At 44.2% G+C, this 144,179-nt stretch overlaps 4 protein-coding genes across 9 annotated transcripts; 1 reads left to right on the top strand and 3 right to left on the bottom strand.

The window, feature by feature from the left end:
* Positions 1-24,364: 24,364 nt before the first annotated feature.
* Positions 24,365-80,090, top strand: LOC115199824 (vacuolar protein sorting-associated protein 13A). Of its 6 annotated transcripts, none has more exons than XM_029762304.1 (70): positions 24,365-24,671; positions 27,426-27,469; positions 27,582-27,624; positions 27,936-28,031; positions 28,111-28,212; positions 28,382-28,491; positions 28,591-28,650; positions 28,850-28,909; positions 29,025-29,105; positions 29,224-29,278; positions 29,508-29,635; positions 30,016-30,122; positions 30,361-30,532; positions 31,383-31,445; positions 31,712-31,847; positions 33,704-33,798; positions 33,928-34,070; positions 34,450-34,651; positions 34,813-34,927; positions 35,219-35,355; positions 35,995-36,127; positions 36,326-36,443; positions 36,551-36,695; positions 36,992-37,076; positions 37,203-37,381; positions 37,527-37,683; positions 38,332-38,411; positions 38,558-38,617; positions 38,763-38,958; positions 39,310-39,426; positions 39,745-39,848; positions 39,995-40,162; positions 40,362-40,669; positions 40,921-41,068; positions 41,184-41,340; positions 41,472-41,596; positions 41,712-41,881; positions 46,369-46,610; positions 46,737-47,056; positions 47,219-47,581; positions 47,833-47,934; positions 48,226-48,378; positions 50,091-50,352; positions 52,321-52,481; positions 52,760-52,863; positions 52,968-53,262; positions 53,400-53,834; positions 54,003-54,107; positions 54,278-54,424; positions 54,664-54,795; positions 54,955-55,088; positions 55,649-55,726; positions 56,753-56,879; positions 57,514-57,743; positions 57,977-58,130; positions 58,301-58,447; positions 58,644-58,725; positions 59,487-59,556; positions 59,641-59,755; positions 66,479-66,592; positions 67,072-67,217; positions 71,538-71,619; positions 71,835-71,948; positions 72,108-72,183; positions 72,369-72,532; positions 72,765-73,049; positions 75,907-75,992; positions 76,123-76,246; positions 77,769-77,843; positions 78,028-80,090. In XM_029762304.1, exons 1-70 carry the CDS (start codon positions 24,572-24,574, stop codon positions 78,076-78,078), a joined length of 9,774 nt encoding a protein of 3,257 aa, XP_029618164.1. In that variant the 5' UTR covers positions 24,365-24,571; the 3' UTR covers positions 78,079-80,090. The 6 variants fall into 6 exon arrangements, with proteins under 6 accessions (XP_029618164.1, XP_029618163.1, XP_029618162.1 ...); XM_029762303.1 differs by having other exon boundaries at positions 41,184-41,364; positions 41,718-41,881; XM_029762302.1 differs by having other exon boundaries at positions 41,184-41,364.
* Positions 80,091-80,208: 118 nt separating this feature from the next.
* Positions 80,209-98,671, bottom strand: LOC115199826 (guanine nucleotide-binding protein subunit alpha-14). The gene is made up of 7 exons (XM_029762309.1): positions 98,191-98,671; positions 86,104-86,288; positions 85,790-85,944; positions 82,735-82,863; positions 82,285-82,414; positions 81,916-82,069; positions 80,209-81,437 (listed from the first exon to the last, which is right to left on the bottom strand). The coding sequence occupies exons 1-7, from the start codon at positions 98,312-98,314 to the stop codon at positions 81,247-81,249; spliced, it is 1,068 nt and encodes a 355-aa protein (XP_029618169.1). The 5' UTR covers positions 98,315-98,671; the 3' UTR covers positions 80,209-81,246.
* A 2,706-nt stretch (positions 98,672-101,377) lies between these two features.
* Positions 101,378-135,984, bottom strand: LOC115199825 (guanine nucleotide-binding protein G(q) subunit alpha). The gene is made up of 7 exons (XM_029762308.1): positions 134,934-135,984; positions 119,130-119,314; positions 116,548-116,702; positions 116,314-116,442; positions 113,859-113,988; positions 104,880-105,033; positions 101,378-104,694 (listed from the first exon to the last, which is right to left on the bottom strand). Exons 1-7 carry the CDS (start codon positions 135,067-135,069, stop codon positions 104,504-104,506), a joined length of 1,080 nt encoding a protein of 359 aa, XP_029618168.1. The 5' UTR covers positions 135,070-135,984; the 3' UTR covers positions 101,378-104,503.
* A 2,224-nt stretch (positions 135,985-138,208) lies between these two features.
* LOC115199823 (ladderlectin) lies at positions 138,209-140,208 on the bottom strand. The gene has a single exon (XM_029762298.1). The coding sequence runs from the start codon at positions 139,707-139,709 to the stop codon at positions 139,065-139,067; it is 645 nt and encodes a 214-aa protein (XP_029618158.1). The 5' UTR covers positions 139,710-140,208; the 3' UTR covers positions 138,209-139,064.
* Positions 140,209-144,179: the final 3,971 nt, after the last annotated feature.

The raw sequence follows: 144,179 nt of genomic DNA, 5'->3' as shown, positions 1-144,179 counted from the left end.
CAAGTCCCACTATCTTGCACTTATTATACACGATATTTCAGGTGTCAATTTATGTGGTCGAATTCAAGATTAGAGAATCATTCACGCACTCGAACATGTTGTAATATAAATATGGTCTCATTGCCTAATGTAGGCCAATGTTTGCTTTAAGGGGTATCACGATATTCACAGAGCTCGTCACCAAGATAAAGAGTAGATGAGTTTATGCCTTTATGATTATTATGATTGTTATTATGTTGGAATCATATGAACATAATCACGCGCATAAACGAGCGCAGTAAAGCGCCGAACTCTGGGAGAAAAACGGCCCGACGCGCGGGGCACCTGTTGCACGTTCTCCAATTGAGACAGTTTATTAACCAGGGATTTCACCGTTTTTGTATACAATCAAGGAGAAAACAAGCGTCCCACACATTGAACTATATTGAGATATCTGGTATTAAACTGCTAGGCTATGTTAACATCAAATATACTTTTTTCCAATATTGTTGTAAGATGTAGCTTAAAGGTCATTAAATATGTCAATTAACTTCCGTTTTTGCAAGGACTCCAGATGTAGCACTGAACCTTAGATTACTGTGATTGTGTGTGTGTGTGTGTGTGTGTGTGTGTGTAGAAGACCTGGCTGCCGTATTATCTATCTCCATAACTTCATAAGTGGGCATTAGATGAAGTTTTCTTTTGTTTCTCTCTTTCCAACATAATCCCACCTTTGAAGTCCAGGGAGCAGGTCCCCTCCAGGGAGCAGGTCCCCTCCAGGGAGCAGGTCCCCTCCAGGGAGCAGGTCCCCTCCAGAACACAAAGGGCTTGGTACTGCCCACTGACAGAGACTTACTTTCAGGCTTCCAGTTTAGCATTCCAACGGCAACCATAACCCATTCCATTGTCACACCGGCCTCTGAACAAATAATTGAGACGCACAAGTGGAGGAAAGACGTGGGAGTTAGGATTAAAATGGGTCTGTGTCATTATTAATGAGGTATCTGTCACATACGCATGTGCGTACACAAACACACGCACTGTCTCTCAAATCCTTCTCTTTTTGTATAATTCCCCATGACTTTCTCTAAATAACAGCCCAGTGGTGAACTGAAAAAGCATCTGGAGGCCATTCTCTCTCTCTCTCTCTCTCTCTCTCTCTAGGTTGACCTACAGTATATTAGTTAAACCGAGTGATATTGTTACGAGGAGGTAATATCCTAATCTGTGTTGTCTCTCTAATGATTCTCCCAGTGTTACTGTATAATTAAACACCTCTTAATTACCAGCTAATAAGAGGCGTAATAATGTCTCAATTATCCTCGCTGATCCTCTGGCTTCAGAATATCACATGACCATCTGACATGTGTATGTTCGCACATTCAGTTTTCCGGGCTATTCTAAGTGGGTCCCTGTGTGTGTGTGTGTGTCCCATGATACAGCTACTCGGTACAATAGCACAGTAATAAACCTATCATATCAAGTTGTACCTAATCAAGAGACCACAGACAACGAGATAAAATGAATATGAATGGGGCTGAAAGTGAGATGACAATATTTCGTTTGCGCAAGGCAAATACGTCCTTATAGCTTAGAAAAACGGATTAACTAAACTGTATGACATGAATCTGATTTTGTTCTGTGAAAATCTGCTAATCACGAATAATATGACTGTTAAGATGAATAAAATATGAGGTCAGGGGGTCGTTGCTGCACGACCCTCCTAAGCATAACGCTCCAGCCTTGAATAGGAGATGAGACATTAACCATAATTACCCAGACTCCATCGGGGCCAGGGTGACAAATTCTACATGAGTTTTTTTAATGACCAACAAGAGCAGACCATTATAATGAGCAGCTTAATTCATTAATGCTCTCATTCATCCACACACACACACACACACACACACACACACACACACACACACACACACACACACACACACACACACACACACACACACACACACACACACACACACACACACACACACACACACACACACATATTAAGCAGAGCAGAGATGTAACATTCTCTGAAACGGATAGTACATTTTATTATGTTGATACCATTGTATGAGAGATATTGTGGTAATAGATAAAAACATAGAATTGCATTGATAGATTCATCGTTTAATCCAGCAGCATTTAGGGTGAGCAATTACAATTACATCGCTGCAGTTATCTATACTCGAGTTAAACCATCAGTGTGTACGTAAACTAAGGTCTATCCATCAGGAAAAGGTGTGTGTTTGGGATCGACGGCAGTTGGCGTCTGCAGACTAGCTGATCTACAAATAATAACGCGCTGTCATTTAGGATGTGATGTGATTTGTACACTACTGGTCAAAAGTTTTAGAACACCAACTCATTCAAGGGTTTTTCTTTATTTGTACTATTTTCTACATTGTAGAATAATAGTGAAGACATCAAAACTATGAAATAACACATATGGAATCATGCAGTAACCAAAAGAGTGTTAAACAAATCAAAATATATTTTATATTTGAGATTCTTCAAATAGCCATCCTTTGCCTTGGTGACAGCTTTGCACACTAAAGGACACCAATAATAAGCAGAGACTTGCTTTGGCCAAGAAATACGAGCAATGGACATCAGACCGTTGGAAATTTGTTCTTTGGTCTGGAGTCCAAATTTTTGGTTCCAACCGCCGTGTCTTTGTGAGTCGCGGTGTGGGTGAACGGATGATCTCCGCATGTGTATTTCCCACCGTAAAACATGGAGGAGGAGGTGTGATGGTGTGGGGGTCCTTTGCTGGGGACACTGTCTGTGATGTATTTAGAATTCAAGGCACACTTAACCAGCATGCTACTGCAGCATTCTGCAGTGATACGCCATCCCATCTGGTTTGGGCTTAGTGGGACTATCATTTGTTTTCAACAGGACAATGACCCAACATACCTCCAGGCTGTGTAAGGGCTATTTTACCAAGAAGGAGAGTGATGGAGTGCTGCATCAGATGACCTGGCCTCCACAATCCTCTGTCCTCAACCTAATTGAGATGGTTTGGGATGTGTCGGACCACAGAGTGAAGGAAAATGCAGCCAACAAGTGCTCAGCATATGTGGGAATTCCTTCAAGACTGTTGGAAAAACATTCCAGGTGAAGCTGGTTGAGAGAATGCCAATAGTGTGCAAAGCTGTCATCAAGGAAAAGGATGGCTATTTGAAGAATCTCAAATATAAAATATATTTTGATTTGTTTAACACTCTTTTGGTTACTGCATGATTCCATATGTATTATTTCATAGTTTTCATGTCTTCACTATTATTCTACAATGTAGAAAATAGTACAAATAAAGAAAAACCCTTGAATGAGTAGGTGTTCTAAAAAAAATTGACCGGTAGTCTAGATCATCAGTCAGTCTGCAGTTGTCAACTGCAATGTAGTCGATCTCAAGCATGCATTCTTCTCCGTCTCTGCACAATCTCGTGGCTTTACAAGACAGCAGACAGTGGAGAACAAGACCCCCACAAGGGCACGAGGGCTTCACCATATAGCAGCACTAATGAAATTATAATATTCTTAAGAGGTTTCTTTATCAACTTGAATTTCCAGTGCCAGGGAAAGTGTGACCTCAGAGGATACGTATCTCAGGACCTTGAGAGAGTAACTCCACTGTGCAACTGAGAAACTTTATACGCTCGATCTGCAACACTAGAATAAATTAAAATCGTTTTTCTTCAAACCGTTGTAGTTATAGTGTATGTCACCTGCTGACATAGTTACTGTGTGTCACCTATGCTGACGTTTTACTTATATGTCACCCCTGACAAACTTCTGCAAGCCTTCGATTAGAGGCCTAGCACTCTACCTCATGTGCCATAAAGGTCCACACATCTCTTGGCAGAGGCCATTAAAGTACACCCACACACAAGGAGACTACTATTTTGTTGATGAGGTAGTATTGCACTCCAATAGCCTACATCTGTACACAGCTGCCTTCAAAGCCAGCCTCGCAGATTGCCTGGATGAGTTACCCTCGTCATGCTAACATGCTAACGTATATGATTCACTGCCAGCGGGCGCTGGGAGTACGGACCACAGCTGCTGCCACTCGGTAATAGCGGCCTCACCGTCTGTACCACGCCAGCCCATCGATGGTGGGGATAGTTGGCACATGACGTGTCTGCTGCCTGTCGAGACAGTAAAGCCCGGCTAATGAAAAACTCACCTAGCATTAACCATCGGCCCCAGCAACAGAGAGAAGCTGTCAGCGACGGCACTCTAAACGGCAGGTCACCCAGAGAGGACCGCAGATTACAATAACTCTCTCTTTTCATTGTCGTTCACTTTTTGCACGGCCTTTTATCTTGCTTTCTCTTTCTCCGACCCTTTCTTCCTCTCTCTCCCTTACACCCCCCCTTTTCTTCTCTCGATCCCTCTCTCTCATATTCTCTCTCTCTCTCTCTCTCTCTCTCTCTCTCTCTCTCTCTCTCTCTGTGATTCAGGGTGATTCAGTGCTCAGAGGTGAGGGTCTAGATGCCCTCTGGTTGTCCTTTGAACAAGGTCCTCTGACGCAACTCATCCAATCTCCATTCTGCTGTCGGCGTTAATGGTTCACATTATTCTACCTGATTAGAGATTATTACACTTCATTATGGATTACAAAAAGGGGTCAGGGGGCATTCTTGTTGGCCTCCGTCCCATGCTTTCTCCTTTTTCAATCCTTTCTCCTCTTTCATCTCTCACTTTCTCACATGGGGACACAGTCTACTTGGAGAAGAGGTCCATTTTAACCTCCCAAAAACATTCCAACCTTTTGAGGAGGGTAAGGGTAAGTGTTCATATTTTTTTTTCATGGCCTCAACAATAGAAATGGAGGGTAAAGTACTCAAAAAGTGCTGAAAAGAGAAAGGCAAACGCTTGGCTTTTCTCAGAAACCCGAAGTAGGAACAATTTCAGTTTTGAACAGTTAGAAACAAATCTACTGCAGCCTACTAGACTTTCACACACGGGTCGTATACATTAGACAAAAACGGGAAAAAAACGACTCAAACCGGGAAGGATAACCTGAACTTATCCAACCAATTTCCATTGCAAAACGTTTTGCTATGGTGTGTCCTAATGAATAGGCTCTACTCTCAGACCCATTCCAGCCATTTCCCTTCCCATCCCTGTCAGGGGCTCCGAGTGGTGCAGCGGTCTAAGGCACTGCATCTCAGTGCTAGAGGCGTTACTACAGACCCTGGTTTGATTCCAGGCTGTATCACAACCGGTCGTGATTGGGAGTCCCATAGGGTGGCGCACAATGGGCCCGGCGTTGTCCGGGTTAGGGTTTGACCGGGGTAGGACGTCATTGTAAATAAGAAATTGTTCTTAACTGACTTGCCTAGTTAAATATACAAATTTATCCACCTCAGGGGACGTTAAGGATCTATAGGTGGATGTCAGACCATCCGACTGCACCGCAGCCTCTTTGTCCAGTAAGAGAGTACAGACAACAGGACACTCCCTGCCCAAGGCCACAGATATGGAGTTACCGGACCTGCAGGGAAGGAGGAAACAGAGAAACAGAGAGATGGACCAGTATGTGTATTTCCATGATGTCGTGTCTGTGCGATATGAATGCGTGAGGATGTGCATGTCTGGGTAGTTATGGGTTTAGGAGAGAAACACACAAAGGGAAAGAGAGAGGAGAATATGAGTGTGTTTGTATTGTATGGCAGTAGAGGGCCATTAGACCTGGGCATGTACTCTTAGATAAAGCACACATACAAAGGAATGGATAATTATGGCAAAGCTTGAGCAGGTTTAATTCCGAAGCTCGCATCAATCACATGAGCCCTGAGGGTGTGTGTGTTTGTGTGTGCTCGTATGTAATCTATGAGTGAACATGTCTAAGAGCAGAGACGGAGAAAGAGTGAGGGGAGGATGTAGGTACTCAAGAGCGATAGGATCTCATATTACAGGTAGGTGTAGGTTTCTTCATCATGAGTGACAATCTGTCTTCTGCGGTTTGACGTTGACGTAAACATTAGGGTGCTTGCTTTCACAATATACTGTAGGCACGCTTCCTATGCCACAGGGCCCGTAATCATAAAGTTTCTCAGAGTAGAAGTGCTGCTGATTTAGGATACGTTTTTTCTTTTAGACTATAATCATCGACAGGGGGGACCTGGTCCTAGATCAGCCCTCCTACTCTGAGATGGTTTATGAATACTGACCCAGACCTTGCAGCAGAGGCTACCGGTACGGTAGCTACGCAGGAACGGCGGGGTCTAGCTACGACCCACTGTTCTAGTCTCTCGTTAGTGTTAATTGCGGCTGTGGCAGCGGTTAAAGGAAAGGTCCTCCACTGACTCCCGGATCATTTATCTCTCCATTAGAGGAAGCACTTGGGTTTTTATTGGTGCAATAAAGTCTATCTTAACTCACCTGACCCCTGAGCGCGGTGGGGCCCCCGACTCCCTCTGCATATTCATCATCTCACTCGGAGCGTGAGGGAACACGGGCATGTTGTTCCTCCCAATCACTTAATTACTGTTATCTTTAATTAGGCAAACAAGGGGAACTGGATTAATCGCACAGACAAAGACCCCGGCGCGTAGTGTGTGTGTGTGTGTTTGTGTGTGTGTGTGTTTGTGTGTGTGTGTGTGTTTGAGCATGCGTGTGTGTCAAGGCATGTTCTCTCTCTGTAACTGCACACAAGTTTGTGTCACTTTGTTATTCATTGTCTGACTTTTAATTTTACACAATGTTTCATTTTTTATAATAAACAAATTGTTGCTGTGCTTAGCTGGACCCATGGAAATAATCAAAAACCATCCATTGAAAGACACTTGAGATTCTGTGAATTTCGACTTTGATATCTATCCATTGAAAAAAAGAAAAGCTTCTAGCAAAATGTTCAAAACCCCAAAGATCTGCCCTATACGAATAAATCAAGATTTTTGTCCATGAAAACATCAATAGCAAAATCACCCAGGTTAAATTCAGTCTGAAAGGTTACATTCAGTCTGCTTGCACCCTCTAGTGGCCATTAGGGTTCATGTTTTCATGGACAAAACCTCAAATGAAACATTGGTCCGATCCCAAATCAACTTCTAAACCCTACCTACACCCTACACACTTGAAGAGACCTAAAGGGATTGTGTGGCGGTGGGACGTCTGCCACACCATCCGTCCCCACTTCCACACTGCGCCAAACACAAATAGAATTCTGACAGTCTGGAACTTTGTAGGGCTTGCTTTTGAGTGCGCACAGTTTGTGCTACAAGTTACATCGCAACGTTTAATTTACAACCAGTGTCTGGGGCCTTCCATCTCCAGTTGTGCCGGACTGTATAAAGGGGGCATGCGCACAACAGTTCGGTCTCGTTCCCCTGCTCGGAAGGGATTTCCACATAACACGATCATTTGGATAGCCACTCTAGCTTCGCCCTCAGGTCAGTCCTAGCAAGCTAGCAAGTAGGCTAGGTAGTGCTAGGTATCAACAGCCAATCCAGTACGGGCTGGAAACTATAGTGAGCTTCGATTGGTCAATAGCGTTTGCATAAAGTTCAGCTTTACCAAACTTTGGTCCCTCTCTGTTCGTGCTCCCTCCGTTGAAAATGAATTGGGCTCCGATATTACATCACACCCATCGTGTTTTGTGGAAATGCAACGTCACAGAGCGTTCACGCTACAAAAGCGGCAGTCGCCTAGCCATGCTAGTCTCGCCCTCATGTGGGTGTTAACAAGCTAGCAAGCAAGCCAGGTAGTTCAACATATCAACCATAGCGAATGAAAAAGGCCTCTAGTGGTCAAAAGACCATTTAAGCATGATCAGCGCCAATGAGGGCTTCCACCGTGCTTCTGCCATTTTAAGTAGTTGAAGGAAAACGGAAACCGCACACTGCTCTTGATAGTATCACTGATATTTAATAAGCTTACGTATCGTCAGAGCTCTGACGAAAGCCGTGAGGCCGATACGTAAGCTTATTAAATATCAGTGATACTATCAAGAGCAGTGTGCGGTTTCCTTTTTCCTTCATCTTGTTCAACTGTTGCCATGCACCTGCAACAAGATTGCTCAGATGTGCGAGTGCCTTTTGAATTTTGCCATTTTAAGTAGTCAAAATAGTTAACTGGGTGGGGATTCCTATGGGTTTTAGCCTCAATGGAGCTGCCCATGATGTCACAGACGCTGTAATGGCAGAGATATAAAGATGAGTCCTCTATCTATTTCTATGATATTAACAGCCATTGTCAGCCAGTCCAGTAAGGGTTGGAAGCTATGGTGAGCTTTGATTGGTCACTCTCCTGTCCCGTTCAGCTCCCTTGCCCATGCTCGAATCGCTAAATGGTCCCCCCCCCCCGCCCACTCTGCTTCTCTCACTTTCCTTCCATTGAAAGTGAATGGGTGTGATCGAGCTGGAAGCCTAACAAAGCTGACCGTAGACAAAGTCAGCGAGTAAAGTCTGGGGAGGTGCATCTGCCACAGCTGAAAGTCATACACGGAATTGGTTTTCCAACAGCAAGGCTCAGGTCAACATGGCAGTGTCAACATAGCTGCTATTGTTTAGAAAAGTTTGTCTGTATAAATGTTGAAATAAACGATTCTACACCCCCATATCACACACTCACCAACTGGAAACATAACATGTGTACAACTCATTGGTTAGAGCAGGGGTGTCAAATTCATTCCACAGAGGGCGGAGTTTCTGCAGGGTTTCATTTTTTCTTTTCAATTAAGACCTAGACAACCAGGTGAGGGGAGTTCCTTACTAATCAATCAAGTACAAGGGTGGACCGAAAACCCGCAGACACTCGGCCCTCCGTGGAATGAGTTTGACACGGGGGTTAGAAAGAGGTTTCAAATATCACTTTTAAATTGTATCCCCTGTAGTTTTAGAATCGGGCAAAGTTGGTTCCCTGTTTCAGTCACTTATTTTGCCATGTTTGTATGGGTCAAACAAAAAATTATTGGTTGACAAATAGTGCTTCTCACAATGCAGGTGGTGCAGTTCATGAGAAGCAACTGCAGCGACTAGAAGGTGACTTCATCAAAAACTGCAGGACCTTTGAGCACATAATTTTTGTAAAGTTCATGCAGTCGGCAAGTCAGACTATTTTTTTAACCATAATGCAACAGACTTGGAAAGGCAGTGACCAACGATGGTCAACAACTTGATAAAAGTGATCCGCTCGAAGGCGCCCAATGACTTCCTATGTTTCACTGCGTGATGCGGATGTATAGTGTGAATGCATGCATCAACCAATGGTAACGTGCCTAGACAGCGACTGTGCCGTCAGGCACCAGATTGCTATTTTTATTTTATTTATTTGTATTTAACCTTTATTTAACTAGGCAAGTCAGTTAAGAACAAATTCTTATTCACAAAGGTAAAAGGCCTCCTGGGGGAACGGGGGATGGGATTTAAAAAATTACAAAATAGAATAGAAATATAAGACAAAACACACATCACGACAAGAAAGACAACACAACACTACATAAAGAGAGACCTAAGACAACAACATAGCAAGGCAGCAACACAACATGACAACACAGCATGGTAGCAACACAACATTGTAAAAGCATGGTACAAACATTATTGGGCCCAGACAACAACACAAAGGGCAAGAAGGTAGAGACAACAATACATCATGCAAAGCAGCCACAACTGTCAGTAAGAGTGTCCATGATTGAGTCTTTGAATGAAGAGATTGAGATAAAACTATCCAGTTTGAGTGTATGTTACAGCTCGTTCCAGTCGCTAGCTGCAGCAAACTGAAAGAAGAGTGACCCAGGGATGTGTGTGCTTTCGGGACCTTTAACATAATGTGGCTGGCAGAATGGGTGTTGTATGTGGAGGATGAGGGCTGCAGCATATATCTCAGATAGGGGGGAGTGAGGCCTAAGAGGGTTTTATAAATAAGCATCAACCAGTGAGTCTTGCGACGGATATACAGAGATGACCAGTTTACAGAGTATAGAGTGCAGTGATGTGTCCTATAAGGAGCATTGGTGGAAAATCTGATGGCCAAATGGTAAAGAACATCTAGCCGCTCGAGAGCACCATTACCTGCTGATCTATACATGATGTCTCCATAATCTATCATGGGTAGGATGGTCATCTGAATCAGGGTTAGTTTGGCAGCTGGGGTGAATGAGGAGCGATTACGATAGAGGAAACCAAGTCTAGATTTAACTTTAGCCTGCAGCTTTGATATGTGCTGAGAGAAGGACAGTGTACCATCTAGTCATACTCTCAAGTACTTGTATGAGGTGACTACCTCAATCTCTAAACTCTCAGAGGTTTGTAATCGCACCTGTGGGGAGAGGGGCATTCTTCTTACCAACCACATGACCTTGGTTTTGGAGGTGTTCAGAACAAGGTTAAGGGTAGAGAAGGCTTGTTGGACACTAAGAAAGCTTTGTTGTAGAGCATTTAACACAAAATCCGGGGAGGGGCCAGCTGATTATAAGACTGTATCATCTGCATATAAATGGATGAGAGAGCTTCCTACTGCCTGAGCTATGTTGTTGATGTAAATTGAGAAGAGCGTGGGGCCTAGGATTGAGCCTTGGGGTACTCCCTTGGTGACAGGCAGTGGCTGAGACAGCAGATTTTCTGACTTTATACACTGCACTCTTTGAGAGAGGTAGTTAGCAAACCAGGCCAAAGACCCCTCAGAGACACCAATACTCCTTAGCCTGCCCACAAGAATGGAATGGTCTACCGTATCAAAAGCTTTGGCCAAGTCAATAAAAATAGCAGCACAACATTGCTTAGAATCAGGGGCAACGGTGACATCATTGAGGAACTTTAAGGTTGCAGTGACACATCCATAACCTGAGCGGAAACCAGATTGCATACCAAAGAGAATACTATAGATATCAAGAAAGCCAGTCAGTTGATTATTGACAAGTTTTTCCAACACTTTTGATAAACAGGACAAAGTAGAAATAGACCTATAACAGTTAGGATCAGCTTGATCTCCCCTTTAAATAAAGGACAAACTGTGGCTGCCTTCCAAGCAATGGGAACCTCCCTAGAAAGGAGAGACAGGTTAAAAAGGTCAGAGATAGGCTTGGCGATGATAGGGGCAGCAACCTCAAAGAAGAAAGGGCCTAAACCATCTGACCCAGATGTTTTTTTGGGGTCAAGTTTCAGGAGCTCCTTTAGCACCTCAGACTCAGTGACTGCCTGCAGGGAGAAACTTTGTTGCGGGGCAGGGGAAAAAGAGGGAGAAGCATCGGGGATAGTCGCATTAGAAGGGGTGGGAGATGAGGAAATGTTGGACGGGCAAGGAGGCATGGCTGAGTCAAATAGGAATCCTGACTTAATGAAGTGGTCATTAAAGAGCTCAGCCATGTGCTTCTTGTCAGTAACAACCACATCATCAACTTCAAGGGACATGGGCAGCTGTGAGGAGGAGGGTTTATTCTCCAGGTCTTCAACCGTTTTCCAGAACTTCTTGGGGTTAGACCCACAGAGAGAGAACTGCTCCTTAAAGCTTTAACATGCTGATACTTAAAATACCTATACAGATCTGGCATTTTTCACCGACGCCTGGGCAGAGGAATGAACCCTTCCTCATTATGTTGCGTTGGTGACGCCGGTAATAGAGCCCCACAGTGGAGGTGTCGTAATACCCATAAAATCTAGCGGTCAAACAGGGAAATGGTTCCAATTGTTTTTCCACCATTCATTTTTTCCCATAGGGGATTTTAGAAACACTTAAAATAATGGCTGTGTTTCATGTAGGCTTACCCTTTAGTGACGTTTTGATAACCATGTAAATCTCTCTCGGACAAGTTGGCTTTTATCAATATATTCGGCTCTATTTACTCTCAGATTCAAAAATGCTAATTATCACCAAAGTAGGCACAATGCAAGACGACAAATCCCTGCAAGCTCCATCTCTAGCTGGCACCATTGTTAACAGGTAAATGTAAAGAAATGTTGCCAATTTATTCATTACTACATTTAACTACTTACTACATTTAACTAACATTAGATCATCCATAGATTCTTACCTTTGCCTCAATTCGGCAGTCTCATCCAGATCATCATGGCATTTTAAGTTCTTTATGATTGCCAAGTTAGCAGCTAGTTTTATATAAAAAACTATTAAGGACAAATATTAAAAAAAATTTACAGCTTTTTTGCAACATATACATACAGATTTTACATATACATTTTACCTACATTGTACTTTTATATAAAGCACTCACATAACAAAAATACATTACCAAACATAAACTCTTTAATCCCAACCCTCAGCCCATCCCACCTATCACCATAGACCTCCCTCGTTTTGTTTCCATGTGCCATATATAATTGTGCTGTGATGTTTTACAAAATTTTGGAACCTTTCTAATCGTATATTACCCACAGATTGTGAGCTAAAGATGAAAACCTTTCCTACGAGTATTATTATATTATTTATTGACTCACTATGGCTTTCCAAATCGCCCAACACTGCTATTTGTAAGTGTCACGACTTCCGGCGAAGTCGGTTCCTCTCCTTGTTCGGGCGGTGTTCGGCGGTCCACGTCACCGGTCTTCTAGCCATCGCCGATCCACCTTTCATTTTCCATTTGTTTTGTCTTGTTTTCCTGCACACCTGATTTAAATCTCCTCATAATTACTATGTGTATTTATCCCTCTGTTCCTGCCATGTCAGTGTGGGGTTTTGTTTTACACCTGTGTTTTGTGGCAGCCGGTACTTTGTACTTGGTTATTGTACTATGTGCTGCCTCACTTGTTCTTTGGGCATTTGTTTTTGTGACGCGGTTGCATTCTGTTCATATAAATGCCTCAGTAAAGTGCTTTGTCCACTCATCTCTGCTCTCTGGCGCCTGACTTCCATGCACCAGCTACACCCACCATTTGACAGAATACCCCACCGTTCTTGATGGAGTCAGTAGGAGCAGGTGCCCCTGTTGTCAGGGTAGAGGAGTGCATCCAGGAACACGCAGCGATGCTCCATCATCTCGGCACCGCCATGGACCGCGTCGTCCAAACAATGGACCGCTGGGAGAGACAGGGAGTCACTCCAGCACCTCCACCAGCACAACAGGGGCCTCCACTACTCGCTCCCCCCGCACCCGGTTCCAGTGGGATTCGCCTCACCCTCCCCGGGGAGTACGATGGGACGGCTGCCCGCTGCCAGGGTTTCCTGCTGCAGTTGGAGTTATACCTGGCGACCGTCCACCCGGCTCCTTCGGGCCGTGAGAGGGTGTCCGCCCTCGTCTCATGCCTCTCGGGGAAAGCCCTGGAGTGGGCCAACGCTGTGTGGGTGGAACGAGATGTGGTGCTGGACCACTTCGAGGAGTTCACCCGTTGTTTCCAGGCAGTCTTCAACCACCCGCCCGAGGGTAGAGTGGCGGGTGAACGTCTCTTCCACCTGCGGCAGGGGACAAGGAGCGCCCAGAAGTTCGCTCTGGACTTTCGGACCCTGGCCGCTGGAGCGGGATGGAACGACAGGGCCCTGATCAACCACTATCGCTGCAGCTTGCGCGAGGATGTCCGTCAGGAGTAGGCCTGCAGGGACACCACCCTCACATTTGACCACCCTCACCTGTCCATCCGGATGGATAACCTGCTGGCCACCCGCGGACGTCCAGATTGGGCTCTGTTGGTTCCAGCCCCCAGCACCACCGCTCCGATACCTATGGAGCTGGGAGGTGCTGCGCTTAGGGAGGCCGGAGGAGGGGCCTTCGCGTGCACCATCTGTGGCCGCAGAGGTCACACTGCTGGTCGGGGTCGAGTTGGTTCCTCTGGGGGTCGAGGCAGCAGGCGGGGCACTCTAGAGTCACCCCAGGTGAGTCGGCACCATTCTCACCTAGAGCCCTCGGATGCACACCTGTTTTTGCATGTCATGTTTCCTGAGTTTTCCCCGCATTCCCAGCATAAGGCGCTCGTTGCTTCAGGCGAGGCTGGGAATTTTATAGACAGAGCATTTGCACATAGTTTAGGGATCCCCATTGTTCCAGTGGCTGTGCCCTTCCCAGTTCACGCCTTAGACAGTCGACCATTGGGGTCAGGGTTGATTAGGGAGGCCACCGCTCCCCTGGGCATGGTGATGCAGGGGGGTCACAAGTAGAGAATCAGTCTCTTTCTCATTGACTCTCCTGCGTTTCCCGTGGTGCTGGGCCTACCCTGGTTAGTCTGTCATGACCCCACTGTTTCATGGCAACGAAGGGCTCTCACGGGGTAGTCGCGAGAGTGCTCGAGAAGGTGTTTAGGGGTTTCCGTTGGTGCTACTACGGTGGAAAGTCCAGACCAGGTCTCCACCGTGCGCATTCCCCCGAATTTGCAGATTTGGCTCTCGCCTTCTCCAAAAGGAAGGCGACTCAATTACCACCCCATCGACGGGGGGATTGTGCGATAAATCTCCTGGTAGATGCCGCACTTCCCAGGAGTCACGTGTATCCCCTGTCACAGGCGGAGACGGCGGCTATGGAAACATATGTTACCGAATCCCTGCGTCAGGGGTACATTCGGTCCTCCACTTCACTCACCTCCTCAAGTTTCTTTTTTGTGAAGAAGAAGGAGGGAGGTCTGCGCTCATGTATTGACTATCGAGGCCCAAACCAGATCACTGTGAGGTACAGTTACCCGCTACCTCTCATAGCCACAGCGATTGAGTCAATGCACGGGGCGCGCTTCTTCATCAAACTAGATCTCAGGAGCGCTTACAAACCTGGTGCATATCCGGGGGGAGACGAGTGGAAGACGGTGTTCAGTACTACCTCACGGCATTATGAGTACCTCGTCATGCCGTATGGGTTGATGAATGCTCCATCAGTCTTCCAAGCCTTTGTAGACGACATTTTCAGGGACCTGCACGGGCAGGGTGTAGTGGTATATATTGATGACATTCTGATATACTCCACTGCACGCGCCAAGCATGTGTCCCTGGTGCGCAGGGTGCTTGGTTGACTGTTGGAGCATGACCTGCACGTCAAGGCTGAGAAATGCCTGTTCTTCCAGCAGTCCGTCTCCTTCCTAGGGTACCGCATTTCCTCAGGGGTGGAGATGGAGAGTGACTGCATTGCAGCCGTGCGTAATTGGCCGACTCCCACCACGGTAAAGGAGGTGCAGTGGTTTCTAGGGTTTGCCAATTACTACCGGAGGTTTATCCGGGGTTTTGGTCAGGTAGCAGCTCCCATTACCTCACTGCCGAAGGGGGATTTTTGGTCACCTGAGGGCTCTGTTTACCTCGGATCCCGTCCTAGCCCATCCGGATCCCTCTTTCGCGTTCATAGTGGAGGTGGACTCGTCCGAGGTTGGGATAGGAGCCGTGCTCTCTCAGCGCTCGGGTACGCCACCGAAGCTCCGCCCCTGTGCCTTCTTCTCGAGGAAGCTCAGTCTGGCGGAGCAAAACTCTGACGTGGGGGACCGGGAGCTGTTGACTGTCGTCAAGGCTTTGAAGGCGTGGAGATATTGGCTTGAGGGGGCTAAACACCCTTTTCTCATTTGGACTGATCACCGCAATCTGGAGTACATCCGGCGGCGAGGAGACTGAACCTTCGCCAGGCAAGGTGGGCCATGTTTTTCCCCCGTTTTGTTTTCACCCTTTCTTACAGACCAGGTTCCCAGAACGTATGACACAGAGGAGCGGCCCATGGATCCCACCCCCATACTCCCTGGTGGCGCCAGTAGTGTGGGAGCTGGACGCGGACATTGAGCAGGCGTTACGTGCAGAGCCCGCTCACCTCCAGTGTCCCGCTGGGCATATGTACGTTCCGTCTGCTGTCAGTGACTGGCTGATCTATTTGGCCCACACGTCACCCTCCTCTGGTCATCCAGGCATCGGTCGGACGGTGCGCTGTCTGAGTGGGAAGTACTGGTGGCCCACTTTTGCTGAGGACGTGAGGGTTTATGTTTCCTCCTGCTCGTTGTGCGCTCAGTGTAAGGCTCCTAGGCACCTGCCCAGAGGTAAGCTACACCCCTTACCCGTTCCACAACGGCCTTGGTCGCACCTGTCGGTCGATTTCCTTACCGATCTTCCTCCCTCACAGGGTAACACCACGATCCTGGTCGTTGTGGATCATTTTTCCAAGTCCTGCCGTCTCCTCCCTCTGCCCGGTCTCCCTACGGCCATACAGACTGCGGAGGCCTTGTTTACACACGTCTTCCGGCACTATGGGGTACCTGAGGACATACTGTCTGATCGGGGTCCCCAGTTCACTTCGAGGGTCTGGAGGGCGTTCATGGAACGTCTGGGGTTCTCGATCTGCCTTACCTCGGGTTTTCACCCCGAGAATAACGGGCAGGTGGAGAGAGTTAACCAGGATATGGGTAGGTTTCTAAGGTCTTATTGCCAGGACCGGCCAGGGGGAGTGGGCGGCGTTCGTGTCCTGGGCAGAGATGGCCCAGAACTCGCTCCGCCACTCCTCCACTAACCTCTCCCCCTTCCAGTGCGTACTGGGGTATCAGCCGGTTCTGGCTCCTTGGCATCAGAGTCAGACCGAGGCTCCTGTGGTGGACGACTGGTTCCGGCGTGTGGAGGAGACATGGGACGCCGCCCGGTGTGCGCCGGGTTTTGTTTTACACCCGTGCTTTGTGGCAGCCGGTACTTTGTACTTGGTTATTGTACTATGTGCTGCCTCACTTGTTCTTTGGGCATTTGTTTTTGTGACGCGGTTGCGTTCTGTTCATATAAATGCCTCAGTAAAGTGCTTTGTCCACTCATCTCTGCTTTCCTGCACCTGACTTCCATGCACCAGCTACACCCACCGTTTGACAGTAAGGTTAATTTTAAGTGTATGTTGTGATTTTTTTAACCATTACTGAACCTGTGACCAGAAACAAGCTACATGGGGTAATACCAGAATAAATTCTCTTCCAGCAAAATCTACAGAGCTGAGATTTTTGTATGTCCCATATATATAGCATTCTGTTGGTGGCAATAATTATTATATAATAATTTAAATTGAAAAACTCTAAGTGTTGAATCAAGTGTAGTTTTTTGTACCAGTTCATAAATCATATGCCAAGGAATTGTTACATCGAAAATCTCCCATTTATTTTCCAACCTGTATGGTGCAGCTGTCAACATTTTTGTCCTTAGATGAAACTGGTATATTTTTCCAGTTCCTTTCAGCCAATTTTTATCTTTAATATATGGCAGGCAAACAAGTTCCCCTACCTTCTCCCTTTTCAACTTGCCTCCTCCATTTTTGTGGTAGTGCTGCAATCAGTTGGTTTTAAATTTGGATTGAGCAGATATTCCCATATATTTTCTATAACTGCATATGTGACAACTCTTCTGTTTCTATTCATAATAACATTAATAAATATAGTACAATTTAAAAAAAAAAAAATCCATAAAGAATGTTTTTTTTATTAATCAGTATATTTGAGTTTAACCATAACATTTGTTGTAATATTTGTTCTATCTTTTCTGGAGGATAAAACTGAAATTGTAACCAGCTTTCTATGGCTTATTTAAGAAAGGGCGATACTTGAAACAAAATTTCATTTTCAATTAGTCGGAAATGAGAAGTTGTAATCTGTATGAAGGCAAAAAGACTATTTTTGAACAAAGGATGAGCCTTTCTTAATAATCTACTGGAGAAACATTTTGGGTATAAGTATAACTTATGTATGAGTGAAGCTTTAAGTGAGGCCAGGGGGCAGGATCTTATCCCGGTATTGGGATTCATTGTCAGCTCCATATATCCACTAGTTATAATGTATCCATGATCTTTGTGGTCTCATTAATTAGACAGATCTGTTTTTGGTCCAATAGCATATTTAAAATAATTCATCTTCCTTAGCAGCTAGTTAGCATCTCATTTGTTGGGGGTAAATACAGGTGAATGTATTGATAAGTAATTTGTCCTTATTTTAAATTTTATTTCTTGCCCTTATTTTAAGTGCTCTAAAATCCACTATGGAAAAAATGAATAGTGGAAAAACTATTGGAACCATTTCCCTTTACGGGCATTATGACTCATTCTCTGGTACTCTCTTGCATTGGTTTATTTCATTTTGGGTATATTTATGTCTGATACAGTCAGTGACTGCAGTTATCATTAATGATGTCTATAGTGTTTTGTGTCTATATGTTTTTGATATGCACATTTTGACCGGCCATGTAAAAACCTATCTGTTTGATTAATCGTGAATGCTTTAGCCCATTTTGGGAGTGTCAAGTTCAGGTAGCCTTTATGGCTTCCTCAATTGTTGCGGATAACTGGTTGTGAAACAACGTGTGTTGTCTCTCTTGTATGTTTTAGGCTATCTAGGTATGTTGCCCTGTGTCCATCATTTACATTTACATTTAAGTCATTTAGCAGACGCTCTTATCCAGAGCGACTTACAAATTGATGCATTCACCTTAAGATATCCAGTGGAAAAACCACTTTACAATAGTGCATCTAAATCTTTGGGGGGGGGGGGGGGTAGAAGGATTACTTTATCCTATCCCAGGTATTCCTTAAAGAGGTGGGGTTTCAGGTGTCTCCGGAAGGTGGTGATTGACTCCGCTGTCCTGGCGTCGTGAGGGAGCTTGTTCCACCATTGGGGTGCCAGAGCAGTGAACAGTTTTGACTGGGCTGAGCGGGAGCAGTGCTTCCTCAGAGGTAGGGAGGCGAGCAGGCCAGAGGTGGATGAACGCAGTGCCCTTGTTTGGGTGTAGGGCCTGATCAGAGCCTGAAGGTACGGAGGTGCCGTTCCCCTCACAGCTCCGTAGGCAAGCACCATGGACTTGTAGCGGATGCGAGCTTCAACTGGAAGCCAGTGGAGAGAGCGGAGGAGCGGGGTGACGTGAGAGAACTTGGGAAGGTTGAACACCAGACGGGCTGCGGCGTTCTGGATGAGTTGTAGGGGTTTAATGGCACAGGCAGGGAGCCCAGCCAACAGCGAGTTGCAGTAATCCAGACGGGAGATGACAAGTGCCTGGACTAGGACCTGCGCCGCTTCCTGTGTGAGGCAGGGTCGTACTCTGCGAATGTTGTAGAGCATGAACCTACAGGATCGGGTCACCGCCTTGATGTTAGTGGAGAACGACAGGGTGTTGTCCAGGGTCACGCCAAGGTTCTTAGCACTCTGGGAGGAGGACACAAGGGAGTTGTCAACCGTGATGGCGAGATCATGGAACGGGCAGTCCTTCCCTGGGAGGAGGAGCAGCTCCGTCTTGCCGAGGTTCAGCTTGAGGTGGTGAGCCGTCATCCACACTGATATGTCTGCCAGACATGCAGAGATGCGATTCGCCACCTGGTTATCAGAAGGGGGAAAGGAGAAGATTAATTGTGTGTCGTCTGCGTAGCAATGATAGGAGAGACCATGTGAGGATATGACCGAGCCAAGGGGGAAAGGAGAAGATTAATTGTGTGTCGTCTGCGTAGCAGGCCCTCTCCTATAGTGAGAATAGGAGAGGGCCTAGAACAGAGCCCTGGGGGACACCAGTGGTGAGAGCACGTGGTGCGGAGACAGATTCTCGCCACGCCACCTGGTAGGAGCGACCTGTCAGGTAGGACGCAATCCAAGCGTGGGCCGCGCCGGAGATGCCCAGCTCGGAGAGGGTGGAGAGGAGGATCTGATGGTTCAGTTAGCTTTAGCAGTGCCGAGAGCCTCCGTGACACAGAGAAGAGCAGTCTCAGTTGAATGCCCAGTCTTGAAACCTGACTGATTAGGATCAAGAAGGTCATTCTGAGAGAGATAGCAGGAGAGCTGGCCAAGGACGGCACGTTCAAGAGTTTTGGAGAGAGTCCATGTTGGACTATCACTTTTGAACTGTTATCATTGGGCTGCACTGTAAATAAAATGTATATTTTCTCCATATTTTTATACTGAGGTTTACTCTGTGTGTTCAAACCCTCCTAATTAGACTGTTGGCTCCCACTATATTTTAACATACTGGAAAGGTATAAGCAACATGCTACTTGATTCACCTTTGGATTCTGACACATGTAGGCTATATTGCTTAATGCTTATACCTAGGGCTGTGGAGGTCATGAAATTTTGTCATCAGGTGATTGTCATGAAAATAACTGCCGGTATTACGCTAATTGACCGTCAATTAACATGAACATGTTTAGCATCTCCAGCTTCCACTGCATAGCGTACAAGCCACTGATGCAGACTTTTGGAACTTCTACATTTTAAAAGGTCAAATAAATCCATTTAATACATCTTACACCATCACAATAAATCCATTATTTAGGTCTAAAGGAACATTATGAATAATAAATAAAATGTAGCCTATTTCTGAAGAACAGAATAGCATATTCTGAGTTGTCTTTATTTAGGCCCTGATCTGGCTATGCCATATGGCTGTGGGCTACATTACTTCACGTAGCAGGCAATATTTTATATTATTTTATAGTAAGAACAAATTGATGATAAAATGATTGTGCGGGCTGTCTTGTTAGACTTCAGTGCAGCTTTTGACATTATTGATCATAGTCTACCGCTGGAAAAACGTATGTGTTATAGCTTTACACCCTCTGCTATAATGTGGATAAAAAAATACTTGTCTAACAGAACACAGTTCTTTAATGGAAGCCTATCCAATATAATCCAGTTAGAATCAGGAATTCCCCAGGGTAGCTGTTTAGGCCCCTTGCTTGTTTAAATTTTTACTAACGACATGCCACTGACTTTGAGTAAAGCCAGAGTTTCTATATATGCGGATGTCTCAACACTATACACGCCAGCTAATACAGCAACTGAAATGAATGCAACACTCAACAAAGAGCTGGAGTTAGTTTCAGAGTGGGTGGCAAGGAATAAATTAGCCCTAAATATTTCTAAAACTAAAAGCATTGGATTTGGAACAAAACACTCACTAAACCCTAAACCTCAACTAAATCTTGTAATAAATAATGTGGAAATTGAGCAAGTTGAGATGACTAAACTGCTTGGAGTAACACTGGATTGTAAACTGTCATGGTCAAAACATAGATGCACAATTAGCTAAGATGGGGAGAAGTCTGTCTATAATAAAGCGATGCAGTGCCTTCTTAACAACACTATCAACAAGGCAGGTCATACAGGCCCTAGTTTTGTCGCACCTTGACTACTGTTCAGTCGTGTGGTCAGGTGCCACAAAAAAGGACTTAGGAAAATTGCAATTGGCTCACGGCTGGCCCTTGGACGCACACAGAGAGCTAATATTAATAATATGCATGTCAACCTCTCCTGGTTGAAAGTGGAGGAGAGTCTGACTTCATCCCTACTTTTATTTATGAGAGGTATTGACATGTTGAATGCACCGAGCTGTCTGTCTAAAGTACTGGCACACAGCTCGGACCCCAATGCATACCGCACAAGACATACCACAAGAGGTCTCTTCACAGTCCCCAAGTCCAGAACAGACTATGGGAGGCACACAGCACTACATAGAGCCATGCCTACATGGAACTCTATTCCACATCAAGTAACTGACGCAAGCAGTAAAATTAGATTTATGGAACAGCGGGGACTGTGATGCAACACAAACATTGGCACAGACACACACACACACACACACACACACACACACACACACACACACACACACACACACACACATACACACACACACTTTAGCAGCAGCTAATGGGGATCCATAATAAATACAAATAGAAAGTATATTTTCCACAAATGATTTCCGCAGGAGTGTTCACATGCGGCTATATGTGTTGAGCAGTTAAAAATCCTTAAGAGTATATTGACGCACCCATGCGTGAATCTAAGTAACATAATAAGAAAATCCCAATCAAAATCCGTCACTTTGAGCCCACATTAATTCTCTTAACCTGCCACGTTAATTCTCCTAACCTGCCACGTTAATTCTCCTAACCTGCTATGTTAGTTATCCTAACATGCCACGTTAATTCTCCTAACCTGCTAAATGAGTTATCCTAACCTATCATGTTAATTATACTAACCTGCTACGTTTATTCTCCTAACCTGCCATGTTAATTATCTTAACCTGCCTAACCGGTTCAGCTAAAATGCTACAAGGATGCAGGAAGTAGCCACGCAAAACAGTCTTGAGTGGCAACAGATCTCCCCAATTGGCTGTTAGGTTTCGACTTTCGACACACCCACTGGTGTTGATCCTCCCACTTGTTTCGCAACGCCCACTTTCAGACACTCCACATATACAGTTACCCCATAGTAGAGAATGATGGAGGCCTCTAGTGGCCACCATGTTTCCACCATTTTAAAGTGGTCAAGGTATTCAACTGGGTCGGGATTCCTGTGGGTTGTAGCCACTGAGGTATAATAAGATCTGGAGACTGCATCCAAGATGTCCAACCGTTGTTTTCAAGCTTATCTACTCACGTTTGCATATGCCGATTCGTGGACCGTCTATGTCTGAGTTGCATCTGATTTATATGAACCAACATGCGCACTAGCACTCAGTGTGCACCGGGAGCAGCAGCGACATCATCAGGTCATCCAAAAACATGGTAGACATTGGATGAATATTAACATTTTATATCTTCGTTGTGAGTGATGAAAAACAAAATTGGCCTCAGTGACAATTATTTTAGTAATTCAATGGATGTTTTGTGCACAATGATGATGACTAAAAAGTCTTAGAGGAATTTTCTAGTCTGATTTCTCTATGTGGCCGTCTACGGAAATTGTCTTTCTGGGCCGGGCATCAGTTAAACTGCAGTACCGAAGCAAACCTGTAGAAGTCGAAACCATGCTTCTGGGCCGGAACACTGGGCCCTTGGTTGTAGCCTCATGCCTCAATCACACCGACAGTGTTTTTGCATTTTGGTTCACCAGAAGTACATTCATTTCCAATGGAACGCTGCGTTTGCCTTGCAGCATTGAGTTGCAGAGGCAGTTGCAGTGCGTTCTGTGTGGTGCATATGTAACAGTTGTTAAAATACTTTGTGAATTTCAACAGGTTCATATATTAATATAGCATGGTGATTTGTTATAATGCATGCCTGCATCCTGGGAAATAAGGGAGCGCATACTTACCTTTTGCCCTGCGTGCCGTGCTCAAATCATTTTAATGCACTAGGAGAGTTAGGCACACTTTTTCTGTCATGTTCAGGAAAGTTAGATTCCTTTAAGTACAGAGTCATGAATAATGTTGTATATTTCGAGTTTACTCATAAGTAGATGGTATTGTAAAGATGCTATTGTAATTGTACTTGTTAGGATGATATTAACATTATGAATTCAACATGTGGTTACTAGCTAGCTAAGGTACTGTATGTGTTATTGTAGCTATTGTGTATTGTGCGTCTATGTTGTAGAGAGAAGCGAAGATTGGCAGAACATATTTGTTCTCTATGTAACAGTGTAGGTTCCGTACATCTCTTCGCCCCAACCCGGGCTCAAACCAGGGACCCTTGCACACATCAACAACTGACACCCACGAAGCATCGTTACCCATCGCGCCACAAAAGCCGCGGCCCTTGCAACGCAAGGGGAAACCCTACTCAGAGCGAGTGGGTGTCTCAAGTCTCAGAGCGAGTGACGTCACCGATTGAAACGCTATTAGCGCGCACCACCGCTAACTAACTAGCCATTTCACATCGGTTACATCTACAAATGTTTTGCCTTTTCTTTTGGATGCAGGTATGAGGTTTTATCTATGTAAAATGAGCGTTGTGTTGATGCATTATAAGGAGAGGCTGTTCTCACTTTTGTATTCTAAAATAATTTTGCTGCACTTGGAGAGAGGCAAAGTTTGGCAGAACATATTTGTGCTCTACAAATGTTTTGTATTTTCTTTTGGATGCAGGAGAGTGAACTCTGATACATTAAAGCAACCTGATCTCCGAAGTCCACGGCTTTAGTCTTAATCAATCACACACAAGGCTGAGATGCAGCGGTGCAGTACTTTTGTTGCACATATATCCAGATGAGGCTGCATACCATTTTGCGCAAAAACACTGTAGATGTGATCGAGGTATCAATGGCGCTGCCCATGCTGTCACAGACCTTATAATGGCACAAACATAAAGACGGGTCCTCTATCTATCTATATAAGTTACCCATACTTGGGTCATGGCTAGAAGGTATCCAGATTTTGTCAAATTAAAGTCAAAAGTTGAAATGTTTTCCATTGTACCTAAACCTTTTCCTAATTGAATTATCTAACCTGATGTTAATTCTCATAAACTGCTATGAACCGACAACTCTGACTCATCGATCACACCTACAACACTCGCTAGGTATGCAGCATCGTCTGCATGTGTGCAACACAAGTTCAACGTTCACCTTCTGCTACAGCTTGACAGAAATGGAAGCAGAAGGTGTATGTTGAAATTTTGGTGCACACATGTCCAGATGATGCCACCTGAGAACCATTTTGCACAAAACACCGTAGGTGTGACCTAGGCGTGAAGTTAATTTTAAAGAAAGCTGCAACCTTTCTAGCCATGACCGCACATTTCTAACTGTTCACCACTAATTAGGGCCCCCTGTGAATCATGGACCATAATTATGGTTCCTATTCTGTCAGGGACTATCTTGCATTGGGATACTCCAAAGAGAATAATCTATTGACGCAACCACATGGCGTCAAGACCGTCCATGTGACCGAGCGTCGTTGGATATTTCAAGAAACAGGACCAAGCAGCTGTCATTATTAGCGACAGGCGAGCGAGTTAAGCGTTAAAAACTGAATGTAAACATGGTGACCGAGAGGTGAACGAAACAGCAACATGGTCTTCGAAAGCGTGGTGGTAGATGTCCTAAACAGGTTTTTAGGGGATTACGTTGTAAACCTTGACAGCTCACAACTCAAGCTCGGGATTTGGGGAGGTAACGATTATGTGTTACGGTTAGCGTCCTTGCTAGCCACCCTAGCTAGTTAGCTAAACGTCAGTTCATAAACCTGCAGCTGTCACTGTTATGATTGTCGTCTTAGATGTTAGCATTAGACAATGCTGCTGTGCTTGTTTGCTGGGGGCAGGTTTACTAGCTACTACAGTACTTGCTTATTTGTTAGCAAGGTTTTGTAGTCAACTGGCTAGCTACAGTATATTCGTTTTAGCTAGCTAAATTGGCTAACGTTAGCTTGAATCTGCCAGCTAACCTAGTTAGCTACACTGTATACACAAAAGTATGTGGACACCCCTTAAAATGAGTGGATTCGGTTATTTCAGCCACACCCTTTGCTGACAGGTGTATAAAATCGAGCACACAACTATGCAATGTACATAGACGTTGGCAGTAGAATGGTCTTACTGAAGAGCTCAGTGACTTTAAGCGTGGCACTGTCATAGGATGCTACCTTTCCAACGAGTCAGTTTGCCAAATTTCTGCCCTGCTAGAGCTGCCCCGGTCAACTGTAAATGCTTTTATTGTGAAGGGTAAATGTCTCGGAGCAACAATCACATTTTATTTGTCACATACACATGGTTAGCAGATGTTATTGCTAGTGTAGCGAAACGCTTGTGCTTCTAGTCCTGACCTCAGTAATATCTAACAAGTATTCTTAACAATTCCACAACACCTACCTAATACACACAAATCTAAAGGGATGGAATAAGAATATATGGATGAGCGATGACCGAGCAGCATAGGCAAGATAGTATAAAATACAGTATATACATATGAGATGAGTAATGCAAGATATGTTAACATTGTTAAAGTGGCAGTATTAAATCACGATGACCAGTTGGTGACCATTGGCCTAAACAGTATCTAGGCATATTTCATTTTAGAAAGATATGATACTTGGAGATCATTTATTGTAAGTCCAAGGCCTGACATCTTGCCAACAGACGAAGCAGAAAATTGTCTACTGAAATGCGGGCTCTGTGAAGACTATCTGGGCACATGATGACATACTGCGCCGCTTGCCAATATTTGCTTTGGATGGAAGATGTACAGTGGAAGTAGGCTGTTATTTGTCAGCTTAGGCTAGGACATATGTTTTCAACATCAGGTTACTATGCATTTTATTAGCGAAGTACGCTGAGTGTACAAAACATTAAACACCTTCCTAATATTGAGTTGCACCCCCTTCCCCCTTTTGTGTCAATTCGTCGGGGCATGGACTCTACAAGGTGTCGAAAGCGTTCCACAGGGATGCTGGCCCATGTTGCTTCCCACAGTTGTGTCAAGTTGGCAGGATGTCCATTGGGTAGTGGACCATTCTTGATACACACATGAAACTGTTCAGCGTTTAAAAAAAACTAACAGTGTTGCGCTTCTTGACACAAACCGTTGTGCTTGGCACCTACTACCATATCATGATCAGCGGCAATTACATATTTTCTTTCCCGTTCACCCTCTGAATGGCACACATGCACAATCCACGTCTCAATTGTCTAAAGGCTTAACAATCCTTATTTTAACCTGTCTCCTCCCCTTCATGTACACTGATTTGAAGTGGATGTAACAAGTGACATCAATAAGGGATCATAGCTTTTACCTATCATGGAAAGAGGTGTTCATAATGTTTTGTACACTCAGTGTATATTCATGTATCGGTGCTTATTGAATCATTTTAAAGGTCAACTGCCTCTTAGAACAAACTTATCTGGTTTTAAGCAGCCAATGTGGCACTGGTATAAGTCAAACATTAATTATAGTGTCAAAATTGACTACAAAGTGTTAATAGGATCAGTTTGGTCAGTCAGCCACTTCTAAAACTGAGTTACTGGAGGTTTGGGCATGGATTACGATGGTGCACACTAACAAAAGAGAGAGCGCAATCAGCACAAGCTGCTTATCAGCCGTGTGAGCTTTATCCAATCATAAGTCAGAACCTCCGGACAGTGAGACAGACCTAACCATTATGCAGCGCCTCAGACTTGTTTACATAAGACGAGTCGCCTATGTTAAAATAACCCATGGCCTTAGCCCTTTATTGAGTGGCTACTTACTCGTGTGTTTGATAGTGTCAATCACTTGAGTCTGCCACTTTTTGAATTGAGACGATCATTGACAAGTTGTCCCAACTGCAACTTTATTCATTTTCCAAAACACATTCGCGACCTGTTTTGTAACATGATTCCCTACGAAACACTGAGAGACAGATATGCATTCTGGTAATAGTGAGAAAGTTGTACAAAACAACACTGAAGTACAAACATAGCCAGTGACTTGATAAGCTGATTGTGGCCTGACTGCAAGCTACTACCTGGTAGCTTCATTGACAAACACAGAGTTGGAATTTACCTAGCTAGCAAGTGGTTTGGGGCACTGATAAACGTGTAGCTTGTGCTTTATTTACGATAATTGCGCGACTAAGACCTCCTCGGCAAAAACGTCAGTGAATTACATATTTCTTGATTTATCTTGACTATTTTAAGTAAGTTACTTTTTTTGAGGAAGTGGCTGTTGTTGCTACAGTGACTCAGGAGGGGCAAACAACAGTACCTGCCAGGGTACGATATGCAAACATAACACACCTACATCAAACCACACCCCCAAGAATAAGACAACTCTCGTTTGGCTTCAGTCATGGCCGCTAGCATTAGCGAGTAATCTTCAAAACGAGGCCAAATCAGGAAGTGCAGTCGCCCTTTAAACAAATGTTGTTGTTTTTTCTTCTTTTTTTCCTAGGTGATGCAGTGCTCAGAAATCTTGAAATAAAGGAAAATGCCTTGGTATGTTTGACATGAATGGCTAGGCCTACTACTACATGTATCAGTGGTTAAATGTTAATTATGTAGGTAGATTCACATTGTATTGTGCTGAATATTTTTGTTCTTGTTTCAGAGTCAACTTGACATTCCTTTTAAAGTAAGAGCAGGGCATATAGGTAAGATTTGTCCAGATGACTCTCAACCCAACACCTCATTTTTACATTTTTACATTTTAGTCATTTAGCAGACGCTCTTATCCAGAGCGACTTACAGTAGTGAATGCATACATTTCATACATGTTTTTCCCCGAACTGGTCCCCTGTGGGAGTCGAACCCACAACCCTGGCGTTGCAAACACCATGCTCTACCAACTGAGCCACACGGGACCACCTCCTACCATTACCATACATTAACTGTTATAGTTCCTCTCTATCTTTCTCACTTCAACCTTTTTCCTATTAACTGTGTGTGTGTGTGGTTCTGTCAGGACGCTTGGAGTTGAAGATTCCATGGAAGAATCTGTACACCCAGTCAGTGGAAGCCACACTGGATGGAGTCTACCTACTCATCGTGCCCACAGCCAGTAAGAAACCTAGCTGTAGTGTGTGTGTGTGTGTGTGTGTGTGTGTGTGTGTGTGTGTGTTAATGTTTGTGTGTTTCAGGTATAAAGTATGATGCAGAGAAGGAGGAGAAACAGCTCCAGGAGGCTCGCCAGAGGGAGCTACAGAGGATCGAAGAGACCAAACAGAAAGCAGCAGAACAAGGTCAGAGTTCATGTGTCTGTCTGTGAGTCATGCTTTCATTACATCTTCAAACCGCTCTTAAATAGATGTCATCATAATGTCATTGAGTTGCAGCGCTAGCATCGGGCTAAAACAGACTCAGGACTGTGACTTGAATGCATGTACTGGAATGTGTTATTTGGTTCCACAGATAACCCTGCGCTTGAGAAGCAGGACACCTTTGTGGAGAAACTTGTGACGCAGGTGATCAAGAACCTTCAAGTGAAGATCTCCAACATCCACGTCCGCTATGAGGATGATGTGTGTATTCTACCCAGTGTACTACAGTTGTATTACAACATTTTAAATGAGTATATTATTCCGGTATTTCATTACTGTACACTTCTCTCACTCTCTCAGGTCACAAACCCCAATTGCCCCTTTTCATTTGGAGTGTCACTGCAGAACCTCAGCCTTCAGGTAATGCGTGAGGCCCCGACCTCGTGAAATCGGTCCTTCATTGGAGATGATCTACAAGCTCAAATACAGTGGTTCAATTTAGTTAAGGTCTGGATGTGGGATATGAGATCTTTGTTGTGGTCAGGTTTATGATCTGTTTCTGGTCTGACCCTGAATGCATATCACTTAACGTCTCAACCCCATAACTGTGACCCCGCAGACAGCAGATGAGAATTGGATGCCTTGTCTCCTGGATGAGAAAGCCAAGCTGTTTTTCAAGGTAGTCAGTCCACAGCAATTGATATACTGTACATGCGTTTTACATCCATTATGACACTGTTCTACTGTCAACAGCATTCTAAGCTGTTTTCTGTTATGCTTTTTCCTCTCCTCAGCTTGTCCAGTTGGACAATCTCTTTGCTTACTGGAATGTGAACTCGATGCTGTACTCCAATCACATGCCAGATGAGGCCCTGGTGAGTCACAGTGCCATCATTCAGGGCTGTCGCGGAGCGGCGGGTCCCTTAAGTGAGTGATTATGTCTATCAATGACGTCTAACGAGGCATCTCTTCCTGTCTGTCGCATTTCCACAGCGATGCCTCCAGGACAGCATCCCGGGGGGTTCCACTCCCATGAACCACGATTTCAGTGAGTGTCACCCAGTCGATATAGGGGTGTGACATCATTCACGTCTGGATCAGAGTCTTGATAGTCATGTTGTCACCCACCTGATACAGGGATTCAAATCTCAGTCAGTGTAGTCATTGGAGTTTTTATTGTAATTGAAGATATCTTCTCATTACGAAGGCCCACGGTGGAATTGTTGTTTAATTCTGTATCATATTAATAACCTTATTTTCCTGTTCGTTGCTGGCAGTTTTTCGTCCGATAACGGCTGATGCGAAGCTGCGCATGAACCCCCGGTCAGATGTGGACTTCTCCTCTCCCAAGGTGGACCTGGTGGTCAACCTAAGAGAGGTGGCCGTGGAGCTCAACAGACCACAGGTGATGGAGGGAGATATGAGAGAGAGAGAGAAAGATGCAACATTTTCATCGTGCAAAAGAGCACAGGAAAGTACCGTAAAAATCATTTAAATCTGCAGCCTGATTTAATTTGGAAAATTTCTTCAACAATGTGCATAGTAAGGGGGATGACTATTTAACCACAGTGAAGTAAACTGATGCATGCCATTCACACAATCGGAACTCGCATTGGATTATATACCATCTCTTCTATTTGAAGTGTTGCAGTATTTATTTATTTTTTTGCACAGATCTGTGCTCTTTTGCATGATGAGCGTTGCCCAGAGTTAGAATTTCGACAAATTTTTTAAGTCACTGTCTTATTGTTTTCCCCTGAACTCTCACCCCTTCCTTCTCTCCAGTACATCAGCATTCTGGAGCTCCTGGGGTCAGTGGATATGATGTCACGCAACCTGCCCTACAGGAAATACCGGCCGCAAGTCCACGTGCACACCAACGCCTATCTATGGTCAGCTCTCACTTTTTCTTTTACTTACAATTCTTTCCTCTACTAAAAATTGTCACAATGACAAAAATGTTGGTTATTGTTGATGTTTAGATGGTGAATGCATTTGGTTGATCGTTGTTATGTTTTATGCGTCCAGTATAAGATTATTAGATACATTTCCTTCAATCGATTTGAGCTATCGTGATGTACACATGCTTGTTCCGTAGTGACTGTGTCACTGCTTGTGTATGTCATCCAGGTGGCAGTATGTGATCACAGGCATCATGGAGGTGGACGTGAAGCCGCGGCTGCACATGTGGTCATGGCAGCACATCCGCTGCCACCGGCAGACAGTCAAGCAGTACAGAGAGCTCTACAAGGCCAAGATCACCAGCAAGAAGCCCACTGAGAAGCAGCTCAGGGAATTGGAGGTGTGTAGAGATCAGGGTGATGTTCATTAGGCACCAAATGGAAGACAATGGACTGAAACAGGGAGGGACTACCTGGGCATTAAGAAACACTCATTAACATTTTCCGTTTTGAATAGTTTTCTGTTGCATTCCCTAATGAGTGCAACCCAGACCTGAGTTCAAATAGTATTTGTTTTTTTTTTCAAAACTTGAGCAGTGCTTGATTGAGCCTGCCTGTCTGTAATTGGACCTATGGCATAGTCCTCAAAGTGCAAATCTTGCCCATCTGGCACACCAGCTAGGCTCAATCAAGTGCTCAAACTATTTGAAAGAAAACAAAATGCTATTTGAACCCAGGTGTGGTGGAGATTGAGAAGGGCCTAGTCCTCATGCTCTGAGTTGCATCCCCAGTCTTTGTATCTACTCTGCTGCATTGATTTATGATGGACATTAAAGGTAGACTCAGCGACATGTCGTAGATGCAGAAAGTAAACCGCATAGTGGGTCAATTTCCGCAACAACTAAGAGCGTTGAAGCACGAAGCTCTACTTCTCCCCTGTTTGGTCCCCTAGCTACCAAGCTGTAACAGCGTGAAGCGAACCTGTGCACACAGATACTGTGAGAGCGAAGTCTTGCATCTCGCTCATCTCAGTATCTGCGGTGCTGCTCATTGGCAACGTCGTTTTACATTTTAGTCATTTAGCAGACGCTCTTATCCAGAGCGACTTACAGTAGTGAATTCATACATTTTATTATTTTTTTTCTCCGTATTTTGCTGAGTCTACCTTTTTAAGTAATTGATGGATTCCCATAACGGTCAGGGAACTGTTTTAATGGACTAGTCGATCCGTCTTTCTTGCCGTGTGCCCAGGAGCCTGAGCGGACTCTGGATATTTTTAACATCACTCTGGCCAGGCAGCAAGCTGAGATGGAGGTACGGAATGAGCAATTTGTTGAATTATCCCTGACGAACTATCCATCTTCTCTGTACGTACTGTATTCAGTTTTGTCTGTCTACTAACTAATTTGTTCAAAATGGCAGAAAAGACTGAAATGACCCTACTCAGTCACACTGCCGTAGCGTAACCACCAGTGCAACACCTGGTCAGTGGTCACAGTGGAACTAACAGTGGTTCTAGCTAGTGGTTGAGGCTGAAGTGTTATGTATAGACTGTGACTGGCGCTGGTCGGCTGTTCCAGGCAAGCAAAGCGGGTCTGCGTATCTTCCGTCCGGGGGTGAAGGTGGAGGAGGAGGAATCTCAGGGCTGGTTGGGCTGGATGTGGTCCGGCTGGTCAGGAGACGGTGGCGCCGAGGCCAAGGAGGTCAAGACCGGAGGTGAGATCGCCCGCGTAGCCAATCACCATGCTCCGTTTTGTACATACAGTGCCTTGAGGAAGTATTAACACCTCATGGCTTTTTCCACATTTTGTTACAGCCTGAGTTTAAAATTGATACATTTTATATTCATTTTTTTCCTACACACAATTCCACTCTGACATTATGAGGTATTATGTTTCAAAAAAAAATGTACAAAATGAAAAGCTGGAAGGTCTTGAGTCAGTAAGTATTCAACCCTGTTGTTATGTCAAGCCTATATAAGTTCAGGAGTAAAAATGTGCTTAACAAGTCACATAATAAGTTGCATGGACTCACTCTGTGTGCAATAATAGTGTTTAACATGATTTTTGAATGACTACCTCATCTCTGTACCCCACACATACAATTATCTGTAAGGTCCCTCAGTCGAGCAGTGAATTTCAAACACACATTCTACCATAAAGACCAGGGAGGTTTTCCAATACCTCACAAAGAAGGGCACCTATTGGTAGATTAAAAAAATTAAATTAAAGCAGACATTGAATATCCCTTTGAGCATGGTGAAGTTATTAATTACACTTTGAATGGTGTATCAATGCACCCAGTCACTACAAAGATACAGGCGTCCTTCCTAACTCAGTTGCCAGAGAGCAAGGAAACAGCTCAGGGATTTCATCATGAGGCCAATGGTAACTTTAAAACAATGACAGAGTTTTTAATGGATGTGATAGGAGAAAACTGAGGATGGATCAACAACATTGTTGTTACTTCTAATAGTAACCTAACTGACAGAGTGAAAAGAAGGAAGCCTGTACAGAATACAAATATTCTAAAGGTGTTTCTACAAAGTATTGACTCAGGGGTGTGAACACAGTACTATGTAAATTAGATATTTTTGTTTTTCATAAAATAAAAATATGTTTTCACTTTGTCATTATGGGGTACTGTGTGTAGATGAGTGAGGGGGAAAAAAACAAATCAATTGAATCCATTTTGAATTCAGGCTGTAACAAAACAAAATGTGGAATAAGTCTAGGGGTCGGAAATACTTTCCGAATCCCCCCCCCCTATGATAATGCAAAGACCACTGGGCCAATCATTCAGCTGGTCATCAGTGTGTCGTGAGTGTGCCAATGCGCTGCAGTTACTAGTTTTGATGAACAGTGTTCTTCAGTCCTGGTCCTGGGGAACCATGGGGTGTGTAACTAGGGCTGACACAATTACCGTGTAACCAGCCATTATCGATGAAGACGGTCATGACAATAAAATAACCTTTAAACGAAATCTAGTGGATTAGTTGAGTCAATGGTGTTGATGTTGGGCTGGAGGTAAAAAAAACCTGCGGACCCTGTGAGTCTCCAGAACCAGGAATAAAGAACACTGGAAAAAAATATTTCCAATTGTGCATTTTAACCTGTCCTGTCCCACCCTTTATGAAGTATTGAATCATGTTGATGACAAGGTTCTCGTGATGAGGGTTTTGGAAGATGTTCATGTATATCTGTAGCGTTTCCACCGCCATTTCTCGCGTCATTTATTTTACAGACACAAAAAGAGAGCACGAGCAAATGATCTGTCGTCATTTTATGAACTTCCTGTTTCTATCGCAGGTGTCGTGATCATTTTTTTTCTCTCCGTACGATTTGACTTTACTCGCATACAAAATGTGGATGAAGATGTTGTTGACTTTGATTTAACCGTGCACTTGGAACCGCATTTTGCATTTCGTATTACCTTGAAATAATCTTGATAATAACAGCATTAAATAACAGCATTAAATCCTGGTGTTTTAATGCTGTTATTGTAAATCACAAGACACATTTCCACATTGCATGGAGAATGACGTTTTTTTTTTGTCTTCTAATTCTCCTCAGCTTTTGACGAGCTTATGACTTCTGCTGAGAAGGCCAAACTCTACACCGCCATCGGCTACAGTGAGATAGCTGTCAATCATAACCTGCCAAAGAACGTGAGTTGCTACTGTATATTCCCCCACACTGTAGTGCAGTATCGCAATCCCTGGCGTCTTCCAAAAGAGAGAAAGATAATCCAGGACAATGTTCAGTCTCCCTTTTTCTCTCTGGTCTTGTTTGTGCAGTTTGAGGATATGAAGATTAATTTCCACATGGAGAGGATGTCTGTCTCGATGAAAGACAACAAGGACCAGAATGAAATCCTCAAACTCACAGTTGAAGATCTGAAATCCATGCTGACCCAGAGGCCCGGAGCACAAGCCATTAAGTAAGTACAGTATGCCCTCTGGGGTGTGTTCCCTAAGGTGAAACGTTCAGAACGTTGCAGATAGATATTAATAGAACTGACATGATGCCCAATTCTACTTGACATACCGGTAACGCGTTACGCTTCTGAACAAACCCTGTATTTAAATACTTTCCCCTTCCTTCCCTGCTCTGTTTTAGTGCTTTATCAATGGGATGCACTATAGTTGGCATTTCATTATTTTATTTTTTCTTGTGCCACCATTTTGCGATTCTCAGTTTGTCTGTATCTCTTTTTCTCTCTGCTTTTCCAACTTTCTTCCCCCCTCTCTCCCTTCCTCTGCCTCCACTCTCTCCCCACTTCTTTCTGCCCTTGGTTCTGATGCGGTTGTTCCTCTCAGGCTGTCGGCCCAGCTCAGTCTGTTTGAGGTGACAGGACTAGCCAATAACCGGCCGGCACCCACATTGCTGTCGTCAAGGAAGGCTGCCACGGTAACGGGGACCCCCTTGTTGGACATCCTGTTTGAGACCAACCCTCTGGACGAGAGCGCTGATCAGCGGCTCCGGGTCGAGTCCCAGCCTCTGGAGATCATATATGATGCTGTGAGTGTGTTTGTGCATTTCTGTGTGTGTGTGTCCTGTGTACATAATTGTATTCCAGTCGTTCCTCGGTTCAATCAGGCATGTTGTTAGAACGAAAGTCCGCACCACCTGTTTTTGTGTGTGTGTGTAACAACATGGATACCTGTCTCTCTCTCCGGCAGGTGACGGTGAACAGCATGTCTACGTTCTTCTCGCCGCCTGATGACCTCCAGCTGGACGATCTGACCAACGCCACTCTCATGAAGCTGGAGCAGTTCCGAGACCGCACCTCCACAGGTCAGAGCCCCGCCTCTAGCTCTGACTGACAGGCCACACTCGCGCTCCTGTCCTGTCACAAGAAACCACGGCACCGATAGATTTTTTTTGACGTGTGCCGCAGACCCAAACATAGAGATCTATTCTAATTGGACTTTCTATGGACATTTTACTCTGATTCATCAGACAGGATACAAGCCTTTGACGTCAATCTCCACTCCACACTTCCTACTGGCATGCCTCCCTCCCCTGTCGTATCCATATGTAAGAACATGTTGAAGTATGCCCTCTGTTCTATGTCGTTGTCTGCAGGACTGATGTACGTGATTGAGACCCAGAAGGTTCTGGATCTGAACGTCAACCTCATGGCCTCCTACGTGATCGTTCCCCAAACCGGTTTCTACGACTCCACCCAGAACCTCATGCTATTGGACCTGGGTCACTTCAAGGTAAGTCACTTCAACGTGCTCAGTGCGAGTGGTCGGTTCGGACTTGACTGATTGAGAGACGATGAAGTTGAGAATTATGATCGAGCACACTTGGCTTTGTCTTTTTTCTTCTTCTTCTTGTGGGTCACTAAATTCACCTGAAAAATGGGACAGTAGAGGTAACACATTAAAACAGTTGTCTTCAACACAATTTGACCACAGAGAAGGATCCACTTGCCTGACTGTTTTAATTGACTTGCCCCAGGCAACCGTTAATGGCAATCCCTGCCTAATGAGCAGGACCTCACCCAGGTGTTATGGCATTGTCTTGTGTTATCAGGACCTCACCCAGGTGTTATGGCATCGTCTTGTGTTATCAGGACCTCACCCAGGTGTTATGGCATTGTCTTGTGTTATCAGGACCTCACCCAGGTGTTATGGCATTGTCTTGTGTTATCAGGACCTCACCCAGGTGTTATGGCATCGTCTTGTGTTATCAGGACCTCACCCAGGTGTTATGGCATTGTCTTGTGTTATCAGGACCTCACCCAGGTGTTATGGCATTGTCTTGTGTTATCAGGACCTCACCCAGGTGTTATGGCATTGTCTTGTGTTATCAGGACCTCACCCAGGTGTTATGGCATCGTCTTGTGTTATCAGGTGTCTAGTCTGAGCAGAGAGGGGCTGCCGCAGCTCTCTGTAGGGAGAAGTACTATAGAGGACATTATGTCCCGGGCCTACGACAGCTTCGACGTCCAGCTCAGCAGCCTACAGTTCCTCTACAGCAAACCAGGTACGCACGCCGACGGACGAAGGCACACGCAAACTCGCGTATGGAGACACACACACAGTTATCGGGAAGTTTGCTGCCCACAAATGTCATGCGACGCAACTACGCAGGGAATACGTTTTGCGTAGCTTATTGTGTTCTTGCGTTGGGTAATTAGGTAGACTATAAATGAGGCTTAACGGCGCCAGTGGTTGTGTTTAGATGGAGACTGGAAGAAAGCCCGTAAGCTGAGGCAGTCGGCCCTCCACATCCTGGAGCCTGTCGACGTCAAGGTGGTGTTCAGCAGAGCCATGGTGGTCACAGACTCACGCATGCCCAAGTAAGAGGGAAAGGTTGGGGTGCTTGTTGGTGTGATGGACAGGCAGCCACTGTGTAGTGGTGTTTGTCAGATGAATGATATGAATAAAGTGTGTGTGTGTGTGTCAGGTTTAAAATCTCCGGGGAGCTGCCCCTCCTGTCTCTGAGGATCTCTGATGATAAGGTACGGGGCGTGCTGGAGCTGATCGACAGCATCCCGCTGCCAGAGAGCAAGCCGGCCCCGCGCAACACCAACGCTCACTCAACATCCAAGGTACAAATTTGTAAGTCGCTCTGGATAAGAGCGTCTGCTAAATGACTTAAATGTAAATGTATTAACTCTACTGGGCCTCTATCTCTGCCTGTAGGCTGACTCTGCCTGTAGGCTGACTCTGCCTGTAGGCTGACTCTGCCTGTAGGCTGACTCTACCTGTAGGCTGACTCTGCCTGTAGGCTGACTCTGCCTGTAGGCTGACTCTGCCTGTAGTGTCTGTTGGGTTTGTGTGTAGATAGACAAGCCAATAGAAATCTATGTGTGGCGTGTAATCTCTGCTTGTGTTTATGACGCAGGCTTTAAAGCAGTCGTACACCCCTCAGCTGACCCCCAGGAAACCAACCATGGCTGAACTGCGCAACTCCCTCATATGGGAATCAGGTGACACACACACACACACACACACACACACACACACAGCCCTGTGTACACATTACAAATGGATGTATGTACTTTAATACGCATACACACAGTGTGGCAATTACGTGTGTGTGTGTGTGCGCGCAGGCTCAGAGGAGGACCTGTTCTACGATGCTCCCAGCTCTCCTATAGGAGACCGTCCGTTCTTCCCCGACAACATGCCCAGCCCCCTGCAGCGCTCCGACTCGGTCAAGAGGAGAGGTCTGGTCAAGAAAGACCCCAAGAAGAACATGACCGAGTTCCTCATGACGTTTGAGATCAGCAAAGTATGGTTAACTCATCTACATCTGTGTGTGTGAGAGTACCTAAACACTTCATTTAGTTGCGTTCACTCTGTTAGTATAGGAGCGCGTGTGTGTGTGCGTGCATGAACTTGAACCTCCTCTCCCTTCTTCTTCTTCTGCTGTCTAGCTGTCCGTTCAGCTGTGTCGTCTGTCTGGAGGCGAGGAGGTCACAGTGTTGCACCTGGACATCGAGGGGCTGGGCACCGAGCTGAAGCTGCGTACCTTCGACATGACATCCTACACGTTCCTACGAGAGATCTGCCTGGAGTGCCCCGAGTACATGGGTCAGTGAGGGACTGGCTGGTAGAGCTGTCAACTGAGGCAGAAATTCACAATCGGGGAAAATATTTTTTGATCTAATTTTGGACAAATTGACGTAAATATGTAAATGTCGAAGTGAGCGATATGCACCTTTCGCTACAGCCTTAGATATCCACACCAGCTCTGACGTTAGGGGGGACGCCAGAAAGGTAGTTCAAACTTGAATGGGTCTGTTTTCTGGAGATGTTCTTTAAATGCCATGGAAACCAGCGTTTCTCTCCTGTTCTATTGGTTTTCAAATCAACTTTATTTCCTTGTCCACTGCGTTCAAAGGCGCTGTTCTAGTAATGTTTGTTCGCAAACCATTCTAGTTGCATCTTTAGATCACCCCTCTTTCTACGCTTTTTACATAGATTTTTATCTCTGTCACTTGGTGCTTTCAGAACTGTGTTTTTCCTGCGATTGCATTTTTTAAAACACTAGCAGGACCGCCTTGTGTACCTTGCTGTGCTAGGACTGTGAAGACATTTGTATCTATCTATCTATCTATCTATCTATCTATCTATCTATCTATCTATCTATCTATCTATCTATCTATCTCATAAGATTAAACGTTGTTGGTAGTTGTGTGTATGTGTGATATGCTTTTCTGGCTTTGTAAACGTGTCCAGATTCAGAGGAGAAGAAAGTGCACCTGATCACCACTCTAGACAACACAGAGGAGGACCTCCTCACATTGGAGTACACTAAGGTACACACACACACACACACACACACACACACACACACACACACACACAGTGAACACTTCCAACAGTCAACACTGTCGTCTTGCATTCTTCATTCAATATAGATTTAACAGTAGAGCAGGTCTAATAGCATCAGTGTCTCTTTCAGGCTGATAAGAATGGGCCAGAATTCAAGTCTGAGTACAAGAACACTGAACAATCAGTTAAGGTAATGTCTTGCAATACAGTACAGTACAACTGTGTTAACACGCAGTTGGAATTTCAACATGTTGTTGATTTGAGCTCACTTCTCTGCTCAGTTGTATAAGTGTGTGTTCATAGGGAAGGTGGTATGTTTGTGTGTGACGTCTCAGGTGAACTTCTCGTCTCTGGACATACACCTGCACACGGAGGCTCTGCTCAATGCCATGAACTTCCTGATCAGTCTCCTCCCCCCGACCAAGGAGGTGGTGCCCAGCCAGGAGGAGCTGCCCACCATCCCCGAGGAGGACGAGGGAGAGGGGGAGGAAGGCGAGAAGAAAGAGGAATCGGCCGTGGCAAAAAAAACTTGTAACTATCCGTTTCATGGAATCGATTCTGCTTACTGGAACTTAGACATCTCCGCGTTTTGATATTGATTTACAATTTCATGATTCAAGGTAGTTGAAAGTGGAAGAGACATCGGTTAGGTCATATACTTCCTATATGTTTGTTGCATGTGGAGATATTGAGTAGATGCGTATTCTAATGTGTAGATTAGCTAGCAAACCAAATGTACATTTCTATACCATTTGTATGGACCACTTGACATTAGATGTATTCTGATGCACCAACAAAGTCATTTTCACATCGAAGGTTCTTTTGAAGTTTTGACGACAGAACAGCTCTTTCATAAATGTCTCCCTGCCCCCTTCTCCTTAGCTTCTAAGAAGTCAAAGTTTGAGGATGTGGTGAATTTGCACATCAGAGCCGATCTCAACTGTCTGAAGGTTTTCATCCGAGGCCAGAGCCGCAGGATAGCAGAGATTCGCATCGAGGGTAAAGGCCGCCTCACACAAGACAAGTCCCCGCCCGCAACACGCGTCCACAACATAAAGTCAACAGCTACATGCGTGACTTATGATGTCCTCGGCATCAAATATCAAAATGATGTGTTGACAGGACGCGCGCGCACACACACACACACACACACACACAGATGATAATGATGCTAGTGCCACCTTGTGGTAGACATAAATAAACCACTGATGATCGTGTCTGACTGTCCCTGGTACTGAAACACCTGTCTATGCTCTAGAATTGTCCTACCCCTCCTTCTGTTCTACCTGTTCTCTCTACCTCTGTTCTATGTTCCAGGCCTGGTGTCGGAGGTGCTGATGAGGAAAAAGGCGGTAGAGGTTCTGGCCAACCTGAAGAACATAGTCATCCTGGACTGTGATAAGGAGGCTTTGTACAAGCAGGTAGCCTCGGATACAAGGCGCTTGTCAACATGTTATTTTCCCAGTCGAGGGGGAACGTTCCCGAGAAGTTGCGATTTGTTGTTCCTTTTTAGCTTTCTGCCGGTGTGCTTCTAATGAGTTATTTCTGTACGAATTCTGTGTCCTAGTGTGTGTCCATAGCCGATGAGGAGGTGTTTGCTTTCCGCATGGTGAACCACACGGAAGCCACTGAGGGTGATGCCTATCTAGACATGGGTAAAGTGGACACCAGCATCACCCTGACGGTGGGCTGCATCCAGGTCATCTTCCTCAACAAGTTTGTCTCCTCCATCCTGGTAAGAGACCCGCCGCCATCTTTCTTCATTCCAACTATCTATCTTTTAACCAATACTCTCCTGTTCTTTGAGAACCGGTGCTTTTACTAATAGCGGTGCAAAAATGCCCCAGAACCTATTGACCTGGATTGTACTAAGTGCTGTGACGATCCACGAGCACTTTGTAACATGACCTGACTTGTTTTCCTCCTCCCCCCAGGCCTTCATCAACAACTTCCAGGTGGCCAAGGAGGCCCTGGCTGAGGTGACTGTGCAGGCAGCGGAGAAGGCGGCCACCGGGGTGATGGAGCTGGCTGAGCGCAGCACCCGCATCTCCCTGGACGTGGACTTCAACGCTCCTGTCGTCTTCCTGCCGCAGTCGTCGTCCTCCGCTAACGTCATCGTGGCCGACCTCGGTATGGTCACGGTCAAGAACCGCTTCGCCATGGTCCCCTCCCAGATGCACGTCAAGATCCCTCCCGTCATGGACACCATGACCGTGGGCCTCAGCGACCTCAAGATGTACAGGTGAGAGACACACTGGTAGTCAGGCCATTCTGTAGATGTACAAGGATGGGAATTAAACGTCATAGATGCGTAGTTGTTTTACAATGAAAGGACTACTTAATTTTGGCACTGGGATGTGAAGTGTTGATGAACTATTGACACATCTTTGTGTTATTTCACTTACTTTTGCATATTTGGTCCGTCCCCGGATCTGCAGCAAATCAGAACCTGTAAAGCTGTGTGTGTGTTTGATTGATTGATTGATTGTCCAGAACCACCTTTGAAGAGGGGAGGTTTCAGGGGGAAATCCAGCTTCTGAAGCCGGTCAACCTGGACCTGTCCATCCAGAGGAACCTGTCAGCCTCCTGGTACCACAGCATCCCCGACATAGAGATCACTGCTCACCTCAAACCAATGAACGTGAGTGTGCGTGTGTCGGAGTGTATGTGTTAGTTAAAGCCAACTCTCAATGAACAAATGTTAGTGTGAAATGAAATGTTGATGCATCAGTGTTACGGTGTGTGTGTCTTACTAGCTGATCCTGGGTCAGGATGATATGACGGTGGTGTTGAGGACTCTGAGTGGGAACCTGTCAGAGACGTCAGACGCTGCTTCCCCCCCTCCTCCTCCTCCTCCGCGTACAGTGGACCGCTCCGACACGGCCTCTACCAAAGGCTCACAGGCATCAGGAGGTACTGGTACTAACCCCACCAGCGGTGAGGACAGCAGTGTGTCAATCTGGGTTGAATCTGGATGTGCGTTGTGGCCGCGTGTGTTGCTTGGATTGTGCTGTTATTATAATTGTGTTGAACCCTGTCTGTAGGCAACACGGTGGTAACAGCTGCAGTGGTGGAGACCCAGAAGAGCACCAAGCTGAAGAGCACACTCAAACTTGACTTCAAGTTTGACTCCATGACCCTGGTCCTGTACAGCCCCAATGGGACTGAGGTGACTACTGCACCACTACACGCCTTCACAAACACTGGCATTGACCATATAAAACTCCATCCACTTGGATATTCTTACGCCCACAGATAGAGACTTTTTGGTGTGTGTCTCCAAGGTGCAGGTGTTGGACTTGAGGGATGAGCAGCTGAAGCTGGCTGAGTTCACCCTGGGGACTATCTCTACATCTGTCCACATGTTCTCAGACGGATCTATGAAGGCCTCCGTCAAACTCACAGACTGCCTGCTAGACGACAAAAGATGCCGAGTCAAGAAGATCACTGCCAGGTAGAGGACACACCCACAGTTACCTTGGTTTCGCTACACCCGCAATAACATCTGCTAAACACGTATGTGACAAATAAGATTTGATTTGGTACTGAGCCTGCTTAAACATTCACAAAAACTGGGAGAGATGCCACAGAGTGATGTGTGTGTACTGTGAACATATGATCGTGTGACTCGGTGCTGGCGTTGATGTACGAGGCTCAGTGTGTGTTCTTCAGCGTGGGATCATGTTCATCACTGCTTCACCATCTGTCTACTCGCATAGGACTGTCACACAGCTAAGATGAATGGCTTTGGTTAGCAGCCCCATCATAGTCAAAGCAACTAAGTTAATCTCACTCCCAGTCCATCAAAACCCATGAGTAAGGATAAAGTATGCCAATTGTGTTGAGAGAATATATTCTACAGATAGAAAGATTACAAAGTTAGTCTCGCTCCTCAACGTAACATCATTTGACAAGCAGATTACAAGGTATTTAGTGCACTTAAGGTAGGGTTTGTTATGAGTGCTGTCGTGACGTGACTTTGATTTAATGTGATGTCAGTTAGTTGATAAGATAAATAACAATGTTTAATTGTTACTCTATTAAATTAGTCATGAAACAATTAACTCATTAGGAATTTGGGGCACCACGGGAGAATGTTTATAGTTACCATCTCCCGAATTAAACTCTAAAGAAATATGTTATATAGCGATAAGTCACTTATTAATCATTACCTCATATCAATCTCATTCTGAACATCAGACTTCTTCAATCCACAAGAACACCAGCCTTTTCTGATTATTCAGTTTTACACAAATTTGATTTAATTATTTATTTACAAACTAAATAATAACACAGAATACACATACACACTTACATGAGACAAAATCCCTAGTCGACTGACAAGATATGACGGCTTATTACACAAAGATGGGGGAGGGGAAAATGGAGGGAGAAGGGGCGAGGACATTTATCGTACATTTGGTAACTACGCTCACAGTAACCATATACCTTGCACACGAGCCACCGCTCGTTTTGGTAAGAAATGCAACGTATTTACGTGTAGATGTCTTTATCTGTCGGGGGAATGGCTCGATGGATGTAAGGCTCTGGTTGTCCACCAGAGGTCACACTGTCCTTCTGTTTTGGTCTTGTAGTGGAGTGTTCAAATAGAATGAAGTTTACGTGTATAACCACGGTTATGTGAGCTATATGGATCACTCCAATATATTGGTATCACTCTGCGGCGGAGGGATACATCAAATGTGTGGATTTACAGATTCACTCCCGTTCACGGCTGGGGCCGCCCCTATTCATAGACACCATGGCCGCGACACACGTTCTCTACATCATTTTTGAGGTGCCTCTAGCACCGTAGAGGATTGGAGTGATCCATATAGCTCACATAACCGTGGTTACATACATAACCTTTTATGTTTCACTGTATTGGATCACTCCAATATATTGGTATACCCGTACCAGATTTAGTCAGTGCTAGAGGGACCTGTCCAGCCAGCGGTGAAGTCCCAGCGCTGGACCGAGACTCAGGGGCTGTCAATGTGGAAGGGGAGGTGACGCCCAGGACTGCTGAACCAACCGCAGAGGGGTGTATCAAGTTACCCGATAGAACTTAGCAAAAGGTGCAAGAGAGAGCCTAGCTGGCCACAGCACAGATATCAGCGAGGGGCACTCCTCTCAGTAGAGCCCAGGACGCAGCCACACCTCGTGTTAAATGTGCCACCACAGATCGCAGCACGGGCCTGCCAGCCAGGCGGTATGCTGTCGTAATCGTGTCCACGATCTAGTGAGAGAGCCTCTGCTTGATAGCCCAGCACCCAGGACTCTTTCACCATAGCAGACAAAAAGCTGGTCTGTTCTCACTGACCGTGTCCGCTCCTCCCGGAGGGAGGCCCAGACTCCCCCGCTACTGCCGCGGGGTCGTAAGCAGACAGGATAAAAGGGATGTTCACATGCCTGTCTGATAGAGCCTTCGGGAGGAATGAAGGGTTGGGGCGGAGAGATATACTCCTACCACCGGGGTCCATCCGGTAGCACTCAGAACTTACCGAAAAAGCATGGAGCCCACCCACCCTCTTCATTGAAGTAATCGCTACCAAGAAAACCACCTTCATAGAGAGGTGTTTCGGGGAGGCAGACTCCAACGGTTCAAAAGGCGGTTTTGCCAAAGCTGCCAAGACCACAGCTCGCCATTGAGCGGGTCCTAGCTGGACGCAAGCGACAAACCCCCTTCATAAACCTGGAGACGCCCCACTGGCCTGTCCATCCACTCCACATGTCAGGCAGATATAGCAGCCAAATACCCTCAGTGTAGAGGCTGCCAAGCCCTCATCCATGCAAGACTGCAGGTATTGGAGGACATACTGCACCCTGCATGACTCGGGCACAACCTCAATACCAGTGCACCAAGAGCAGAACAACCGCCAGCGCAACTGGTATGCTGCGGTTGTAGCCGGTGCCCTTGCCCTCTGCATGGTGTTCCTTACGCCCTCCTGTAGTCCTAAAATTGACCATTGGTGCCTTCAGCGGCCAAGCCCACAGACTGAGGCGGTGCGGTCTCGGATGCCACAGTGTTCCCCCGGCCTGAAACAGTAGGTCGGGTCTCAGGGGCAGTTGCCAAGGTGTCCCAGACAACAGGGACAGGAGAAGGCTGAGCTAGGGTCGTCTGGGCCAGTATGAGGGGGAATGCGTAAGCTCCAGCCCTGACCAATCATGAGCCAGAGCATTCAAGCCCAGAGGCCCTGGTGGCTACGACATGGAGTACCACATGGGGCAGTGTGCTTTGTCCAGGGAGGCAAACAGGTCCATCTGCGCCCTCCCAAACTTGTCCCACAGGTGCTGCACCACCTGGGGATGTAGGCTCCAGTCCCAAGGTGGCGGGCCCTCCTTGGAGAGCATATCCGCTGCCACGTTCAAGATATCAAGGTACGTGCGCTGCGCGTAGACGCTAGATGTCCCTCAGCCCAGAGAAGGAGCTCCCGTGCTATAAGATTGAGGCGGTAGGACCTCAGTCCACCCTGATGGTTGATGTAAGCAACCACTGTGGTGTTGTCCGTTCTAGTGCAGTGGCTACCCAAGTGAGTAGGCTCCTCATAGCCTCTCGAGCCACTGGGGGCTTCTGATGGCCTGGTAGCCCCGTTCACGGTGGTGAACAGTGCCGGCATCGTCCCCCAGAAACAGCTTATCACTGGCCAGCAGGGAACAGCTGTCGTCGCCATCGACGCTATCAACCTCCTGATGCAGGGCATGCACCCTCCGTTCAAGGGGGTCCCAGCAGTCCGACTCATGCCCCAGTCCAGGACTGGCAGCAGATGGGCTCTGCCTGTGGTGGCTCCGGCCACGCTTCCTGGGAGGGGTACTGGGCCCAGTAGAGGGACTAACAGCTCGCTGCTGCACCACTCCTGAGGGAGGGAGCTCATCCCCAGCCTGAGCCCGGGCCTGGCCGACCCACTTGCGCATAGCCTCCAATCACGCCAGGTGCAGGCGTTCTGAGAACACCACACAAAACAGGCATCCATAGGCCATGGGGTCTATATATAGGGGCGGACCCCAGCCGTGACACAGGTGTACACGAGAGTGAATCTGTAAATCCTCACCTCGGATGTATTCCCTCCGCCGCGGAGTGATACTGATATTTTGGGTGATCCAATATAGTGAAACATAAGATACTCTGATTGTCTGAGATGGGATTTTCTTCCCTTTCATCTCGTGTCTTTAGTCAAAGTTCTAGATCCCTTTTACATGCACAGCTGCAGACTGTCAATGTTTTGGTCTAGTGAGTTTTTTTTCACCTTGTGTTGAGTTTGCAACCATTTCAACGTGTGGACCACGGTCTCACGTCTTTTGGTCTGCATTTTAATTCTTAGGGAGTCCTTTTAAGCACTCTGGTCGAAAAGGGCAGTTCCATCACACTGACACGCTCTTATGACCTCATTCGGGGCGTGGCTTAGTTAATGTGCAAAGGACATGAAAACTAAAATCTCCATTCATATCTTAACAAAAATAGTTTCATCATTCTTCATATTGTATGGAAACTTAACAGCCGAAGGGGGTTTCCTTCCTAAGTTACAGTATTTGGGTCATACAGTTTTTAATAACATCACAAAATGAAAAGCAATATGACATGATTATTATTTAGATCCCCAGTAACCATTCTTAACATTCCTATCTTAGAAATATTGTTCCATTATTTACTTTCTTGATCATTATAGTTTTGGCGGCAAAAGTTTCCTTCGAGGTCAAAGGCATTCCTTTGGTTGGCACTGAAGAGCAGGAGAGGGTTCTCTGCTTCATAATATTTACAATTTGTGTGAGGTGTCATAAAAACGGCACTTCCCCCGCTCTCCTTGTACCTTGGATTCCTGACCAGGACATGACAGTGCCCTGCTGTAGAGTTTGTTGTTAGTGCCCCTGCTATAGGGTTTGTTTGTGCCCTTGCTGTAAGGTTCATCATGTCCACCTGTCCCTCTGGCCTCTGTCTGTCAGGATGATGGCGATGCGTCCGGGCGCTGAGAGGAACGTGATGGTGGAGGTGAACTACAAGCAGGGCCGCGATGGCACCTCTTTGGACACGGTGGTGCAGGACGTGTACCTCTGTGCCAGCATGGAGTTCCTGCTCACTGTGGCCGACATCTTCCTCAAAGCCAGCCAGCAGGGCTTCTCCTCCGCCACCCCCAAGAACAGCAGTAGCACTAAACCCACTGCAGCCGCAGCCTCCAAGGAATCTGGTATGACACATTCAAATGTCACACTTCACAATATTCGCCACAAATGTCATGTTTGCACAATGTGAAGTTTTGGATTGGATGCCTAATGAACACGCCCCTGCTTTCCTCTCTGTTTCCGTAACACAGCTCCGGTGGTGGTGGCAAAGTCCGAGATTAATGTTCTGGTGAAGAACCCCGAGATCGTGTTTGTGGCCGACCTGACACGTGCCGACGCCCCGGCCCTGGTAATGACCACGGAGTGCGAGCTGGTGATGAAGAGTGACCCGGACGGTCAGCTGATGACGGCGGTGGTCAAGGACCTGAAGGTGGTGGCCTGCCCCTTCCTGAAGGAGAAGAGGAACAAAGAGACCACTGTGCTGCAGCCCTGCCAAGTGTTCTTCAAGAGCACACAGTCCTCCACCTCCCCGCAGGCCATGGAGGTCTGCATCAACGCACTCACACTCAAGGTAGGCCGCGGCCAAAAACAAAACCAGCGTCTTACTAATAAAATACCTGTTAGGAGCATATCATTTTGGTCATAGACCTTATTGTCACCTTTTTCCTGTGTTTTAGCCAAACCAGAGTGATGTGCCTCACGTTCCATTCTCCTCTGTGCCCCTCCCCCCCAGGTGTCGCCCATCATTATCAACACAGTGATTACCATTCAGTCGGTGCTGAGCCCGGCCGGTGCCGAGACACCCCAGTCTGAGCTGGAGAGCCCCGTGCCCCCAGACCTGTGGGAGCGCCGGTCCTGGCGGGACCTCAAGCTGTGGTTCCTGGAGGAGGAGGGTAAAGACGAGGATGCCCAGTCCCTGGTCCCGCTGATTCCCCAGGGTGAGTCCCTGCAGTTGGCCATCAACTCCATCTGCCTGACCCTGGAGGCAGGGGTGGGCCACCGCACCGTCCCCATGCTCCTAGCAAAGTCCTCCTTCCACGGTGACGTCAAGAACTGGAGCACCCTCATCAACCTGCACAGCCAGCTCAACCTGGAGGTCAGACACTGCACAGCTTTACACAACCCTTTACACAACATCTACATGACCTTTACACAACATTTACATGACCTTTACACAACCACTACACATCCCTTTACACAACATCTACATGACCTTTACACAACCACTACACATCCCTCTACACGACCCTTTACACAACATCTACATGACCTTTACACAACCTCCGTTCAACCAGAACATGGGTTTAGTCAGACTGCATTAAGTGTACAGTAACATGGTGTGTTTAGGTTCACTACTTCAACGAGGTGATGGGGGTGTGGGAGCCACTGCTGGAGCCCCTAGAAGACGAGACCCGAGACGGCTTCAGACCCTGGACCCTGGGATTAAAGGTGACCCTTGCATGCATCATGCATGCATACATACAGTGGGGGAAAAAGTATTTGATCCCCTGCTGATTTTGTACATTTGCCAACTGACAAAGAAAGGATCAGTCTATAATTTTAATGGTAGGTTTATTTGAATAGTGAGAGACAGAATAACAACACAAATATCCAGAAAAACACATGCCAGAAATGTTAGAAATTGATTTGCATTTTAATGACACATCCTTCATACAGATAGTGTAAATGCACTATCCACCACACACACACATAACAGCTATGCGTTCCCCTGAACTGTAGATGAAGAAGAAGCCAGTGAAGTACACAGGTATATCGGAAGAAGTGGACTACAGCATCCCTGACTACAAGACCGTGATCAGCATCAGCAGCAAGGATCAACTTAACATCACCCTCTCCAAGTGTGGACTGGGCATGCTCAGTAACCTGGGCACGGTAAGTCAATGACATCACACTCCAGCACTCTTGTACAGGGCATTTGGAAAGTATTCAGACCCTTTGACTTTTTCCACATTTTGTTACGTTACAGCCTTATTCTAAAATGGATTAAATAGTTTTTTCCCTCATCAATCTACACACAATGCCTCATAATAACAAAGCAAAAACAGGTTTTTATAAATTTTTGCAAATTTATATTAAAAAACTGAAATATTTCAGACCCTCTACTCAGTACTTTGTTGAAGCACCTTTGGCAGCAATTACAGCCTCGAGTGTTGGGTATGAATGGGAGTTTCTCCCATTCTTCTCTGCAGATCCTTTCAAGCTCTGTCAGGTTGGATGGGGATTGTCGCTGCACAGCAATTTACAGGTCTCCAGATATGTTCGATCAGGTTCAAGTCCGGGCTCTGGCTGGGCCACTCAAGGACTTTCAGAGACTTGTCCTGAAGCAACTACTGCGTTGTCTTGGCTGTGTGCTTACCAGATGGGATGGCGTATCGCTGCAGAATGCTGTGGGCTGGTTCAAGTTGTGCCTTGAATTCTAAATAAATCAGATTGTGTCACCAGCAAAGCACCGTCACACCACCTCCATGCTTCACGGTGGGAATCACACATGCAGAGATCATGCGTTCACCAACTCTGCGTCTCATAAAGACACGGCGGTTGAAACCAAAAATCGCAAATTTGGACTCATCAGACCAAAGGACAGATTTCCACCAGTCTGATTTCCATTGCTCGTGTTTCCTTTCCCAAGCAAGTCTCTTCTTATTGGTGTCCTTTAGAAGTGGGTTCTTTGCAGCAATTCAACCATGAAGACCTGATTTTTACGCAGCCTCCTCTGAACAGTTGATGTTGAGATGTGTCTGTTACTTGAACTCTTGAAACATGTCTTAAAGTAATGATCGACTGTCGTTACTCTTTGCTTATTTGAGCACTTCTTGCCATAATATGGACTTGGTCTTTTACCAAATTGGGATATCTTCTGTATTCACAACACAAGTGATTTGTTCAAACGCATTAAGAAATAAATTCCACAAATTAACTTTTAACAAGGCACACCTGTTAATTGAAATGCTTCCCAGGTGACTACCTCATGAAGCTGGTTGAGAGAATGCCATTTGTGCAAAGCTGTCATCAAGGCAAAGGGTGGCAACTTTGAAGAATCTCAAATATAAAATATATATTAATTTCTTTAACACTTTTTTTTGGTTACTACATGATTCCATATGTTATTTCATAGTTTTGATGTCTTCACTATTCTACAATGTAGAAAATAGTGAAAATAAAGAAAAACCCTTGAATGAGTAGGTGTGTATACTGTATGAGTATACTGTATGTAAATAAGCTATTTCTGTTTTTTACATTTGCAAACATTTCTAAAAACCTGTTATCGCTTTGTCATTATGGGGTATTGTGCGTAGATTGATGAGGAAAAAAAGTATTTCATCAATTTTAGAATGAAGCTGTAACGTAACAATATGTGGAGGAAATGAAGGGGTCTGAATACTTTCCCAATGCCCTGTATATGCTCTTCTATTGTCTAGCTGAAAAGATGGCTACTTTTTATATAAGTGGGTTGTTTTTGAATAATGTGATGGAATAGCTTGCCTTGTGTTGAATTGCGCTCTATAAAATGCCTTTTTTTGGGGGGGGGGGGGGGGCGTGTTTGCATGCGCATGCCTGGGTGTGTTTGTGTGTGTGTGTGACAGGCCTTTGCGGAGGCGGCCAAGCAGGCATCGGAGAGTTTCCAGAAGGACGAGGCTCCGTTCGTGGTGAAGAACCGTCTAGGTCTGACTGTGTCGGTGGTGCACAGTGAGCTGTTCAGCCCCCTGGGCCGTGAGGTCACCGCGCGCCGGGTAGAGCTGCAGAACGGAGAGAGCCTCAACATGGACTACCGTCGCACCACCACCCACTCAGACCAGTTCTCTGCCATGACTTCGTTGGTGGCCAAGGACTACTACATACAGCCCAGTAAGCAACACAGTTACAACCACTGCAGAAGTGCAGACCAGCGTCTGTATTCATTGTACTGCCGGTCTAGTTTTGCTTTTTATATCCTAATGGACAGGAGGAACATGATCCTCGATCAGCACTCCTCCTGCTCGGAGACGCTTCATACGACGTCAGATATCAAACCCTAGGTTCTAAACCGTGTTAAGGTTCTGACCTAATGCCCAGGCATTAGTTTGTGGGGGGTTAACCTAGGGATGCAAACTAGTCACCTTTCGGCAAAATTTGCCATTTTCAATACAAAATAGGTGACCTACGTGATTCGTGTAGATCCGATGACAAAAGTTTGGGGGGGGGGGGGGGGGGGTTTGGATGACTACTGGCTGTATGCGAACGAGTGATGCGCGTTTGGAGCAATACTGGCTCTATCCAAGGCTCAGCCAATCGTTCACTTAACAGAACGCAGCACGCGACTGAAGAGAGAAGTTACCGTATCATCACGCGCTCTGGAAAGACAGCTAGCCAGAGAAATGTTGAGCAACATTAGTCAACTTAACTGATCAAATAATTGAGTTCATGGTGTGAAAAGTCGCTGGATAATAAAGTCAGACCACATATCATCAGATGAGCTAACGTTAGTAACCTAACCAATTCACTATTGTATTAACTGGTAACGTTATACGACTCCTTGCCGTTCCTCAAGTTATAACGCGTTGGTTGCTTACTGGACCCTGGCAATCTGTGTGAAACGTTAACTAGCTAACAAACTAAGGCTTTCCCTCTACAGTATGTGGTTCATTTTCAGAATGAGAGAATTAGGTGGAAAATGAGGCGTTGCTTGTTAAACAAGTGGATTCAGGGATCAAGTGTAGCTGGAGCTGGGCCTGGTTTATGCTGGATGACAGTATGGTGAAAGGAACACCACACACTTAACCTTTTTCTCACCTTTTCAGTACAGTGGATAAAAAGGAGTATGCCAGGTGTACTCTGCCTGAAAGAGATCAATTATGCCAACAAACGGTATCATGCTCTGCTGGCACATTGTAGAACAGATGTCCACAGGCAGGAAGTGTACAATGTAATAATGTTCAGTGTAGCCCAAAGATAAGGCTTTCGTTGTGTTGAACTGGACTGTACCACTTTGTGAGTGAGGATTATTACATATTTTACTCAGTGAATGTTATTTTTGCACACATGCAGCCTTGTGCACTTGATCGATGTCTACTATAGTGGCCACTATAATAGAGCAAAAATAGAATACCTGTTTGTTTCATTGTATTTCTACTTAAAGATGTTTTTTTTCCTAAGTGCAATATTTAGATCTGTGTGTGTGTGTGTGTGTGTGGTCACAAGCGTTCTATTATAAAGGCTGTCATGGCTAACTGCAATATTAGTGTATTGTTTTTTTCTCAATGCTTGAGTGTCATTTGCAGTAAAGTCTAGGCAACAAATAGCATTAGATTGCTTTCTTTAGGGGTGGCAGGTAGCCTAGTGTTTAGAGCTTTGGGAAAGTAACCAAAATGTTGCTGGTTCGAATCCCAGAGCTGACAAGGTCAAAATCTGTCGTTCTGCCCCTGAGCAAGGCAGTTAACCCACTGTTCCCCGGGTGCCGAAGACGTGGATGTCGATTAAGGCAACCCCCCGCACCTCTCTGATTCAGATGGGTTGGGTCAAATGCGGAAGACAGATTTCATTTGAATGCGTTGTATGACAACTGACATTTTTTGTTTTAGCTGTGAGTTAGGTTCACATGAACCACTTTTTATTTTACACACAGAGACGGATCATGTAGATCATATTCTTTGTTGTTTAATTAGGTAAAAGCTGTATTTCCACCTAGCAGGGATTTTTTTGCATGTTTCAGTGCAGAAAAAAAAGTGTTACCTTTTTGGGCCCTCAGCAGTTTGTATCCCTGGTTAACAGAAGGCAGTACTCGTGGCTCGGGTCACTAGTCATTGATCGCGCTGTTTTTTATGTTCATGTCCTCAGCTCCGGTGGGCCACACTTCAACAGGCATGATTCCGTTGATCAAAGTGGGGCGTGGCATGTACAGTGTCATGCACAAAGACTCTGGGGTCACCCGTTTCCTGGTCTGTCAGATCTACTCTGTGGAGGGAAGCAAGTACATCAAGATCCGCTCTCCCTTCCAGGCAAGTTAGTCCCCCCTCCCCCCCGCACCTCTACTCCAACTCACACCAAAGAATGCTCACTGTTCTCAGACTGACCAATGTAGATTTCACCCAAATACTCATTTACTCCCACCATGCATCTCCATCAACCCTGCTTGCTTCCCTTGCCCTCTCTGCTCTCTCTCTCCCTTTACTTTCTCCAGTCTGTACTTCACTGGAGCCCAGAATGTGTTGAACTATCTGACCAGAGAGTGTATTTTCTATCTGAAGAATGTCTCTTTGTCATGTCTCCCCTACAGATCATAAACCACTTCTCCATCCCATTCAGAGTGATGGAGGGCTCCACCTGTCTTGGGATCTCACTGCCTACAGAGGAGTTCTGTGTGCCTCTGGACTCTTACAGGTGACACGCACGCACATACACACATACATACACACACACATACACACACACACACACACACACACACACACACACTGACTGTGCTGAACCCCCCCCCCCAATAGGTCAGAGCTAAGACTGCAGCCGGTAACCGAGGGAGACGATCAGTACGACTGCTCCGAGGGTTTCAGCTACGAGTTGGTGAGCCAGCAGCCCGGTGCACGTGTGCAGCAGACCTGTCATCGCCATGGCGACAGCGCTGGCGTCCTCATGGTCAACATCGTCCCTCTGAAAGACACGGTGACGTCACAACACACGGGAATGGCCGGGGAGCACTTTGACGAGCCCTACATCCTGCACCTGTGGCCCTCCGTCCTGCTCCGGAACCTTCTGCCTTACCCCATCACCTATCACCTACAGGTACACACACACATTACTCCATCCCTACGCACCAGCAGAGAAATTTACTTACAGCTCATCTATCATATTTCCTCAGAGCTTCCCCTTCACATGACATGCCTATAATTGATTGGTATTGTGTGTTGATTGGCTGACAGGACAGTGAAGAGCCCACCCCCATCACCCTGATGGACGGCCACTCGGCCCAGCTGCACACCGCCATCATGGACCAGTCCAGCCTGGAACTCCGCCTCCTCGACTACCTGGGGCAGGATTGGCAGGCCCACTACGGTCTCCGTGGCAACCTGGACGAGATCACCTTCATTGTGTTCAGCTCCCTGCGCGTTGAAGAGGAGGTGGTCAGGTTAGGAGAGGGGGGAGAAGGGAAGAGGGCAGAGCTGGATATTGCGGTGCATGTGAAGTACGACGCAGGCCAGACTGAGGTGGCCATCCATTCTCCCTACTGGATGGTGAACAAGACGGGCCGCCTGCTGCAATACAAGGCCGACGACATCCACCGCAAACACGCCATGGACTACGACATGCCTCTGCTCTTCTCCTTCAAGCCACACAACTTTCTGCAGAACAACAAGGTAGTGGGGTGGGGATCAGCTTTGGTCCAAGCTCTAGCCAAGTAGCTGGGCTGCTATTTTGTTTTGGGGGGGGGGGGGGTTTAAACAAGGAGTGGGCTTTTAAGTGATAACACATAACCCCGAATGTTTGTTTCCCTGACATCTGACCCTATTCTCTCTCCGGGTCAGGTGCGGCTGATGATCTCGGACAGTGACCTGTCGGATGATTTCTCCCTGGATACCGTGGGTAGTTATGGTGAAGTGAAGTGCAAAGGGAGGCTTAAAGATTACGTGGTGAGTGGGTGGTGGATCAAGCATACTAAGATTTTATTTGAAATGACACTCCAGCAGAAGAACAGTGTCAGTTGATGTTTGACCTTTCAGATTGGTCACTGAGTGTAATTTGCTGAACAGATGGGTGGATTGATTCATGTTGATTGTGGCTTTCTATGGTTTGATTGAAGATCGGAGTGAAGATCGACGCCAGCAGTTTCAGCCTGACCCGTATCGTAAGCTTTGTGCCGTATTACCTGTTAGTGAACAGGACCAAACATGTAATCTGGGTGGGAGAGGAGGGCCAGGACGACTGGACCGAGGCCAGACCACAACAGGTACCACAGTTAGAGATACTTACAAACACCAGTGCAATTCAGTCCATTCAGAAAGCGCTGATAGTAAAAATGTGTTAAAATGATGGATTGAATATCGGTTAATTTCCTGAATTTTGAAATGGGAATAATGGACCCCTACCCTGCATACAGTAGCACATCCATGTAGTGAAACGGATACCTCTTTGTCTCTCTCCCTCCCTCTCTCGCTTTTCTCTCACTTTCTTTTCTGTGCTTCTCAGGCAGCCATCCCGTTTTGGCCCGAGAGGGACTCCAAGAAGCTCAAAGTCAAAGTAGAAGGCAGTCGGTCAACTCCTCAAACCATGGACTTCACCAAACCGGAAAACTGCCTGCTGCTGCACCTGGACAACACTGTGAGTAGTTTACAGACACACACACACACACACACGTAAGTACTGGCGTGTTTGTAACTACTGTATAAGTTGATGCTTTGTGACAATTAAATCCACTTCTCACGTTGGGTTCAATAAAGTACTAATACTTCTGTTTTTAATTTGGCTTTAATACTCCAGCTGGGCGGGGTCATTGTTGATGTGAACCTATCAGACCACTCGATTATCATCCGTTTCTCTGACTACCACGACGGGGCCGCCCCCTTCCTCATCATCAACCACACCCAGGAGCAGACAGTGGAGTTCTACCAGAGGTAAAGGAGGGGGAGGATGGGGAGGGAGAACGGTAATGGGGCAATAAGCAGAAATGTGTTTCATTATATAGGTCACGTTTTACTGTTCTCAAAACAGGCGCAATGCCCTAAAAAAACAACTTTGTCGCATCTTAAATTTGGGATGTCTCAAATCTTTCCTTTTAGAAATGTCCATGAGATGGTGGCAATTATTTATGGGGATAGAAGTAAACAATACATAATTAGTGTTACATGCTGTACTATTCCAAATGTTGTTTCTGAATGAGACCTGCATGTTATATATATTTAGCAAACTTCCCAGGATGTTCTGCATGTATTTGTTTTGATACAAGGTATTTGTGTTCTTGGCTTTTGTGTTGATGTAGGTTTGTCTTTTTTCCCTGTTTGCATGGATCCATTTCCTTTGGTTTGTGACGGACACTTATTTTGTTCAATTTGTTTTTCAATCCACATTTTTTTGTAACTGACTTTTTTTTTGTCTGACAGTTTGTGTTGATGGATTTGTTTGGTTTTTGTTTAAGTCTGATTTTTCCTCCCCCCTACACCTCTTGGCCGGGCAGATTTCGGAGAGATTCATCAGAATGGGTGGCAGACGAGCTGCTCGGCCTCTCCTTCTCAGTAGAGGAGACCCAGCCCAGGTAGCAGGACCCGGCCCCACGAGGGTTCTTGCTCTCACCCACTCTGACCCTGACACAGAAAGGGTGGACATATTGGGGAACTTCAAATGCCTTCCCTAGCATACAATGACTAATGCAAAAAGGCATGGTCCGTAGATCTCTATTTGAACATGCACACATTCAGTGGGGTTTGTGGCCTCTGTGTTCCCGTTTCATAGTTGAGCTGTGGTCAGAGTGTGGACAGAGCTGGACCCCCAGGTAACCGAAGGTGTAGGGCAAGAGCTTTTCTTTCCCATTTTGGTGTTTGAGCCGGATCTACTCCTTACATGCCACTCCACAAGGAAATGGACAATGTGCGTTTTATTAAAGCTGAAAAATACTTCATTACATTAATACCACTGTATGGTTCAACAGACCAAGTCATCTGATTTGATAGTGACCAAACTACAGGAAGTGGAGTGATCAAGGAGGAGCTCCGGCTTCAGTGTCATGACCGTTTGCTCTTTGACCTCCCCCTTAATTCCAGGTCTTTGCTTTTATAGTGGGACTTAGTTTTGGCTGCTGCTGTTTGGATGGGACTCTGCCAATGGGATCTGACCTCTGCTTCCATACGTCTTCCATTTTCCCTCATGCCCCCATTTCCATCGCCCTCCCCCCCAACAGTCCTGCCAATCATTCTTCATCCTCCTCTTTCCCTGTGTCTTCTGCAATAATGATGATTTGAATCATTCTTTCTCTTTGATCGGAAGTGGGGGGGGGGGTTGTTTTCGTTTGTTGGAGGAAAAACGACAACATGATCAAATCGGGTAGTAGCCTCGACATCTCCATTAATGGGTCAGATTTCTTCTCTCCATAGTGTTGATTGGCAAATAGGCTCTTGGGTTTCTTTCCATGGTGCCTGGGCTGTGTAACGGGGCTACGTTCTCATGACCGCAGCTGTTTTTCCTGACCGTCATCCGTCTTCCTCTCGGTTGGGTTCTCGTGGTCGTGTGTGTGTGTGTGTGTGTGTGTATGTGTGTGTGTGTGTGTGTGTGTGTGTGTGTGTAGTAGTCAGAAGGAGAAGGACAAGCTAAGCCCCGGGAAGGCAATGTACTACACCTGGGCTGAGCCCTCTGGGTCACGCTCCCTGGCCTGGCAGTGTGGCAGCTACAGCGGCGAGCTGAAGAGCGAAGAGGTATCGTACCACAGCCTTCTATTTACTCCCCTTTGGCTCTAACGGTGGTGGAATGTTACGTTCTCCAACATTTGGATTGATACTACGGTTAAGTCTGATTTTCATTTATACCAGCGTTTCTTATTAGTTTGACGCACACTTGTATCATGTACTTTAGACCAATATGAAACACTGGTGTCAGACATAACCATAGATTAGGATCTTCTGCTTAGTGTTTTAACAGCTGCTTAATATGGCTTAGCCCATCATTATACACACACACACACACACAGAGCTTTAATCAGACCTTTATTAAGGCTCCGATCCTCAATAGGATTAGTGTAGGGATTAGCGAAGTCCGCCAGAAAGTTAAGTGTTACTGAATTTTCTTCCCCCTTATACTGCCTTGATGACCTGAGCAGTTTTACAAGGGAAGCAACGTATGGTGGTACCCAGTTAATAGCGTATGGCGGTACCCAATGATAGCAACTGTTGTTGCCTGGACTCATTAGTTCCCTGACATCTCAGTTAAAAGCTGATATGGTTTCTCATTTTTGTGTTGCGTGAGCTATGGCTGTGGCTACAAAGCAGATGAGCAATTTAAAAGTGAAACGCTTATTACTTCCCATCTGATGGGCACTTGATCCGTGTGTAGGACCTGCGGTTGGACGTGAATGAGGAGGCTAAGCTGTACCTCATCTCATTCTACGAGGGGCTCCAGCGGGTGGCGCTGTTCACCGAGGACAGACGCATCTACAAGCTGCTGTGTGAGAGTGAGAAGGCCGAGCTGGCCGAACAGGAGATCATCCTGTCCCTGCAAGACGTGGGCGTCTCCCTGGTCAACAACAGCAACCGCCAGGAGGTGTCCTTCATCGGTATTACCAGGTGTGTGTGTGTGTGTGTGTGTGTGTGTGTGTGTGTGTGTGTGTGTGTGTGTGTGTGTGTGTGTGTGTACATGTGTAACCCCACACACCTACATACAAACACAGTATATACACTCACTCAGAATGGTATGGTTGTGCTACAGTTGACTACTTTGAGTGGGAACATGCTTTTTCAAATTCAGTGCAGCATTTTCAGTGCGCTTTCCTCCTGTGTGTGTGTGTGTGTGTGTATAGTTCAGACGTGGTGTGGGAGTCCAAGCCAAAGAAGAAGTCTCGCTGGAAACCCCTGAGTGGAAAAGATGCCGAGCTGCTGGAGACCCACTTCAAGGAGTACACAGAGAGTGGACCAGTGGACAACGCCATCTTAGACCTGGAGAACAACTTCCAGGTCAGGCAGCGACTGGCTAGGCCTCTGTATGGTACCATGTATACCATACCACCCCCTTGATAACCAACCCCTTGAAAGCTTTAGATTTTCTAGAGGTAGACTTTGTTCCTAGTTTTGCATAGCTCCAGTAGAACCGTTTGTGTGTGTCCTAAGTCTAACTGTGTTATCAGGTGTCTCTGACGCATAATGGGCAAGACATGAGGATGATGCAGCCATATGATGCTCCAATCAGGAGGAGCTTCTTGCCAGGGGTGAAGGTGGAGTACAGCGTATCGGCCCGCCAGAGTGCCTACCGTGTCCAGATCAACCGCATACAGGTGGGTCCCCAGAGAGTTGCAAAGTGTGCATTCTATCCAACTCTATGGTGGGTCCCCACCCGACCACCAACCATACGATAGTTTTTACATTGACTGTTTGTTCATTTTGCCAGCCGTTCAATTAAAATAATTTCATGCTGACCTATTGGAGATATGGTTGGAGTGCTTTTTTTTGAGTGCTTTTGTTTTTCCACAGATCCAGAATCAGCTACCTGGAGCAATCTTCCCATATGTCTTCTACCCTATAAAACTACCCAAGTCTGTCACCATGGACTCAGGTCAGTCCCAAGCTCTGTCCAAGTCTCTCTGTGTTGTGCTTTTACACTTACATACAGTGGGGTTTAGAGTTGACACCCTTGATAAAGATGAGCAAAAAAATGACTAATCTTCCAGCAAGACGATAACCCCAACCACAACATCCACAAAGAAATGGTTCAAATCAACGTTTTGCAATTGCCATCTCAGTCTCCGGACTTGAATCCCATTGAGAACCTGTGAATTGAATTGAATTGAATTGAATTGAATTGAATTGAATTGAATTGAATAAGGCACTCCAGAAGCGCAGATGATGTCATGTGGACATCTGGAAAGATTCTGTATGGACGAATGGTCTAAGATCCCTCCCAATGTGTTCTCCAGTCTCATAAAACATTCTAGAAAAAGGCTTGAGTGCCATTACCCTCGCAAGGGGAGGTATTGAAAACTGGCTGTCAATCATTTTGACGCCCATCTTTTTTGTATTTGTTGTTTTGTATTACTTGTTAAACAAAACCTCTTTCTCTGCGCAATTGTATTAGTATAAAATAATATCATTTTTCAAAAAATGTTGGAGCGTACAATACATGCTCATTATTTCAGTTATTTTAGTCATTTTTGCTCATCTGTATTAAGGGTGTCTAATTTTGGACCCCACTGTAAATAGCTACATAGGCAAAAGGAGCGATTGGGGACGCATGCATAGGCATTGTTAGACTGGAGTACTCTGGATAAACATATTGTGATGGATCTTTCTGCTCCTCTCTCTCTCTCTCTCCTGTAGAGCCCAAACCTCTGACCGACATCAGCATTGTTACCAGGGCAGCCGGGCACTCTGATATCTCACGCATCAAGTGAGTCCATTGCTATAGTTCATGTTCTTTCCATATCTCTCAATCACACATACCAACATCCCTTTCTTGGCATGTTGTGGTCAGGTATTTCAAGGTGCTAATCCAGGAGATGGATCTGAAGTTGGACCTGGGCTTCCTCTATGCCGTCTTGGATCTGTTCACTCCGGAGAACGCCAGCGTGATGACGTCAGAGCAGCAGGTTTTTATTTGTAATATTCTTTATTTATGCAGGGAAAATCCATTGAGAGAAGGGTCTCATTCTCAAGGGTGCCCTGATCACAGTAATGCAACAATCTAATACAATGTCAAATAAAACAGCACAATGCTACATTTGAGAAACTGTTACATTTCTCAGCTACTAAGTCCTCAATTAATTTTTTTAATATTATTTATATTGCTCGAGCAGTTTTGTAAATTGTTCCAGTAGTGAGGTGCATTAAAACTAAAAGCGGAATTACCTAATTCGGTGGAGACCCGAGGAACCTTTCGGGGTTAACCAACCCTGTGAACGGGTTTGGTAACTCATGTTTTTCTACTTCTGCGACAAAGTTAGGTAAGTGGGAAGCTTATGTAGTAGAGCTTTGTAAAAAACGAATCTGTGATTAGGGCTGTCCCCGACCCCAAAAAATCTTGGTCGATCAAAAGTCGTCTGTTCTTTCTACCAATCGATTGCTCAAAATGTTTAAACTTGTATATTTCCATTTATAGACACCCAATGTGTTTGAATAAAATCCGCTATATGCATTGAGAATGTCTGATGCTTTAAGCTTACTTTTTTTGCCTGAAGAGGGCGCCAGATCTAGATAACTAGAAGAAGAAAAAACTTTACCTGACCCAACTATATACTCTCCTCCCGTTCCAGCTGGCTTTCGCAGATTCTGCCATTACTCTCCTGAAGTTGCCGATAACAGGCCACATGAGTCGTCGGCTACCTTTTCTCATGTGGAATGCCAAATTATCTGACCACTTCTACCAATCTTCATATCTCATTGTCATGTGGTTAATCAAATTCCATCCAAATCTAAATGAAAATGATACAAACCTAAAAAGTAACTTCTATTGCCAACTATGTGAAAATAGCCTACATAAAGCCAACAAATAAAAACATTGCAGCCTGCAGGTAGAAAATATCCTGATTTTAAAAATAAATATCCTATAAATCACACAGGCTACATTTTTTAAAAACATTTTTAGTCATTTAGCAGACGCTCTTATCCAGAGCGACTTACAGTAGTGAATGCATACAATTTTTTTTGTCCGTACTGGTCCCCCGTGGGAATCGAACCCACAACCCTGGCGTTGCAAACACCATGCTCTACCAACTGAGCCACACGGGACTACACATGGCCTGTCTGCAACGAACTTGAAACATTGTATTAACTTGGGTCTAGCCCGAAGCTTGTGCTAGTGAAATTACAACATTGTATAAAATAGTCGGGCCCTCAGAGTTTCTTGTGCCTGTGAGCTCGGGACAGACACCGCTGTAGGCTATTTGCGCAAGGGATAAGAAGCAGTGCTTGACTTGGGCAGGAGCTCAACAGAGCTGAGTACCAGCACCACAAATGTTCTACTGCTTGAGCTGTTCCTCTTATAGAATATTAGCTTAAAAGTATTGTGGAGCTCCTGCACCTAAATATAAACAGTACCACACCCAAAATGAGTCCCGGAACCTATTTCAGTCCAAGTCAAACACTGATAAGAAGCCTATTTTATGACGTTTCCACTGGATCAGAGCATGACATTTTTCCCTTTCACGCTGAGTGGTTATCGAAAGGGAGACCGCTGGAAATATTTTTCAAATGCATTGAGGAACTATCGTAATTCTCAATGCATGTAAAAACAGACTTAGTTTTCCTGCTGTTTGAGGTGAAGAAAACATTACTCTGAGAAGCTCCACAGGTCATTAGTGGTGGTGCATTAAGCCAATCAGAAATACTATCAGATCCCCAAATGGGTACATTTTAAATGATTATATTTGCGAGCAGGCAAGGTAGCCTATAGGCCTACTTCTGTGTGTGCTCATCCTTACGCAGCATCGACAGGAGCGCTCCAAACAAAAGACAATGGCTAAAATGACGGAACTCTTAAATGGAGTTAAATAATCTTAAACTTGTTTCTCACAAGTGTAGCATAGATTGTGCACTCCGCAAACAAACAATGTGTCCACTCCTGACAATGAAAACGGGAAGACTGGAATAATAATATTGAATGCATTAAAAGAAAGGACCGTAACCAAAGTAACAAATATTGTAGATTAGAAATTATAGGAATAAATGGTGAATGTAGTACTTGTGATACAGTGCATTCGGAAAGTATTCAGACCCCTTGACTTTTTACACATGTTATGTTATTGCCTTATTCTAAAACGGTTTTTAAAAAAAACATTCTCATCAATCTACTCACCCCATGATGACAAAGCAAAAACAGGTTTTTAGAAATGTTTGCTAATTTCTAAAAAAAACAGCATTTATTTTCATAAGTATTCAGACCCTTTTGCTATGATACTCAAAATTGAGCTCAGGTATATCCTTTTTCCATTGATCATCCTTTAGAAGTTTCTTTAACTTGGAGTCCACCTTTTGTAAATTCTATTGATTTTGACATGATTTGGAAAGGCATACACCTGTCTATAAAAGGTCCCACAGTTGACTGCATGTCAGAGCAAAGACCAAGCCACGAGGTCAAAGGAATTGTCCATAGAGCTTGAGACAGGATTGTGTCGAGGCGCACATCTGGGGAAGAGTACCAAAACATTTCTGCAGCATTGAAGGTCCCCAAGAACACAGTGGCCTCCATCATTCTTAAACGGAAGAAGATTGAAACCACCAAGACTCTTCCTAGAGCTGACCAATCGGGGGAGAAGGGCCTTGGTCAGGGAAGTGACCAAGTACTTTGATAGAGCTCCAGAGTTCCTCTGAGGAGATGGGACAACCTTCCAGAAGGACAACCATCTCTGCAGCACTCCACCAATCAGGCCTTTATGGTAGAGTGGCCAGACGGAAGCCACTCCTCAGTAAAAGGCACGACAGTCCGCTTGAAGTTTGCCAAAAAGCACCTAAACAACTCTGACCATTTTTTAAATACATTTTAAATGTATTTTACCTTTATTTAACTAGGCAAGTCAGTTAAGAACAAATTCTTATTTACAATGACGGCCTACCAAAAGGCAAAAGACCTCCTGCAGGGATGTGGGCCTGGGATTAAAATAAATAAATACAATATAAATATAGGACAAAACACACATCACAACAAGAGAGACAACACAACACTACATAAAGAGAGCCCTAAGACAACATAGCAAGGCAGCAACACATGACAACACAGCATGGTAGCAACACAACATAACAACAACATGACAACAACATGGTAGCAACACAACATGGTAGCAGCACAAAACATGGTACAAACGTTATTGGGCCCAGACAACAGCACAAAGGGCAGGAAGGTAGAGACAACAATACATCACACAAAGCAGCCACAACTGTCAGTAAGAGTGTCCATGATTGAGTCTTTGAATGAAGAGATTGAGATAAAACTGTCCAGTTTTATCGTTTGTTGCAGCTCGTTCCAGTCACTAGCTGCAGCGAACTGAAAAGAGGAGCGACCCAGGGATGTGTGCTTTGGGGACCTTTAACAGAATATGACTGGCAGAACGGGTGTTGTATGTGGAGGATGAGGGCTGCAGCAGATATCTCAGATAGGGGGAGTGAGGCCTAAGAGGGTTTTATAAATAAGCATCAACCAGTGGGTCTTGCGACGGATATACAGAGATGACCAGTTTACAGAGGAGTATAGAGTGCAGTGATGTGCCCTATAAGTAGCATTGGTGGAAAATCTGATGGCCAAATAGTAAAGAACATCTAGCCACTCGCGAGCACCCTTACCTGCTGATCTATAAATTATGTCTCCGTAATCTAGCATGGGTAGGATGGTCATCTGAATCAGGGTTAGTTTGGCAGCTGGGGTGAAAGAGGGGCGATTACGATAGAGGAAACCAAGTCTAGATTTAACTTTAGCCTACAGCTTTGATATGTGCTGAGACAAGGACAGTGCACCGTCTAGCCATACTCCCAAGTACTTGTATGAGGTGACTACCTCAAGCTCTAAGCCCTCAGAGGTAGTAATCACACCTGTGGGGAGAGGGGCATTCTTCTTACCAAACCACATGACATTTGTTTTGGAAAGGTGTTCAGAACAAGGTTAAGGGTAGAGAAGGCTTGTTGGACACTAAGAAATCTTTGTTTTCGAGCATCTCTGGTCTGATGAAACCAAGATTGAACTCTTTGGCCTGAATGCCAAGTGTCACGTCTGTGGGAAACCTGGCACCATCCCTACAGTGAAGGATGGTGGTTGCTGCATCATGCTGTGGGGGTGTTTTTCAACGGCAGGGACTGGAAAACTAGTCAGGATTGATGGAGTAAACCACAGAGAGATCCTTGATGAAAACCTGCTCCGGACCTCAGACTGGGACGAAGGTTCAGCTTCCAATAGGACAACGACCCTAAGCACGCAGCCAAGACAGCGCAGGAGTGGCTTCGGGACATGTCTCTGAATGCCCTTGAGTGGCCCAGCCAGAGCCCAGACTTGAACCCGATCGAACATCTCTGAAGAGACCTGAAAACAGCTGTGCAGCGACGCTCCCCATCCAACCTTACAGCACTTGAGAGGATCTGCAGAGAAGAATGGGAGAAACTCCCCAAATACAGGTATGCGACGCTTTTGCATCATACCCAAGACTCAAGGCTGTAATCGCTGCCAAAGGTGCTTCAACAAAGTACTGAGTAAAGGGTCTGGATACTTATGTAAATGTGATGTTTCAGTTAATTTTGCAAATGTATAAAAAAATATTCAGAACCTGATTTTGCTTTGACATTGGTCTTGTTTGTAAATTGATGAGTAAAAAAAATAAAAAATAATCGAAATTAGAATAAGGCTGTAACGTTGAAAAAGTCAAGGGGTCTGAATACTTTCCGAATGCACTGTATACCTAATAAGGAATTGATAGGCCTTCCGAGTGGCACAGGGTTAGGTGAGGGTTTGGCCTGCCGGGATGTCCTTGTCCCATCGCGCTCTAGCGACTCCTCGCGCTCGGCTCGCCAGTTGTTCATTGGTGTTGCTGGCTTCCGGGTTAAGCAAGCAGTGTGTCGAAAAGCAGTGCGGCTTGGCAGGGTCATGTTTCAGAGGATGCATGGCTCTCAACCTTTGCCTGTCCTGAGTCCGTACGGGAGTTGCAGTGATGGGACAAGACTGTAACTACCAATTGGATACATCACGAAATTGGGGTGGAAAAAGGGGTAAAAAGTACAAAAAGATATACACTAACAATCAAACGCAAACAATTCGCACAATGAAGTTATGAAACAATAAATTTGCACAAATTGACAGGAGAACGCGTTCTGGAGAGAGAGAGAAGTGCATTGTACATCTGGGCCATGGTCAATCCAACGTCTGCATTGGCCATGCAGCATTTATGGCGATATGGCCTCAGCAGAAGTCAGGGCAAGAATGGCCTCATCAGAAGTCAGGACATTCATACTACTTGTGCTTCACGGAGCAGTGCAGAGCTGTTGTCAAGGGAGTTTGTGTTGGTACTGGACGTACCGCCCCCACCTACCGTCAACCAATCCTGTCAATGCGGAGCTACACAGAGCCCTCCGCATTGTTAGAGTTTGGGAGGCGCATAGTGATGTGGTACGGAGCTCGATTTGGCCTCTGGAGGCTCTGCAGTTGCGTCAAACCCTCCATATGGAGCTTCTGACCACATTTTCGAATTGAGCAATAATTGGCTTTTAGTCTCGGCCTCCGCAATGGATTAGTTCACTGAGATGGACGCAAATATATTTGTTACTGCTCGACTAAAACAATCTCGGTCGACCAACAGCCTAACGACCAAACAATCGATCAGCCGACTAATTGGGGTCAGCCCTACCTGTGATGAAAGTAAGGGTGCTATGGTAGATGCTATCCAAAGGTTTAAGAGTGGCTGCTGCGTTCTGGTAAATGGTGTCACCGTAGTCAAGAACTGTCAGGAAAGTCGACTGTACAATCTGCTTCTTGGTGTTTAGGGATTATCAAGATCTATTTCAAAAAAAAAAAAAGCCCACATTAAATCTTTGCATTTTTTCATCAGTTTAAAAATTATTATTATTATTATTATTTTTAAATCCTTGTCAATCCAAATGCCCAGATAATTATTGGCGGGAACCCGATCGATGGGAGAACCGTTCAATTAATAAATATGTAGTCCATCTGAAACATTTTTGGGAGAATTAGATAACAATATATATTTAGTCTTACCAACATTAAGTACACGTTTTAAACCAACCAGGGCTTTTTGTAAGGCAAAGTCAGATTGCAGCTCGAACAACACCTGGTCTACAGTTGGGGCGATGGCATAGATATCAGTATTGTCTGCATACAGCTTCATATTTACAGACTGATATTATTTATAGCAATAGTAAAGAGAACAGGTCCCAATACCGACCCCTGCGGTACACCTTTCAGAATACCCAGGAAACTAGGCTGAATACCATCAGAAATCACACATTGTGTCCTGTCTGATAGATCATTCTCAAACCACTTCCAAGAAGCCTGATCCAGGCCCAATTCAGGTAAACTTTTGAATGAGAATGTGATGGTCAACAGTTGATGGTCAACAGTGTCTAAGCAGGCCTTGGAAAGGTCTATAAATAAGGCAGCAATTCGTAACGAACCAGAAAGCTAAATTGAACTAGCATGTGCAAAGAGTCTATCAGGGTTAAGACTCCATTGTATCTCTCTCTCTCGTCTCTCTGTCTCTCTGTCTCTCTGTCTCTCTGTCTCTCTGTCTCTCTGTCTCTCTGTCTCTCTCTCCTCTGTCTCTCTCTCCTCTGTCTCTCTCTCCTCTGTCTCTCTCTCCTCTGTCTCTGTGTGTGGTGTTCAGGTGGAGTTGTTTGAGAAGGACATAGAGTATCTGAAGACAGAGCTCAACGACGTCTCAGCCACTGACACGTCCCCTATCAGTCTCTATGAGTACTTCCACATCTCTCCTATCAAGGTAAGCTTCGGTGTCACCACAGTGTGTTTACTGTGTGTTATCTAAACAATAAGGCACGAGTAGGTGTGGTATATGGCCAATATACCACGGCTAAGGGCTGTTTTTATGCACGACGTAACGCGGAGTGCCTGGATACAGTCCTTAGCCGTGGTATATTGGCCATATATCGCAAACCCCCAAGGTGCCTTATTGCTATTAAAAACTGGTTACCAACGTTTACGGTCTGTTATACCACGGCTGTCAGCCAATCAGCATTCAGGGCTCGAACCACCAGTTTATAAATTGCGTTAGGACACCATGGCCAGACCGTTACAATCGCTAGGCCCTTTAGTCATGAAGTGTTATTGACCAGGTATGTACCATAGCAAGGGCTTCTGACCAGTAAAAACGTATGGGCTTGGACTTTTTCCTGGTCACATCATCGGGTCAGGACAACTACCCTAGGAATGATCTACCTATGAGGCATGTTTGTTTGGCAGCTGCACCTGAGTTTCTCTCTGAGTTCTGGAGGAGAGGATGGTAACAAGGAGAAGAGGGAGACCGAGATCATCCCTGTCCAGTCCCTCAATCTGCTGCTGAAAAGCATCGGAGCAACCCTCACTGACGTGCAGGATGTCGTCTTCAAGTATGTACACATACAATTTTGTTTTTATTTAACGTTTTAATTTATCAGGGAGTCATACTGAGACCAAGGTCTCTTACAGATGAGCCATGAATTACATAAATTAGAGAAAATACACGCATCAATATAAATACGAAATGCAAGCAGAAAGAACAACACGGTCATAAGGAACAAACGCATTCATCAGTAATAAGGTCCTCAATCAGCTTTCTGAATTGCCCTAGAGGCACCAGAACATCACATTCAAGAACATTTTGAAGATTGTTTCACAAATAAGGTGCAAGAAAACTAAAAGCTGATGTACCTAACTCAGTAGAGACCAAAGGAGTTTCCAGAGTTTAACCATCCCTGAGACTGATGTGGTAACTCAAATGTCTAAAGTTTAGTAAAGAGGTTAGGTACAGTGGGACTTTTTGTGAAAGGGCTTTATAAATGAAAACACAGCAATGTATCAACCTACTGGACGTGATGATAAGAGCCAAAATTGGCACCTGTAATAAAGCTCAGTGCGCTATTATAAACTGCATCTAACTGCTTTAATGAAGTGCGTTCATATAGATGTCGCCATAGTCTAGGACCGATAGGAACGTTGACTGAATAATCTGCTTTCTACTATTTAGCGAGAGGCAGGGCTTATTTCTATAGAAGCCCGTTTTTATTCTCAGCTTCTTAATTAACTAACTCATTCATTTTATTTTTAAAAGACCGCTTTTCATCTATCCAGATGCCCAGATAGTTGTAATAAGGGACATGAACAATGTAGACACCATCCAAAGTACATACAGTGGTTGCTCAACTGAAGGTTTTGAGATTATGCTGCGGGATTTAGAGGTAAATTGTGGTTTAGGACGGTACCCTTTGTCACTGCTTCATTGCTCCAGACCACCACAAGGGGGAGTTAGAGCATGGATTATGCTTTTGGGTCCCAAGGCGCTACTGTCTCTCTAACTGACAATGAATTGGCGACATAAACCTAAATAGAAACTGATAGTTGTGCATGACTTCAGTATTACTTACCTAAACTGTTGTTACATTAAGGTTTTTATTCTAAGAGAAACTTAGACTGTGGAAATGTTAGGATTATTTTGCTCTTACTGTAGTACTGTAGTCTACTCCCGACCGGTCACGTTGTACAGCGCCCAGGTGGCGCAGCGGTCTAAGACACTTTCAAATTCATGTTAGCAGGAAATATTAACTAGGGAAATTGTCACTTCTCTTGCGTTCATTGTACGCAGAGTCAGCAGCTCTATTTCCTTTTCCAACAGCCAGATCAATCGCCTTCAACTTGAAAGCTGCATCATATGCATTTCTCCGTGTCTTTGCCATGATGAGGGTGACAAAATGACTACCGTAATCAGAATGATGGGAAGTTTGAGAGCGCTTGATTTAATCTAAACAGTAAACAAAAAGTTGTTTGACCTTAACCCGTTCGGCAATTTCATTGGTCTAATGAAAGCTTCATGCCGCCAAAAAACTGAGCACGTCACAGAATGTTATTTTTTTTAATTTTTAAATTGAAAGCGGGAAAAATCCATATATTAGCGTCATTGTTTAAGCCGCGAGGTTCAAAGCCTGGGAAAAAAGTTGCGGCTTATAGTCCGGAATTTATGGTAATTATGAAGTAACATTGAAGGTTGTGCAATGTAACAGCAATATTTAGACTTAGGGATGCCACCCGTTAGATAAAATACGGAACGGTTACGTATTTCACTGAAGGAATAAACAGTTTTGTTTTCGAAATCATAGTTTCCGGATTTGACCATATTAATGACCAAAGGCTCGTATTTCTGTGTTTATTATAATTAAGTCCATGATTTGATAGAGCAGTCTGACTGAGCGGTGGTAGGCAGCAGCAGGCTCGTAGCATTCATTCAAACTTTACTGCGTTTGCCAGCGGCTCTTAGCAATGCTTGAATCACAGCGCTGTTTATAACTTTAAGCCTATCAACTCCTGAGATTAGGCTGGCAATACTATAGTGCCTATAAGAACATCCAATAGTCAAAGGTATATGAAATACAAATGGTATAGAGAGAAATAGTCGACGCGTCAATTCCTATAATAACTACAACCTAACTTCTTAACTGGGAATATTGAAGAACTGGGAATATTGAACCAACAGCTTTCATATGTTCTGAGCAAGGAACTTAAACGTTAGCTTTTTTACATGGCACATATTGCACTTTTTTACTTCTCCAACACTGTTTTTGCATTATTTAAACCAAATTGAGCATGGTTCATTATTTATTTGAGACTAAATAGATTTTATTTATGTATTATATTAAGTTCAAATAAGTGTTCATTCACGGGACTGGTCTTGATAAATCAGACGGGACCAGACGGGACTGGTCTTGATAAATCAATTAGATGTTTATTTTCACTGAATCTTCGTTTGGGTATTAGTTAGACCACAATTAGGGTGTGGAAATGTTATGCTCTTAGTACTGTAGCCTTCTCCAGACCGTCACGTTGTACAGCGCCATATTTTACTTTCCTTCCTAACGGAAACCCTGAGGGTTTCGTTTTTCTTGGAATAGATGCACCATAATATTAGTCTAATTAATTAAGCTAAATATCTTAAAATCAATCCCATATACTGTGTTCTTACATAAAAGGTTTTAAATTCTCTAGTACAGCCACTATTGAAGGCTATCAAACGCTTCTCAAAGATGCCCTCTGGTGGTCAAACTAGCACTAACTAGCTTTAATGGTTACAATGGCTGACACTTAAATAACGTACCATAGAATTCTGATGCAGCACGCAAGGTGTGTTGCAGTATGACACAACTTTTAAAGGAAGAACCACTGTATGCTTAAATCATCAGAGGTATATTTATCTGCTCCAGAAAATAATGTATACTGCATTCAATACTAATTTCAGGTGAAAGTTATTATGTAGTAGAATGAAGGCAGTCTGTAGTTCAAATAGAGCCTGGTCAACCGTCAGGGCAATAGCATACAAAACAGTATCATTGGCATACAGGTGCAGGTTGAAAATCAATATTGTTAGTGTAAAAAGTACAGGACCCAGAATTGACCCCTTCGGGGCACCTTTCGTAATATCCAGGAACACCATCTGTAGATACAGCCTGGTCTAGGCCAATTGAGGAACACCTTTAAATTAGCAGTGAGTGATCAACCGTATCGAAAGCCTTTGACAGGTCAATGAAGAGGGCAGCACAATGTTGCCTTTTATCCGTACAACTAGGGATGCAGCAGAGCTAGTGTCATGACCTGGTCTAAAACCTGACTGATTTACATTTAGAATACATTTCAAAGATAAGAAAAATCTTACCTGAGAATTAATCAAGGATTCTAATATTTTAGCTAGGCAAGAAAGTTTAGAAATAGGGCGATTTAAAAATATATATATATTAGTTCACAAGGATCACCACCTTTGAAGGGGGAGTACACGGGCCACCTTCAAAACCTTGAGGATAGTGCCAGATATAATCATCAGGTTAAAAATACGGGTTAATGATTCAGCAATCACACAATGGATCAAGCATATCAGCCCCAGCTATTTTTTTTTTTTTACATCATTCTTAAGCAAGGCATCTAGCACATGACAGATAGTAAATTGTTGAAATGAAAGCTGATTCAACTTCTAGTGAATCTGTTAAGGGCTGGCAGAGGGAAGAGCAGTTGATTGACCGACTAGGGTCAATTAAACCACTGTTTCTCTCAAATAAAAAGCCTGTCGATGATGATGATGAATAAAAGCATCACTTATCCCATTCTTCTCAGTTGTGATGCCAGTCAGACAACTTGCATGGCAGGGAAAAAGAGGAATTTGTACACTTCTGTGCATTTGTTTTCCACAATTTTGAAGAATCACCAGAAGTCAGAGATGGGGCTTGATTTGGCTTTTTTACTTGAGATAGTACGTCTGTTTTCTAAATTGTCTGAAAGATTTCCAGTCCACTAAAGTCAGGTTTCCTTTCCTTGGCCGAGACCTGGTTCCTCATCTGGATGAGCTCAGATAGAGCTAACCCTTGGTTTTCTATCTTTTGACTCTGAATTGTTTAACGGGGTGTGTTCATCTGCCAGGGGAATAAATATGGAGGAGACATTTTCTAGAGCCAACTCAGGGTCAACTCTGAGAATATAGGAAATAGTGGCTTAACCAGAGTAGAATGTATCATGTAAAATGGCAATGGCACACACACACACACACACACACACACACACACACTACAGAGACTCTACAAAACCACTTAATGCTAATTATTTGCTTATGGCAAGGCTTTATTCAACCATGTCCTTTTTTTTGTATACGTTTACGCTAGTGTCTGACCCGAAGCCATTTTCTGTAACTTCCCTAGATTGGCCTTCTTCGAGCTGACCTTCCAGTTTCGCACTCGCCAGCAACTACAATGGGAGGTCATCAGACACTACTCGAAACAGGTACCATCTCACACACATTCCACTCCAAGTGGGCTCTAATGGCCAAATCCTAACCGGAAATGTGCACGTCCAACGCAGATGTTCCCACTTCAATGAATGATTCACGTGAAAAATGTTAGTTCAAGCCAGGTTCCTCATGTTAGGATTCCCCTTTCTAACAACTCATTGAGATCCTAATGATATGCGACTGAGCCGTGTTCTCATCTGTGTCCCAGGCGATAAAGCAGATGTATGTGCTGGTGTTGGGCTTGGACGTGCTGGGAAACCCCTTTGGCCTGATCCGAGGTCTGTCGGAGGGAGTGGAGGCTTTCTTCTACGAGCCCTATCAGGTGAGACCACAGTACAACCAGTATGAATCACACCAGGTAGGCGCTAAATCACTTGTAGCACCGAACACAACCAGTTTGGATGTGTAATACCTGACACAGTGCAGTAGTTATCCATGTAGATGGCATGTATCTGAGTAACTCTGTTTTGGGCTTCCACAGGGAGCTATCCAGGGGCCAGAGGAGTTTGTGGAGGGTATGGCGCTGGGGGTGAAAGCGCTGGTTGGAGGAGCAGTAGGTAAGTAATGCTCTCGCTCATCTCTTTTCTGCTAACCTTGATTCTCTTTAGTTCCTTCATTGCCATCCCTCCACTTCCGACTTAACTGTGTTCCCCCCCCTGACGTATCTCTCTCTTCTCTCTCTTATCTACTTGGCCCCTCTCTCTTCTTCTCCACTGTGTGTTCACTCTGTCCCCTCTCCCAGGTGGCATTGCGGGCGCTGCCTCCAGGATCACAGGCGCCATGGCGAAGGGTGTGGCTGCCATGACGATGGACGAGGAGTACCAGCAGAAGAGACGGGAGGCCATGAACAAGCAGCCTAGCGGTCTGAGAGAGGGCCTGACCCGCGGAGGCAAAGGACTGGTATCTGTGAGTCTGACCTACTATAGTATGCTAAAACCAGTACAGCCTAACTGGTGTCAGATAGTCTGACCCAGCAACACCAGCACAACCGGGCCCTGTTCAGTAGGACCCAACGTAGATGAGCATTGTTGTCAATTGAACACAACCAGAATAGCTGAGCAGTAGAAACGTTCTCTCAGACCGGTTCTGTCTCAAATCTGCTGCTCTGTCTGTGACACTCGCCTTTTCTCCGTCTCAGGGCTTTGTCAGTGGGATCACAGGGATTGTCACCAAGCCCATTAAAGGTGCTCAGAAGGAGGGCGCAGCGGGCTTCTTTAAGGGTGTGGGCAAGGGGCTAGTCGGTGCTGTGGCCAGACCCACTGGAGGCATCATCGACATGGCCAGCAGCACCTTCCAGGGCATCAAGAGGGCGGCTGAGACGTCCCAAGATGTGGAGAGTCTGCGTCCGCCACGCTTCATCCACGAGGACGGGGTCATCCGACCATACAAGGAAAGAGAGGGCATCGGCAGCCAGATGCTACAGGTAACAGGAATTCTCGGGAAAACAAAACTAACCCTTATTTCCTCTAAACAGATGGCTCCCCTGACCTGGGTGGTGTTCATTAGGCACCAAATGGAAGAAAAAAAACTGACATCGGGAAGGGACTACACGAAGCTGTCCAATAAGAAACGCTCATCTTCGTTTTCTGTTGCAAAACTTTTGAAAAGGGTTTTCCCTCTCGCGTGTCCTAATGAACACGACCCTGAGGTCAGGGTTCATGTTAATGAGTGTGGCCTCACATAGAAACACCCCCTTGCTCTCCATCTCTCGCTCCACTTCTCAACCCCTTATTGCTTCTCAGTCCAGATAGATATTCATCGTCATTATCGCTTTCATCCTGTGATTATGTGCTTTCACCCACCTGCTCTGTTCTCCCGTAGCGCATGGCTGTCGTAGCTCTCTGTGTGCGAGTCCCACTTAGTGATGTGAACGGCAGAGGTTGACTTCCTGCCCGACTAGATACGCAGGCGTTGCATTGCATAAACCAATGGTTGCGTTCCACGTCATTTACTGTGCAGTCGGGCATCAGATTGCTATATCATATGACGTGGTTAGCTGATATGTTAAATAACCTATCCAGGCGTTGTAAAATCGGGCATGCGTCTGCGATGTAGTCGAGCAGGAACATGACCGGAGTTTGGTCCGATTTTCAATTCAGTCAATTCAATTTGACTCTGAGTTTAATTGGAATGGACCCAACCCTTGTCAGTGACCTGTAGGGCTGTAGTGGAATGGGACTGTCGTGAGCAGAAGCTGTAGTGAGCCAAGGCATTGAGGTGTTGGCTGTAATTTAGTTTTGTGAAGTTGTGGGGTCACTATACTTGTGGTTTCTAGCTGTAGCTTGAGTACTAACAGATTATCTTGAAGCTGTACTGTACTTCTGTATTGATGTTTCACTGAGAATGCTGAAGTGATGTCGTCATTTTGTTCAATGCAAAAAAAAACAAGATCCGTAGAGCTGGAGATGAATAGTAGCCTCTGTCTCTGTCTCTGTATGTGCGTGTGTCTGTCTGTCCTGACATTGGCTTTGTCTTCTCTCTTGTCATGTCCACAGAAAACGGTGGCCTTCACTGAAGGGAGTAGAACTGTCAGTGATGATGATGATGATGAACAAGCGCTATACATATCAAATGTGTTATTGTTACTATTGTTGATGTGGATGATAACAAGTAGAATGGAATTGATAAGCACTAGTTAATTCTTTGGTCTTTCATACTTTATCTTGAAGCTCCACTGTACTGGCATTTTTGAGTGGTGAAATGTGATCGTTTGCTTCAGTGGAAACTCGATGTTTTTGTAGCGCTAGAGATGATTAGAGACGGGCTTGTCTGTTCTGACATTGGCTTTGTCTTCTCTCTTGTCATGTCCACAGAAAAGGGTGGCCTTCACTGAATGGAGTAGGACTGGCAATGATGATGATGATGATGATGACAGCTAGAATGGAATTGCTAAGTCCTAGTTGATGCTTTAGTCTTCCATAGCTTTTAATGTGTTGTCAGTCAATGTGCTCCAGCAGGATATTTTAACATTCAATGCATCCCGAATAACCAACTGCCAGCCAATTTGTCATTCTCGGCTGTTCGTATTTTCTGTTAACTCTAGACGTGCACTGTATTTCAATAGTTTTTATAAAACACCCATGTATTCTCAGGATTCTGCTGCTGCAGGACCCCTTGCATTTTGTCACGTTAAACCATAATTCTACTAACTTTAACTGTCTTCTGTCATCCAACCTTCTACCCTATCATGTAAGGGGGAGGAGTCAGAAAGCCAAGAGACTCGTCAATCATAATATTTGATCTGAAAATAATTCCGAATATTCTATTTCAGAGCAAGTTGATATTATTCATATTGAAGCTGGAATCCTTAAAGGAACACTTCTGGATTTTTTTAATCTACTTCCCCAGAGTCAGATGAACTAGTGGATACTATTTTTATGTCTCTGTGTCCAGTATGAAGGAAGTTGGAGGTAGTTTTGCAAGCCAATGCTAACTAGCATTAGCACAATGACTGGAAGTCTATGGGTATCAGCTAGCATGCTCACCTCTGTCCACAAAACAAAAACAATTTTGTATTGGTCTGGACTGGATTCATGCAATAGTCAGTCAGCAGTCCTCCTTCTTGGCATTTTGACTCTTCCCTCTTTCATAAGAGTCCTTGCTATGCGCGCAGTCACATACTCATAGCCAGCACCACTTCCCTTCTGAATAAAGTGCATTTTGAAACATCTATTTCATCGTCTTCTCATCCCTACCTTTTCCCATCACTTCATCACCACTCATTAACATGCTGTTATGAACAGTTTATAAACGCTCTATAACAGGCATGCATTGGACTCAATGAAGTATCAGTGTCTCCGGGTCAAAGACGATGGCCCTGTTTTTTTTTTTTTGAATATTTTTAAAAGCAACCTTGCTTCCCTTGAAGTGATCACCGATCTTATGCAATTTGATGTGTAAGCAAGTGTTGTAGCACTGCGTTCTTCAATCCAGTCATGTCAGATCAGGAATTTCTTCGAAGAAGGGAGAAAGGAAGGACGTAGTCAAAGACCCTAGGATGTGTCCAGTATACAAGTTGTTGTCAGATCAGGAGGGGAATTAGAGGTAGATCAGTAACAATACCAATCAGATCATCGGCCAGAGCCTGTGTGAATGGTGAACATCCTGAAGCCATTTTAATCTAACTTTGGAAAAAGGTACCGAGTGACTCATTTATGTATCATATCAACAGTAGACTTAGCATAGCATGTGTTTTTATATACCCAATTTGATAAATATTGTGCATATTTTCTATAAAATGTGTTTGAACAAACCTGATAAGTTTAATATTTCTCTTTTAGAAAATTGAAAATGGAAGGTTCGCCAAGTACAGATACTTTGCGCACGCCAAAGTGAACGAGTCCGATTTCCTGATGATCACCAAAAGGTAAGAGGCTGGCTGGGGTTTGTTTCTAAAAGTGGACTGCACTGACCTACAGAGGGCTGCTGTTTCACTTCCCGTGTCACCGTCTTGGCTGTCAGTGAATGTTCTGAGCCTCTACCTTGCCTTTCACCAGGGGAATCTTTTTCGTGACCAAAGGTACATTTGGGCAGCTGACCTGCGAGTGGCAGTATCTGTTCGACGAGTTCACCAAGGAGCCCATGATCGTGGAGGGCAGGCGGCTTCGGATCGAGGCCAAGGTATCCTCAGCTGCTTATCGTCATCCGTACACAGGAACACACGAATGAATAACTACCCCATGAAACTCTCCTTTATCAAACTGCTCATCATGTCCATCTGAATAACCACTCCCGTTTCCAACCATCATGATACTCACACCTGCCTAGGAAATACCCCTTCACTCATTTGCATCCAAGCTATTTGTGCCTCTGTATTAACACTAAAACTGCTGGGCGTCGAGGGACACCCCTTCAAGCTAATGAGCAGTCATTCTGACTACAACTTTCTAACAATGTAATTAATAAGTTTAATATATGCTATTGGTAAAATAATAATTTGGTTGTGTTCATGAAGGCGTTAAGTAACATTTTATAATAATAAAATAGCATTTTCATTAGTTTGTTACTGTAGGCTATATGTAAAAACACAAATTGAACTGTTCAATCAATTTTATGGTCTGGTCTTTCGTTACAACTATGAAACAGAAATCATGTGTTTTTTTTGTTGTCTTGACAGGGGACACGAATCTTCGGCACTTTGACTCGCATGACACACATCCCACAAACGGCTGTCTTAGGTTCTGTTCTTTGTGCGTCTGGCCACCCGGCGCTGTGTCCTCCCCTGGGAGCTGTGCACAATTTGGCTCGCGTGGAGTCTTCGCTGCTGCCTTGGACCTCATGTCTCTGGCCACGTAGCCCGTATGCCAGACTCATGATGAGGTCTCTCCTGGGCGTGCTGGTGTTGATGCACTGCTTGAACAACACTTATGTGTTGATAGCAGCCAAGTCAAGCTTGTTATAGAAAACAGCAACAGGCCAGCCGGCGGGTGCCTGCTTTCAGAGTACAGCCGTGCCTTCTAAGCCAAAAGATGCACACACACCATGGAACAGAATCGAGTAGTAAAACATGAGCATTATTTTCCCGTAGGAAAAACAACACGTGTTACAGAAGAGCATAATGCGTCGCATAAGTTTATCTATATATGGCGACGCGTATTATGTAATATTGACATGCCTTTGCTTGGTTGTAGCATGTCGTAGTATCCGGTTTTCTGTTACCGCGTCCCCGCCGACGGCAGCTGTCGGCTGCATGGTGCTCGTGACAGTGATGATATTTCTTGACTTGCTTTGGTAAAGTGTGAGTGCTGTCTTGTCATTCTTTATGCGTGTGCCTTATTTTGTGCGGAGTGAGGGAGCTCTGTTCCAATGTCGGGAGAATGAGTGCAGGAGGTCCTACTGGGAGAAGTAGGAAAACCATTCAAATAATGACATGCCTTCCTAAAACTGGTTCAAACTCCAGTTCTGTTTTGTGATATTAAGATTCTAACACGGGCAGTGTGTTCTATAGACTTATTTAGGAAAAGTCAAGGACATGACATTAAAAAAATGGCAGAGTAATAAAATCAATACATTCATAACCAAGCAAAATGACTGCTTTAGTGGTTCTAGTGCTGACAGTATCTCACTGTACACCCCCCCCCCCCCTTTTTTCTCAGAACTCGTGTTGAGTTGAACTAAAAACTATTTCCTGTGTGCGTTTCAGGAGAGAGTGAAGTCTGTGTTTCATGCCAAAGAGTTTGGGAAGATTATAAACTTCAGAAGTCCAGAAATAGCCAAGGTGGGTTAGCATAACATAAATATAAACTGCTGCCAATTTTTTCTGTCTTTTAAACATAGCTAACAGTATTTGTCAGTGAGCAACACAAAACTTACACAATAGTTTATTTAGGATGTGGTTCCAAGTTGTAATGTGACTTTTGATGGTGTAGTTTTTAAATGTGTGTGGTTTTGTTTATCTGCAGTGGGTTCTTACCAAGCTTGAAGACGCCAGGGAGAGTCTACACAAATACTGATTGGCCACTCTAATAGGGCCACCAACCAGCACTGAGACATGACAAAAGTACAACGTTGACTGTTATAGTGTGTATGCATGCTAGGAGAGTAGGGTGTGCCTCCATCAGTGTACTACTAACTCTCAGGTTAGACTTTCTCTTTCATTCTCACAGACACACGGTCTGTCTGGTCATCTTGTAGACACACACGGACTCCACTATCACAAACACCATCACTGTTTCGGTTGTGCACAGCAATATGGCAGGAATATCGGCTAACTCCTTGCACTACCGTAATCCTGCATGAGGTTGTACCCGACGAGGCCGCGGCGGGAGTATTCGAAGGCGGCAAACCTCTCGCGGATGTTCTGCCGGCGTCACAGGTGAAGTGGGAGTAGACAGTCTTTTCTCTGTCTGGGTTCTGCTCCTGGTACATCTTCAGGATGAACTCCCTGGCTGCTTTAGGGTCATTCTGCGGCCCTGGAAACGAGCTTTAGTTCTGATGTGTGGAGTCAGCCTCTATCTCTATATCAGCTTGCAGTCTTGTCTGTAAAATGATGTTTGTGTTGTGAACGGCGAACACAAAACCCTACACACTGTCACCGCTCCGATTTGTACACAACTACGTGCTAGAGATTTCTCCTTTTCCCCAAATAAATGTTTGGTTTTTTTGGTTGAAAAAGTAGGGTACCTGAATGACTTTTCAAACTGCCACTGTTGAAGTAGCCCTATCCATCACATTTCAATCCGTTTGCCAGTTACTGAGTGATGTGCTTGAAAAGAGATTGTGGCCAAATATGAAGTATTATTGTGGGACTCGGCACACTGGGTTTAACTGCCTTGATGTGTATATGTTACACACACTGTTATTTTACTGGTTGATATAGGATGGGGGGGGGGAACAAATGTTAAACTGTTCATCTGCTTGTTGTGAGTTATTCTGTACCAATACTCCCCCTCTTCCTAAATCACTAACTTATGTTTTTCTATACATTTCTGTAAGCTATGACTTTGCACGTGATCGAAAAAAAAGCATGCTATTTTTATACGTTACATGTCAATCTGCTGTAAAATGATTTCAATAGAGTATCCTGTGTGTATATACAGGTAACTTCTAAAATAAAGGAAACACCAACGTAGTGTCTTTAATAGGGCATTGGGCCACCCAAACAGCTTCAATGCGCCTTGGAATAGATTCTACAAGTGTCTGGAACTCTATTGGAGTGATGCGACACCATTCTTCCACAATAAATGTAATAGTTTTGTTTTGTTGATGGTGGTGGACAATGCTTAGGATCTGGTGGCTGAGACACCCACACCATCCTTTAAACCCCCTATGCTCCTTTGAGACCCCTCATGGGCAACTGGGCATTTTTATACATGACCCTAAGCATGATGGGATATGGTTAATTTACTCAGGAACCACACCTTTGGAAGCACCTGACTTGAATATAATTTGTACCCCTCATTTACTCAAGTGTTTCCGTTATTTTGGAAGTTATGTGTATAGATATCTCTCTCTCTATTTAAGACGCAGGCGGCACCTTAATTGGGGAGGACGGGCTCATAGTAATGGCTGGAATGGAATACATTTCAATGGTATCAAACACGTGAAAACCATGTGTTTGTTCTGTACCGTTCCATGTGTTTAATACCAATCCATTCACTCCATTTCAGCCATTGTTATGAGCCGTCCTCCCCTCAGCAGCCTGCTGTGATTGAAGATAATCTATTGAGGGGTTGTATATCATCATTTGCGATTTTCATGTTTTTATACCACAGGTATGCAATGCCATTAACGATGAAGAGTTATGCAATGGAGAGACATATATTTAAAATAAATTATAAATTGTCAGCTGCTACATTCATACTCAAATGTTTTAAGGGTTTGTTTTGGTTTGGGGTCACTTGATGTAACTAAATTATTTAATCTGTTTTGTCTTTGTCAGCAAGTGCTCTCATTGTGAGGCAGTATAAAAATCACTGGTGCAGATAATTCTGCAATTTTTTTGAAAAATAAAGGGTCTATTTAATTTGTTTGGTATTGGGTCTTTCTGTCATGATGGGATCTGCAAAGATATACAATCAGCACATATTTCTCCAAGTTCTGCTTGACACTTTTTAATCTGAGAGGAACCAATAAAAATGGTATATTTGACTAACAGTTTATTGAAATGTAACAATGTAGAAATGACTTGATGCACATATTAAATAAGTGGTCATAATCTATGAATGGAGAATTCTTTCATGACCCAAAATCAGTTGCTAGGAATACCTATTCATAGGATTCACCCCAAAGTGCATAAATAACTCCCACTTCATATTTGAATTTTCACTTAGTTTCCCATTGACACCAACTGAAAATTTGAATCAAGTGGAAGTAAGGATTTGCTCCTAAATGAAGGTCTCCGGAAAATGTCCCCATAGTTCACTGGAATTATTCTGTTATTCCTCTCACAAGCAAGGCACTTTAGACTGATTACTTGGCTAAAATATGCACGTCTTCGCCGTTTAGATATAAGACGGAGTACATAAATACAGTATCTGTATGAAAACATTGCATTTTTACAGCCAAGTGTTGCTCACATTTAAACAAGTAAAAAACTTGGACTGAATTCACAATTTCACTTGCACTCTCACTATCACACTAATGCTCAAGGAAAGACATCCTGAGGAGTGTTGTATGTAATTGTTAGATCATAGTTTTACATAAATCAAAAGGTGCTATACTTTAACTCCTTCCTCTGTGCTAACTCCACAACAAATAAATTAAAGTCGTCCATTTCAAAGAAAAAAAAAACATTTTTGGTATGACGACCATACAATAAAAATATATTTTACTTAATAAAACGTAACGTTGGCAGCCCTGTCGCTATACATATAAGTAGAATCTTCATCCTTTTGAAAAGTTATCTAGAGGAGCTTTTCTCTTGGTATAGATGCTCAACCTAAAAAGCACCCTGGACAAGAAAAACCGCACTACAAATCTGGCAGTCCGAGCATATTCTTCTAGCACATCAATCTGACCTTCCAACCTAACCCTATACATCTACTCTCAGGTCTCCTAGCCAGATCCCAGATCTGTATGTGCTTTAACCAACTAATGTCAACGATAGAGAAGTTGGCTGAAGCACATCATCTCGGACCAGTCTAGATGTCTCCTAACCTTGCAGGAGCCCTAGCTCTCCTCTAAACCAGGTTGAACTCCTTGAGGTTGTGTCTGAGGATGGTGTCTTTGACAGCAACAAAGACAAAGCGGATGTTCTCTGTGTCGGTGGCACAGGTGAAGTGGGAGTAGACAGTCTTTTCTCTGTCTGGGTTCTGCTCCTGGTACATCTTCAGGATGAACTCCCTGGCTGCTTTAGGGTCATTCTGTGGCCCTGGAAACGAAGAGCTTTAGTTATGGCGTGTGTGCCTAGAGGAGGTTGCTAGACGAACTACACTCATGATTAGTAACCTTGCCTGAGACTTGGAAATGTGTTAGCTCCCAGAACCGAATGCCTAGGCTTTAGCTCAGTGGGCTAACATGTTTTTGAGTCATGTGGCAGCCTGGGTTTGATACCAGGTTGGTCGTGTGTGTGTGTGTGTGTGTGTGTGTGTGTGTGTTAAGTAATGTGTTCACTTACTAAATCAAATTAAAGTTTATTTGTCACGTGCGCTGAATACAACAGGTGTAGACCTTACAGTGAAATGCTTATTTACAGGCTCTAACCAATAGTGCAAAAAAGGTATTAGGTGAACAATAGGTAAGTAAAGAAATAAAACAACAGTAAAAAGACAGGCTATATACAGTAGCTATACAAATCAGTATAGCGGTCACACACACACACACACAACACAAACACTACTAGAGCTTACCGGTGTATTCTGGGAAGTAGTTGACAAGGTGGGAGTGTGTGATCTTCTCCTCTAGGATGTCAGTTTTGTTGAGGAAAAGGATTACAGAAGAGCGCTGGAACCAGGGGTATGTGATGATGGTCTTGAAGAGGGCTTTGCTCTCTTCCATACGGTTCTAGGGGAAGTTGATGCACATACAGTAAGTGATGGCCCATACTCGTCGAATTTGTGAGATACATTTAACTTATGCATTTTAATGTGAGATACATTTCACTTAATAGCTCATTTTACTCATCAATTTCACACGACAGAGCGCTAGCTCAGCGAATGCGGCCTGCAAGTGTATCAGGCAAAGGCCCGGTGACTGTGCTCTGACTGACGGGAACTCACCTCGTTGTCACACTCAGCCAGCACCTGGTCGTACTCACTAAGCGCCACCAAGAAGATGATGGATGTGACGTTCTCAAAGCAGTGGATCCACTTCCTCCTCTCGGACCTCTGACCCCCCACGTCCACCATCCTGTCACAACAAGCCAATGATTGGAGCGCTGCTTATTCTATACCAATAGACAGCAGACATATTTGTTGTTTACAAGCAAACGTCTCATTCGAAGTGACGCGCGCATCAGCCAAAAAGCTCTGTAGCAGGATAGCTAACGCTGAAGTTGGGATCTTGCTAAACTTAACAGTGACTGATGACCATGAAAACATTCTCTATCCACTCCCATGTTAACACACCCCTTTCTGATTTGGAACTGCCCACGCAACTTGTCATGACACAGACAGGAAATGGGTCTGTAGTGTTTCTCGTGGCGATTGGAGAACCAAAGTGTCCCTCACCTGAAGATGACGTTTTCCATGTCGAAGGGGTACTCGATGATGCCTGTTGTAGGTACTCGGACCCTCAGGATGTCCTGCTGGGTGGGCAGGTAGGAGGGCTCTGCGATCCTGTCCATGTCACTCAGATAGCTGAACAACACATGAAGAGAAAGTTTAATGGAATGATGTGTGCTCGCCAAGAGAAGAGAAGAACAATGATACCACCACCAATGATATACACACTTTACATTGGTATACGCTGAAGAAAACCCAGCTCGAGTCCAAATATTGTCCATGTAATTAAACAGGGCTTGTTGGCAGCATATTCACATTCCAGTATGAATATTGATTTAGTTCTCTTATACGGCGTGCAGGGGAAACGTTGCAGCAGCACAGATTTCATCTTTAATTCAGGTTCATTGAACTGCAGAGTACTGTGCACCTGTCTGGTCAAGGTTGTCACGCGCACACAGAGTTGACCGAGCTAAACGGCGCCACGCGCATCATCACTGACACACAACGATCTACCCGCTTTCCTGACTCCCTGTCCTGACAAAGTCACCCCCCCATACACCCGAGACTCGAAACTACCCACAAAATGATTGAAATAGTCTTCAATGCCCCACACCCGACGCGCCAATTTGTGAAGACGCACCCACTGATGACTTCAACACAACTCTCACCTGGACACAAGAATGGGAGTCACTGGACCTGGTCTCAATAATCACCTCATCACGACCCACACACAACAGCCCCCTGGTCTCAATAATCACCGCCTCACGACCCACACACAACAGCCCCCTGGTCTCAATAATCACCTCATCACGACCCACACACAACAGCCCCCTGGTCTCAATAATCACCGCAGCACGACCCACACACACAACAGCCCCCTGGTCTCAATAATCACCTCATCACGACCCACACACAACAGCCCCCTGGTCTCAATAATCACCTCATCACGACCCACACACAACAGCCCCCTGGTCTCAATAATCACCGCATCACGACCCACACACAACAGCCCCCTGGTCTCAATAATCACTGCATCACGACCCACACACAACAGCCCCCTGGTCTCAATAATCACCTCATCGCGACCCACACACAACAGCCCCCTGGTCTCAATAATCACCGCATCACGACCCACACACAACAGCCCCCTGGTCTCAATAATCACCGCATCTCGACCCACACACAACAGCCCCCTGGTCTCTATAATCACCTCATCACGACCCACACACAACAGCCCCCTGGTCTCAATAATCACCGCATCACGACCCACACACAACAGCCCCCTGGTCTCAATAATCACCGCATCACGACCCACACACAACAGCCCCCTGGTCTCAATAATCACCTCATCACGACCCACACACAACAGCCCCCTGGTCTCAATAATCACCGCCTCACGACCCACACACAACAGCTCCCTGGTCTCAATAATCACCTCATCACGACCCACACACAACAGCCCCCTGGTCTCAATAATCACCTCATCACGACCCACACACAACAGCCCCCTGGTCTCAATAATCACCGCATCACGACCCACACACAACAGCCCCCTGGTCTCAATAATCAACGCATCACGACCCACACACAACAGCCCCCTGGTCTCAATAATCACCTCATCACGACCCACACACAACAGCCCCCTGGTCTCAATAATCACCGCAACACGACCCACACACAACAGCCCCCTGGTCTCAATAATCACCGCATCACGACCCACACACAACAGCCCCCTGGTCTCAATAATCACCGCCTCACGACCCACACACAACAGCCCCCTGGTCTCAATAATCACCTCATCACGACCCACACACAACAGCCCCCTGGTCTCAATAATCACCGCAACACGACCCACACACAACAGCCCCCTGGTCTCAATAATCACCGCATCACGACCCACACACAACAGCCCCCTGGTCTCAATAATCACCGCCTCACGACCCACACACAACAGCCCCCTGGTCTCAATAATCACCTCATCACGACCCACACACAACAGCCCCCTGGTCTCAATAATCACCGCAGCACAACCCACACACAACAGCCCCCTGGTCTCAATAATCACCGCATCACGACCCACACACAACAGCCCCCTGGTCTCAATAATCACCTCATCACGACCCACACACAACAGCCCCCTGGTCTCAATAATCACCTCATCACAACCCACACACAACAGCCCCCTGGTCTCAATAATCACCTCATCACGACCCACACACAACAGCCCCCTGGTCTCAATAATCACCGCAACACGACCCACACACAACAGCCCCCTGGTCTCAATAATCACCGCATCACAACCCACACACAACAGCCCCCTGGTCTCAATAATCACCGCCTCACGACCCACACACAACAGCCCCCTGGTCTCAATAATCACCTCATCACGACCCACACACAACAGCCCCTGGTCTCAATAATCACCTCATCACGACCCACACACAACAGCCCCCTGGTCTCAATAATCACCTCATCACGACCCACACACAACAGCCCCCTGGTCTCAATAATCACCGCATCACGACCCACACACAACAGCCCCCTGGTCTCAATAATCACCTCATCACGACCCACACACAACAGCCCCCTGGTCTCAATAATCACCGCATCACGACCCACACACAACAGCCCCCTGGTCTCAATAATCACCTCACCACGACCCACACACAACAGCCCCCTGGTCTCAACCTCCCCAGGAAGGTGTGGTCCACCATCAAAAGGTTAAAGACTACGGACCATGCCTCGCCAAACCTCCACGATAAGGAATAAAAGCTCCCTATGTGCCTGTGGGGTGGAGAAAACCATGCACTACATCCTTGAAGCCTGTCCAATCCACAAACTCAGTGGAGGCCTATTAACCCTCAACACAACAGGACTGGAAGCAACCGCTTGGCTCAGGGACTAACATTTTTTACGGCTTTGCAGTCTTACGTTATAGTGTCATTACTTTTTGGCAATAGACATGTTGTCTTTGGCTAAGGCCAAGTTACCTGACCTGTGGTTTTCCTGATCATGACCAGTTCAAGAAAAACTCCTGGCCCTATGACCTAAGTCTACTCACTATTTGGCGGAGTCAGATAGCTGGTACTCCCTGCGACGGTCGTAGCACTCCTGCACTCCACTGTCCATCCACAGGCTCCTGATGGCGTCCACGTGGCCTCTCTCCAGATCATTCACCATGTCCACCTCCACCTCACTCAACATGCTGGCATAGCCCTGGGAGGGAGGGAGCAAACAAGCTGGTTGGTGCGTGTTCCTTAGGGCACGCAACGGAAAATGCTTTAAAACACTTCACAAAGGAAAACAAAAGTCTTTGGCTCTGTGATCAGCCAGTACTGAGGTAGGGCTGAAGTGTAATGTTGCTGGGATTCTTGCCTTATTCTGGGCATCAGAGAAGGGGATGTTGAGGGTCTCCATGGCGCGGATCATGGACTGCATGGCAGTGAAGATGTTCTGGTACACCAGCTTGGTGAAGCCGCGCTTGTCCTCGTCTGAGTAGCCGGCGCCATGGATGATTCTCATCTGTTTAATGAAGGTGCTCTTCCCACTCTCTCCAGTACCTGACAGAAAGGATGGAGGAAAGAGACAGGGTTGATCACAATACAGCCCCTTACATGTGGTGTTCCCCAAGGCACTCTATTTGGCCCAGTCCTACTCCTTGCCCTCATCAATGATGCTGCATAAAAGGCTACCGACCCTGTGTGGAAATATGTCAGTGACATAAATAGACTTGAAACAAGCAAGGTGCAGCAACCATCATCAATGCAGAAGCAACTAGATACGCTCAGCACCTGGTCCACCAACAGCGACATATCAAAAGCCAAAGTACTCAATCTCATTATCCAACAGGACCTGCACAGTGCAGAGCCCGTTGTCTAGCGGTAAAGCTCCTGGCTCTAGATACAGTGTATACCTCTCCCCGCCGGAGACAGGGGTTTGATCTCTGGGTCCCCCCTTCCCAATGGTCTGTCTCCCTTTCTGATTCATTCATCATAACTGTCCCAATAAAGCATACAAAATATATAAGAATTCCAGGTCTGCTGAAGTAACAGGGAAACACTTAATGTGGTCTTCGGTGAGTTGCCAATACATGCTACTACAGCTGCAGAGGAATGAGTAGGGCCCAGGGAAGAGGAGAGGGCCAGGAGAGCAATGAGTGTCCAGCAGATAGAACAGCCGAGCCTGTGACTGTATAACCCCACCTCCGCTGCTCTATGAATCACCCGCGGTTAACTCCATCACAAAACAACCACACCAGGATGTAAACACACTGAAAAAACCATCCATCCACCCCACTACTGTAAGAACAATGAGTAGTGTGTGTGTCTAGTTGACAAGGAGACCTTAGAGCCAGGGCCTCTGTCCTTTGTATGTATCCCAGCAGCAGCAGTGCTCTAGCAGCACGGCAGCCTTCACTCCCAGCTTTTTGTTTCTGTGCCTCTGAAAATATAAATCTGGACGCATTATATCAGCACTATGGCAGGATTAGGTTGAGCCTCATCCCCCAATCACAGCACTGATACACACACACACACACACACACACACACACACACACACACACACACACACACACACACACACACACACATTATCAAATGAGTCGGGCAACAGCAACACATTAAGTGAACTGCTCCGAGGCCATAAATGATTGGCAGATTCATTGGCGAATAGAATAGTGATCTTGATCAAAAATATATTATGTGAAGACACTCGTAGACCCAAAACAGGGAAGAGCTGTAACGGAGCATGTATTAAACATAACTCTTGTTGCGACCAGATTGTTAACTTCTCTTGAAGTGGTTGAGAAATGGAAGAAAGTGACTCCAGATTGTCAGCTTAGAGGAATTCACCTGGATAGGCCCGAGGTGAAAAAGAGACGAGAGAAAGGAAAGAGAGGCGAGAAAGGGGGATGGGGAGAGAAGCATGTTCTTGAGAAGTATGCTGTTTAAAGAGGGGGCCAGCTGGGTAACAGTCTTCTCTCGTTCTGTAAACTGTTTAGCGTCGTTTCTGAGAGGAAGTCAAAGACGGGCTCATTCCTGACCACCATTTAGTCACAGTTCCTGGAGCCCCTCGGGATTTAAACATGTCAGCATAGGAATAAATGCTGCCAACACACACCAGACACCAACAGATTCAGAACACAAGTTCTTCTGTTGCTGGGTCTCCTCTGTCTTTAGTTGCTTGTGAATCCAATGCACCTCACTCAGACACCCACCTTCCAGCCAAACATTAAGCTACTCTTGGAGGACAATGGAAGTGGTCTTCAAAAATGCTTCTTACAGTGTGTTTGTACGTGTGAGAGTTGCGATGGAGGGTTTCAAAGAGACTAAAACCAAATAAGTAAGTTGTTGCTAAGGAAACTGTATTTGCAGACATCTGTACATAGGCTTTGACAAATTTGAATGAATTTGACTTTCAAAAATTAGCCAGTCAATATCCTAATGAGAACAACATGAAAACCTGTCCTCAATAAGCTGCCACATCCATCAATCAGACATAATGGGCAGGGACTTGTGCCTGACCATGACCAATCAAAGAGGTCACAGGCACTTGTGTATATTAAGTTGACCAATCAAAAGGGAGAGTTAGCATGTACAACTGTCCAAAGCAGTCAGAGGGGAGCTGGTATTGGCACTTACCCTCATGACCTATTAAACCATAGAGATACAATATCAATGTTCCATTGAATTATATTTTAAACACTGTACTGGAGAGGGCTGATCCATCATTTTGCCATTGAGATTAGAAAGTTATGGCAGTTTTCCAAATAAATACAATGAGTTATATTAATTATATTAATATACCAACTTAATTCCATCCATTAGGACCTTCACACAGAGAACAGAACAGGATTTAGCTATAGGCCTATACACCTACTATTTTATGCTAACATTAATTATGCATTCTTTCAGACCCCTACTTTTAAAAATATAATATAACACAAAGCCCACCACCCATCATCGAAGAACTTTATGATTTCCAGTTCAATTTTCCATTTGCACAAAAAATGTATTTCTCTAAAATGTTGTGCAGAAATGTGTTTACATCCCTTTAATGAGCATTTATTCTTTGTAAAGATAATCCATCCACCTGACAGGTGTGGCATATCAAGAAGCTGATTAAACAGCATGATCATTACACAAGTGCACCTTGTGCTGGGGACAATAAAAGACCACTAAAATGTGCAGTTTTGTCTCACAACAGAATTCCACAGATGTCTCAAGTTGAGGGAGCGTGCAATTAGCATGCTGGCTGCAGGAATGTCCACCTTAGCTGTTGCCAGACAATTCAATGTTAATTTCTCTACCATAGCCCGCCTCCAACATAATTGTAGAGAATTTGCCAGTACGTCCTACCGGCCCTACAAACGCAGACCATGTGTAACCACACCAGCCCAGGACCTCCACATCTGGCTTCTTCATCTGCGGGATCGTGAGACCAGCCACCTGGACAGCTGATGAAACTGTGGGTTTGCACAACTTAAGAATTTCTGCACAAACAGTCAGAAACCGTCTCAGGGAAGCTCATCTGCGTGCTCGTCGTCCTCACCAGGGTCTTGACCTGACTGCAGTTTGGCGCCGTAACCGACTTCACTGGCCAAATGCTCACCTTCAATGGCCACTGGCACGCTGGAGAAGTGTGCTCTTCACGGATTTCAACTGTACCCGACAGATGGCAGACAGGGTGTATGGTGTGGTGTGGGTGAGTGGTTGGCTGATGTCAACGTTGTGAACAGAGTGCCCCATGGTGGTGATGCGGTTATGGTATGGGCAGGCATAAGCTATGGACAACGAACACAATTGCATTTTAGCGATGGCAATTTGAATGCACAGAGATACCGTGACACAGAGATCCTGAGGTCTGTTGTTGTGCCATTCATCCGCCGCCATCACCTCATGTTTTAAAAATGTCCCAGTTCTTCCATGGCCTGCATATTCACCAGACATGTCACCCATTGAGCATGTTTCGGATGCTCTGGATTGACGTATACGACAGTGTGTTCCAGTTCCCGCCAATATCCAGCAACTTCCCACAGCCATTGAAGAGGAGTGGGACAACATTCCACAGGCCACAATCAACAGCCTGATCAACTCTATGCAAAGGAGATGTCACTCTGCATGAAGCAAATGGTGGTCCCACAAGATACTGACTGGTTTTCTGATCCACAACCTACCTTTTTTTAAGGTATCTGTGACCAACAGATGCATGGTTGTATTCCCAGTCATGTGAAATACTTAGATTAGGGCCTAATTAATGTATTTAAATTGACTGATTTCCTGTAAATCTTAGAAATTGTTGCATGTTGCATTTATATTTTTGTTCAGTATACATGCAGCATCCCATCCATGCAGAAAACCCTTGATTTGACCATTTCTATTGGCCATTGCCTTCAAAAATATATAGTAGATGATTGTTGATGATGAATTATACTCTGGAAACTGTTCACTCTCAGTGATTCCTGATCTTGTGTCAAAAAAATTAACACCGGGAAGATAAAGTTGGTAATTATTTGGCTACCAACCCATAGGTCACCCAGCATCACTAAAGGGCAAAGTGTGTGAACTGATCATTGTATTTAAAGAAAAACTAACATTGTTGGACCTGCAGTTAAAAAGAGCTAGCCTGACTACCCATCCACAAACGCCACACCTACTAGCCTTTCTTATGGAGTGATTGCTAGAGCAGAAGAATACAATTCAGAATGAGTCTTCAGGCAAAAAAATGGGCTGCATAAGAACCTACATTTGTGTGTGTGCACGATCTTGCATGCGTGTGTGTTACTGTGATGGCCAATCTGTTGGGCAAAGAGAAGTGTGTGTGTGTGTATGTGTGGTGTGAGGGTGAGGGAGGGTGATGCTCTGTAGACTGTCAGAGGTTCTGTCTGTGGTTGTTTGGACATGTTTATCGGCTCTCTCAGCTCCTCTCTGCAGACCCCATCACACACTCTCGCTGCTAGCATTCCTCTCCGAGTCCTACTGCAAGAACACCACGTCCTCACACACTACCAGCCTGAGCTGGTTCAACAAATATGTTGTATGAATGTACAGTGCATTCAGAAAGTATTCAGACCCCTTCCCTTTTTCCACATTTTGTTACGTCACAGCTTCATTCTAAAATGGATTCAATTAATTGTTTTCCTCATCAATCTACACACAATACTCCATAATGACAAAGTGAAAACAGGTTTAAAAAAACAAGAGAAACCTTATTTACAGACTTTGCTATGAGACTCGAAATTGAGCTCAGGTGCATCTCGTTTTCATTGATCATCCTTGAGATGTTTATTGGAGTCCACCTGTGGTAAATTCAATTCATTGGACATGAATTGGAAAGGTAGACACCTGTCTATAAAAGGTCCCATAGTTGACAGTGTATGTCAGAGCAAAAACCAAGCCATGAGGTCCAAGGAATTGTCTGTAGAGGTCAGAGACAGGATTGTGTTGAGGCACAGCATTGAAGGTCCCCAAGAACACAGTGGCCTTCATCATTCTTAAATGGAAGACGTTTGGAAGACGTTTGGAAGACTCTTCCTAGAGCTGGCTGCCCGGCCAAACTGAGCAATCGGGAGAGAAGGGCTTTGGTCATCTCCAGAGTTCCTCTGTGGAGATGGCAGAACCTTCCAGAAGGACAACCATCCCTGCAGCACTCCACCAATCAGGCCTTTATGGTAGAGTGGCCAGACGGAAGCCACTCCTCAGTAAAAGGCACATGACAGCCCACTTTAAGTTTGCCAAAAGGCACCTAAAGGACTCTCAGACCATAAGTGGATAAGAGCGTCTGCTAAATGACTTAAATGTAAATGTAAATAAGAAACAAGATTCTCTGATCTGATGAATCCAAGATTGAACTCTTTACCCTGAATGCCAAGCATCACGTCTGGAGGAAACCTGGCACCATCCCTATGGTCAATAATGGAGGTTAGTTAGCACAGTGTCCAAACCTGGCACAATCTCCTTCACCAAAATCCAGACAGCTTATGTTCTGAAAGAGCTGCAAATTCCCAAACTGTTATATACCTATATCCATCCTGCCCTGCCTTTCTAAAATCTTTGAATGTTAACAAACAGATCACTGACCATTTCGAATCCCACCGTACCTTCTCCACTATGTAATCTGGTTTCCGAGCTGGTCATGGGTGCACCTCAGCCACACTCAAGGTCCTAAACGATAACATAACCGCCATCGATAAAAGACTGTGCAGCTGTCTTCATCGACCTGGCCAAGGCTTTCGACTCTGTCAATCACCGCATTCTTATCGGCAGACTCAATAGCCCTGACTGCCTCGCCTGGTTCACCAACTACTTCTCAGATAGAGTTCAGTGTGTCAAATCTGAGGGCCTGTTGTCCGGACCTCTGGCAGTCTCTATGGGGGTGCCACAGTGTTCAATTCTCGGGCCGACTCTCTTCTCTGTATATATCAATGATGTCGCTCTTGCTGCTGGTGAGTCTCTGATCCACCTCTACGCAGACGACACCATTCTGTATACATATGGCCCTTCTTTGGACACTGTGCTAACAAACCTCCAAACGAGCTTCAATGCCATACAACACTCCTTCCGTGGCCTCCAAATGCTTTAAAATGCTAGTAAAACTAAGTGCATGCTCTTCAACCGATTGCTGCCCGCAACCGCCAGCCCGACTAACATCACTACTCTGGATGGTTCTGACTTAGATTACGTGGACAACTACAAATACCTAGGTGTCTAGTTAGACTGTAAACTCTCTTTCCAGACTCATATTAAACATCTCCAATCCAAAATTAAATCTAGAATTGGCTTCCTATTTCACAACAAAGCCTCTTTCACGCATGCTGCCAAACATACCCTCGAAAAACTGATTATCCTACCGATCCTTGACTTCGGCAATGTAATTTACAAAATAGCCTCCAACACTCTACTCAGCAAACTGGATGTAGTCTATCACAGTGCCATCCGTTTTGTCACCAAAGCCCCATATACTACCCACCACTGCGGCCTGTTTGCTCTTGTCGGCTGGCCCTCACTACATATTTGTCGCCAAACCCACTGGCTCCAGGTCATCTATAAGTCTTTGCTTGGTAAAGCCCTGCCTTATCTCAGCTCACTGGTCACCATAGCAACACCCACCTGTAGCACGCGCTCCAGCAGGTATATTTCACTGGTCATCCCTAAATCTGAACACTTCCTTTGGCCGCCTTTCCTTCCAGTTCTCTGCTGCCAATGACTGGAACGAATTGCAAAAATCACTGAAGCCTTATTACATTTTAGTAATTTAGCAGACACTCTTATCCAGAGCGACTTACAGTAGTGAATACATACATTTCATACTTTTTTTTTTGTACTGGCCCCCCGTGGGAATTGAACCCACAACCCTGGCGTTGCACACACCATGCTGGCGTTGCAAACACCATGCTCTACCAACTGAGCCATAGGGAAGACATATCTCCCTCACTAACTTTAAGCATCAGCTGTCAGAGCAGCTTATCGATCACTGTACCTGTACACAGCCAATCTGTAAATAGCACACCCAACTACCTCATCCCCATATTATTACTTACCCTCTTGCTCTTTTGCACCCCAGTATCTCTATTTGCACATCATCATCTGCACATCTATCACTCCAGTGTTAATGCTAAATTGTAATTATTTTGCCTCTATGGCCTATTTATTGACTTACCTCCCTACTCTTCTACATTTGCACACACTGTACATAGATTTTTCTATTGTGTTATTGACTGTACGTTTGTTTATGTGTAACTCTGAGTTGTTGTTTTTGTAGCAGTGCTTTGCTTTATCTTGCCCAGGTCACAGTTGTAAATGAGAACTTGTTCTCAACTGGCCTACCTGGTTAAATAAAGGTGAAATAAAAAAATGAAATGGTGGTGGCAGCATCATGCTGTGGGGATATTTTTCAGCGGCAGGGACTGGGAGATTGAGGGAACGAGAGAAAAGTACAGAGAGATCCTTGATGAAAACTGCTCCAGAGCGTTCAGGACCTCAGACTGGGGCAAAGGTTCACCTTCGAACAGGACAGCGACCCTAAGCACACAGCCAAGACAACGCAGGAGTGGCTTGGGGACAAGTCTCTGAATGTCCTTGAGTGGCCCAGCCAGAGCCCGGACTTGAACCCGATCGAACATCTCTGGAGAGACATGAAAATAGCTGTGCAGCGATGCTCACCATCCAACCTGACAGAGCTTGAGAGGATCTGCAGAGAAGAATGGGAGAAACTTCCCAAATTCAGGTGTGCCAAGCTTGTAGCGTCATACCCAAGAAGACTCGAGGCTGTAATCGCTGCCAAAGGTGCTTCAACAAAGTACTGAGTAAAGGGTCTGAATACTTATGTAAACGTGATAATTCCGTTTTTTTCACAAACATTTCTGAAAACATGTTTTTGCTTTGTCATAATGGGCTATTGTGTGTAGATTCATGATGGGAAAAACAAACTATTTAATACATTTTAGAATAAGGCTGTAACGAAACAAAATGTTGAAAAAGTCAAGGTGTCTGAATACTTTCCGAATGCACTGTATGTTTGAGCACATCACTGTAAAATTTTCTCTGACTGAATCTCTAATATAGGATGTGAAGGCATGGTGCTGAATATGATTCAGTCTGCCAGGCAGTCTCAACAGAGAGACAAGGACCAAAGGTTAAGATTTCATAGCAATGTTTGGAGAAGCAGGCAGGAGATTTAAGGGCATTGTCCAGAAACAACCCCTAGTCCCTACCCCCTAGACAATTGTCGCGATCTGAGAGGATGTGACAGGTTTAAGCGATATGACAGTAGCTCCAACTTGCCCTCTAATAGGCTACTAGAAATGATGTTGTATGGCTTACACCTGTCCAATCCTCTCAGATATGTATAGAATTTGGGACATCTATTCTGTAACTTTACAGTGCAATTTTAAAAGCTGCCTGTGTGTTTGCATGATAGTTCAAATCATCCGAAAGTATCTACATTTGATTTTGAAGCTCAACAAAGTCACTTAGATGATTTGTGTCACGTCCTGACCATAGAAAGCTTTTATTTTTCTATGGTAGAGTAGGTCAGGGCGTGACAGAGGGTTTTGTCTAGTTTATTTATGTCTATGTTGGTTCTAGTTTCTTTTTTCTATGTTGGGTTTTTTGTCTAGTTGATGTATTTCTATGTGGGGGTTCTAGTTGTTGTATTTCTATGTTGTTGTTTTTTGTGATGATCTCCAATTAGAGGCAGCTGGTCTTCGTTGTCTCTAATTGGGGATCATATTTAAGTGGTTGTTTTTCCCACCTGGGTTTGTGGGAGATTATTTTGAGTAAGTGTATGTTGCTCCTCTTCGTCACGGTTTGTTGTTTTGTTTATTAGTATGTCTTGCATAGTTTCACAGTTTAAATAAAATGTGGAACGAAACACACGCTGCGCCTTGGTCCCATTCTTCAGACAGTCGTGACAATTTGAACATGCTAATATCGGTTCCATGACTTGAATGGGATTTGTGCCACAAATGCTAAAACATTAGCATTTGGAAACCACACAAGGGAAACTAAACCAAAGCATGGATTTCTGGTCTACCTTGTCCATAGGCTGCTTATAGGGTAAGGAAACAAATGTCATTTTGTAATTTGAACTATCCCTTTAACATCCCGTGTTTAGAAGTTGACATGTCAGGTTATAGTTCAAAGAATTATGAATTATTTTGAAAATATATACAAAGGTAAATTATCATTTCTACAGTTTCTATCTGGTTTAAGTTCAACTTTTAGTAGTTTGTTTTAACCAAAACCAAGAACATTCTAATAGAGATTCAGCCTATTTTCTTACTACGACGGATTGAATTGGATTTCAGCCCTCATCTGGAGCGCAAGGTCACATGTTATTCCCCCTTGGTTTACACGGTGATGTAATAGTGAAATAGGGTTATTACCATACCAGTAGTACCACTGTGGTTACCACCACCAGTCCGCTTCCCTGTCTGTCTGTCTGTCTGTCTGTCTGTCTGTCTGTCTGTCTGTCTGTCTGTCTGTCTGTCTGTCTGTCTGTCTGTCTGTCTGTCTGTCTGTCTGTCTGTCTGTCTGTCTCTGCCTGCCCAGCTGGCCCCTCCCCCGCTCAGAGGAGCATTCAGCTGTGGGCATTACTGGCATTAGCTATAACCATAACCACCCAGCTTGCCCCCCTGACCACACAAACAGACACACAAACCTCCACTTCCTCATTTGTGGGAGCTAAGGTGTGAGGACAGTAGCCTACACAAAGCCCTGCTGCAGAATCTGTATAGTCTCTTACTGAAGCATGAGGAGGCAGATGCTGGTGTAAAAACAGAGGTGGTCCATTGAACCACACTCACGTGAAAAGTAAGTTACTTTGCCTGCGGTGATGCCTGATGCCCTCTGTTCACCAATGCTAACAAGCAATAGTTCAAAGTGTTACACAATACACATGGTGATCATATGTTGGTCTGGCCCAGAAACCCTGCAGTATTTACCTTTTTATCATGTGCTGAATGTCTCCTGTGAGTTTTACTGTGGGCAGTCACTGGTCTAATGATACCTTCAGGGACGTAGCGGCTCACACACTTCACTGCCTCTCACACACACACTGGACAGAAGAGCAACATCTAAGGTTTTTCCTTATAGGCCTATGTTTGTCTGCTATATGGCAAACAAAGATATTCAAGTTGTAGACATGTCTATGATACATTCTGATGTATTCTTAACATAAGATATGGCTTTTATAACGGTTTTGTGGTGTTTAACAGGTGAAGGTCTATTAGAAACATAAGATATCCAGTGTTTATGACATTTCAATAAAAGTTGTTTATATGAGAATGTGCGTTACAAGCCCTTCTTTTTTCATTCTAGACTTTTGGGGTGTGTGTGTGTGTGTGTTTGGAGCACACTTTCCAGGAGCGTTGATCAGGCAAAACTGAAATGATACTCTCGGCTGTATTTGCATGACTTTGCATGAGAAAATAACCGTGGTACACCAGCTACCTGCGACTACAAACACATCGGTGGCCAACGCCCCAAGGCAAACCACCAACATTTCGTAATTGAAAGCTTCGCAGTTAGTTATTATTAGTTGTTAGCAAAGTAAGCTATTCTATTTGTTGACAATGAAAGTGAAGCCAACACATTTTTCACCAATACAATTTAATTCACCTCTCTCGACTGGGTGCAAAGTAGCCCAATAATGTACGGTTAAGGAGCCGGAACCCTAACTCTAACTCTATAAAGGTGTGTAGTAATTTAACCTTTTGTTTTTGAAAATTATTTCTCGTCGATATGAAAGTTCAGTACCAAATGTTTCCAAAACCGTATTGCAAGTGAGGCGTATTGACATTACGGCAGACAGGTTCGTAAATACACGGTATATGTGTAACATTGCTGTCTATGAATCGGCTACTTGCAAAGGCGCCTTCTATCTGAGCAGCACAACTGTTTAGTAAGCCTTGGCAGTATATATATTTTTTAAAGTTACGCTAATAGCCTAGGCACTCACACTTTTTTTTCTAGGCTATGTTGAGAAGTTGTGCAGTGCGGACATGGAACAATGTGGAACAACTGTGCCAAGCTCAGTGAACAGCGCCAGAGCGCACCACAACCACATCCGGAGAGGGAGGGTGAAGTCTGGGTGAAGGAAATGAAATGAAAAGCAGATAAAAAAAAGGAATGTGCTCCCACATCTGCACAGCATGAGCATGGACACATTATAGACCTATTACTTAACATATGAAATGTGTTATAGTCTAACAATTATCAGAATGTATTAGCACGTCTACATCACTGTGATAGCCTAGACTACTGATCCTTTCCTCACCTGACTTGACACCTATGGCCAGGTGTGGTCCACCCTTTGCCTAGTAGCCAATTTAGAAACTTGGTTGTGCATCAACAGTTTTCCTCTTGTTATATCTCCTTCACTGACAGTCACTCAATTAGCCCATGTCAGTAATTTTTGGGGGATAAATGTGTCAATTTAGTCTATCTAAACTTGTAGTTAACATGAAGTACCGACTGGGCACACAGGGCACCTGCTCAGGGGCCCGGACCTCCAGGGGACCCACACTTAACATGTCATGGCAAATTGTGTAGAATTTCATAAAATGTGCTTTACAACTGCAACAATAAAAACATTATGTCAAGCAAATGTATTTGTTTACCATTTTGTTAATAAAATACTTTCCCCTCTGTACATATTAAATTCTAGTTTTTAATCCCGGTGCTGAGTTAATGTGAGTTAATGTGTAGCAGCTACAGCTAATAGGCTATGTGTTTGTAGATCGACTGAGGTGAATGAAGCTGCAGCAACCAATGTGATTGATAATGGCTGGGGTCATTTTTGCTTGTTTTTCGTTGTTCTCCAAATAGCATTTGAACGTTTTTAAATTGTATAGAAATTAAGTAAATGAGCTTCAACTTTCTTCAAATGTATTGGACCCTGGCTACAGCCCTGGCTATGCACTAAGCAGTGTGCACGTATTGACAGATGTGATAGCTCTCACCTAGTAGCAGCAGTTTGAGTTCCCTACGCGAGTCTTTCTTGTCCCGCCGCAGCTGCCTGTCAATCTCCTGATTGATTCTCTGGTTCTCCTTCTCCTCCGCCGACATACAACATCCAGCCATCATTGACGCAGTCACTGTCCAATGTCCCCTCTGTTTGCACTTACAGCAGTGGAGAAGATGGAGCAGTAGACACGGGAGTCCCAATGAAAGGCCAACCTGTCTGTCCAATTAGTTCCTCCCAGTCGGAATGCGCATAGCAAATAAATTGTTATTTTCGTTTTCCCCTTTGATCTTTCTGTCTGAAGTTCGTCTCCTTCCCAGTTGTCGGTATAGGAATACTAACCTCCTGCTCTACAGGTAACAGCTACAAGCTGTGGGTGAACGTTAGACTGGCAGTGCGCATATGTTTCCTGGCGCTTGGTCACATCCTGAACTTTATCCAAGGCAGTAGAAGGACACATCTCCACCGGGGCGGGGACGGGCGCGCCTACAGTAGATGCCTGACTGTGATATAGTTACTTACAAGGAGCCTGCAGGAAGCAGGGTCGGCTCTAGCCTTTGAGGGCCCTAAGCAAGGTTTGGTTGGGGGGCCCCCCACCTTGTACAAAATATTTTAGCACCTCCCCTGTTGATGGTGGAGAGAAGTTCATTTCCTGCAATTCTACACATTTTGCCATGGGGCATAGAGAAAATGTGGCAGTTTTAAAGCACGTTTTCTGAATTTCTACAAAATTTGTCATGAGTCGGAGGGAAACATTTAGCAGTTTTACAGCAACTTTCCTGCAATTCTAGCCATTTTGGATTGACTTATGCCATGTTAATATTGTATCTGAGTTAGAATGACTTACAAAATCAACGGGGCTCCCTGGAGGTCAGGCCCTGTGAGCTGGTAGGTCTTTGGCCATGATTACTATAAGTTTAGATAGCTGGCTAGATTAACTAACAATGTAAAAATTGGTAGATGACATGGCTAATTAAGTGACTGTCAGTGACTGACATAACAAAATAAAAACTGCTGATGAAATTACACCTGGTGTATTTTACTATTCTATCACTCAATAGTAAGTTGAGACCCCGACTCCAGTTCCTAAAATATATACACTACCGGTCAAAAGTTTTAGAACACCTACTGATTCAAGAGTTTTCTTTATTTTTACTATTTTCTACATTGTAGAATAATAGTGAAGACATCAAAACTATGAAACAACACATATGGAATCATGTAGTAACCAAAAAAGTGTTAAGCAAATCTAAATATATTTTATATTTGAGATTCTTCAAATTAACCACCCTTTGCCTTGATGACAGCTTTGCGCACTCTTGGCATTCTCTCAACCAGCTTCACCTGGAATGTTTTTCCAACAGTCTTGAAGGAGTTCTCACATATGCTGAGCACTTGTTGGCTGCTTTTCCTTCACTCTGTGGTCCGACTCAAACCATCTCAATTGGGTTGAGGTCGGGTGATTGTGGAGGCCAGGTCATCTGATGCAGCACTCCATTACTCTCCTTCTTGGTCAAATTGCCCTTACACAGCCTGGAAGTGTGTTTCGGGTCATTGTCCTGTTGAAAAATAAATGATAGCCCCACTAAGCGCAAACCAGATGGGATGGCGTATTGCTGTAGAATGCTGTGGTAGCCATGCTGGTTAAGTGTGCCTAGAATTCTAAATAAATCACAGACAGTGTCACCAGCAAAGCACCCCAGACCATCACACCTCCTCCTACATGCTTCACAGTGGGAACCACACATGCGGAGATCACCTACTCTGTGTCTGACAAAGACACGGCGGTTGGAACCAAAAATTGCAAATTTGGACTCATCAGACCAAAGGACAGATTTCCACCAGTTTAATATCCATTTCTCGTGTTTCTTGGCCAAGCAAGTCTCTTCTTATTATTTATGTCCTTTAGTAGTGGTTTAATTGTAGCAATTCGACCATGAAGGCCTGATTCACGCAGTCTCCTCTGAACAGTTGAGATATGTCTGTTACTTGAACTCTGTGAAGCATTTATTTGGGCTGCAATTTGAGGTGCAGTTAATCGCCGATTTCTAAGGCTGGTAACTCCAATGAGCTTATCCTCTGCAACAGAGGTAACTCTGGGTCTTCCATTCCTGTGGCAGTCCTCATGAGAGACAAATGTCAAGAACTTTCAAAGTTCTTGACATTTTAAAGATTGACTGACCTTCATGTCTTAAAATAATGATGGACTGTCATTTCTCTTTGCTTAATTGAGCTGTTCTTTCCATAATATGGACTTGGTCTTTTACCAAATAGGGCTATCTTCTGTATACCAACCCTAACATGTCACAACACAACTGATTGTCTCAATCGCATGAAGGAAAGAAATTCCACAAATGAACTATTAACAAGGCACACCTGTTAATTGAAATGCATTCCAGGTGACTACCTCATGAAGCTGGTTGAGTGAATACCAAGGGTGTGCAAAGCTGTCATCAAGGCAAAGGGTGGGTTTTTTGGAGAATCTGAAATATAACATTTTGGTTACTACATGATTCCATATGTGTTATTTAATAGTTTTGATGTCTTCACTATTATTCTACAATGTAGAAAATAGTGCAAATAAAGAAAAACCCTTGAATGAGTAGGTGTGTTCAAACTTTTGACTGGTACTGTATATTTTTTTATTGTTCAGGGGCCCCCTGCTCGGGGGTTATGTCACTTATGCCTGGAACCGGCCCTGGCAGGAAGCACTGTAACTAACAATATTTGACCTGGCCAATTGGATATCTAGGACCATATGACAAAAGGATAACAGGAACACTACATCAACACTTCCAATTTACAGTCTTCCTGCTTTAGAAATAAGATTAGTTGAATTCTTTGTTTGGGCTAATTATATTAAGTCTAACATTTCAATCAAATGTAACATAAATATATGAGTCCTCTTGAACTCCTCTGCAGGGTTTACCTGTCTGTCGCAACTAAGCCAGTCACCTCACAAGGTAAATATCCGGCAAGTGACTCCAGGATAGGAGTTCTTTATGGCCTCTTTATCTGCACTGTCTCTATGTATGTGTTTGTGTTGCAAATTTATTGTCGGAAAATACTTTGCTGTACTCACTTTATTGATCTTCCCTGGGAAAAGTTCTAGCTGGCTTCCTCGCCTTCTGGTCTGTGTGAATACTGAAACATGTTCACAGAGGAGTCTCATTCAGAGAGAGGTAACATATGATGAAGTGTTCCTTAATTAAATGAGAGCAGGAGGCACAGCTCCCACAATAAGACAACATGTACAAGTCAACTTTTTCTATCACTTGTATGTAGTTCATAAACAAATCTGTACATTCTGATGAATGGCCATCAAAACAAAAGCAAAAGCTTTTATTAGTGTACCATCCATTAATATATCCATTCAAACAAATTTGGGTTCCTAGCATATTGTGAGCGTGGTGCACATTCTTTTTTTGGCAGTGCCACATTTGGTCCCCGACCTGCATTCTAACCCATCACCCACCCCAGTAATCAAGTGCCCACATGTTCCATCCCCTAGCCCCCTACCACTTCAGTGTTATAGATCTGAACGCACTAGGTCGTGTTTATTATGTGTAGCTGGCATCAGTGTGCTAGCTTAGCATATAGCGCTGCCTCCTAGAACTTGCCTCTGACTGAATCAAGGTCCTCTACCTTGCCAGCACACGTGAACGCCCGCTTGACAACGTGCAAACCATTTGAGCTATACGAAAAGGTACCAGTTGGTTAGCTCCATTGGCGACATTTTACGCTAGCTGAGGAATGAATTTACCATACGTTCTTAACTCCGTTGAATAGGCACCAAACGTAAAACATCAACTGAAACCGGGCTTTGTCCAATAAGAAAAACTCATTTTTTTTTGTTCTGTTGTTAAAAAACATTTTTGTTGCATGCATAATGAACACGACCCAGCATAAGTTCAAGCATGTAGGGACTAGGGGGTGGTTCGAATGTAGGGGTGGTTTTCGTGGACCCTCGACAGCAAAAAGACACTGGAAGGTGTTTTTTGAGAGGCGAATGGCTTGTTCTTACTGGGCACTGGAACAGTGTCCTCCTGGCCACAGCTCAGTCTTAAATGTTAACATACGAAACCTCAGGGGGTGCAGCATTACGTTAAATGGCCAATGAACAATTAGCCCCAACGGAACGCACAGTCCCAGTGTGGGGATGGCAAGGGGAAATGGGGAAACTGCAGAGTGCTGTCTCCAAGGCCCTGTTTGAATAAATAAAATAGCTAACAAATGTAGTCAAATAAAGAAAGGAGCCGGAGAATGCATGATGTGGTCATTCCTACATGACAAGTGCTCTTTTCCTGAAGCCAGTATTTAGATTTAAACCAATGGAATTAGCTCTGTAATTTGAGTCTGCAGTTTTTTTACACGAAAGTCAATTAGCAAAAGCGATTGCAGCTTCTGGCATATCGTTTCGTTAGATCATATTGATTACTCCTTAAGCAGTTCTGAAACTGCACTTCATTTCTTGTTGAGAAATGAACTGGCAAACATATACATTCTCCTTTTAAAAACAAACAAACGTAAATATTTTTTTTCCCCAAACGAATTAGCCATACATTAGACATACAATACAATTACATAGATACATTTTTTTCAATACCGCACATTCAATCTGCCAAAAAATAATGATTACAAAGCCAACATGGATGCTGCCATATATATATATATGAGAGATGTATGTAAAATGATTATAGCATTCATAATTGCACTATACCTCAATAAAATGTCAATTACAGGGTTATGTTTAGGGAATTGTTACAACAAATGTATATACTCAGAGAAATAACTGGGAGTCAGAGCCACTGCCCCTTTGAACGTGGGTTACGGCTAATCATCTCCACTGCTAACAAACTAAAACAGTCGGACAGCTAGCCTGTAATTGGACAGTCAAAAGGACAGAGCTGCATTGTGATTTCTCAGTCTATGCGAGACACTGGCACTGTGATTGGCTGCCACAGCTGCCTTTGCGGTGGCCCAGCTCAGTCCAGGCAGTGAGAGAAGACTAGCAGCCCCTCTACGAGAGAAGAGCCCTTAACAAAAGCAGATTCTCACAACTGAATCTGTGTGACTCATCAGTAATAGAGCAAGGTCCTCCATCCCCCTGGTCCCCGCCTCCGTCTGGTCAAAAGAAAATAACCATTTCGTACTGTGTAAGGTGTACCAAACCCAAGACTTGGAGAAAAAGGGCCTATGGAATACAACCGACCACATAATCACAACTGGTCACAGCTGGTCACCAGAGGACGTCAGCTTCTACTGTCAATAGTATTATAATTTCCATACAATGACCACAACACGACTGGCCACTCAATTTGGCATTAACAACACAACTCTATGAACTCCAGTGAATGTGTGTTTTGTCAGGCTTGGCATACTGACTCAAACGAGTGGTTTTGGCATTCAACGATGAATACGAGATGGGGGAGGAGTGTATAACCAAAAACGGGGGGGGAAACACTTTAAAATGGTCACGTGTGCATTGGCAACTCTCGGTGCCTTCAAAAGGCTGTGTCCCGTCATGCTTCTAATTACACTTTCTAGTTAACTGTGCAGAGGGGAGCGTCGAGTTAACCTTACTGTACGTCTTTTTGGCACCGGCAATAAACAGGACCTTAAAAAAAGTGAGCGTGGCACAGCGCGACTTCAACACTGTCTCATCAATAACCTTTTCCTGACCCCGGGGCCTGTGATGGACAATGAGTATCACGGTGCTCACTCCACAACCTAGTTACACGGCTAACCTCCCGCCCTGCTGTGTGGCTCAAACGACTCCCACGTCAAACGCTACCAAATCATTTGATGCAATAATGAAAAACAATAATTTCAACAAAAAAAATCACAGTATCAACCCTTTTCACCCTTTTCTGAGGAAAATAAGTGTTAGGCAGAAGAATGGACGCCACATACTGGCGGTGGAAAGGACCGACTGGGTCGAATCAGAAACACAGAAGGCAGGAGCACCTTGGAATCAAGATCAGAGCTGGACAAAACCCAGCTGTCACTTTTGAGTGTCTTCAAAATAAAACGTCACAACGCTTAGCCTAAAACAATTGGAGGAACGGTGCTGTACATATCCAACAACGGCATTTAACCCCCCCAAACCCCCTCAATAATGTTTTTCTTTTAAACAGACAAAAGAAAGGAAGGGTCAACAATGGCAATAAATTAGCATTACGCAACCATTAGATGTTTGTTTTGACAGTCAGTTTGACATTCAGTCAGTCAATGTTGGAGAAGGGTCTCGGCCCCAGTCGTGCTCCGCTCATGCCGAAGAAGTCCCTTCTAGGATTCTAACGCTATGGCTTTCACACCAGGTTGTACTCCTTCAGGTTGAGCTGCAGGATGGTGTCTTTGACGGCGGCGAAAACAAAGCGGATGTTCTCTGTGTCCGTGGCGCAGGTGAAGTGGGAGTAGATGATCTTGTCGCTGTCCGGGTTCAGGTCCACAAACATCTTCAGGATGAACTCGCGGCCCGCCTGGGCGTCTCTCTGGGGACCTATGTTAGAGACATACACATATTACAAGCCTTGTTATAACACATTATAAAGGCTCATTCGTGCTTTTAACAAGTCATAAAGCATAGAGGCTAGTACAGTTTTAGGGAACTTTATTTTTCCTGAGGGAATTTAATTTGTGGTCGGGGCCCCTGACTCCAAATAGCAAACGGGTGCGGCCACTCACCGTCATACTCCGGGAAGTAGTCAACCAGGTGGGAGTAATTGATCTTCTCCTCCAGTAGATCCTTCTTGTTGAGGAAGAGGATGACAGATGAGTTCTGGAACCAGGGATATGTGATGATGGTCCTAAACAAGGCTTTGCTCTCCTCCATTCGGTTCTGAGGGAGAAACGAGGAGAGAAGAAAACAGTTAGTTAAGTCCAGCTGCTATCATTGAAGGCATAGTTCAGTTCAGCTATACTATCCCGTTAAGTACAGGTTTTAATCAACTTTTTACAGCCCGAGAGAGAGAGAGGCCTCCAGATGTTTTTTCAGTTCACCACTGGGCTGTTATTGACTTTCTTTTAACATTTACACTCACTGCTAAACACACACACACACACACACACCACCTTAAGCACATTCGATGGTCCACAAAAAGTCTGTTCTATGGTGTCATCACCATTTAGAGAAGAGTATTGTCACACATCTCCCACGTTTCAAGCTGACTACCATCATTCCTGTTCCCAACATTTCTAAGGCAACCTGCCACAATGACTACCACCCTGTAGCACTCACATCTGTAAAATGAAGTGCTTTGAAAGGCCGGTCATAGCACACATCAACTCCATCATCCCAGACCCAGACACCCTGGACCCGCTCCACTTTGCATACCGCCCCAACATATCCACAGATTACGCAACCTCAATTGCTCTCCACACTGCCCTGTTCCACTTAGAAAGGAGGAATAGCTATGTGAGGATGCTCTTCATCGACTACAGCTCAGTGTTCAACACCGATAATTAACATTGACGTCTAAAGGTTTGATTCTGTCGGGAGGAAGGTCAGAGGCCTGGCAGTGTGGTACCAAGACAACAACCTCTCCCTCAACATCAGCAAGACCAAGGAGCTGATCGTGGACTACAGGAAACAGGGGAGGGTGCACACCCAATTCACCCACACATTTTCAGCCCTGTTTACATATCCGCCTATCAGGCAAACACTGATACTCTTACCCACACACGCTTACATACACACACTTACCACCACGCACACTCCCACCCACCACTTATGCTGCTGCCATACTGTTTACTATTATTATTATTATTTATCCTGCTACCAGTCACTTCCTCCTAATCCCTGCCTACATGTACATATCTACCTCAAATACTTCAGTATCCCTGCACAATGTAAATTTGGTACTGGCACTGACCCTGTATATATCTTCCACTCTTTTTCTTATTTCTCTTGTTTTTTTTTGTTTTTTTTAATGTTTATTAGTTAAACTATTTTGATATTGAATACTGCACTGTTGGGTAGCGGTTCCAATTGAAGCATTTCACTGTACTTGTCCATGTGACAAATAAAACAAAATGGAACATTTGTGTGTGGTGCTTCACAAGCATTACAAACAACCTTTCAGGTCTTCCAAACCTCTGATTTGCATGGAGGTTTAAACTGCAGGTTTGACGTACAGGGGGAAAACGGTAAAGTGTCATAGCTTTACGTCCATAAGCTATCAAGGTAAAGAGAGTCGGCAGCTGAAACGTTGGTGATTATCAGACGGATTGCCAGGATGTGTACTCCGAGGATGCGCTGACTAACTGGCAAGTGTCTTCACTGACATTTTCAACCTCTCTTTGTCTGAGTCTGTAATACCAACATGTTTCAAGCAGACCACCGCAGTCCCTGTGCCCAAGAACACTAAGGTGACCTGCCTAAATGACTACCGATGCACTCCACACTGCCCTTTCACACCTGGACAAAAGGAACACCTATGTGAGAATGCTATTCATTGACTACAGCTCAGTGTTCAACACCATAGTGCCCTCAAAGCTCATCACTAAGCTAAGGACCCTGGGACTAAACACCTCCCTCTGCAACTGGATCCTGGACTTCCTGACAGGCCGCCCCCAGGTGGTAAGGGTAGGCAACAACACATCCGCCACGCTGATCCTCAACACGGGGGCCCCCCAGGGGTGCGTGCTCAGTCCCCTCCTGTACTCCCTGTTCACTCATGACTGCACGGCCAGGCATGACTCCAACACCATCATTAAGTTTGCCGATGACACAACAGTGGTATGCCCGTTCACTGACAACAATGAGACAGACTACAGGAAGGAGGTCAGGGACCTGACAGTGTGGTGCAAAGGACAACAACCTCTCCCTCAACGTGATGATGACAAAGGAGATGATTGTGGTCTACAGGAAAAGGAGGACCAAGCACGCCCCATTCTCATCGACGCGGCTGCAGTGGAGCAGGTTGAGAGCCTCAAGTTCCTTGGCGTCCACATCACCAACAAACTAACATGGTCCAAGCAAACCAAGACAGTTGTGAAGAGGGCACGACAAAACCTATTCCCCCTCAGGAGACTGAAAAGATTTGGCATGGGTTCTCAGATCCTCAAAAGGCTTTACAGCTGCACCATCGAGAGTATCCTGACGGGTTGCATCACTGCCTGGTATGGCAACTGCTCGGCCTCCGACCGCAAGGAACTCCAGCCACCCTAGTCATAGACTGTTCTCTCTGCTAGACTGTTCTCTCTGCTGCCGCATGGCAAGCGGTACCAGAGTGCCAAGTCTAGGTCCAAGAGGCTTCTAAACAGCTTCTACCCCCAAGCCATAAGGCTCCTGAACAGCTAATCAAATGGCTACCCAGACTATTGGCATTCCCCCCCCCACGCTGCTGCTACTCTCTGTAATATCTATGCATAGTCACATTAACAACTCTACCTACATGTACATATTTCCTCAATTACCTCGACACCGGTGCTCCCGCACATTGACTCTGTACCGGTACCCCCTGTATATAGCCCCACTATTGTTATTTACCGCTGCTCTTTAATTATTTGTTATTCTTATCTCTTATTTAGTTTAGGTATTTTCTTAAATCTGCACTGTTGCTCAGGGGCTTGTAAGTAAGCATTTCACTGTAAGGTCTACACCTGTTGAATTTGGTGCATGCGACAAATAACATTTGATTTGATTTACCCAATAAATTACTGGGAGTTTATATAGAGAGTGTGCGACTCTCTTTATCTTTATAGCTTCTTGTTTATTCGCCGTTAGTCAGCACCTCTACATAAAATCATTTTCTCTGGGTGTGCGCCAGCTCCTGTTTTTAATATAACCAACTGGTCTTATGTTATTCATAGTGTATCGTCACTGTAAACATGAATTGCCTGATTACAGATGTTTTAATGGTCTCTCTCTGGTTTTATCCTATGGACACAGGTTTCCACTGACAAAGTGGAAAAGCCAAGAGCATGCTGGGAACACACAGATGGTGTGCATTCTCTTGAAGAAGTTCTGTCGCCCGTAGACTGTATTCAAAACAGCTGTAGGAGTAATTTACAACTGCTTTCCAAGTGAAAGGGAGGTCTAGCTGGAAAAAGCCAGGAAAAAGCAGTGTCTTATTTCCATTATTTTAAATAAGGACAAGCCTTTCTCTTTCAGAAGCACAGTGAGGTGTGCCTCTAAAACACCCATACACACCATAGTTGAGAGAGAGAGAAGACCATAGCCATATATATATTCACATTATTTTGCACATGGGAATAATGTAATTCGAGTAGAAAGACTGAATTGTACAATGGTTCACAGACCTAAATTAACTTACTTTGTTAGAGATTACCATGAAGTCCTATTGTCAAATGATGTAACTTCATGCAAAGTGCTGTTGTTATCTAAATAGTAAAATAGGTGTACTTTCTGAGTGTGTGTTTTTGTGTGTTAGTTAAACATACTGCAGGGCTCGACATTTGTGCTTGTCTTCTTGTCCGGAACATGTAAAACAAAATTGTCGGACAAGAAGAAGAATCACAATATCAAACAACCATCAAAATTGGATCAGTGAGGCCAACACTGGAATAAATATTCAAATAAATGTTTCAAGTCCATAAATAAAAAAGCATACATGTCAAAGTGTAGGTGATACGCTTATTGGCCAAACGGATGCTAACACGAGAGAGGCGCCAGAAAATGTAGCCAAATTTTAATCACACTTTAAATTACGTAAATATAGGCTAAGCGCTAGTCATGTTTGGCAAATATAATGAAAGATAATTAACATTAGTGTCTAAAGGTTTGATTCTGTAGACAATAGGCCTACTCATGGCACTGTCCGTTCAGATCAAATGGTCACAAGGCCGGAGAGTGAAGAACAGTGGAGCACATCATCCACCTGAGCGGAGGTCAGCATTTTAAAATTATTTAACCATAAACTTAATTGTTTATAACATGGACGTTTTTTCAAAGTAGCCTAGGCTAGCCAAAATACAACCATATAAATGTTGAGGGAATTCTTTTATAAACAATTAATATGCCATTGAAAGAAGCATTTTTCTCATATTATATTGGTTTTCAAATCAACATTATTTTATTGACCAGCAGCCAAAGGCATAATCGTAGTCATACCAGTAACCCACACTCTTAGAAAAAAGGGTTATTTGGGGTTCTATATAAAACCTTTTGGTTCTTTGGACAAGATTAAAGAACCCTTTACTAAACAAGGCCTTCAGAAAGCATTCATACCCTTTGACTTTTTACACATTTTTCTGTGTTACAGCCTGAAATTAAAATGTATTAAATTTAGATTTTTTGGTCACTAGCCTACACACAATACCCCATAATGTGGAATTTGGGTTTTCTACATTTTTACTAATTAATTAAAAATGAAGAGTTGAAATGTCTTGAGTTAATAAGTATTCAACCCTGTTGTTATGTCAAGCCTAAATAAGTTCAGGAGTAAAAATGTGCTTAACAAGTCACATAATAAATTGCATGGACATACTCTTTGTGCAATAATAGTGTTTAACATGACTTTTGAATGACTTACTCATCTCTGTACCCCACACATACAAATATCTGTCCCTCGGTCGAGCAGTGCATTTCAAACACAGATTCAACCACAAAGACCAGGGAGGTTTTCTAATGCCTATTGGTAGATGGGTACAATCAAACAGACATTGCATATTCCTTTGAGCAAGGTGAAGTTATTAATTACACTTTGGATGGTGTATCAATACACTCAGTCACTACAAAGATAGAGGCGACCTTCCTAACTCAGTTGCCAGAGAGAAAGGAAACTGCTCAGGGATTTCACCATGAGACCAAAGGTGACTTTAAAACAGTTACAGAGTGTAATGGCTGTGATAAGAGAAAACTGAGGATGAATCAACAACATTGTAGTTACTCCACAATACTAACCTAATTGACAGAGTGAAAAGAAGGAAGCCTGTACAGAATAAAAATATTACAAAACATGCATCCTGTTTGCAACAAGGCACTAAAGTAATACTGCAAACAATATGGCAAAGCAATTCACTTTTTGTCATGACTACAAAGTCTTATGTTAGGGGCAAATCCAATACAACACATTACTGAGTACCACTCTCCATATTTTCAAGCAAAGTGGTGGCTGAGTCATGTTATGGGTATGCTTGTAATCGTTAAGGACTTGGGAGTTTTTCAGGAAAAATAAGAAACGGAATGGAGCTAAGCACAGTCAAAATCATAGAGGAAAACCTGGTTCAGACTGCTTTCTACCAGACACTGAGAGATTAATTCACCTTTCAGCAGGACAATAACCTAAAACACAAGACCAAATATACACTGGAGTTGCTTACCAAGAAGACAGTGAATGTTCCTGAGTGGCCGAGTTACAGTTTTGACATAAATCTGCTTCAAAATCTATGGCAAGACCTGAAAATGGTTGTCTAGCAATGATCAATAAACAATTTGACAGAGTTTGAAGTATTTTGAAAAGAAAAATGGACAAATGTTGCACAATCCAAGTGTGGAGAGCTCGTAGAGACGTACCCAGAAAGACTCAAGCTGTGATCGCTGCCAAAGGTGATTCTATGTATTGACTCAGGGGGTTGAATAATTATCTAATCAATATATATTTGTGTTTTATTTTTCAGAAATGTTTTACAAATGTTAAAAATATTCCTTCCATTTTGACATTAGAGTACTTTGTGTAGATCGTTGACAAAAAAAGGACAATTAATCCCTTTTAATCCCACTTTGTAAAACAACTAAATGTGGAAAAAGTCAAGGGGTGTGTCACGACTTCCGCCGAAGTCGGCTCCTCTCCTTGTTCGGGCGGCGTTCCGCCGAAGTCGGCTCCTCTCCTTGTTCGGGCGGCGTTCGACGTCACTGGCTTTCTAGCCATCGTCGCTCCATTTTTCATATTTCCATTTGTTTTGTCTTGTTCCATACACACCTGGTTTTCATTCTCTAATCACACTGCATGTACAGCCTTCCCTGTAGCTCAGTTGGTAGAGCATGGTGTTTGCAACACCAGGGTTGTGGGTTCGATTCCCATGGGGGGCCAGCACAGAAAAAAAAATGTATGAAATGCATGCATTCACTACTGTAAGTCGCTCTGGATAAGAGCGTCTGCTAAATGACTAAAATGTAAATGTAATGTATTTAGTCCTCTGTTCCCCTCCATGTCTTTGTGTGATATTGTTGTATGTTATGTGGGTATTTTACCACACGCCTGTATTTTGTTCATGTTCCGTGTTTTGGGCACGTTTATTGTATTCTGTGCTGTCGTTTTTTGGAGCGGAATAAAAGTGCGCCTGTTACTACACGCTACTCTCCTGCACCTGACTTTGCCTCCCTTACACACCCGTAACAGGGTGTGAATACTTTCTGAAGGCACTGAACTATATATACCCAGTGAAGGCAAAGAACTTTGAGTATAATGGGGATCTTAGAAATAAAATGCTAACAAAAGCTAACCCAGTCACATCAAACTCTGAAATGACAGCTAATATTGCCTTTTAATTTGTTTCAGCTGTTTTGCATTGACATTTATAGCCATATTAATGATGCTGCTGCATGATTTGCTTTATCTTGGCCAGGTCGCAGTTGTAAATGAGAACTTGTTCTCAACTGGCTTACCTGGTTAAATAAAGGTGAAATATGTTTTTTTTGGCATGGTCAGAAAGATGGCTAGCTGACGTCTGAAACCGTTAGCCCTCTATGGCAGGAGGATGATCGATTTCATATTTTGAAACATTTTTGCCGAGTGGCAAACAGCAAGGTTGATACAAACCAGTGCTGTTGCAAACTAAATGATATCTAGAAGCATGAGGAAATAATGTGTTTAATGAAAGCATACAGTCTTAGATTTTAAAAGGGGTTCTATATGGAAACCAACTGTCATTCCAGCATAACCACGCAAGAGGACGATGATTGAACCAACTTGCATGTCGCCTACCAATAAGCACGTTATTTTTCAATATATTAAGGTAAACAAAGTTGATTATTTAATTCAACTATATGAAATGAAATCAAAGTCATATGATAAACTATACGCAAGATAAATAAAGTTTAAAGAATTTGAGCATGTTTGTAAGATAGCTAGCTACGTTAGATAACTTAGCTAACTAAACAAAGAAAAGCTAGGCTACTTGCATTTGCCACTTTACAAGTTAGCCAGCTAACTTTCAAATAAACATACTTTTTTATTATGGGATATTCCAAATAGAGCTACAGACCCAGCCTGTCATTGGCAATTTGCTAATTGTTACTTTATTCCAGTGTGGAGTCAATTGAGGGGACTATGTTTCATGAAGCCGTTAGAAGACTGTTGCTGACTGAGAGGAGGTATGTATAAATTATTTATAATAAATGATGTATAATACATCATTTAACAGCCTAGTTAATCATTACATGACTTTTAAACACACTGTTTATGTTTTGCTCAGTCTGGCAGTAACCCAGAACTAACAGAGCCAGAGGATCTCTCTTTCTGCTGCTGCTGACAACTGCATGTAAGTTGTTCTTCTACATCATAGTAATTCTATGCCTGCATAGCATTTTGTCTTCATTTTGGCAGATGAACTCATGCTTCGTTCTAATGATTATCTCATGTTTTTGCTCCTCTTTTCTTCTTCTCTGGAACCAGTCAGGCAATAACCCATACTGTACTGATGGTAGATAGCCCAGTGGCTGAGGAGTTGGACCGGTGGCAGGAGTTTTACCTGTGGATGAAAGGTGGCCAGTTGGAAAAAAATGGACGAAATGTATCTGATAACTGGAGGGCTGATGGTTTCTCATGCTCAAAAACATTCCCCTACCGTTGGACCCTTGAGCAAGGCCCTTAACCCTACAACATGCTCTCCATCCAGGTGCGCTGCAGCTTGAACCTGTGACTGTCTCAATTGTATGTGTGAGGTCTGCTGTTTGGGGGGGGGGTGAAAACTGAGCAGAGACACATTTTTGTTGTTCACTGTAACTAGTTGTATTGTAAAGAAGTTAGCAAGAGTTGACATGGACCATCATTCAAACGAAGAGATGCCTCCCTGGACACCAGTGCACATTTCCAATCTGTTTGCATATTATGATAATACATTCTAAAAAACAATGCTGATAATTATTTTTGTCCATTGTTTAATTGTTTTAAGTGATATTCTTAGCAAAAAACATTTCTATTTAATAGTAGTAGCCATCATTTATAAATGGCACCATGCAGGGTTCTATATGGAAGCATTTTGGTTCAGTGAAGAACCTCTAGGGTTCTGATCAATATATAGAACGTTTAGTGGTTCCATATTTGAAGCAAGCGATAGAACCATTTTTGGTTCTATAAGGAACCTTTTTTTCCTCAGAGTGCATGCTAGTTGATGCATCTTTACCCTTTCTTAATTTCTAACAGATATTTTCATCTATCTCATCAGATATCAGATATTTTCAGATATTTTCATCTCTGCCGCATGAAACCACTCTTACGTGCGGTGTGCAGTGGTCTGTCCCAGAGTTTGTTTTGAACTGTGGACTTGTAATTGTAATGTTGCAATATTTTAAACAGGCTTGAATATGCAAATAAGCCAATAGGCAGAGTATAGCCTACATTTTTGTCTGATTCTCTATCGCATTTTAGTTTTGTATAATGGTTCCTTGCATCATACAATGATCATACAACTTTTGGACAAGTAAAAAAAAGTTAAAGTCAAGCCCTGCATACTGTACTTGTTAATAACAAAGCTCACCTCGTTATCAGATTCTACGAGCACCTGGTCATACTCGCTGAGTGCCACCAGAAACATGATGGATGTGACGTTCTCAAAGCAGTGGATCCACTTCCTCCTCTCTGACCTCTGACCCCCCACGTCCACCATCCTGTCATAGGATGAGAGGAACAACATCAAGCACAGATGAGTAGAATACAACTACAGTTGGTATGGGAATATAGGGTAGGTCCTATTCGTGTTTGCTAGATGATTATTGTTTCATTTAAACATAGCATTTTGGTGTAAAAAAAACAGCAAAGACATGCTTGTGACTCATTTTAAAGCAACTGTACATGAAAGGATGTGTTAAACTACTTTTTTAGCACGGCTGTGCTGCGGTCCGCCTCGTTCCAACATAACATTAAAACAATGTGTGACATATTTTCATTAAAAACTTTTTGTTTGATATATATATTCATACTATTTCATCCTTCCACAAGGATAGTCCCGACACAAATCTAGGGTTGCTAGCCGAGCCGTCTGGTCGTTTGTTCAATGGTCCCAGTCAATATTCACGTCATAAGAAGGAATTCCCCTAGACCACGCCCACTTTGGGGGAAAACAATCTGTCTTCCCCATTGACCCCCCCCCCCCCCATTGAAAAAGAGCTAACTTCTATTATTTTTTTAAATACAAAACCATGCTAAAAAAACTGCTGTGTTGTACAATGTACACTACCGGTCAAAAGTTTTAGAACACCTACTTATTCAAGGGTTTTTCTTTATTTTTACTATTTTCTACATTGTAGAATAATAGTGAAGACATCAAAACTATGAAATAACACATATGGAATCATGTACTAACCAAACAAGTGTTAAACAAATCAAAATATATTTAATATTTGAGATTCTTCAAATAGTCACCCTTTGGCTTGATGACAGCTTTGCACACTCTGGGTTCATTAGGTTGCTTTAACCCTAACTACATGTACAAATTACCTTGACTAACACATTGATTCGGTACCAGTACCCCCTGAATATAGCCTCGTTATTGTTATTTTATTGTGTTAATTTTTTGAATTTTTTTACTTTAGTTAATTTAGTAAATGTTTTCTTAACTCTATTTCTTGAACTGCATTGTTGGTTAAGGGCTTGTAAGTAAGCATTTCACGGTAAGGTCTACACCTGTTGTACTCGGCGCTTGTAACAAATCAAATTTGATTTGGGTAATTGATTAGCAATGCATAGAGAGCCATCTGACAATCACTACTCAACAAAATATTTAAGGCTAGTAGCCTACGTCAGTGTAGCTAGGCTACCTTTCTTTTGACTAATCCAGGATTTTTGGAGTCGACTCCAACTCTCGGTGGTCAAGGAGTCGAGATATCGACTCTTTTGGAGTTGACACTCCACCACTACACACAATCACTTCAAACTGAAGCTGGAGAGACAGCAAACTAACAGCATTTCGATTCGTTTGACTTGTTTTTATATTGGCATTTCTTTGTATAAAACCATGAAAATTGTGTTGATGTATGATTTTTCCAGTATCAGAAAAGCTGTCTGTCTCATCCTGACAGACACGTTCATTCTCTAGTCTACACGATGGTGGAGATCGCAATAAAAAAAACTACAATGTTGCAAAGGTTGGAGAGGCAGACAGCAACCTTTGTAGAAACCCCGTTGTTGCAAACCAAACGTTAAGCTAGAACAAGGGGTAATAATGTGTTAAATAAAAGCCATATTGCTTTTCTCTTATCATTTGCCCTGGTATCAAGAACAGCAGTGATATTTCGGATGGAACAGTAAACAAGTGTTTTTTGCGATGTACCTGTTGTTAATGGCTTTTTTAGATCAGCTTAGAACGGATCTCAAGCAATCACAATGCTTGTTTTGACCAACCCGTGGTAGAAGTTTAGTTTTGTGTTTTGTGTATTTAAATGTCACTACACAACGATACAATAATTGAAAATATCAATTAAAAAAAAATAACATATTGTGTACCACTCAAATAGCTTTTTTAGATACCAAAAAATAAACAGTCAAACATGGTACAGGGGTCATCAAATAACAAAATACCATACATATTATTTACATGATTTTTACCTGATAAATTTCACACAATTTATTATTTTCATCTAGACCGTTAAAATGACTATTTTCGCTGGACAGCTGATAAAATATCATCCCTAATGTTGTTGTATAACCCACAGTAAAGCAAGGCATGAGCTACTGTTTCAATGGAACCATTGTTACACATGTTTATCTAAGAATGAGCTGTAGTGACCTTGCAAGTCTGTACTGTAGATACCCTAAGAACATAACATCAATTGATAGAGCTCCACCCTCTGGTCTGTTCTCCCCACTACATCAGTACGGAAGTTGAAGGCTACATATAAGCAGTGCCTAGTGTGAGAACAGAGACAAACCTCAATCTCACTGTGTCGGTTATAGAATAGAATTGAATAGCTCAGTGAGATTGAGGGTTGGCATACCTGAAGATGACACTCTGGAGGTCGAAGGGGTACTCGATGATGCCTGTAGTGGGGACCCTAACCCTCAGCACATCCTGCTGGGTGGGCAGGTAAGAGGTCTCTGCGATCCGGTCCAACGCATTCATGTAACTATGGAGATGAAAAAAAATGGGGGGGGGGTTATTGTGAGTGCCCACTGCCTAGCAGGAGGGGAAATGTGATGTAGTAGTAGAGTTAGAGATCTCATTTACTCACTATTTGGTGGAGTCCGACAGCTGGTACTCCCGTCTCCGGTCGTAAGCCTCCTGGATGCCCGGGTCATTCCATAAACACTTGATGGCGTTTATGTAGGGGTTCTCAAACGTGTAGACTTTCTCCACGTCCACCTCTTGGACCACGTTAGCGTTGCCCTGAGGGAGGGAAGAAAAAACTGATTGAGACACTCCTCCAGGTCAGACTTTTAGTCGACAGAAAGAAATATACAAATGAAATGGCATCAATTCAAGGTTCTGTGTGTCTGAATTGGTACTAAAGCATGACCCAGGCTCAGGCAAACAGTCCTGTCGGTGAGTATGGCCGCGTTCCGGCGTGGTCTATTTTGCAGTTGTAATGAGGAGACGATCAGATCTCACGACACTTGGATAGGTGTTTAATTAATGTCTAACACTATGCCCAGACCGGAAATGCTCGTGCGCCATTGTGCGCAAATTGATTTTGTCCCCCGACACTAAATGCGATCATGGCACGCAGGTTGAAATATCAAAACAAACTCTGAACCAATTATATTATTTTGGGGACAGGTCGAAAAGCATTAAATATTTATGGCAATTTAGCTACCAGTTGCTAGCTAATTTGTCCTGGGATATAAACGTTGAGTTGTTATTTTACCTGAAATGCACAAGGTCCTCTACTCCGACAATTATTCCACACATAAAACGGCCAATTGAATCGTTTCTAGTCATCTCTCCTCCTTCCAGGCTTTTTCTTCTTTGCACTCTATATGGCGATTGGCATCTAACTTTCATAGGTGTATTACCACAACCGACTGACCTCAGTTCATCTTTCAATCACCCACGTGGGTATAACCAATGAGGAGATGGCACGTGGGTATCTGCTTCTATAAACCAATGAGGAGATGGGAGAGGCAGGACTTGCACCGCATTCAGCGTCACAAATAGAACTGACTTCTATTTTTGCGCTTGAAAACGCAGACCCTCGTTGGTGTGGGTGCAATGATTGAATAACATGTATGTGTACATTTATTTTGCAACGTGAACGCGACGTGAGCGGTGTGGTCAGCATGTTAGGTGTCACGCTGGTATAAGGGATCGGGAGACAGGCACAGGAATGCGTAATAGGGGTTTTTATTGCCCAAATTACAGCGTGACGTGTAAAGGCACGGGGACGAAGACCAAACAAACGCGTATACCAAACACAGGGTTGAGACCCAAACAAAAGAGCGAGGAGTACCTTGAATAAATACACAATCGCACAGTGATTATCACACCAGACGAGACCCGTAATCATCTGCACAATACACACAGCACGAAAGCCAAAACAACACACATTGGAACAGTAATCGACAGGACAATGGTAAACAAAGGGCACACTTATACAATTATTAATCAATGGGAATAGGGACCAGGTGTGCGTAATGACAGTTCCGGAGGGATCCGTGACATTAGGAAGCAATTTAATATGATATAGTAATTTTCTGAGATGCAAAAAAAGAACACAGCCTATTTGTTTCACTATATGCCGCTGCACAGAGGACTCTAAGGGCCTAATATGAAGCTACCACGTAGCCCACCAAGCCCAACTCCAGCAGTATTTCGTTCTACTATTGTTTAGAAAAAGTTAAATGATTGATTCTGAATTCCCCTGAGTCACATGACTGTCTTCACTTCATTATCTGACCTCACCTCATTACTTATCTCTACTGTACCTTGTACACCAAAACCCCAAAAGGTAGTGATTGTTTTTGACAATCCTTAAGCCAACATAACACACCAGAAAAATACCACAGGCTTCATCTACAATCCTTAAGCCAACATAACACACCAGGAAAATACCACAGGCTTCATCTACAATCCTTAAGCCAACATAACACACCAGGAAAATACCACAGGCTTCATCTACAATCCTTAAGCCAACATAACACACCAGGAAAATACCACAGGCTTCATCTACAATCCAGGCCACTTAAAACTTGTGATGACCATATGAACACTAAAGAACAACATGTATACAGCGTAACATACATAAGGGAACGACCCTATCCTCTACTAACAACCTGAGACTACATGGTCAGATGTCACACCAGGCCTAGTGATTCATATAAGACGTGGCCCGTCAATTACTGATAGGTCTCAGTACCTCAATCGGACTGTTTCATGTGGAATTACCTGCAGATCTAAACTTTACTTTTGAGACCTCTCTTTTCTCTGTAACCAAAATGATAGCCAGAATTAGACTAGGGCTTAGGATAAAGGGCATCAGTCCTAATCAAAGTAGAGGAATTCATATGAGCAGTTTCAGTCTACGAAGACAACTGAAACCGAGAATTTAGGCCTCAGTACACCAGATAACTATTTTTCTCTCTCACACACACACACCCTTGGCTGGATGACATGGAATGGGTTGAGAGTGACAGGAAGACACAGGAAGTACCAAAACAGACAGGATGTGAATGTGGAAGGCTGTTCCATGACTATGAAAGATAGTGAGCATAAGAAGATGACACATCTCTCTCTCGCACACGCACTCACATTCAGACACAGCTTTCGTTCCTACTCTTTCCCACAACTTCCATTCTTTCCCTCTCCCACCCTCCTTACCTTGTTGTGCTCATATTTGTAAGGGATCATGAGGGTCTCCGTGGCACGGATCATGGACTGCATGGAAGTGAAGATGTTCTGGTACACCAGCTTGGTGAAGCCGCGCTTGTCCTCCTCTGAGTAGCCGGCGCCATGGATGATTCTCATCTGTTTAATGAAGGTGCTCTTCCCACTCTCTCCAGTACCTGGGAAAGGGGGAGATGGGTGGGAGGAGGGGGAAGGAAGGAATACATGAGTCTTTGAAGAATTGTGAGGCATTATTTACCGATACTGAGTTTTAAAATGTACATGTTTTGAAATATTTAAAATTGGCCAAATAATGTGTACATATATATATATAAAAATATATATTCAACACATTTTAAACACATTGCAACATATATTACGGAATGTATTTAAAATGTTTGTAAACTGTAATTCACAATATATGTTAAATGCATCGTAAGATTTATTTAATGTATTTCAAAATACATTCTGAAATATATGTATTTATCAAAATATTAGGTCAATTCATTTTAAAATGTATTTGGTAATGTTTTGTGAAATATTCCTACATGCATTTACATTTATTTGCAAGAAATATATATTTTAAATAAAACGTATGGCAAATTAAAAAAAAAATCCCAAATTATATATTTTGTCAAAATGCATTTTTATTGTACCTGACACATACCAAAGGCACTAACATGCATTTAAATTACTACAAAAATGACTAGAAACATTATATATTATCAGTCAATGTTTTTAATGTGCATTTGACAAATAAACAAACCAACTTGACGAGAGCATTGCAACCTACGTCCAATGGGCAGAATTTAACGTGTACTGGATCATTCCACAAAATGATAGCCTTTTGCGTCCGTTTGATATGTTAAATATAAATTGTGCACCAATATTACATTTTAAAAGCCTTTTAAATTAAATGAAGTGACCTTTAATATAGACCACATGGAGAATTCAATAAATCTGATTTTGAATCTGAATAAAGACTTGATCTATGTGATATAATGTATTTCCCTCTGTGCACCCTCTGTGACTTTAACCCACACTCCCAAATGTCTCAAGTTTTTACCATCATTGTAAAGTCCTAGTTATTTCGTTGCTTTGACATCTAATAGTCAAATCATAGTGTTAAATATGCACTACGCATAAATCGCTCTGCCATTTCCTGGTTGCTAAAATTCTAATAGTTAGCCTAATTTCAGTGTATGTGACAAAACAAGCGTAGAGAATCATTGTACCATCTAAACTGCTGTGAAATCTCTTTTCAATAACAAAAAATATATATTTTTCCAGCTGTTTGAAGCTGGTGTACAAAACTGAAAGTTAGACGCAAAAACAAAACTTTAGAATGGGAAGTATAGAAATAGTGCACATAAAACAGTTATAGATCTATCATTCTTATTGAAAGCAAGTATAAGAAGTGTTAGATCTGTTCTACATGCGCTATTTCTATGCATACCGTTCGTAAGTTTCGTTTTTGCGTCTTTTACTTTCAGTTTTGTACACAAGCTTCAAACAGCTGAAAATACAATATTTTTGGTTATGTAAAATATATTACACAGCGGTTTAGATGGTACAGTGATTCTCTACACTATAATTGCTTGTTTTGTCACATAAACAGAAATTAGGCGACCAATTAGAATTTTAGCAACCAGGAAATGGCGGAGCGATTTCTGCATATGTGGACACCCCTTCAAATTAGTGGATTTGGCTATTTCAGCCACACACGTTGCTGACAGGTGTATAAAATCGAGCACACTGCCATGCAATCTCCATAGACAAACATTGGCAGTAGAATGGCCTTACTGAAGAGCTCAGTGACTTTCAACGTGGCACTGCCATAGGATGCCACCTTCCAAAAAGTCAGTTTGTAAAATTTCTGTCCTGCTAGAGCTGCCCCGGTCAACTGTAAGTGATGTTATTGTGAAGTGGAAACGTCTAGGATCAACAAAGGCTTAGCCGTAAGGTCGTAAGCCACACAAGCTCACAGAATGGGACCGCCGAGTGCTGAAGCGTGTAGCAAGTAAAAAATCGGCTCTACTAAGTTGCAACACTCACTCCCGAGTTCCAAACGGCCTCTGGAAGCAACGTCAGCACAAGAACTGTTCATCAGGAGCTTCATGAAATGGGTTTCCATGGCAGAGCAGCCGCACACAAACCGAAGATCATCATGCGCATTGCCAAGCGTCGGCCGGAGTGGTGTAAAGCTCGCCGCCATTGGACTCTGGAGTAGTGGACTGATGAATCACGCTTCCATCGCCAGCTGGCAGTCCGACGGACGAATCTGGGTTTGGCGGATTTCAGGAGAACGCTACCTGCCACAATGCATAGTGCCAACTGTAAAGTTTGGTGGAAGAGGAATAATGATCTGGGGCTGTTTATCATGGTTCGGGCTTGGCCTCTTAGTTCCAGTGGGAAATCTTAATGCTACAGCATACAATGACATTGTAGACGATTCTGTTTCCAACTTTGTGGCAACAGCTTGGGGAAGGCCCTTTCCTTTTTCAGCATGACAATGCCCCTGTGCACAAAGTGAGGTCCATGCAGAATTGGTTCGTCGAGATCGGTGTGGAAGAACTTGATTGGCCTGCACAGAGCCCTGACCTCATCCCCATCGAACACCTTTGGGATGAATTGGAACGCCGACAGCAAGCCAGGCCTAATCGCTCAACATCTGTTCCCGACCTCACTAAGGCTCTTGTGGCTGAATGGAAGCAAGTCCCCGCAGCAATGTTATAACGTCTAGTCGAAAGCCTTCCCAGAAGAGTGGAGGCTGTTATTGCAGCAAAGGGGGGAGCAGCTCCATATTAATGCCCATGATTTTGTAATGACATTTTCGACGAGCAGGTGGTGTATTTCACCAAGCTAAATCAAATGAAGGTAACTTTCTATACTAGATCAGTGTGGTTCGCACTACATATCCTACATGCAATGCCCATCTATCAGGGAATGCAGGCCTCAAGGGAGTCAGAGGGTTTGGTCTGGCTCGTATGATGGGTGTACCCACCACTCCCCAAACTGACTTGTTGGAAAGGTGGCATCCTATGACGGTTCAATGTTGAAAGTCACTGAGCTCTTCAGTGCGGGTCATTCTACTCCCAATGTTTGTCTATGGATATTGCATGGCTGTGTGCTCGATTTTATACACCTGTCAGCAACAGGCGTGGCTGAAATAGCCGAATCCATTCATTTGAAGGGTTGTCCACATGCTTTTGGTCATGTAGTGTACTAGCGATTTGGAGTGGGAGAGGATGGGGAGTATGTTGTTACAACTTTAGCAACTGGACTAGTTGGTGACTGAGGCAGTACATTTATGTATGTGGTAAGGTGACACTGTATTAAATGACAGGGATGTGATTGTCACCAACAGAGCAGCAGGTAAACCTCGCCTAAACTATAGATACCAATTAGTATGTGTTCTAAGGATGGACTTTATCAAGGCAGCAGTCTTCCCCCATCATTCTACTAGCTCGTCTCACGTGGATTACAATCTCGCTTTATGCTATGCTCCAACATTTCTATCCATGAGTCTGGGAGAGAACGTATAGCCCCAGGAGATGCTGTTGGTTCATTGACTGTGCAGGGAGGCTTACAGAGAGTTAGCCTACAATTATAGTGAATTTGTATTTGATTTTGAATAGCCTAGCAATAGGGCATTTTTTTATATTTTCATAATTAATTGGGTGACACATTACCTTTAGCGATACAGAATATCTCCTCCTCTCGCTCCCTTATTCCTTTCTAGAGCGTGCAGAGGGGCTGTCAACAGTTTAGTGAAATATGTTTTGTTGTGAAAACATGTTACTATCGATGCTCCCGAACAGATTTCATTTGGTTTCCCAAATTAACCACTGGGTAGCTGCAGGAACAGGGTTGGAGAGCCCATTGCATACAGAGTACTGGGTAGCTGCAGGAACAGGGTTGGAGAGCCGATTGCATACAGAGTTTAGGCCGGAATATCACCTGTTGCGCAGCGTGAGCATGTTCCTCAAACAGTGGTTGATGCATGGACTAATATAAGTGTTCCTATATTTATTTCTCGGCTGTTCATGTTAAGCACATGCTGCGCTATAAAACCGTTGTAGCCTACCTGGCATCATTGAAAAACGGACCGTGGAATAGCGTGCGGACTCCATTTGCTATTCGACTGCATACAGATGACAGGTATTTTTATCCCCTGCCCCTGTTCCTGCCCATTTGATAATGGGACATTCTAAATTGAAACCAATTGTACATATTAGTAAAGACAAGACTAAGTTGAGAATAGTCTGATGGGTGAAAATATGATCACTTGATGAGAGAACAACGTGTGCAGCCTGAGGCAAGAAACAGATCGCAAGCTTTTTTTACTTTCTCAAATAGCCTATAGTCGCATCATGCAGTCTGTAAATGTTTGATTTATAAGACATTCTAAGGTTTGTATCATTCACAACTAAAGTTGCCAAATAACTCTAAATCAGGTGTATAGGTCCCAGCGCGCACGACCCACGTGGAGTTCCAGGTCTCCGGCAGCCTCTGGAACTGCCGGTCTGCGGCCAACAAGGCAGAGTTCATCTCAGCCTATGCTACCCTCCAGTCCCTCGACTTCTTGGCGCTGACGGAAACATGGATTACCACAGAAAACACTGCTACTCCTACTGCTCTCTCTTCGTCTGACCACGTGTTCTCGCATACCCCGAGAGCATCTGGTCAGCGGGGTGGCGGGACTGGAATCCTCATCTCTCCCAAGTGGACATTCTCTCTTTCTCCCCTGACCCATCTGTCTATCTCCTCCTTTGAATTCCATGCTGTCACAATCACTAGCCCATTCAAGCTTAACATCCTTATCCTTTATCGCCCTCCAGGTTCCCTTGGAGAGTTCATCAATGAGCTTGACGCCTTGATAAGTTCCTTTCCTGAGGATGGCTCACCCCTCACAATTCTGGGTGACTTTAACCTCCCTACGTCTACCTTTGACTCATTTCTCACTGCCTCCTTTCCACTCCTCTCCTCTTTTGGCCTCACCCTCTCACCGTCCCCCCCTACTCACAAGACAGGCAATACGCTTGACCTCATCTTTACTAGATGCTGTTCTTCTACCAATCTCAATGTAACTCCCCTCCAAGTCTCCGACCACTACCTTGTATCCTTATCCCTCTCGCTCTCCTCTAACACTACTCACTCTGCCCCTACTCAGATGGTATTGCGCCGTCGCAACCTTTGCTCTCTCTCTCCTGCTACTCTCTCCTCTTCCATCCGATCATCTCTTCCCTCTGCTCAATCCTTCTCCAACCAATCTCCTGATTCTGCCTCCTCAACCCTCCTCTCCTCCCTTTCTGTATCCTTTGACTCTCTATGTCCCCTATCCTCCCGGCCGGCTCGGTCCTCCCCTCCTGCTCTGTGGCTTGACGACTCATTGCGAGCTCACAGAACAGGGCTCCGGGCAGCCGAGTGGAAATGGAGGAAAACTAGCCTCCCTGCTGACCTGGCATCTTTTCACTCCCTCCTCTCCACATTTTCTTCCTCTGTTGCTGCTGCTAAAGCCACTTTCTACCACTCTAAATTCCAAGCATCTGCCTCTAACCCTAGGAAGCTCTTTGCCACCTTCTCCTCCCTCCTGAATCCTCCTCCCCCCCTCCTCCCTCTCTGCGGACTACTTTGTCAACCATTTTGAAAAGAAGGTTGACGACATCTGATCCTCGTTTGTTAAGTCAAACGACACCGCTGGTCCTGCTCACATTGCCCTAGCCTATGCTTTGACCTCTTTCTCCCCTCTCTCTCCAGATGAAATCTTGTGACTTGTGACGGCCGGCCGCCCAACAACCTGCCCGCTTGACCCTATCCCCTCCTCTCTTCTCCAGACCATTTCCGGAGACCTTCTCCCTTACCTCACCTCGCTCATCAACTCATCCTTGACCGCTGGCTACGTCCCTTCCGTCTTCAAGAGAGCGAGAGTTGCACCCCTTCTCAAAAAACCAACACTCGATCCCTCCGATGTCAACAACTACAGACCAGTATCCCTTCTTTCTTTCCTCTCCAAAACTCTTGAGTGTGCCGTCCTTGGCCAGCTCTCTTGCTATCTCTCTCAGAATGACCTTCTTGATCCAAATCAGTCAGGTTTCAAGACTGGTCATTCAACTGAGACTGCTCTTTTCTGTGTCACGGAGGCTCTCAGCACTGCTAAAGCTAACTCTCCTCTGCTCTCATCCTTCTAGACCTATCTGCTGCCTTTGATACTGTAAACCATCAGATCCTCCTCTCCACCCTCTCCGAGTTGGGCATCTCCGGCGCGGCTCACTCTTGGATTGCGTCCTACCTGACAGGTCGCTCCTACCAGGTGGCATGGCAAGAATCCGTCTCCGCACCACGTGCTCTCACCACTGGTGTCCCCCAGGGCTCAGTTCTAGGCCCTCTCCTATTCTCGCTATACACCAAGTCACTTGGCTCTGTCATATCCTCACATGGTCTCTCCTATCATTGCTACGCAGACGACACACAATTCATCTTCTCCTTTCCCCCTTCTGATAACCAGGTGGCGAATCGCATCTCTGGCAGACATATCAGTGTGGATGACGGATCACCACCTCAAGCTGAACCTCGGCAAGACGGAGCTGCTCTTCCTCCCGGGGAAGGACTGCCCGTTCCATGATCTCGCCATCACGGTTGACAACTCCATTGTGTCCTCCTCCCAGAGTGCTAAGAGCCTTGGCGTGACCCTGGACAACACCCTGTCGTTCTCCACTAACATCAAGGCGGTGACCCAATCCTGTAGGTTCATGCTCTACAACATTCGCAGAGTACGACCCTGCCTCACACAGGAAGCGGCGCAGGTCCTAATCCAGGCACTTGTCATCTCCCGTCTGGATTACTGCAACTCGCTGTTGGCGGGGCTCCCTGCCTGTGCCATCAAACCCCTACAACTCATCCAGAACGCCGCAGCCCGTCTGGTGTTCAACCTCCCCAAGTTCTCTCACGTCACCCCGCTCCTCCGCACACTCCACTGGCTTCCAGTTGAAGCTCGCATCTGCTACAAGACCATGGTGCTTGCCTACGGAGCTGTGAGGGGAATGGCACTTCCGTACCTTCAGGCTCTGATCAGTCCCTACACCCAAAGAAGGGCACTGCGTTCATCCACCTCTGGCCTGCTCGCCTCCCTACCTCTGCGGATGCACAGTTCCCGCTCAGCCCAGTCAAAACTGTTCGCTGCTCTGGCACCCCAGTGGTGGAACAAGCTCCCTCACGACGCCAGGACAGCGGAGTCAATCACCACCTTCCGGAGACACCTGAAACCCCACCTCTTTAAGGAATACCTGGGATAGGATTAAGTAATCCTTCTAACCCCCCCCTCCCCCCAAAAAAAAATATATAGATGTACTATTGTAAAGTGGTTGTTCCACTGGATATCATAAGGTGAATGCACCAATTTGTAAGTCGCTCTGGATAAGAGCGTCTGCTAAATGACGTAAATGTAAATGTTTCAAATTATCACTTTTACACTCAACATAGCCACTTCAAATGCGCACTTGCTCCGGAATGGGAAAAATATCCTTTCTATTTCATTCAGCTAAGTTAAATTATATTCTTCTTACTATAGAATCATATAATATAAAATAATGGCACTTGACTTATAAGCAAATCTTGTCAGCTAAATGAACAAGCCTATAGCCTATTGCATGGATCATAGCCAGATAACATACAGTAAGCCAACATATTCTGTTCTTCTGAAATACATTTTCTTCATACCACAATGTTTCTTTAGACCTGACTAAAATAAATAATGGATTTATTGTGATGATGTATATTACATTGATTTATTCGACTTTTTAACATTTGCGTGGCTTGTATGCGTGGAGGCCTAGATATGCTAAACCTGTTTATGTTAATTAACAGTCAATTACCATGAGACTGGCACACTTTTGCATGACAATAACCGGCTGACAAAATGTTGTGACTGCCACAGCCCTAGACTCAGGTAGTAAGATGAGCCTAGTTCTGTCACAGTACAGGAGGGAGATTTGTGTCAGAAACAGATGCCAGTCTCCTGTATCCATAGTGAGACACGCAGATACCCAGTGGTGCAGTTTACGTTAGTTACTACCAAAGGCAAGTGCACTATGAAAATGGGTGTGGTGAACCATTTACCACTACCAGTACTGCTAGGAGATACTGTAAGCTGTTCGAGAGCCTATGGCAGAGTAAACAGAACCGCCTCGATACACATAAGCAATGTGAAGCAGTCACTGGCACACTTGGAGAAAACACATCCCCAACAGGCGCGCACTCGCCGCGCCCTACTGGCACTACAGGGAGACGTCTCTTCTTCACCCAGATCGAGTGCTGGGGAGGAAGAAAAAGGACATTTTAGATCAGAGGCTCAGGCAGCTGTTTCAAGAAACGACAGAGGATGACACGTGCCCAGGTCTCCCAACAGAGAGCGGAGGAGACCAAGGGCCCCACTGAGAATAGACAGCCAAGATTTTCCTTTATCTGATGAGTTGATAGTACAGTTTGGCACCGCACAGTTGCAGGACACAGACCTGGTCTTGGGGCGGCGCAAAGTGAAAGTAGTGGATGGGAAGCACTTGTAGGGAGGGCATCAACGTGGTAAATCATCGCATTACTGCATAAAGAAGGGCTTACTGTACTGGGTGGTTAAGAGAAGGGACGAGGTTCTAGATCTCTTAATGGTGCCTGGATCATATAGAGACACTGTACTCTACTGTACCTGGAGCATTAGCAAGTACTGGGAGGCCACTTGGCCGTTAACAAAACTAAAGAGCGCATCATGAGTAGATTCTACTGGCCCCATATTACGAATGATGTAGAAAAGTACTGTAAGTCATGCGACCAGTGCCAAAAGACGACCCCCGATGTCAATTACAGAAACCTGCTCATCCCACCATTGAAACACCCTTTGAGCAGATAGCAATGGATCTGGTGGGTCCTATTCCCAAATCAGCATGGATGCACAAATATATACTGGTGGTAATTGAATACGTAACACACTACTCGGAAGCCATACCCATGTGTAATATGTCCACTAAAGATATTGCAAAGGAGCCGTTTCAGATTTTCTCCAGAGTTGGCCTACCCTCCTCTATTTTGTCGGACCAAATGACCCCGTTTATGTCCAGCATAATGAAAGACTTGCACACCCTGTACAATATGAGTCAAATACTCACACGTTTATATCATCCCCAGAGCAATGATTTATGTGAACGCCTGATTAAAACTGTTAAGTCTATGCTGAAGGAGGCGAACAATACCTCCGCTACATTGATCCTCAACACAGGGGCCCCACAAGGGTGCATGCTCAGCCCCCTCCCTTATTCCCTGTTCACCCATGACTACGTGACCACGCACCCCTCCAACTCAATCATTCAACTCAAGTTCGCAGACAACACAACAGTAGTAGGCCTGATTATCAACAACAACGAGACAGCCTACAGGGAAGAGGTGAGGGCCCTGGCGGAGTGGTGCCAGGAAAATAACTTCTCCCTCAACGTCAACAAAACGAAGGAGCTGATCGTGGACTTCAGGAGACAGCAGAGGGAGCACGCCCCCATCCACATCGACGGGGCAGCAGTGAAGAAGTTGAAAAGCTTCAAGTTCCTCAGCGTATACATCACTGACAATCTGAAATGGACCACCCACACAGACAGAGTGGTGAAGAAGGCGCAACAGCGCCTCTTGAACCTCAGGAGGCTGAATAAATTTGCAATGAGCCCTAAGACCCTCATTTACATATGCACCATTGAGGGCATCCTGTCGGGCTGTATCCCCCCCGTATGGCAACTGCACTGCCTGCAACCGCAGGGCTCTCTAGAGGGTGGTGCAGTCTGCCCAAGGCATCACCGGGGGCACACTGCTTGCCCTCCAGAACACCTACAGCACCTGATGTCACATGAAGGCAAAATATCATCAAGGACATCTACCATCCGAGCCACGGCATGTTCACCCCACTATCATCCAGGAGGTCAGGACAGCTGCATCTAAGCTGGGACTGAGCGACTGAAAAACAGCTTCTATCTCAAGGCCATCAGACTGTTAAATAGCCATCACTAGCCAGCTTCCATCCAGTACCCTGCCCTGAACTTAGTCACTGTCACTAGCCGGCTACCACCCGGTTACTCAACCCTGCACCTTAGAGGCTGCTGCCCTATGTACTGTACGTAGACATGGAATCACTGGTCACCTTAATAATGGAACACTGGTCACTTTATTAAAACTGTACGTACTGTTTAATTCATTTTATATTTCATCCTATTAAACTAGTGCTGCATATATACTATTCTATCCTACGTATTCTACAGATATACTAAATATTCTATCCTCATACTGTCCATAATGTCTATAATGTCTATACATCCCATCACATATTTAAGCAATAAGGCACAAGGGGGTGTGGTATATGGCCAATATACCATGGCTAAGGGCTATTTTTAGAAATGGCGCATCGCGGAGTATTGGCCATATATTACAAACCCTGAGGTGCCTTACTGCTATTATAAACTGGTTACCAACGTAATTAGAGCAGTAAAAATAAATGTTTTGTCATACCCGTGGTATACGGTCTGATATACCGCCGTTGTCAGTGAATCGGTATTCAGGGCTCGAACCACCCAGTTTATAAATATATTTATACTCACGGAATCTGACATTGCTCATCCTAATATTTATATATTTCTTCATTCCATTCTTTTACTTTTAGATCGGTGTGCATTGTTAGATATTACTGCACTGCTGGAGATAGCGAAATGCTTGTATTCCTACACCCGCAATAACATCTGCTAAATATGTGTATGCGACCAATAAAATCTGATTTGATTTTGAGTTATTGAGTCGTTCCACAGCGCATGATCCAGTCTGATAGTTCTCGTTCCGAAGCCAGACGGAATGATGAGATTCTGTTAAGGACTTCTGAGGAAGGAATGACATCTCCAAATTAATGCATACCCAATGCCGAGGGCAGATGAGCTGATAGAGTGGTTGGGAGAAGCGAGCTACATAACTAACCTAGATTTCATTATAAAGGCTATTGGCAGGTGCCTTTGGCTCCAGAAGACAGGGGAAAGAAAGTGTTCTCTACGCTCTACACGATTGGGAGTGGTCTCATATGCCCCCAGACAAAGAAAGTGGAGGCTATCTGGGAGTGGACAAGGCCAGTGTGTAAAAGCATGTGTGATCCTTCCTAGGGATCACAAGTTACAAACAGTGCTTTATACCCAACTATGCATCTATAGTTGCTCCACTGTCCGACCTGACAAAGAAAGACCTTCCCACCCAGGTGAAGTGGACTCAAGCAGCCAAAATAGCTTTCCAAAAGTTGAAAGAATCCCTGTGCGCAAAACCAGTACAAAGCGCACCAAACTTGGACAGGGACTTCATTGTGCAGCCAGAGGCCTCTGATTTCGGCATAGGAGCAGCTCTCCAAGGGGTTGGGAGAGGACAAGCAGCCCATAGCCTACATCGGCTGTAAACTCTCCGAGAGAAAAAGGAAATATGCCACGGTTGAAAGAGAGGGGCTAGCGCTATTATCTGTTAGGAAGCAAATTCCCTCTATTGACTGATCACACACCACTCACCTGCATGGCAGATTACTGCACCTGTACATAGCCCATCTATAATTTAGCCCAAACAACTACATCTTCCCCTACTGTATTTATTTATATATTTTGCTCCTTTGCACCCCATTATTTATATTTCTACTTTGCACTTTCCTCCACTGCAAATCTACCATTCCAGTGTTTTACTTGCTATATTGTATGTACTTCGCCACCATGGCCTTTTTTGCCCTTACCTCCCTTATCTCACCTCATTTGCTCACATTGTATATAGACTTATTTTTCTACTGTATTATTGACTGTATGTTTGTTTTACTCCATGTGTAACTCTGTGATGTTGTATGTGTCAAACTGCTTTGCTTTATCTTGGCCAGGTCGCAATTGTAAACGAGAACTTGTTCTCAACTTGCCTACCTGGGTAAATAAAGGTGAAATAAAAAAATAATACAAAAAAATGGCGAGAAACAAAGAGAATTGTAGGGTAACTACAGATTCAGGGTCCATCATGGAAATGCAGACTATTGTCCCGCCGCGGCGAGGGCACTCGACCTGCTGGGTAGATTCTGAGGACGGGGGTGTGTGAGCCATCCAGAGGTGTGGCGGTCAATGGGAGTCAGAGGGGCGGGGGAACGCAGGGAATCCCTGACGATGTCACAAGACTCCCCAAGCACAACCCTTATTACCGGCGCAGGGGAAGGCACTGGGCCAATTACACACGGACAAAAGAGAACAATGGAGACACGGAAGGCGAGGAACGAATCAACAAAGAAACGAGGAGAAATATAGAGCAAAGAAACAAGAAAAGGAAAGAAGAGGACATTGAGACAAAGAAAAATAATGCATTAAAAGACGAAGAACGTGCGTGAGTGATTCCCGTAGCCAAAAGACAAAGTCAAGCCTAGACACAAAAGAGATTGTTTATTTTGTTGATTTTTTAAATATTCTTTGGTTTATAAGTGAAGTGCTCTGAACCAAGCTAGGTTTTTATTTCCCCTTTCTTGAACCTGCCGAGTGCCATGATATGAACATGAAATATACCATTTTAGATTTTTACATCATAAAAAGCAGACTCTTCCTCTGTATACACCACACCCTGTTATAGATTGGAACCTTTCTGGACCGATCACATAATACATGTAATTTATATAGCTAGTGCTTTTCATTCTAATGTTGGATGTTCTTATACTATGTATCTGAGGTTTACTATACATACATGTTACCCACCTGCATTCACAAACAGACAGCTCTAGGGGAGATCTTGCTCCCATCGGGATAACTTAAGTATAAGATCATCCCCATGACACTTCCGCTTCAAAAGTAAAGAGAGCGGGAGGAAGGAAGAAAGGGTCTCCACCACCATCTCCTCCTTACCTTCCAGGCCAACTACATTGCAGTCTTTGCACTGCATCAACTAATGGATGTGCGCCATGCCATTGACTGCACAGTTGGGCATCAGATTGCTTTGTCATATGATGCGGTTAGCTGAAATGTTAAACACCTATCCGGGTGTTGTGAGATATGGCAGGCGTCTGCAATGTAGTCAGGCTGGAACGCAGCCTCGGTTTTCATAGAACACCAAGAGGCTGTGGAATAACCTTCCAGCGTGATGACAAAGAGCCAATGAGTAGAAAGAGGTCCCACTTGTTTGCAATCAGAGGGGACAGTCAAAAATCTATAGTGTGTGCCTGGTTCTAGAGAGCCTGTATTCTGAGTGGTGTTTGAGGGGTTGCATTTGAGTCGGGAAACTGTTGACACAAGGCCAATGATCTGGTATAGTTACAGTACAGTGTTAAAACAATGGCAACGATGCTAAAGGTCACTGTATCTGGGCGGCAGGTAGCCTAGCGGTTAAGAGTGTTGGGTCAGTAGTCGAAAGGTTGCGGGTTAGAATCACCAAGCCGACTAGGTGAAAAATTGGCCAATGTGCCCTTGAGCAAGGCACTTAACCCCAATTGCTTCCTTGATACACTCGTAAAAACTAAAGTGAACGGTCAATGTTAGAGTGTTAGTAATGACCTCCCACATGAGTGGTTTTTCTGTGAATTACCCATACTGCATTTCAAGGAATTGTTGATTCGCTGCTGCCGTGCAACAAATGTGAGGGAAATCCAGCTTACTGACCCATGTCCGTAGGCCTATGAGTGCAGGCTTTCAGTTCAGGCAGCTAGGAGTTGATTTGATTACATCTGCCCCTTTTAAACCCAGTTAATTTACAAGCCAAAGACCTAAAACCCCCAGCCTTTTTACGTAAGTAACATTCATCATACAGTAGGCCATATATGAAACGTTGATCAAATAGACTACATTTAGTCATTAATAGTAACTTTGTAATAGATAGTCCATTTAAGCTACATTCTGGGATTAGATAAGCAATCAAACGTGGTCCCTGCCACTTGTTTTGGTATAGGTATAGGCATATAGCCAGCGTTCTAGATGCAAGGACTGACAATCCATGACATCCACATGATAGCTCTAAACATATTTTATAGCTTTTATTCTTGCTTGCGGTCTTCTTGTTCGTAAACAGTAATAAAACCTTATTTTTTGTGGGTATGATAGAAAAGGACATTTGTGTTAACATTAGGCATCTTCTTCAAGAGTCAATGGGTAGGCTTGCCTGATAATCAGACTGTGAAACCTCTGGTTCACAGTGTGAGATTAATGCTGTACATTTGTTTGGAAAAAATGTCCTCTCACAAGCAATTTGTGAGACAATACATCCACAGGAAAGTATAATTACGTGCAACTTTTCAAAGCGCTGGTAGTGCGTTCAGATTTCTATCACATGAAGCATTTCAAAAACAGCTGTCTATTTCAGAGATCTGGGCGAGTGGCGTGCACAGATTGTTGGGCCAATTGTTCGGACTCGAAACATGCAGGAATGTCTACATGCTTAATAGTGTAGGCCAACAGGTAAACACCACTGTAAACACGCTTTTATCTCAGGAGTTCTAGACCCTGTAACTGCTACCAATAAAACGCCTAGACTTTGGCCTCATCAGTAAACAGACGGAAACCACTTGGAATGATTTAGGGATCACAACTATCATCCTCAACTATCACTGAAATCAACTGTTGGATGGTGCGAGTGTTTAAAAAATGATCCCACTTTCTTTTTTTTTTTACATATGCACAAAAGGCAGATTTTTCTCAAATTTTGTGCCCAAATTTGTTTACATCCCTGTTAGTGAGCATTTACCCTTTGCCAAGATAATCCATCTACCTGACAGGTGTGGCATATCAAGAAGCTGATTAAACAGCTTGATCAGTACACAGGTGCACCTTGTGCTGGGGGACAATAAAATGTGCCGTTTTGTCACACAACACAATGCCACAGATGTCTTAAGTTTTGAGGGAGTGTGCAACTGGTATGCTGACTGCAGGAATGTCCACCAGAGCTGTTGTCAGATAATTTAATGTTATTTTTCTACTATAAAATGCCTACAACGTAGTTGTTTTAGAGAATTTGGCAGTACGTCAAAGCGGCCTCACAACCGCAGGCCAGGTGTATGGCGTTGTGTGTGCGAGTGGTTTGCTGATGTCAACGTTGTGAACAGAGTGCTCCATGGTGGAGGTGGGGTTATGGTATGGGCAGACATAAGCTACGGACAACGAATACAATTGCAGTTTTATCGATGGCAATTTGAATGCATGGCGATACCGTGACGAGATCCTGATGCCCATTGTCGTGTCCCAGTTCTTCCACGGCCTGCATACTCACCAGACATGTCACCCATTGAGCATGTTTGGGATGCTCTGGATCAACGTGTACGACAGCGTGTTCCAATTCCCGCCAACATCCAGCAACTTCGCACAGCCGTCAATCAACAGCCTGATCAACTCTATGCGAAGGAGATGTGTCTTGGTGCATGAGGCAAATGGTGGTCACACCAGATACTGACTGGTTTACTGATCCACACCCCAACTTTTTAAAAAAGGTATCTGTGACCAACATATGCATATTTTTATTCCCAGTCATGTGAAATCCATTGATTTGGGCCAAATGTACTTATTTAAATGAACTGATTTCCTTATATGAACTGTAACTCAGTAACATTTTTGTAATTGTTGCTTTCATATTTTTTGTTCAGTATATATTCAAATAAGATGGCTTTGGAACACTTAAGATTGAAAACTGCAATTCGACATGTGTGGCTGTTTACAAAGTTAACAGGCTGATTCGCAGGCGTAGCTCGCGTATCACTACCCAAATTGAATATTGGGCTTTACTTGCATCTCATCATCACCACTAGCTTACCGAGAAGCAACAGCTTCAACTCCCGCCGAGCATCCCTCTTGTCCCGGCGGAGCTGCCTCTCGATCTCGTCGTTGATCCGCCTGGCTTCTTTCGCCTCCTCGCTGAGGCAACACGCCATTATGGAGTCAAAGGTCATGCTTTTCAAATCACTTTTCCTGCTTCTTTATGCAGATTCCAGTTGCAATAAATTATAACAGTTAACGAATATCATATCACGCCCTCACAGCTGCAGAAAAAAACATGGACGCGTTTAATATAAATTGGACATAGCCTAGATGTGGTGAAAATAAAATGTATATTTGTGTTGACCCTCGTTTCGTGTCCTTTCTGATCGCCTGTCAGTCAGAAGACAGTGGCTCGGGGAGTTAACTAGATGTCAGTAAAATTATAATTGGGTAATGGGTAGTGTGAATTCTCTTCTAAATATGATCAACAGATCCGTCCGTAGTCTTTGTGATAAGCATTCTCATTCTTGCCCAGTCATCCTTTTCACGTATTTTATTAAAAGGCATGTCTTCATATCCTACGTCCAATATAGTCCTATCATATCATCCGTTTGATGAAAAAAAAATACATGAATAAACGTGTCCGCTTTATTTCCAATAGCTCGACTCCCGGGCGTGGTAAGGCAGAATATGGCGGACTTTCATTCCAATCCGCTAGACATGAATACAGTTATCTCTCACTCGCAACAACAACAAAAAAAAACAACACGAAAAAACACGCAACACAAATCGCATGTTTACTTTACAAAACGGAAAAACTCGTCATCCGTGTGCCTTCATGAATAGGAAAACGTCGATTATTCCGCTACACGTTTGCCTATAATACAAATAGAAAAACCGATCATGTTTCGTACAGCCCTGAGCCTTTCCCTTTCATCAATTCCATGTATTTTTACAGAGACCATTCACTCCTGGTCGGTGACGTCGGACAGTGGCAGGGAGTGTCCTCAGAAGAAAAGCGACTCGAAAGTGGGCCTTGTCCCATAACAAGCAGTTGATGTTACCTGCTCTACCTAAAAGCTGTACAGAATAATACATACTACATTTGCATGATGGTAGTAGCTGCATGTAAAAAAAAAAAGTAATGCAAAGAGACTGGCATTATTACATTGCAGAAGAAAACCCCAAGGTAAGCAGATTAAAGCAGTATAGGCTCATCTAGCATACCATTATCTGAGAAATGCTATCTGCCAAATATGTTATCAGTAGTGAATTGGTCTGTGTTGCACAACTTGACCTTTAATCAACAACAATAACAACAAAATGCCCTACAAGTATCTAAGTTGCTGTTTATTTTCAGTGTCACAGTTAGGGCCATGGAATAAGTGCAATTTATGATTTGAAGCCCACACAACCCCATAGAATCTTTTAAAATCCCTGAACTCCAGCACTGCAAACTCACAGGATTTAAAAACATGATTGCAAGGAAAGGAAAATACATTTTGCTGAGTGAGTGGAACACAAACCTGTTCAAGGCCCGTAGACCTATTGCAGATCTATTGTAGGCCTATAGGCTAATGTGCCCGAACTACCTTTTTGAACAAGGCGATATTGTGCTTCTTCACTCGCTGTGTTTACTCAAATCATAGGGCACTGCTGTGCTTCCTGTCTATGGGGGTAATGGACAGGATACTGCACTTCTCAAATTTCCTTGAGTACTTCTATTATGCACATTTTAATTAAATGAGCAGCGAAGGCATTTTACATCTATTCAATTGGTCATCTTAAAAAAGCCTCACTGGTCCATGCTTCAGGTCTAGCAACCCTTCCTTAATATAGTACAGGTTGGGTTTCTGTACCAGCACTGAAAAAACACATGGGCAAATTATTTCTGTGTGATGGATCATTACCTAGGTCATGGAATGAATGTAGCTACAGTGATTGAAAGTTCATGGAACTAGTTCTTGATGACCTGGTTGATGTTTCCTTTGTTTTTCATCATGTTTGTTACGGAGTTGGAGGACGTTCATTTTCCATGACAAGTCTGCTCCAAAATAGAGTAGGCCTACAGAGCAAATAATGATATGTACAACTTTTTATTTTAAACATTATTATAGGTAAAACGTATTATACTATGTAAAGTATTATTATTGAGCCATGGAAATAGACTTATGTTTATTTAAGCCCTGTGGCTCCTCTCATTGGCAGTTTTGGATGCTCTATTTGCATACTAACTAACAGTTACAATTGAGTTTATCTCACTGAGGAATTGAGTGTTGGTAACTTAAGCAACCCATTTGAGTCATGAGCTGGTGTCATAAAAAAAGTGAGGAGCATTTAGGGAAATGTGCCTTGTCCCAGATCTGCTGTCAGGGGACACTAGTCACTCAGGCTCCCGAGTGCATCTCAGTGCAAGAGGCGTCACTGCAGTACCTGGTTCGATTCCAGGCTGCATCACATCTGGCTCTGATTTGGAGTCCCATAGGGCGGAGCACAATTGGCCCAGCGTCGTCCGGGTTTGGCCGGGGTAGGCCGTCATTGTAAATAAGAATTTGTCCTTAACTGGCATGCTTGGTTAAATGAAATAAAAAGTCAACCTGTGTCTGAAATGAAGGGCAACACTCACAGGTAAACATTAGCCAAAGTGTTGCTGCCAGTCTGCTATGGTATGTTAACTACTACACTAGGAGGAAAGAAAGAAGAAAACAAATCCACAACATCTTTATAACAGGAAAGCAATTACATAGGTAATCAAAACTTGCAATAGCTATGTTTCCATTAACTTGTCCAGTGATTTTTTTCTTGACATTTAATTCACAGACGCTACAATTGCCTATCACGGTGCGTTTCCTTTAAACTGTTGTGTCGATAAAAACAGCTGGAAGTAATGACGTCCCCCCCCTAAAATATGGTAGGCAAATACCTAAAATGTCGAATAGAATGTGCTTGAAGTGTATCCATCATCTTATTAGGCATATTGCGCATTAATAAAGTGGCTACAGCCTGTATGCCCAGCCCACCTATCTTTCATGTCTCAGGTAGCCCGCAAAAGCCAGGATGGATATAATACAAAAATGGACTAACATTTGCCATATTCTTATCATTCTTATATGTCAATTTATCGCCACTGTCCGTGCCATGGTGTAACTTGCAGTCACGCAGGCCTAGATGATCTGAAACAATTTGATGGTGAAACTTCGAATTGCAATGTGAAGCAACTCAGGCATTTTTGAAAGTCAATACAATCCTTGTCCCGCAAAGAAACATTATTTGTTATTATTGAGTGGAGTTTTATAGTTGATAACATAATGTGCCAGCATACCTTAAAAATGATTCGGCAATCATATTTATTCGAAAAGCACAGTTTCCATCATCAGTAGCCACTGTGTGTTTCCATTTTAACTTGTCCAGTGCTTTTTTTGTAGACATTTAGAAAGTTCGCATAGAAATAGATCGCCTACTACGGTGCACTTCCATTTAACTATCTTGTGTCGATAAAAAACAGCTGGACATAACGTCACTCCCCCAGAAAAGAAACATTTTTAGAGTGGAAAAAGGGATTTTGCTAGCAGTAGGCATTTAGAATGAAGTGTGGAGCGTTATAGTTACGTGATGACATCACGTGCCCCGCTTTCCTTCAAAATTATTCTGCAATCATTATTTATTAGAAAAACACCATTATTTGTTGCAATAATGAAAGTTCGACAAAATAAAAATCCACCCCTGTCGAACAGATAACATTTTTGTTGATCTTTCATAAATGTATCATATATCTGCCGTTTGCATTACACATGTCGCAATATTATATAATATAATAATATTGGGCGTCATTGCTTTTGTAGAATAAACCTGGATCAATGGAATCCTATGACTGCATCTTGCCTACGTCACATTTAGCCTTTTGGCAGACATCCAGAGTGACTGAATAAAGTCAATAATAAAATCAATGTTTTTATTGAACCTTTATTTAACTCGGCAAGCCAGTTAAGAACACATTCTAATTTGCAATGACGCCTACCCCGGCCAAACCCGGACGACACTGGGCCAATTGTGCTCCGCCCTATGGGACTCCCAATCACGGCCGGATGTGATGCAGCCTGGATTCATTACGCTAAAATTCTGAAAGCAGTTAGAAATAACATCAACCAACTAACAATGCTTTCTCGTACTGAAATCACAATCTTGACTAACAGGACATTTTCACACAGATGAATGGGAGACCTGTGCCACAGTGAGCATTTGACCAGCCCACTGAGGTGCGCAGATGGATGCAAGCGTTGCGGTCCACATCAAGGTGTGTGTACCAGTTTTCGTAGTAGAATCCTACACGGTCGATCCACAGCCACCTGTCCTGGAGATAGAATCCACCGATCCACGCGCTGTGCCGGTTGGCCATTGTCGTTAACTGCTGCAGGAAGCGATACTGTCGGGGGTTCTGAACGGAGGCCAGGTTTGCATGCAGAGTGTTGCAGTGTTCCTCTGCGTTGTGCCACGACAAGTATGAGTTCACAAAGAGGAAACAGCGTGACTGATGTAGGTACCAACCGTCAGGGCAGTGCAAAAACCTTATCGCTGGTGCTTGGACCAGCGCAAGAGCATCAGCCTCAGCTTCCCCTTCTTCAGGTTGAGCAAGCTCTACTTTGTTTTCTACCAGTTCTACTATGGTCTCCATTGGAGCGTCACCCAGCGGCTTCAGTGGCCCAGTCTCTTTAGCCTCCTCTAGAACTGGAACAATGCTCAGTTGTTCCACTGCCACAGCCTGCTGCTGCCCTGCTGCTTCCCTTAAAGTTAAGCCCACACAGAGTAACACAGAGATCATCAGCACCTTCATGGTGATTTTGCTGGTTTTATGTAGCTTCAGGTAAGTCACAGGTAGTCTTTTCTCAGGTAGATGGAGTGATGAGTTGAGTAGAGGTTGCTCTGCTCTTTATATACTAACCCGTCCTGTATGCTTTCACCAGGGAACATTACGTGACATAGAGCAATGATAAGTGGAATTTTTATGGTAGCTATGAACGAAGCTGTAAATTGTGATTGGCATTGGAAATTCATTTCCTGAAAACTTTGGTGTTTATGGTCTTTAGCCCGCCGTGTTCCAGTAAATTATGGTAGTAAGGGTGTGTTACACTGAAATAAACCCAGGTGACAGGAATCCGTTCCAGTAAAGACCTGTTCCAGTGTAGGCCTACAGGGCAGTTTAACCCTCTTCCTGGAGATCTACCATCCTGTAGATCTACCATCCTGTAGATCTAAGTTAGCATACCTGATTCAGCTAGGTCTTGGTGAGCAGTTTAGGCCTATAAATACAATCAGGGGTGTAATCATTAGTCCAAACTGTATAGCAAACAGTTGAAAACGTTTTGCAACAAAAAGAAGAGTTTCTATTGGGCAAATTCAGGTGGGTCGTACTGTTTGCTTCTGTTTGGTTCCAAGTGAATACACCCAGCCAGGTCATTGAAAATGAGTCGTGGATGGGTATTCCAGCATGACAATCACCCAAAACACACGGCCAAGGCAACAAAGGAGTGGCTCAAGAAGAAGCACATTAAGGTCCTGGAGTGGCCTAGCCAGTCTCCAGACCTTAATCCCATAGAAAATCTGTGGAGGGAGCTGAAGGTTTGAGTTGCCAAACGTCAGCCTCGAAACCTTAATGGCTTGGAGAAGATCTGCAAAGAGGAGTGGGACAAAATCCCTCCTGAGATGTGTGCAAACCTGGTGGCGAACTACAAGAAATGTCTGACCTCTGTGATTGCCAACAAGGGTTTTGCCACCAAGTACTAAGTCATGTTTTGCAGAGGGGTCAAATACTTATTTCCCTCATTAAAATGAAAATCATTTAATAAAATTTTTGACATGTCTTTTTCTGGATTTTTTTGTTGTTATTCTGTCTCTCACTGTTCAAATAAACCTACTATTAAAATTATACACTGATAATTTCTTTGTAAGTGGGCAAACGTACAAAATCAACAGGGGATCAAATACTTTCCCCCCCACTGTAAAAGGGTTAAGGTTAGGGTTAGCTAAAAGGGTTAAGGTTAGGGGAAGGGTTAGATAAAAGGGTTAAGGTTAGGGGAAGGGTTAGATAAAAGGGTTAAGGTTAGGGGAAGGGTTAGCTAAAAGGGTTAGGGGAAGGGTTAGCTAAAAGGGTTAAGGTTAGGGTTAGCTAAAAGGGTTAAAGTTAGGGGAAGGGTTAGCTAAAAGGGTTAAGGTTAGGGGAAGGGTTAGCTAACATGCTAAGTAGTTACAAAGTAGCAAAAAAGTATTAAGTTGTTGAAAAGTTGCTAATTAGCTAAAATGCTAAAGTTTTCTGTGATAAGTTTCGAACTCACAACCTGGGTTAATAGACATTTGTGTTATAAGCCCACCCTTGATTTACGTAATCAGCTGTCTTATGTAACCATAACAAATATAACATATACTAATTTGAGTGTCCTGGATTTACACTTACTATGTTACGTCTAGTCTATGAGACCAGGCTGTTCAGTTGGCTTTTACCCAGTAAGCAAAAGCTTTGAAAGTCTTTTAGACATTGAAAGTATTTTAGACGTCTTTTCCATTTTGGGAGCTGAATGAAAGGTGAAAATACATATTTTCCGGATGTCAAAAATATGTTTTTTCTTGATGTCATAAATACATCTTATATGGATATTGAAAAGATGTATTTTCCGGACGTTGAAAAGTCGTATTTTTCCGGACGTTGAAAAGTCGTATTTTCCGGACGTTGAAAAGTCGTATTTTACGGATGTTGAAAATACATATTTACCAGACGTTAAAAATACATATTTTCAGGACATTTAAAAATCAGGTTTGATTCGGTTCTGAACTAAAGTTGAAAGTATGGATTTTCTGGATGTTGAAATCAGTAAAAAAAAAAAATCTGAATGAAAGTTTAAAATACTTAATTCATAGACTTTTGCGTTTACATTTTTTGGTCATTGATTCTATGGTCAAATTTCAACTGCACCTACTGTACATTCCCAATGAAGTAATCATTATATCACAATATTAATTTCTCTGAAGATTGCAACATAGAATATTTATTGTTGCACCCATCTGTCACATGCACTTACGCTAGCTTTTTCAAACTGGCAGCGATTATTTTTTAAGTAGCCCAACCTACAGAATAAACTAACAGACCACAGTACAGTTTAGTTCAGTAGAGTACATTATAGTAAAGTAGGCTACAATACAGTACACTATACTCTACTGTGCTGTACTCTACTTTTCTTTACTCTACTTTACCATATTGTACTGTACTGTGCAGTACTGTCCAAACTTGTGAAACCTAGATGTCTATGATTGGTTCAGATTTGGTCCGGTCCGGACCAAATCTGAACCAATCACAGACATCTATGTTTCGGATCAAATCTGAACCAATCGTAGACGTCTATGTTTGGGCCAAATATAGGCCAGTCTGGACCTGATGTTGAAATCAAGGCCCGTCCAGACTGGACCAAATCAGAACTCAACATAGACTAGCTAGCTACTTTTGAAGTGAAGCTAGCTAGCAGCTAAAATAGTCTATAAGAAACTTTTGTCTCTGGGTGCTCTGGAGCACAAAGGTGTCCCCCCAATGGACAGAAATATTGTCCAGAAAGTATCTAATTGGACAGAAAGCTGCACATCTGACCTCCCCACACTCATGGCTTGAGCAAAAGCATTATGTTTGCCTAAAACGAAGGATTTATGTAGTGTAATAAGATACAATTTATTAATGTTAGCTATATGATATCATATAAATAAACATTTAAGCCACAATTTGATGCATACAAGTTCCTCCATATTGCATACTTAAATGTATGCTGTTTTTTCTGCCACAAGATTGGAAATGTTAGACACTGTCCAAATTCAGTGCAGAGATGCCCAGGACTTCGAGGCTTATTATGATTATGTGTGCGCTATGCAGGACTCAGCCCCGTTGCCAGCAGTCAAGGCAAACCTGAGTCAATGGATGCTTGACTTCAACGGGGATCGGCTCAAACTGACAAGTCTCTGACCGTCAATTAACAGTTACACCATTTCACAGTCAGCAGCAGCTACCAAAACAGACTCGGTGTCAGAGAGCCAGGTAAGCGTCAAGTAGGCTAACCAACTTGAAACTTTAAGTAGGAGCCCCTTGCTTCATAACCTGTCCTTATTCCTTGTGCGATCTCTGTCTGGAAAAGGAATGACTACCTTCATCTCTCTACCCATGTCAGAAAGGTACAGGTTGGACTACAGGAAGAAGATTCTAGCCATCCGCTCCAAGGAGAATACGTGCAAAGTGTTAAGGCACCCTGAGAGTGTCTGACAGCTTAACAAAACCTCGATACCCTCCAACTCCATGGTCTTCCATTGAGAGAGATAGACGTTCTCACTCTCACCAAGGTAGCAAGTTGCAGAGGCACATTCACCTGAATCGACCCAAGGTGCCGCAGTGCACCAACTAACACTCCTTTGTTGTTACTCACCAGGGTTTAGCCAAAAGTGTCTCTTTGGAAAATATCTACTTGGCTCACTGTGTTAAGGCTACATCAACATGTTTACATTATCTGTTTGTGTTCTCTCTAATTTGTCTTTTCTAATGTTCAGCTATCTGCCAGAGCTCTGTTTCCCTCTAATGGTGATGGCGAGTATGACATACTCAGAGAAGATCTGTATTGAAGTCATTACACATTCAACAATTGCACGGGAAGAATCATGCATCCTTATTGTGTGGTATTTGGGGTTGTGTGTGAGCTCCCGTTGACTGACCTCTCCCCTGCACTGCAGCATCAAGCCATGCGTAGGCACAGTGCAGCCTAGGCCGCATCTCAGAGGTACCGAAGGCCTGAATTTGAGGGCATGGGAGGCCTCCACTGGGTCACTCAACTGCAACACCCTGGTGGGAGACAAAGGGGCGGCCGGCCCTTGCACAGGAGCTTGCTGAGGACCTCTGGGTCAAAGGTTAGGGGACACATTCAGTCTCTCATTGACCCTCTTTCAAGTCAGTTATTCAGGATCTTTCCTTGAGCTTGAATCCAGGGCCTTGTTCATTAGGGCACACCGTATCAAAACGTATATATTATTGTTGGTATTGACTGTAGTTTGGAATTGTTTTCCTAGACGTGGATCTGCAGAAGTGTGGTTTGTCCAACAAGGGGGCACAGAAGTGTGGTTTGTCCGACGAGAGGGCACTGTCTCTGCTGGAGGCTCTGAAGTCCAACTCCACTCTGTCCTTGACATCAGGTGGAACCGCTTAATGGGGAAGTTCCAACTTCCATTGCTCTGAGTGGAGGGGATTGTTTCACTCACGGCACCTGTCAAAAACGTATCTTCTGGT

The sequence above is a fragment of the Salmo trutta genome, chromosome 9, assembly GCF_901001165.1.
Source record: "Salmo trutta chromosome 9, fSalTru1.1, whole genome shotgun sequence".
In the NCBI taxonomy this organism is placed as follows: domain Eukaryota; kingdom Metazoa; phylum Chordata; class Actinopteri; order Salmoniformes; family Salmonidae; genus Salmo; species Salmo trutta.
This window is presented reverse-complemented; position numbering and strand designations above follow the sequence as displayed.

Excerpts from the sequence above, each read along its gene's own strand:
- LOC115199824 (XM_029762302.1), top strand. The coding sequence starts at position 24,572 with ATGGTCTTCGAAAGCGTGGTGGTAGATGTCCTAAACAGGTTTTTAGGG. Across the intron at positions 56,880-57,513 it reads GCGAGCTGAAGAGCGAAGAG|GACCTGCGGTTGGACGTGAA; the intron begins GTATCGTACCAC and ends ATCCGTGTGTAG. Across the intron at positions 67,218-71,537 it reads GTGCAGGATGTCGTCTTCAA|ATTGGCCTTCTTCGAGCTGA; the intron begins GTATGTACACAT and ends TAACTTCCCTAG.
- LOC115199823 (XM_029762298.1), bottom strand. The coding sequence starts at position 139,709 with ATGAAGGTGCTGATGATCTCTGTGTTACTCTGTGTGGGCTTAACTTTA.
- LOC115199825 (XM_029762308.1), bottom strand. The coding sequence starts at position 135,069 with ATGACCTTTGACTCCATAATGGCGTGTTGCCTCAGCGAGGAGGCGAAA. Across the intron at positions 119,315-134,933 it reads GTTGAAGCTGTTGCTTCTCG|GTACTGGAGAGAGTGGGAAG; the intron begins GTAAGCTAGTGG and ends CCCCTTTCCCAG. Across the intron at positions 116,443-116,547 it reads CTGTCGGACTCCACCAAATA|TTACATGAATGCGTTGGACC; the intron begins GTGAGTAAATGA and ends TCATCTCCATAG.
- LOC115199826 (XM_029762309.1), bottom strand. The coding sequence starts at position 98,314 with ATGATGGCTGGATGTTGTATGTCGGCGGAGGAGAAGGAGAACCAGAGA. Across the intron at positions 82,070-82,284 it reads TGGCTGAGTGTGACAACGAG|AACCGTATGGAAGAGAGCAA; the intron begins GTGAGTTCCCGT and ends AACTTCCCCTAG. Across the intron at positions 81,438-81,915 it reads CTACTTCCCAGAATACACCG|GGCCACAGAATGACCCTAAA; the intron begins GTAAGCTCTAGT and ends CTTCGTTTCCAG.